The 123067-nt window shown below is 38.2% G+C and overlaps 1 protein-coding gene across 1 annotated transcript; it reads left to right on the top strand.

The window, feature by feature from the left end:
* The first annotated feature begins 61253 nt into the window (after positions 1-61253).
* LOC139687339 (amine oxidase [flavin-containing] B-like) lies at positions 61254-115838 on the top strand. The gene is made up of 9 exons (XM_071584512.1): positions 61254-61401; positions 95171-95436; positions 107807-108009; positions 108432-108634; positions 109167-109303; positions 109921-110041; positions 111847-112064; positions 112887-113117; positions 114671-115838. Exons 1-9 carry the CDS (start codon positions 61350-61352, stop codon positions 114911-114913), a joined length of 1674 nt encoding a protein of 557 aa, XP_071440613.1. The 5' UTR covers positions 61254-61349; the 3' UTR covers positions 114914-115838.
* Positions 115839-123067: the final 7229 nt, after the last annotated feature.

Genomic DNA, 123067 nt, shown 5'->3' with positions numbered 1-123067 from the left:
TTTCAACGTCCATTTATTTCTCAATCGCAAAAAATGGTGAATCATTTTCATCCCTGTAGGTTTTTTGGTTGTTCCACTAAAAATCTCGTCTTTATTCATTTTTCGCGTTTTCGATAGAAATGCGTAATTTCTCTCAATTTTCTCCTTTCCAAAGTCCTTTTTTCAACGTTCATTGATTTTTCCATTGCAAAAATTGGTGTTTCAATTTTTTACAAGTAGGTTTATTGGTGGTTCCACTGAAGTATCTCGTTTTTATTCTCTGTTCCTTTTTCGATAGTAACGCGTATTTTCTTTCATTTTTCTACTTTCCTGCATTCCAAACTCCTTTTTTCAACGCTCATTGATTCTCTATCTCTCAGACTCATTTTCCTACTCAAAAAATGGTGTTTCATTTTTAAATTCGTATTTTTGGTTGTATGGGCACCGAAAGCTACTCTTTATAATTTATTTTCGTGATTTCGATGAAATCGCGCGTTTTCCCTAAATTTCCTCCTTTCAAGTATTTCAAACCGCTTTTTTCAACATTCGTTCAGTTTTCAATCGAAAACAATTGTGAAATTATTTTGAAGAAATGTTTTGTGTAATGTTAAAAGAAAACTGCTCGGTTTTATTTTTTTTTGTGTTTTTAATAAAATGACGTGTTTTCGCTCAATTTTTTACCTTTCAAGCGTTTCAAACTCCTTTTTTCATCGTTCATTGATTTTTCAATCGCAAAAAATGATGTGTCATTTTCATCCCTGTATGTTTTTGGTAGCTCCGCTAAAAATCTCGTTTTTATTCATTTTTTTGTTTTTGATGGAAAAGCGTACTTCCTGTCATTTCTGGTATGTCCACCAAAAGCTGCTCGTTAAAATTCATTTTCGTGTTTTCGATTAAATCGCGTTTTCTGTCAATTTCTTCCTTTCAAGTATTTCAAACTCCTTTTTTCAACATTCGTTCATTTTTCAATCGAAAAAATGGTGAAATTATGTTAAACGCGTATGTTTTGTGGTATGTGAACAGAAACCTCCTCGTTATTATTCTTTTTTTTTATTTTTTGATGGAAACGAATATATTCTCTCAATTTTTCCTTTCTGGTATTTTTTCGATATAATCGCGTTTTCTTTCAATTTTTTTCTTTAAAGTATTTCCTACTCGTTTTTTTCAACATTTGCTGATTTTTCAATCGCGAAAATTGGTTTTATTCTTATTAACGCATGTTTGGTAGTTTGTCAACAGAAAACTGCTTTTTTTCATTCGTCGTGTGTTCGATGAAATCACGTATTTTCTCTCCATGTTTTCTTTTATTGTATTTCAAACTCCTATTTCAACGGTCATTGATTTTTCAATCTCAAAAATGGTGTTTTAATTTAATCCGTGTATGTTTTTTAATAATGCCACTAAAAATCTAGTTTTTATTCATTTTTCGTATTTTAGATGGAAATGCGTATTTTCTCTTAATTTTCTCATTTCTAGAATTTCAAATTCCTTCTTTCAACGTTCATTGATTTTTCAATCGAGAAAATGGTGTTTAAATTTTAAACTCGTTTGTTTTATGGTTTATCCTACAAAAGGTGCTAGTTTTTATTTCGTGTTTTCGCAGGAAACGCACATACTCCCTTAAGATTTTCCTTTCTAGGTTTTCTAACTAATTTTTTCAACGTTCATTGATTTTTCCATGGCAAGAAATGGTGTTTTAATTTTAAACTGATATGTTTAGTCGTATGTCCACCGATAGCTGCTCGTTTTTATTCAATTTTTGTGTTTTCAATTAAATCACGTTTTTTCTCTCAATTTCTTCCCTTCATGTATTTCAAACTCCTTTTTTCAACATTCGTTCATTTTTCAAAGGAGCAAAATAGTGGAATCATGATATAACGTAAGTTTTGTGATATATCAAAAGAAAACTGCTCGTTTTTATTCATTTTCGTGTCTTCAATAAAATCACGTATTTTATCTCAATTTTCTTCTTTCTTTTATTTCAGACTCGTTTTCTAAACGTTTCTTTCAAAACGTTCATTGATTTTTTCAACGCAAAAAATGGTGTTATTAAATTAAACACGTATATTTTGTGGTATGTCAACAGAAAACTGCCGGTTTTTATTCTTTAGAATAGAAGTTTGAAATAAGTGAAAGGAAAAATTGATAGAAAATAACCGGCTTCATCTAAAACCGGAAAAATGAATAAAAACGATCAGTTTTATATGGACATACCCCAAAACATACGCGATTAAAAATAGCACCATGTTTTTGATGGAAATATCATCGAATATTGAAAAAAAGAGTTTGATATACTTGTGAGGAAAACATAAAGATAAAATTAGCGATTTAAGCGAAAACACGAAAAATAATTAAATCCTAGCAGTTTTCTATTGGCATACCTAAAACAAACGCGTTTTATATTATACTACCATTTTTGCGATGGAAAAATCGACGAGTGTTGAAAAAAGTAGTTTGAAATACCTTTCAAGAAACTTCACTTAACCCTTTTCTTTGCATTAATACCACCTTTTTTTTCTAAGGAAAAATAAAAAATGTCGAAGAAAGGAGTTAGAAATACTTTCAAGGAAAAAATTGAGGGAAAATTAGCGATTACATAGAAAACAAAAAAGTATGAAAACAAGCATCGAGTTTACGCGATTTCATCGAAAACATGAAAAATAAATGAAAAGGAGCAGTTTTCTGTGGAACTACCACAAGACATTATGAATTATATCACCATATTTTGGGATGGAAAAATCAACGAATGTTTAAAAAAGGAGTTTGAAATACTTGAAAGGAAAAAAATTGAGAAAAATACGCGATTTCATTGAAAACACGAAAAATGATCAAAAACAAGCAGTTTTATTTGGATCTACCGAAAAACATACGCGTTTAAATTTACAAAAACAATTTTTTGCGACGCATGAATAAACGAATGCTGAAAAAAAGGAGTAGGAAATACTTAAAAATAAAAAAAATAAAGAGAAAATACGCGAATTCGTCGAAAATCAAAAAATGAATAAAAACGAGCCGTTTTTTGTGGAAATACCAGAAATATTAATCCTGTAAAATTATAACAAGAATTTTTACGATGGAAAAGTCGACGAATGCTGAAAAGAGCAGTTTGAAATACTAGAAAGGAAAAAATTGAGAGAAAACACGCGATTACATCGAAAACACGAAACGGATTGAAAACGAGCAGCTTTCGGTGGACACACCACAAAACACACGAGTTTATAATTAAACCACCATTTTTCTGTGTTGAAAAAATCAATGAACCTAAAAAAAAGGGGATTGAAATACTAGAAAGAAAAAATTGAGAAAAATACGCGTATTTAATCGAAAACAAAAAATTGATTAAAAATGATTAGCTTTCCGTGGACAACCACAAAATATACTCCTTTAAAATCATAACACAATTTTTTGCGATGAAAAAATTAGCGAATGTTGAAAAAAAGAGTTTGAAAAACTTGAAAGGAAAAATTGAGAGAAAATACGCGAATTCATCGAAAACACAAATAATAAATAAAAACGTGCAGGTTTCTGTGGAACCACCAAACATATTTATTAAAATTATATCACCATTTTTTGCGATGGAAAAATCATCAAGTTTGAAAAAAGTAGTTTGAAATACCCGAAAAGAAAAAATTGAGAGAGAATACGTGATTTTTTCGAAAGTACGAAAGTTGAACTAAAACAAGCAGTTTTCTTTCAAACTACCGCAAAGCATACGGGTTTAAAATTATAGTAACATCATTTTTTGCGATTGAAAAATATCCCAATGTTGAAAAAAGCGTTCGAGATACTTGAAAGGAAAAAATGAGAGAACACCAGATTTCACCAAAAACACAAAAAATGAAAAAAACAAGCGACTTTCAGTAAACAATCATATAAAATTACACGTTTAAATTATAACGCAATTTTTTTCCAATGGCAAAGTCAACGACTTTTGAAAAAAAGGAATTTTAATTCCTTGAAAGAAAAAAATAGGAAAAATTCCCGATTTTATTGAAAATACGAAAAATGAATAAAAACGAGCAGTTTTCAGTTTAAATGCCAAATAACATACGCGTTTACAATAATAAAACCATTTTTTGTGCTGACAAATCAACGAACGTTTAAAAAAGAAGTTTGAAAAACTTGAAAGGAAAAAAATTGAGAGAAAGTTCGCGCAATCATCGAAAACACGAAAAATTAATAAAAACCAGCAGTTTTCTGTGGACATACCACAAAACATACTCGTTTATAATTATAACACCTTTTTTTTGCGATGCAAAAATTAACGAATGTTGAAAAAAAGTTTAAATACTTGAAATGAAAAAATTGAGAGACAATACGCGATTTATCAAAAACCAGAAAATTAATAAAAACGAGCAGTTTTCTATGGAGCTTCCACACAGCATTCTCGTTTAAAATAATACCACCATTTTCTTACGATGGAAAAATCAACGAATGTTGAAAAAAAGAGTTAAAAATACTTAGCGGAAAAAAATTGAGGGAAAATTCGGGATTTCATCGAAAACCAGAAAAATAATTAAAAACGAGTGTTTTCTTTGGACATACCACAAAACATATGCGTGTAAAACTATAACCCAATGTTTTGCGATGGAAAAATCAACAAGTGCTGAAAAGAGGTTATTGAAATACTGGTGAGGAAAATATTGATAGAAAATACACGATTTCATCGAAAACAAAAAAAAAATAACAAGCAGCTTTCTGTGGAACTACCACAAAACATAAAACTTTAAAAATCATAACAAGATTTTTTCGATTTGAAAAATCAACGAATGTTGAAAAAAGGAGTTTGAAATACTTTAAAGGAAAAAATTGATAGAAAATATCGAAAACTAGAAACTTAAATTAAAAAAGGAAGCTTTCTGTCGAACTACCACCTAACATACGCGTTTAAAATTATATTACTATGTTTCGCGATGGAAAAAACAACTTATGTTGAAAAACGGAGTTCAGATGCTTGAAAGGAAAAATTGAGAAAATATACTTGATTTCATCGAAAACACGAAAAATGAATAAAAACGAGCGATTTTCTCTGGAACTACCATAAAACATAAGCCTATAAAATTAAAACACCATTTTCGGCGATGGAAATATCAACAAATGTTGAAAAAAGGAGTTTGAAATACTTAAAAGGAAAATGTTGAGAAACAATAAGCGATTTCATCTAAAACACGAAAAATGAATAAAAACGAGCGTATTTCTGTGGACATACCAGAAAAAAGTTCTCAATAAAAATTACAATACGATACACGTTTAACATAAAACAACACCTTTTTGCGATGCAAAAATTAACGGATGTTCGAAATACCTTTCAATAAACTTCACTTAACACTTTTCTTTGCATTAATACCACCTTTTTTTCTATGGAAAAATAAAAAATGTCGAAGAAAGGAGTTAGAAATACTTTTAAGGAAAAAATTGAAGGAAAATTAGCGATTACATAGAAAACAAAAAAGTATGAAAACAAGCATCGAGTTTGAAAAAACTATGTATCATCGAGTTTGAAAAAAGTAGTTTGAAATACCTGAAAAGAAAAAATTGAGAGAAAATACGTGACTTTATCGATAGCACGAAAAATGAACTAAAACAACCAGTTTTCTGTCAAACTACCACAAAACCTACGGGTTTAAAATTATAACACCATTTTTCGCGATTGAAAAATCAACGAATGTTGAAAAAAGAAGTTTGAAATACTTGAAAGGAAAAAATTGAGAGGAAATACGCGGTATTTTCGAAAACAAGAAAATTGAATATTTTAAAAGGAGTTTTCTGTGGAATTCCCACCAAGCATACGCGTTTCAAATTAAATCACCATTTTTGCGATGGAAAAATCACCTTTTGCTGAAAAACGGAATTTGAGATACTTAAAATGAAAAATTGGGAAAAAATACTCGATTTTATCGAAAGCACGAAAAATGAATAAAAACGAGCAGTTTTCTTCAGAACTACAAAAAAAATACGTGTGTAAAATTATTACACAATTTTTGCGATGGAAAATTCAATGAATGTTGAAAAGAGGAAATTTAAATACTTGAAAGGAAAATATGGAGAGAAAATACCCGATTTCATCGAAAACGCAAAAAATAAATAAAAACGTGCAGTTTTCCGTGGAACTACCACCAAACATATAGTATTAAGAGAATATACGCGATGTCATCGAAAACACGAAAAATGAATAAAAACCAGCAGATTTCCGTGGATATACAACAAAACATACGCGTCTTAAATTATAACACAATTATTTGCCATGCAAAAATCGACGAATGTTTAATTGAGGAGTTTGAATTATTTTTAAAAAAATGAGAGTATGTACACGATTTCATCGAAAACACGAAAAATGTTTAATAACGAGCAGTTTTCTGTGGAACTACCACAAAACATTTGCGTTTAAAATTATATCACCATTTTTTGTCGATGGAAAAATCAACGAATGTTTAAAAAAGGAGTTTTGAAATACTTGCAAGGAAATTTTGAGAGGTAATTCGCGTTTCCATCGAAAACACAAAAAATAAATAAAAACGTGAAGTTTTTCTGGAACAACCACGCAACATACGCGTTTAAAATTAGAGGATCTTTTTGCGATGGAAAAATCAACGAATTTTGGGAAAATGAGTTTGAAATACTTGAAAGGAAAAAGTTGAAAGAAAATACGTGATTTTATCGAAAGCACGAAAACTGAATAAAAACAAAAAGTTTTCTGTGCACATACCAAAACACATACGCGTGTAAAATTATAACACCATTTTTTGCTATGGATATATAACCGAATGTTTAAAAAAGGAGTTTGAAATACTTGAGAGGAAAAAATTGAGAGAAAATACGCGATTTCATCGACAACACGAAAAATGAATAAAAACGAGCCGTTTTTTGTGGACATACCAGAAAAATTACTCCTTTAAAATTATTACAAGATTTTTTGCGATGGAAATATCAACGAATGTTGAAAAGAGGAGTTTGAAATACTTGAAAGGAAAAAATTGATGGAAAATACGCGAATTCATCAATAAAACGAAAATTGAATAAAAACGAGCCGTTTTTTGTGGACATACCCAAAAAATACGCGATTAAAATTATAACACGAATTTTTGCGATGGAAATATACACGAATGTTGAACACAGGAGTTTGAAGTACTCGAAAGGAAAAAATTGATGTAAAATACGCGGCTTCATCAAAAACAGGAAAAATTAATAAAAGCGAGCAGTTTTTTGTGGACATACCCAAAAACATACGCGATTAATATTATAACACCAATTTTTGCGATGGAAAAATCAACGAATGTTGAAAAAAGAAGTTTAAAATACTTGAAAGGAAAAAATTGAGAAAAATACGCATACTCATCGAAAACACGAAAAATGAATGAAAACAAGCAATTTTTGTGGACATGCCACAAAACATACGCGTTTAAAATAATGAGACCATTTTTGCGATGGAAAAATCGTCAAGTGTCGAAGAAAGCATTTTGAAATACTTAAAAGGAAAAAATTGAGAGAAAATACGCGACTTCCTTGAAAACTCGAAAAATGATTTAAAAATATCAATTTTCTTTTGAACTACCGCAAAACATTTGTGTTTAAAAATATAACAACATTCTTAGAGATTTATTTATCAACGAATGTTGATTAATGAATCTCTAAGACATATTTTTGGTTTGTTTAGATTTCAAAGCATCGTGACCACTGAGCCAATCATCAGCTGTGTATTGAGTATTGGCAAGCCAGGCACATTCAAGGAGTTTAAAAAATCAGATCGATGCTTGGTGACTTTGCATTCATTTGTTACAAAGTCAATAGATTTGAATGAAAGCAGTGTACTAAGGATTTGATTCTGAATCATGAATATCAATGCAAAAATTTCAAAGCATTAAAATTATTTGCCTTGATGAAGGTGGATGATTTTTACAATCTGAGATTGTTGCATTAAAATCTATATTAGCAGATGACTCCATTTAAAGTCACTGTTGCTGCATCTCCTGCAGTTTCTTGTGAATATGAATTATTAAGTTAAAGTCAATGAAAACTTTGTTCTTAGCCACCAAAATTGCTTGCTTAGTCAATCATTTGTGATTTTTATAGTGATCAATGTTAGGAAATACTTCATGTTGAGCTCATCTTTTGATGAAATGAAATTGCAAAAATTCCCAGGAAATGAAATCAATTCTCTTGATTTGTCGGCAGGAACATGGCTATTCCTTAGTCAACAATTGCTTGGAAAAATCATCAGCAGATAGATCATTCAGCAATGCAACTCTCATGCTTGTCATTAGTTGAAGTTTCTTCACACACATACAGATTTGATGATTTGAGGAAAGCATTTACTTTATTAGCAGCACACGATCTTGGAATAAATAAGTGTTGGGCCAAAATTGCCCAACTGTAAAATCATTGCACCACCAAGGGATCTCAAGCCATTGCACAGTTCTTTCGATGTCTGGTCAAATGCTTCCAATGCATGTTTGTGCGCCATCAGCCATTCATCCCATATAATTTTAGATGCTACTAAAATTTTGGCCATTGCAGACTTTTTCAAAAGTTACATGTCACTTTTTTTAGAATTTTGTAGGTTTAACAGCAACTTTAACACTGAATGAGCCTCCTCCCAGCAATGTGGCTGCTATGCCAGAAGAAGCGACTGCTGCCATAAAGTCCAATCTCACATGAACAGTGTTCAAAAGCAAATATATGAGGAATGTCTTCCCAGTTCCACCAGGGATATCCAGGATAAATAAGCCACCATTTCCATCATGAGTTGCCTTCATTAATGTATCATATACTTGCCTCTGCTGGGGGTTCAGCAGGGGTACATTCATTTGAGTTGATTATGTTCTGAAGCCCAATGGCATTATGGGTTCGTTGAGAAAGGTTACGTCTTCTATGTTGCTTTATAATAATATGAAGGAAACAAATTTACTGTGACGTTGTTGTCTGTCATTTGTATACAGACATTATAGTGATGTGTCAACTTGAGCTGGGCTTAGCCTGAATTTACTCGAGTTGAATTCTTAACTATTCTTTCAATGTTTTCAATATTGTTAAGTGCAACTTAACAACCTGAGGTCCAGAGAAATGGGGGAAGAAATGGAAGAAGAGTTAGCACAGGAGTAAACCATCCTTCCCTCTCATTGCAAATCTTTGGCAGCCCTTATAAGGGAATCAACTTCCTCTGTGCCATTCAGCAGCAATATGAGATGGCACATTATTGTGGCCAGGCCTCAAAACAAGTGCTCCCTCTGTTCTACATTTAAATCTTTTTACCCTTCCACCCTCTCTTCCCTTCTCACTTTGACGTATCTCCCCCACGTACCACTCTTAAGTTATTCATACAAAGTTGTCTTTATTTAGGAGCAGCTGATAACTAGCTTAGTACAGCTTTGAAACATGGGCCCTGTTCTAAATAATGTGTGTGGAATTACTTATTTCATTTCAATTTCGTAGTAGGTCCCTTCTAACTATTATCAACGAGGAACAGCCCTCATTTTAAATTCTTTTTAATTTTTTTATAATATCTATAACTTTTACGCATACGGTTTTTAAAGAGGTTCATACAGTGAAGGACAAATTGCAACATAGACCTCCATTAGATCAATTCATCCAAGTCTATAATAAACAATAAGAGCTTCTAAGCATATCGAACGTATACCTCTCCATAATTTACCACAATTAATACTGTGGAGAGGCATAAATAAATATGTTCCTGTTCACGTGCTTAGGAATTTATGCAAACATGAGAAGTTCGAGACAAAATGGTGTCTACTGGAAGCTACATTATCAATAATTTTTTGTTTTGTCATTGTAAAGTGGGTGACTTGGTAAAATTCAGCATATAAGTTCATTCTGAGTGTTATACCCAGATATCATGGAATAGTTGTAAGTCGATACTTCATCCTAAGTCTCGAGTAGGGATAAGTACATAACATTAGCAATCGCTTAAGCAGGTACTGTTTCATAATCATGGAATCCCAGAAATCAGGGTACTTACCTTGATTCTTATGTAATGTATGCACCATAGTGAGTTTTCAATCTCTTCAGGAACATCACAGAGTTCACTCTCGGAAGTTAATTCTTCCTTATCTTCTAGCATTGGCATTGAAATAATTGCCTCAAGTTTTTCAAATCCATTTTTTACACAAGTCACTCTGATGCCCTGCCAAATTTCCATGATCCACCAGCTTATTTCTTCATAAGACACTCTTTTAATCCTTCCTGATTCTGTGTAGTCTTTCATACCAGACATAATCCACTTTTCCCCACTAGAATGTAACTTTGAATCAAAAGATTTATTGCTGGACAAATCCTGGCAGCCTTGCAATTTCCTTTTTTTCGTGAAATTGATGAGCTTCTGTGGAACATCTGGTTTCTTGTAATTCATTAAACCTTTCAAGAAATGCTTATGTCTGTTATTTTAATCCTTCATCTCTTTCAGGGATCATAGACGGAGGAAATATTGAGAGGTGAGAGGTGGAGTCATGAGAAGCCTTTGATAGAAGGGACATTGTTCATTAAGCAGAGGATGGGAAGTTTAGGGAGGCGGCTTTTTGATTGTGACATTAATAGTGGGCAGAAATCGTAAGGAACTGAACGGGAGGTTTGTGTCATGCAAATGAGAAAGTCCCACTGAAGCAGCTTAATTAATCGGCCACCATGATTAGTGAACAATTTGTGGTCTTTTAATATTCCCATGAAAATGCAAAATAACCCCCTTTATACTTCTGGGCGATGTTTTAAATGGTACAAAATAGATATAAATCATTTCCAGAGTTATGAAAAGTTGTCTTTATTCCACAAAAACGTCCAATTCAAATGCTTTGGTCAAAAATCAAGGCATATAAAATGGATCCAATGTTAAGGGATATGAAACTAAATACCACTGTGGGGATAGATAACATTCCTGTGGAACTACTGAAATGTTTAGGAAAAGGAGGGAGGAAGGCTCTATATGGACTGATTCGTAGTATCGATGAGGATGGCATCTGGTCGGAAGGCTTTGTGAGTTTAGTATTAGTTCCTACTCCGAAAAAGGGATAGGCTATATCATGCATCATGTGAGCATTTCAAAACAATTAGTTTGATATCCCATGCAGCTACAGTTATTCTCAGGATCATCAATAAAATGATAGAGAGTGGGGCAAATGATTAACATAACAGTTTCAGGTTTAACCTTGTGGAATACCTCCATTATAAGGGTAAAAAGAAGCTCACCATTTCCACCATAAAGATTTAGTATTTCATGACAATGGTTTCAATGCTGCACATCATCATCAGGTAACATGCATCAACATTTTTTACCTCATATAGTCTGGCTCCAAGAGGGGAGTAAGGCAGAGGAGAGGGGGTAGGGTAGGGGGAGTAAGGGGGAGGGGGTAAGTTGAGTTTAGGTGCTGCAGCCTATTGCTGCAATCTAGGGGACGGGGAGGCTATGTTTTGGAAGGTTACTGGCTCAAATTTGTGAGTTTATATTAATTAAGTGATCATTAAATGAAAAACACAATGTAGCACTCCACCCTTCTTAGAAATAGTGGCAAAATTAAACAAACGCATTGTGTTCTATATTTAATTAAGGGGGATTGTTTCTCTACAATCATTTGACGTTTATTAAGGGACGTCGATGATCATCACTGCCTTGGTGGGGGTAAGGTTGGTTCGGAAAGATGATGGAGTCTTTTAAGAATTTAAGGAGGGGGGAACGGGAAGGATTGCCAACTTTCCAACTCCTCCAAAGCATTCAATCTGCGTCCTTTCTTTTCAGTATGAAGAATGTCTGCTGTGAAGTTACTGGTGTGATTTTTATCTAAGAGGTGTTTGCTGAATTGGAGGGACAGGAGGCTGATCCGCAACCTGTACATGTCTCAGACTGCTAAGGTGCGGGTGGGAAACGGGGAGTCCGGATGGGCAGTGTTAGGAAGGGGTGTAAGGCAGGGTTGCCCATCATCACTGTTAGTGCTATTCAACATGTATGTGGAGGAAATGATTAAAGAGGCATGGGAAGAACTGGAGGTAGGAATGCAAGTGGGCGGGGAATTCGTAAAATCAGTTGGGTTCGCTAATGACCAAGCTTTAGTTCGTCAGTCAGCTAAGGGGTGAGTGAATTGGAAAGTCAGTGCGACAGGTATGGGATGAGAATCAATATTAATAAAACAAAGGTTATGCGATTTTCTAGAAAGAAAAAGGCTAAGCTAAACATTAAAATAGGAGGGCAAAAACTAGAGCAGGTAGAACAGTTAATGTATCTGGGGAGTGTTTTGGACAAACACGGTCAAAGTAGTAGGAACGTAAGGTGAATAATTGCACTAGGCAAAGAGGCTTTCACAAGGAGGAGGGAGTTGATGACAGACGTTGAGTAGGGATTTTAAGAAAAGACTCGTAAAAACCTTGATATGGAGCGTAGCTATGTACGGCACGGAAACGTGGTCAATGAAGCAGGAGGATAGACGTAGACTGGAGGCTTTTGAAATGTGGGAGTGGAGAAGAATGGAGAAGTTGAAATGGAGGTAGGAATTTTATTCTTTGGGAAAGCCCATAAGTGCATTTATAGTAACCACACATGAATAAAACTTACATGTTTTTCCAGAACCAAAGCCTTCCTAAACAGCCACCTGATTTAGACCTCAAAGATGTGAACTTTTCAACTTGAAGTTCTCGGATTTTGGAGTCAAAGCTCTGTAACCCACTATAAAGTCACACAGCAAGCATTTAATTAACTGCAGGAGGAGAATGGTGAAGGAATCTGAGGAGAGAAATTTTCTGCCAGGGGTCAAAGTTTTCTGCTAGCATGAAATTTGTTATTGCTAATGAATTGGCTCATAAAGTCTAGAGTTTAGTATGCAATTTTCCATAACATAAATTTTAATTGAAGAGGTAATTCTTCCAAGATATCAAGAATGAATGTGATTACGAATCGTTTAATATGCATGAGTCTAAAATACTTTCATCCAGGGTACACACAGGTTTGTACCTGTAGGAAGCCAAAACTAAAAATAAAATTCCTTATAGAGAGTCCTTAAATTTATTAATGAATTATTTATTATCAGTTGGAATCTTAAGAATTCCGATTAACTTTTAATGGCAGCTGGATGGGAACCAAAATAGGCAAACAGATGTTTCTACTAATATTGATGAAATTCAATCTGTGATGCCCAAATGGCTCAAAATAGAAAAATCCTCTGCTTTCGTGGTTTGGAATCCATGGTTGATGATTATGAATGATGAACTAATCCATCAGTAATCTTTCCCTTCAGGCAAAGAGCCTAATGAATAGATAGAGGATGATATCAAAGACGATGAGAAAAGTTTATTGTACATAATTGGAACGGGTGAAATCTGAACTCAGTAGCAGGTTGCCCACAATCCAGGGAGCAAGGCCCGCGGCATGTAAAAACACCTTAGGCTCTTCAGAATAAGGGAGGGATAAGAAACCAAAAACCTTGTGAATTACCAGTTAGTAGTTGATGACATTTAATTTCCAGGGACAGCTTTAAGAAGAATTCTCCTCCCAGTGATTTCACAGAGGGATATAGTGCATTCTCTTCACTAACTTCCCGGCTTTTTTCTCATTCCCATCAAATCCACTCCAAATCAATGACATCCCACAGCATACTTATGCTTCAATTTTATTTCTTGTAAAAGAAGATTCTTCGTACAAAAGAATTACACTACTTTCATTGATTTATTTTTGGGAATTTTTCAGGTTGCCCTTGAGCAACTGAATTCAGTTATTTTTGTTATGAGCACAAAATGGATCAGTTAATGTAGCAAAATTCATTTTTCAGCTTTAATGTGCAGAAACACCCACATGATTTACTGACTTGGTGTAACATCCTCACCTAAGGGTAAACGCAAGTGAGAAAATACTACAAGGAGACTATTACACACTATCATAATTACTCGTTTAACAAATGACATCTGAATGCCCTTACATTAATATTTGCTTAACGATAGAGAAACATGACCTTACCGGCATGGTAGTTAAAGAAATATCTGGAAGGCTAAATTACTTTCTCTTTCATTAATTTTACCTCAGGATCGAATATACATTAACTTATGCCATTGGGAAAAGAATATGCTCTCGATTAAGAGATTTAATGAGGCTTTCCACAATTATAGAAATATGCATTGATATGACCATTCACCTATGTAAATAATCTTTTCAAAGGAATTTGTGGGCTACAGGAAAAAAACAAAGTAGTGTAATCGGTTCATTTAATACTCAAAATGTTCTGGGGAACCTGGAGCCTTTGTATGTGCATCGTGTTAAAGTTACTGTAACAGCATTTACAATCTGTCATGAAATTTTTTTTGGAAGAATTTTTGACAAAATATCAAAATTCAACTGCTTACTACAAACTGAAAACGTCCATATTATCCGAATTTGTGATAGAAGCAACCTCATTAAGCCTGGTGGTATGCCTGGAATAAATATGTAATAGTAAGTACTTTTCCAGATAATCAGCTTGCGTCTATAGATTGATATTATACCATGTATCGCTGGCCTATCAGAAGCACACTGATTTTAGAGTACATTTCGGAAGAAAACAATATGCCTTATGGATCGTGAAATTACTTTAACCAAAGAAAATACCAATTTTACCCTTTGAAGAGATTGCCAATATCTTAAACATCAATACTACCAATTGAATAAAAAATTGTACAACTTAAATTTAAAGGAAAAAGGTTTTTAAAACATATTTTGATGTTTTTCAAGTAATTACCGCATTTTCCCACTGGCAACGTGCACCTTATACATGTAAAATGCACCCAGACTACACAGAATGTAGTTATCATGAATTTTTATAGCCAACGTACACCCAGGGCTTCGTAGTAACAATCAATGAATACGGAAAATCATAATTACCTGCGGTTATTTACTGTAAGTATACGGAAGATTAGAGAGCCAAGCAATTGAAATTGATTCCAAACAACAAAAGGATCAAAAAATAAATAATATTAACAAGCAACAAAATATGCCACCTTATTGCTTTTTCGCTATGATTCATAAGTCAAAACGAGACGTAGGTTAGTGTGCCCTTTCATTTGCTGTATAACTTAACTTTCAGCAAACCAAGCATGAAAAATTAAAATAATGAATGAAATAGAATTTTCTTGTTTTTTGTTTGCTTAACTTCGCTTCGTTACTATTGGCACTCTGCTGTTCCAGACACCCGCCAGGTTCTATGAAAGTGCTGCCTACACGGTGATTGTTTCAAACCTGAATTGAGTTGAGCTTAAGTAATATAGAATTTTCTCAAAAAATGTACCTATGGAGAAGAAAATCATCTACAGTGATTTTTAAGCAAAAAGTCATCAATTTTGCAAAAGGAAAAGGAAAACTCAAAGCTGCCAGGATTTATCCAGTGATAAATCTTTCAAATCAAAGTTACGTTCTAGTTGGGAAAAATGGATTATGTCTGGTATGAAAGACTACACAGAATCAGGACAGATTAAAAGAGTGTCTAATGAAGAAATAATCCCATGGATCCTGGAAATTTGGCAGGGTGTCAGAGTGACTCGTGTAAAAAGTGGATTTGAAAAACTTAAGGCAATATTTCAATGCCAGTGCTAGAAGATGAGGAAGAGTTAACTTCGGAGAGCGAACTGGGTGATGTTCCTGAAGAGATAATAAATGCACTTTATTCATTTCAATGTGATTTAGGTGACGAATTTCTTGGATTAGAGTGATCCACCTATCCTATAGTTATACCCACACGTATATAATATGGGGTATTATACGTATACATGAAATAGGTACTATGCATTAGGATAAAGAAGAACTACTATTAGAATGAATGAAGTATAGAAATAATGGGTTTCTTCTTTTTCTCGTGGATTTATGAGATTAAATAACCGTAAAAGTAGAACATCTTTATAAAATAGAATGCAATTAGAAAGGCATGCTTCTAGACTAATTTATTGTTTGAGGATTTTCTTTAAATTATTGTGCACATAAGAATGTATATGTTTGGATTTTTCAATTTTCATTACACAACACCCATCGTTACTTTTTCAATCATCTGAACATTTTTGCATAGATAACGCACATGCTATCGATGGGAAAATATGGTATATAACATTGGATTAAAATTAGGCATGTTATGTTCAGTACTCAATTCACAAAGCAAAAATTCTGAGGTTTTCTCTCTATTTTCAATACTGCACGGTTACAATATCAGTGGAACTAATCCCATCATATCCATGAATTTGTACTCCATTAAAGAAATGTAATAAAAATTAAATGCACCAAGAATGTCTTCACATAAATTTTATCTGCCCTTTACAACCAAAACTCACACATGGCCATATAAATACATTTCAGCAATATATGAAAATCTTAATTTTACGTACTATGCACTAAAACACAGAGGTGTTGCATACGAGTACAAATGGCAAGAGATGGCAGAATTGAGGTTTGGGCCATGAGTGGTAGCCATGAAGCCACACAGTAACATATATCTGTCCTTGCCTGGCAAAATCAGCATTAATGTTTCAGATGGTGAGGTAGTAGGCAATCCTTTCTTATATGGTTAATGTAAGTGCCCAGAAGGTAGACCTCCCTGCATCCTCATTCTACGGCAGCCCAGGTCAAAAGGACACCCTTTTGATACATATCAAATTGTAGTAAGGGCTTATTGCCATTCTAATGGAGGGAGTGGTTCTGCAGCAGTGGGACAAGAAACCTTGGGCAAAGGAAGGGGCAGGAAACCTTTCTTAGAGGATGGGTCTACATCATACCCCCAGCTTATGCCAGGTTCTTCATTTGAGGAAGACTATCACTTGTGTAATTTCCTGTTGCCAATGCGGGGAAAATAAGACCATGAAAGACAGAATGGGATGTGTAGAAGTTTTCTCAGAAGGATGACTGGTGATTAAAAATATGAGAAGAGAAGAATATGGGTTGCAAATTTATGAAAATTTGTATTTAACACAAGTGAGAGAGCAGTATCAGCAAATTTATTGCATTTAAGTACATGCAATGTCATGGAATTTTGGCAAACAACTTAATCATTTTTTTGGTCTGATGCCATGGTATTATTACTTTCATTTGACAAAAATGCTAACCAGCTCTTTTTTATTGGTATTCCACATTTTTCAATTTCCTTGAATTTCCACAGAAAACCTAGAAACAATAATGCCATAATTAGTTGTGCATGAAAATTTAAATTCCACTTCGAAATACTACTCATCACCGCCAGATCATGTGCCATGTTTTTTTTTAATACTTAGATACACGCCTTTTGATTTCCCACCAAAGACCACTAAATAAAATTATGCGTAATTATGTACTTATGATTGAGTAGTAAAAAGTGATCCACATGTTACTTGCCTATGTCTTATACAGTCATCTTTGATTTCATTTCTTCAAACCACTTGCAAGGTTGTTTCTGGCTCCTTGGACTGAAAACTATGAAAAAGTTTGGAGAGAAAAGATTAGATAGAATAAGAATTGATCAGCCCCAAATTTTGCTTAACTATTTCCCCCTAGAGTAGGCATGGATAGAGAATTTTAACCAATCAAACAGATAATGGCATCAAAGAAGTACCTACATTTTACTCACCTTCCAACCCATCCTGCTCCTACCGATGCAAGCCCATTGTCTCCCAATCAATAAGGCCAGGTAATCAGCCAATACCTTAGCCATGCAGCATACTTTGAAATACATCACATTATGACTTATAAGTGGCTCAAATAATTTATAAACTCTCTTCCTGGATAAAATTGAAGATGAGAATTTAATTACGGGGTAACAAGTAACCTTCGTGGAATAATAAAAATTAATTCAATACAATGTTAACTGTTACATTTAATAATTAGCCATGTACTGAGTAACATTTGGCTAGGGTAAACACAAAGCTGCCAAAACGAATTTTTATAGCATTTATGAAGAACTTTTTTTCCAAAATGATGGCTCAGAAATCATTCCAGGTGCAAGACACAGACCATAAAATATTGTTTTAAATCCTCAGACTGATAATCTGTGATGATGACTTAACACTATGACCTTCTAATCCATCCCTCATGGTTCTTTGGAGTATAACAACCCTAAATTTAGCTCATGATTACTTACCATATCTTTAATCTTCAAAAAATGCCCTTAAGTTAGGTCCCCAATAAAATTTTCCATAAAAGAATGACAATTGTAAGTGAAAAACTAATAAAAAAAAGAACATAATCAACACCAAATAACAATCTCAAGGGTAAACTAGGGAACAAACTAATGCCAATTGTCTCTACAAAAGATACCCCTGAAAAGAATTCACAACAAATAAGTTCTAAACAAGCAAGTGCTATTATTTTAAGCAAGTGATTTCCCCGGAACTGCTTAATTTATGGCAGCATAGCAATATCCAGAATTTTTGAGAAATATTTTATCATTAATCCAACATACTCCAAAATATGCAAGCACTTTTTTCCTTTCATGACAGATTTACTAGTCAACTCAGTCACTTACCACACTCCCCTCTCTTTTAACTTTGAAATGGCAATGTTCAGCACCATATAGTTCCTATTAACTTATAAGCAATCTCCTTCTAAAACAGTTTTTCACCCAAAAAGTCAAAATAAGGTCAAAGCCTGAGATGTTCAATGAATGACATTTTCCCCAATTAAAAATATATTAAATTATTCCCGGCCAATGCAAAAAATAAGCCCTTTTTTCATTTAGGCTATTTCATAATTAGCTAATAAAAACTGACAAGTGTAGCAAAGAGATTAAAGGGAAAGAACTAACTATTCATGAAAGAAATAGCTGGCACATACCTAAATACAGGAGGTCACATAGCTTGCCATCCAATGCTGATTGCACAATCTGTCATGATGAGAAGGCTCTAAGACCACTACCCTCCCTGAAGTCCACCCGCTGGATTAAACTCAACATTCCCATGCACAATAACTGATCTAAACTACCACAACTGCTGCTGTAAAAATGAGGAGATGTGATTGATCATGCTGACCAATTCATACATGACCAACTTGACCACGGGCATTGGAACAGGAAGGGGACACCAGTTGGAATTGCAGCAGCTCTCTGATATTTCCATTTCTCAAGAACAAGGTGGATCATGGGATGATAAACACTGACCTGCAGAGAGAATGTAAAATGGAAGATTATGATGCACAAAAGACCAAACACCATTAGTTAAATCCCATACAATTTATCTCACTTAAAAACCCCCGGCATTACCGTTTTCTCTCCGACTCCATAATTCAGGGTGACTACTTCACACAATAAAAATTCCTTAGCTTTTCCACGACTTTCCATGCATACACAGAATATTTATAGATCCATTTTTTCAAACTATTCATTGATAATGATTATTTTAAGATGAGAGTTTTTAAGATCCTTAAAAGAGTTCATTTCCCTCAGCTCCTATAAAATCATAACCATTCATAATAGGCTTTTGTCATGGTGACCAACTATATTCATTTTTTTTAAGGTAATCTACCGGTTAAGGTAGGTTTTTGGACGGACACAACGACCAAACAAATATTTTATTACTCCTAACAAAACACAAAATCCATCATCCTACTCTACTATATATCAGGTCCCTCTTCATCTCTGAGTACTTTCTTCCTTCATCCCATCCAACATCCCTATCCTGTTCCTTCCCTTTCCTCTTTTGCCCCACATTCTACCCTCTATCACAGTCTTCAACATCCCACTGCCTGTCAACACCCCCTTCATCCACTTTTCCTGCCTCCATAGGATTTTCTCCCAACAAACCCCTCTCCTCGCTCACCATACCAAGTACTTCCTCATTTGTTTTCTTCTCTGTCCATTTCACCTACTCCATTCTTCTCCACACCCACATTTCAAAAGCCCCACCCGCACCTGAGCAACCTGAGACATGTACAGGTTGCGGATTAACCTCCTTTCCCTCCAATCTGTCCCTATTTTCTGCAATACACTCATTGGTTTTTCCCAATGCGCTCTATCAAATGCTTTTCCGAAATCTATGAAACAGGCAAATACCTCCTGGTTGTGTTCTATATTCCTCTCGATTAATAATCTCATTACTGCCATGGCATCACGTGTACCTCTCCCCTTCCTTAACCCAAACTGATCATCCCCTAAGTAATCATTTGCCCTACTCTCTATCCTTTTGCTTATGATCCTGAGAACAACTTTAGCTGCGTGGGATATCAAACTTATCATCCTGTAGTCCTCACATGATGTAGCCTTTACCTTTTTCCGAATAGGAACTAAAACTGACCTCACAAAGTCTTCCGGCCAGATCCCTTCCTCATAAATACTACGGATCAGCCCATATAGCCTCTTCCTCCCACATTTTCCTAAGCATTTTAAAAGTTCCGCGGGAATGTTATCCACCCCCATTGCCTTATTTAGTTTCATCTCCCTTAATGCCCTTTCCATCTCATTGTCTAGTATGCCTGGACCTAAGCTGTCTTCCTCTACGTCATTTTCTTTTTCAATGTCTAACTTTGTTGGTCTGAGTTCTTTACTATACAGTTCTTTTATATACTCCTTCCATCTCTCTTGGATCTTTCCTGCGTCAACTATTACCTTACCCGTCTTATCTCTAACTGTTAGCATAGCTCTTCCTTTCTTACTTCCCGATAACGATTTAACTTTGCTGTACAGCGCACCGATTTCACCCTTCCTCTGCAGACTTTCCAATTCCTCGCACTGCATCTTCCACCATGCTTCTTTTGCTTTATCTGTTGCCCGTCTCGATGTATTGTTTAACTCCTTGTACTTAATTTTGCCTAATTTTGTATTTACATTCTTCCATTTCCGCCGCTCATCCATCTTTGTAATCATCTCATACGTGATCCATGTTTTCCTAGTCCTTTTAGCATTAACGGTTCCAATAGTGTCTTTTGCGGCTTTAGACAACCCTTTCTTGAAACTTTCCCATTTTTCTTCGATAGTACTTAGCTCTTTACCATCCTCCATGATTTCCTCTACCACCTTTTTGTATTCCTTCCTTTTCAAACCATTTAATGCTTCTACATTCCATTTTCTAACTCGCCGCCCCTGCCTTTTCTTTTTGAAACGGACGCCACATTTCATAACAACTAAATAGTGGTCAGTGTCCGCATCCGCTCCCGGGAAGCTGTGCGAATTTATCACTCTGTTCCTAAACCTTTGTCTAACCAGGATATAATCTTGCTGATACCTTTCTGAGTCACCTGGCATTTTCCATGTATACCTGCGTCTTTTGTGGTGCCTAAACCAAGTGTTGGTGATGATTAACCCCTGGCTCCTGCAGAACTCAACTGCTTTCTCCCCGCGGTCATTCCTCGTGCCCAAACCGTAGTCCCCCACCTCATCACCATCTCTTCCTTCGGCTACCGTCGCATTCCATTCCCCCATCACTATCAAATGTTTCCCTTCAGGAACACATGCAATTTTGTCCTCTGACTGATCGTATATCCTATCGACCTCTTCTTCCTTATGGTTGCTCGGTGGCATGTATAACTGGATAATAACCAAGTTCGTCGGTTCTGCTTTAATCTCCTCTAGTAGGTTCCATCCGTTACCTGCTCTATGTTGACTACGCTTCTTCTTACCTCTTCATTTAATACTATGGCAACCCCTCGTTGGCTCTCGTCCCCGCCGCTGTATATTATTCTATACTTATCACTCCAGTAATCCCCGCTATCTTTCCATCTCACCTCGCATAGACCTAAAATATCTATATTTCCCCTTCCCATCTCTCGCTTAATATTCTCCAATTTCCCTGTCCTCATCATTGTCCTAACATTCCACGTTCCTATTCTAACTACTGTGGTCTTCTTCTCCTGCGTCTTCTGTCCTGCTGCTGCTGGTTTTCCCTTGCAAGGGTTTCGTGGGATGACGACCGCGGAAGCCTTACCTGCCCCGCTGCCGGGCACGACACACGGCTGATTGGGCCGAGCCCCGTAGTTTCCAGGACTCAAAATCTCTGAATAGTCCATCATGTAAATCTTGGGACCGATAATTGAGTTGGTTTCCCGTTGCCTTCCTCAATAGTGTTTTTAACGTGACGCCATCACTTACTGGCCGCCCCATGGGGTCAGACGTCATTTCAGCCGCCTCACTAAGGAACAGACGCTGCGTGGACTACCATTCGTCTGGCTCCTAACCTTCGACCTATCAGACACCCTACCAGGAGCAATTATCATTGCTCCCGCCAGCACAGCTCTAGGGGTCATCGGAATGCACAAGCCCTTCCACCATGTCAAGGTTGTAGTCCGGGGAGGGCTATATCCATATAAAAACTAAAAAACTTGATTGATTTTTAGCTAACAAATCAGTTGGTCAAGCTAGCTCATATCCAAGAACACGGCAGGTTGCATTTGTTAACATCAACAGGGATGAGACCATAGGGTCTCCTGCCCTTCATAGTGAAATTTTTGAAATGCATCATTACTGGATGATCCATCAACTGACTACTTGCCTAAAATTGATAATATATATTTCTCTATTTAAAGTGCCGAGTTTTCATGAATTCTTAAACTAACCAAAAGTTAACCTTTCTTTTAATAAAATAAATACCCTGACTCTTTCAGGGTATTTATTTTATTGTACAGGGAAACCTTTTGGTTATATTCATCAGGATCAAATTTTTTGCATTGAAGGCAAAGGGCGATTTTTTTGGAGAAATGAAAAAAATAAAATTTTCTAAAAATGGAATAAATGCATTTTAAGCGTCCGGAACTTCCTCTCCAAAACAAAAGAATGTCGTTCTAAGTTGAATTTTAGGGAATATTAGCACATTGCAATAATTGAAAATTTTCCTTGATCTTAAATTACGGTTTTATTCAGTCCTTGAGATAAAATTCTGGGTTTTTTTGGATAATATGGTAACAATGAACAATAAACACCGCGAAAACCTTTTGGTTATATTTCTCAGGATGGAATTGCTCGTATGGAAGGCAAAGTGAGGGCTATTGGCAATTTTTTCTGACATATGAGAAAAATAAAAAATTCTAAAAATTGAATAAGCGCGTTATTAGCCTTCCTAACTACTACTATTAAACAAAAGAATGTCGTTATAAGCTTAATTTTAGGGAATATTTGTACATTTGCAATCATTGAAAATTTTTTTGATCTTATTTGACGGTTTTATTTATTCCTTGAGATATAATTCGGGGTTTCTTTTGTTTATATGGTAGTAATGAACAATAATAAACACCGTGGAAACCTTTTGGTTATATTTCTCAGTATCAAATTTTTTGCATGGAAGACAAAGGGGGAGGTATTGGCTATTTTTTAGGATCAATGAGAAATATAAAAAATTCTAAAAATGGAATAAATGCATTTTAAGCGGGCCCAACCTCCACTCTAAAGCAAAGGAAAGTCGTTATAGGCTTAATTTTAAGCAATATTAGTACATTTGCAATTGTTAAAAGTTTTCTAAATCCTATATAACGGTTTTATGTAGTCCTTGAGATAAAATTTTGCGTTTTTCTGGTTTATATGGTAACAAGGAACAATAATAAACACCGTGGAAACAAACCTTTTGGTTCTCTTTCTCAGGATGGAATTTTTCGCATGGAACACAAAGGGGGGGGTATTTGCTATTTTTTAGGATCAATGAGAAATATAAAAAATTCTAAAAATGGAATAAATGCATTTTAAGCGTCCGGAACTTCCTTTCCAAAACAAAGGAATGTCGTTTTAAGCTTAATTTTAGGGAATATTTGTACATTTGCAATCATTCAAAATTTTCCTTGATCTTATATTACAGTTTTATTTATTCCTTGAGATGTAATTCGGGGTCTTTTTGGTTTATACGGTAACAATGAACAATAATAATCACCGTGGAAACCTTTTTGTTCTATTTCATAGGATGGAATTTATCGCATGGAAGACAAAGGGGGGGCATTTTTTGGATTTTCTTGGAGAAATGAGAAAAATAAAAAATTCTAAAAATGGATATAATGTATAAAGAAGTCAGGCGTCTATTGTCATCCTAGCCGTGGCGGTAGTAGTAAGAGTAAATCCTGATACAAGATTAGCCCTCCCGACAGCATTCCTTTCGGTAATATATCTCCTTAAATTCATGCAATTTTGATATCGGAAGAAAATAATATTCCAGCGTACGCGATTTTTCTATCCTTCGTGAATGCGTTTTACAAAGTATTTCCTAGTAAACTTATCTTTAGTAACCTCCTTACAACCCTACGGAAGTATATCATAGCTGAAATATCCAGGACTGAGATTTTACACTTGAAGAAGGGTGGCGTAGTAAGGTTAGTCTTTGATGGTATTAACTCAAATGTAGTCAAAGTGCCTTAAATCACTGCTTTACGAAAATGGCGTTAACTCCTCGTATTAATGCAAAGACTCGGTTTTTCTACAAAGCAGTGACTTAGTGAGCTCATTCTATCTTCGGGAAAAATTAATCCTAATCGGATGACCTTAATACTGTACTACGTTCGTTCGACGATCAGCAATTAGAGAAAACCTAAAAAGAGTTCGTAGTGAAAAATTCGCATGATCGCATTGATTTTTATGCCAATCAATTTCAATATTTAAAAAAATAATTTGTCGAAGGACATTATAGCACCAAATAAAATTAAAAAATAAAGACACCAAACGGGGATCAACCACATTAGCAACAAGAAAGATATACTTGAAGATACTGGACAAATCAGTTTACAAACATCACCATAACATTGACCATAAGATCCCAATTGTCGGAATATGTAGAGATCTCATCGAATAATGTCAAAAACACACTCGACCGATGCACCAAATTTTTCACACTAAAAAACGCTTTAGTAAAAAAGTCGTAAAACCAAAAGTTCCACGAATGCCGGCGTTACTTATTATTACACTGTTAAACTACCTTAAGTACAATTTTCACAAAGTGGCTCGACGCACAGCACAAAGCAGTTGGGTCTACAGATACTTTCGGCTTCAAAAACCTAAAAATCTTCCTTAATAACGCTCAACACGTAAACTTTCTCAATTATGATATTACGATACCCTTCGTCGTAGATACATTATTCCATAGCGTCCCTATTTCCACCGCCCTTGATCACCTAGATGACTGAATAAGATGCATCCAGCTGACTTAAGGTTGTTATCGAGAAATACACCACCCTCACATAAATGTGCATAGGCTCAATATCCTTCTAGGCCAACAAAAAGTATCAGCATAAAGTACAGCAATGAGCAATCCCTTCATCGCCAATATTTTCTTCCATGATATTTAAAAGGAATGTAGGAGCTGGTTCAATCAATTCCATTACGACGCAAGTAAAAGTGGCATCCATTAATTTATGGAGAAACTTATTAACTAGCGCAATGTAATTTAATTCACCCACGAAGTTGAACACCACCACCCGCTTCCATTTGTTCACTTTGTAAACTTTCCATTAGAAATGCGAGAAACTCGAATTTGACATTTTCAGGAAAAAAACGCACGCCGAAAACTACATACAGCATCACTCACTCTACCTTTATGAATAGAACATAGCAGCCTTAAGTTGTGACATAAACCGCATGCCCACTCTCTCTCACACACAAGACAACAGTACGACAAAGAATTCAAACATACGAAACACAGCCGAAGTAAATGGATACGATCCTAAAATGATAGACCAACTCTTCACAGCTTGGGTGAAGTATCTTGATGAATAGCGATTCTTATCACAAAAAAAGTTTTTCTAAAGAGGCAGTGGTCTGTAGCAAATTTAATGACTGGACAAATTAAGTCACCTTTGCAAAATATCACTTGCCTCGACGCACGCGACTGTTGAAATTTTCAACAGCAATGATTCTCCCGCGTAAAACAAATTGGTAGACAATATTTTCAAATAATAATGTTAGGGAAGGATCTTTTATGTGGTAAATATACAATAGGGGACGAGTAAAGAAGGGACGAGGAAGAGAAGGACACTTACATTTGACCTTCCATGACAGAGATCAAATCGATGTGTATGTCTTTAAGACTGATCAATGGATGCAAAGAATATAAGTTCACAAAAGTATTTTGAGATAATGGATCAATGTCTCAACTTACAAATATTCCTATTCGCTGGATTCTCCGAAGTTCCATTTCGTAGGAATCAATTTCATTCCTGCACTTCCAGACATTTCCTACTCTCTCTCTCTCTCATAACACAGACATATTCTTCCCTTTTCAAGAAATCCTTATCCACACACACCGATGGCATCACTGAAACAGATTTCAAGACAAGTTAGAAGAGTCCAAACACTCCAGAATGTGCATGAAAAAAACTTTCAATTTTTAGAATATAATTGGCGATCATAAGAATGCCCAACCCTACGCAATTACGGCATTGAACGTCTTTCGCAATAATAAACTCTATTCAGTTACGTTTTCAATTAAAATACTTGAGGGTCTTTGAGCATCGGAAGGAGAAAATACGTAACGTATCGTTTACCCAATAGCAGTCGTACGAGTGAAGCTATGAGTGCTCAAAACACAAATACATCGTCCCCATCAGTTCAATATCTCCCAAAAAAGATTTGTAAACTCCGGTCCGAGGCAGAGAGAGATTCCTAGTAAAATAGGGGGAAATGCACCAGAGGACTGTTGGCACCCAGTGACCTTGAACCATAGCATGGAACGCGTACGCGCAATCAATTTGAATCGCCACCGCTTTCTGGCGACAAACGTTCAGACGCATTTGACTCTGGTCTTTAAAATTAATTAATATTTTAGATTACCCTTTCAATGAGCATGGAAAAAAACCCGCAAAGAGATATGACGGGTACTTGCCTAGAAAAGAGTACCTACATTCAAATATATCGGGTGAAAGAACCGTAAATGCAGCAGACAGACTGCAGATGACTAAATGTCATAAAGTATTTAGTTTAGATGAATTTGGGGAAGAAAATAGATTGATATTCTGAGAGAATCAGCAATATTAAGGAATAAAATTTATAGTCTTACATCGTCATCTACTACAGTCACTCCGTTTTCTCGGTATTAATTATAATTTGAAATCAATCGAAATGGCACTATTTCCCGTTTCATTGTCAATTACGATGCAATTTCAATCTAACCTAGCATACTTCAAACAGATAAGTAACTAGCTATCGCACGAAAAATCCGTCGACACTTGTGTTCAAAAACACGCGGGAATTGACTTATCCGTCGCTTTTGCAATAATAATTATACTCGTAAGTCATAATGACATTATCCGAGAGTCATTGTCAAGAAGAGTCAATGAGTAATCTCTGTTGCCCATGGATCAGGCGCGAAGATTAGACAAGTATGCACTCACCTCCACCCGACACGACGACACACGGCCATCTGAACGCATTAGTCAATCGAAGGAAAACCTGGCGGCCAAAACCGTTGGATAACGTCATTTTAAAATTTGAAAATGAACCTTCAAGATGGATTATTAAATATAAATTATATCTACATAAATAATTGCAATTAAGATTTTGATAATGTAAATTTAAAACAATTTTCTTTGTATTAATGAATATATTTTAATTCAACATTAATTTTGTTACGTATTGCAACTAGCCGCCAAAAGTATTTTCTTCAGCCGCAAGATGGCGCCAGGGGAAACAATTAACCACTTGCGCAATGAATCTCAGGACGTTGGCTACGACACAGCGAAGGCGCGCATTGGCACAGGGACACGTACGTACCTGAGAAATATCAGATCGGATCTTGGTCCATCCTTCGCTTCTACCGGAGAGAATTATTACAATCCCCTCTCCTAGTAAGAATTATTTTTCTCTCCTCCTGAATGTATCTCGGATGCATAAAATTTTACAGAGTTCATGCATGATCACTGAGATAATCCTCCTCGGTTGACGACTTAATCAAACGAAATGCGGAACTCACTCTCGGCGGCGAAAATTGTTCTGTGGATGTTATGAAACATTTTGATTGACCATAGCCTGACAGATTAAAGGGCTCTTTATATATATATCTGCAGGGAAAATTAAAAAGGCAATCTGGGCATGAGTTTCGCGTGCACTTGGATGGAGGGTCACTATTGCGATCCCAGGGACACCTGGAATGTTCGCAAAGAAATCTAAAATGTCACCTTTTCCCGGGATTTTAACCAATCGTCACCATGTAATAATATGACTGCATCCCATGTAAGCTTTCAATCACTGCCCACCTACGATTCGCATTCGCATCGATCGCTGTTCATCGATTCATTTTAACAATCTATTGGTAAACGTAGGTACGTGTTCAAGGCGCAATTCTTACCAATGCACTGTTTGTCAGACGTTCCATCGGGGAACAGAATCAGGACTCTCCAGACTCATCCAGCCGCGCTCTGTGGAAGTGACTAAACGGACACTTCACATTGAACAAAGCAGGACAAAATTCCAGCCCTCTCAGCATAGAGCTTGAGAATTTAACGGCCGAGTATCGGCATTTTACCGACGTGATTTAAAGGAAAACTGGGCCCAGTGGAATTCCATTTAAGGTGTAAATTTCCTTCGCCGGCGTGAAATGACCTCCACTGGACATGCGACGCACACCCTTGGATTGACTGCGAACGCATTAAATTGAATTGTCTTTTCATCTTTTTGGGGCCTGTAAATGTCCGCTCCTTTAAACATCGTTGATGTGCTCCATGTTTTCAATCCGATAATTCCTTTGAGGCATGCGTGTTTTGCGTGGTGGGAAGAAATCTATGACGCCAATTACTTAGAGCTTAAAGCTGAGTTACTCGCATCCAAACGTGACCTCATGGAATTTCAATGAACTTGAAGGAAATAAGACCATAAAAAACCCTTAAATTTGTGTTTGGATTTTCCTTTCCCTTGTATTTTTATTTATTTCAGATGCCTGATTGATGCGAGAAGAATGATATTTAAGGAGAAGTGCCAAGCTAAGAAAGTCCCTTTGGCTCAGAAGACGGAATATAACCGTAGGTGCACTTCGATAAAAATTGACATTGAAAATTTCCTTTTGCTACATTTTTCGTGAGCGGTGGGTGAATTTCAGTTTAATTCAGACAATAGTAGACACAAGAAGTCATTAAGTTCTTCACTTTCAAATTTATTTTCATTAAGATAACGAAATTTTGAAGGTATCTGATCCGGTTCTGCATGGCAGTAACTTCCTTATAATTTGAACATCCGAATTCGGACTCTGCCTACTTGTGTTTGGCGGGTTTATTTGTTGAACCTACATACATATAATGCTCATTACGCGATTCATTTCTCGTAACGACTCCGTGTGTGTTTCTTCACCCACCATTGGTCTAAAACTCGAAGAGTAAAACGCTCTCACGACATTGAGAGTGTATTTAAACTAGAAGAAACAGTCAGACTTTTAAAGCAAGGGAGCGCCTCCCGCGACGGACGCAATTTCGTTTCAAATTTATTTTCTCTACAATTGAAATTTAATGCATATTAATTATTATATATTGTTAGCTTTGCCTGAAAGAAATTGCTAAGTTGCCTTCGTATGCTTAATATCTGTCGTCTTACATTTCCCAACAGACAATGCCATAGGCATCTATTTGGAAAACAAAAGCACTGTAAAATAAGCGATACATTCAATCTTAATTTGTCTGAATAATTGGCGCCTTATGATAAGGTAGCCCGAGTCCGGAAACCCAATGCAGTAGTACTGCCATCTAAGGATAAGGAATGAACAGATGATGGCCGAAAGTAAATATTTAGCTATTTAGGATAGCTTGTGCAAACGTGTGTAAATGAAAAACCGCGTAACTTGGCGATATGTGGGACCAGTTGCGTATTTATTCGACAGTATTAACTCTTCATAAGTTATGCGTTTATTTAGATTTTGCCTCAATTTATGTGTTGCGATAGTAATTTATATCAAAATTTCAGACTTTTCATCTTATTACTTGGTATTTTATTACCAGCTTTTTCAGTTAAATGGGCTTGGCCCACGAAGATCTGGCAAAGTTAACTTCTTTTTTGCTCATTAATCCTTTTTTTTAATGTTTTAATATATGATTCGCGTGCAGTTCATGTATAATTATTTATACTTGGATAGCTGTAGGTCTTGTATTTTTAAAATTTAGCTGTCTCAATTATCATTAGTTTTTTTTCGGCACTTCTAAATTCTTGGTTTGTTACTTTTATGGCGTTTTCCATGTAATGAATCCGTGACTCCCTTTGTTAAGGTTTGGCGATTCTGTTGTAAAGGTTACTCTACATTGGCCAAAAGGATTAACCTTGAAAATATCTGCACCACATGAACACCTGCATATGCAACTGAACCTATTTCTTTGTTACTTTACATCAACTTTTCTTTGTCATCAGCTGGTTTGCCTGTACAGTACTGAATATGTTCTTGAAGGAGAGAGAATAAGACAGGATAAGTCAATCAAAAGATCGCAGCCATAATCCATGGTATTTCCTTGCGTCTGATTCACAAGCAAGTTATTTAATTACAGTTTTCAATGTTGTCTGGAACTGGTGTGTATTAGGTTTATCACAGTTTTGCCTAAATATATTGAAAAAAAATTTAATGGGTTCTTAACTAAGGTCTCTTGTGTGAAGGCACTTGGACTGCTTAGTTTTTTCATTTCAGCTCACAACGACGTGTACTCTCTTATGGTTAAACATAACAGTTTTAGGCTTAACTTGGTGAAATTCCTTCTTGATGAGGGTAGAAAAAGAAAGGACACGGGGCGAACGCTTTGGAGGAGTTGGAAATTTTGTCAATGCCTTCAGTCAGACAGATTTGAGGTGGTCAACGAAACAGTACACCTCTCCCATACACCCCTCCTAAAATTCCTAAAAGACTAACTTCTTTCCGCATCAACCCCACCCCCACCAATGCAGTAATGACCATCCACCATCCCTTAATGATTGTCAAATCATTTTGACAAACACCCCCCTCATCAAATAAAAACTAATTTTTTTCCACTGTTCTTTCTGAGAATGGTGTAGGGATACATATTGTTCTTCATTTGATGGACATAAACTTGTACAAATTGGAGCAAGAAACCATCAAATACATGCCCTCCCCCTGCCCTAGCCCACTAATAGGTTGCTGCACCAATACTATACCCCTCTCCCTCACGCCCCCGACCTTCCACCGCTCTTGGGTCCAATTTCCATATTCCCAGGCAATATAAGTTGAATAATTTGTCACCTGATGATGATGTGCAGCTTCGGAACTATGGTTGTGTAAAGTATTAAACCTTTATGTGGAAGTACAAAGTTTCTTTTTCCACCCTCATCCCTTATGGTTGTTAACCACCCATGCTGCCAAGGAGGGTGAATTATCTTTTTCTTTCAACGGTGTGATAAGCTTTAGCCGGCCCATCCATGCCCAAATCACCTGTGACAACAAGAAAGAGAAAGATGCAAATGGGGCTTAAAACAATGATTTACATTAAATATCTCATATTTCACCTCTTCCAACTGATGCATGTACTCCTGCAGCAACATGATCACTAAAAACTTGAGCCGCTTAATTTATACATATTTCCTGGAATAATTTTGGATGAAATGAGCCTCTGTGAGGTAAAAGAGCCTAAATGTATGAAACATGAGAAAGGTAGTAAGTAAATAACATACAAAATTATTATTGCCAATCAGGTTATATGAAGAACGGAAACAGGTAATCTGAAATATTAATTTTTAACAATGATATTGTAAAAAAGGTTGCAGTTTGAATTGATTAACTTTTTCAAAGCCTATTAAATCATGTGATTTAAAAGAGAAACTCCAAAACTGCTATTATTTGGTGGCGGCCACTGAAAATCATCCATCATTTCCGCGACAAGCAATTATTCTGTATTAAACCCCTGCCACACACCCTAGCGGTGGCTTGCAGGGTACCATTTAGCTAAATTACCATTTGTTATATATTTGTGATGTCAGTTAATCTAAAATGAAATTGACATGTAGTTCACATGAAAGCACTCGATTGAAAAACAGACTACACAGGAGAATGAATATATACCCATTAAAGTTATTATAAATAATACTAATTTATCAATATTACAAATTATTTATAAATAACAGTGAATTCTAAGTTTGAATGTCAGGTTTTCATTCCAGAAATTAACTATGCGGTAAAGGAAATCTTTAAGCTGAGTCATTCTCCTGTAAAACGACTAAAATTTAGGGAAATGTCCACATTTCCTATGAAATATCAATCAATATCACTAACAGAGCCAACATGTGCCGCAAAACACATACATTTTGAGGAATTGTGTAGGTATTTTAACAATTCCCAAACACTATGGGTAGAATCCATATTTCACTCACCAAGGCAAGAAGAATGAATTCTTCATTAATCGACTTCCCAGTGAGAATAATATGGTTATTCTACACATGAAATGAATTATAATGATCATTATAGCAAAAAAATGATTCCATTAATGACTGACAACATGAGCCTTTGAGTATGTATGGTATGAATCTTATCATGCCATGTTACTTATCAATCACTTTCAGGAAGTTGAACGGTTTTCCTCCTCTTGAGTCACGGCTGAATATGCAACATCTTCTAGGTGTTGTAGCTGATTTATGGATATGCAAATGAAAATGATTCCAGAAAATTCAACTTTTTTTGGGACTCATGATATTCAATTTGAAGCAAAATTGGATCGTTTCCCTGGAAGATGCTACCCTCCACCCTGTAGCCCACCCTGTAGTTTAATTTGTGATCATGTACAGGTAAAGCTTTACTGATTTATTTTAGCATTAAAAATGTCATGCTTCCTTCAAAATACAGAAACAAGGATTATTGCATCAGCAAAATTGGAAGTATTTTGAAATTTACTGACTCTGAACTAAGGAGTAATAGTGATGGAAAAAGAAGCACTCAATTCTCCAAGTTATGACTTCAAAAAGTCATCGTTGATAATTTGTTAGGGCCCAGTCGACTTATCTTTACTGTAAGAAATCGGCCTCTCTCTGAAAAAACATGTACAAAAGGCAATATAGTGCCCATCACACATAAGCTTCTTTTCATTTGCCAATAAAGTCTAGGGCAGACCAGTTTCCTGCTCTTCAACCAAATGAGTGGGTCAGAGGTTCTCTCCATACACTCCTCCTGGAGGTACTTGTCCACTTCACCCATTGCTGTTAGATGTCCCTTCTTTTGGCTGGAAACAGTGGAATCAAACTCCTCCCACATTGAAGACGCTTGTGGGGGTCTCAGTTCTTCAGGTTCTGGCAACTCAGTAAGTAATGGGTAGTTATGGACTGCCTGGCTTTATTGCGTAAGTTGGCTGCCTTAAAATTTGTTTCTCGTGAGGAAGCATGTCTTTTCAATCTTGGATCTAATAAACATGCTTCTCTCAATAGGGAATTTATATTAATATCTTAAAATCTCTTTTGGAGACTCTCCAGCATTTTGTCAGCCATGGACTCTACTTTAGGCAAATCCTTATTTAAAAATTTAAATGTGTGCATAATCAAAAATGTTACTCTAAAAGGAATTTTGGAAACATGTGTGGCCCTCTCCCCACTGATGTCGAATGTGGCAGCAGAGCATTTTTACAAAATTTCTATTGCTTTTTTTCCAAAACATCCCACTCCTTTTCATCTAGTATCTAATGGTTGTGACTATGCATAGCTAATGCAGATGGGATTGGTTTCTTCAGCTATGTGAATCGTTCAAACATTACAGGTGTGTTACAAACCTGTACATTATGTGTCCACCTAGTTGACATTTCCTGTTTTGCTTTTAGCTACGGGAGATTTATCTATCTTTGTATTAAAATTGACGCGCAAGGGAATAAGATGGTCAAACCACCGACATTTTACTCGGTACTTATCTATCCTGGCAGCGAATCCAAGATTGAGACTAGTGAAAGGATAAGAGAAGATTCGATAAAATCAGTTGCAGCCAAGGAAAATTGGCATTGTGTCAAATGAACCAGGAATTGAATAAAAATCCAGTAATTGTGAAACCTCTTAGAATGGAAGGCTTTGTAATGAAAACTCCGTAGAGGACTAACCCTTTTATGACATTATATCAAGTATAGACATCAGAGACCAAAGAAGCACTTCTGGAAGCAATGAGAAATCAGAACCAGTAGACGGAAGAGGCAAATTTAAAATTCTTTACAAATTTGGAAAAAGGAATGTCCCTGTTGTTAGAAGAGTACCCAAACACTAGAAAGAAAATTAAAACACGAGGTAGAATATTCATGGCATATGACAGCTGCAAATTTAGTGGCCATATACAAGTTTATTGGTGCTATAAGTGTCAAGGATTCGGACATTCAGCCAAAGACTGCAAGAATGAAGAGCACGGCATTCACCACAGGCACGGCAGCCCCTAGTTGGTGATGTGACAATTTGATTCAATGAGTTCAACTTAAAAGAATTCAATAGCGATTCGCAGATATCTTTGACCGTCCGTTTTAAAACTAAATGTGCTCCAGTCAAGGGGTTTATTGGGTGGGATACTTCGCACAAGAGAGAGGGAAATCGAATTAGGACGATGGAAAAGGAGGCGGAGGGAATTTTTAGCCATTTCAATTCCGAAAGTGCACATTTCGCGTATCCTCGAAGGGATTCGCAGTGAAGCGACCTTGAGTCCTGCAGTTTACCGCTCCCTTCCTCGCCGAAAGCTTAAGTGCTGAGTATACAGCTGCCTCCAAGACCACCAGCCAACAATGCAATTTCGTGCCCCTCCAGTAATGCGCGCGCGTCATAAAACGAGCTATCTGCATCACGCTGTGCATCCGCGATCAATATCTAGGTTTCCCCGAAGGACTTTGAAAGAACCGCATATTTATGGTAGTCATTTCCATTTGGATTTTCCATGGAATTTGGCCATTGAAGCCATTCCCTTTCAGTGAGAGGTTCAATTACGCATTGTAGGCTTGGTGAGGGTGAAAGAATTCCACAAAGTTAAGCCTGAAACTGTTAGCTTCATTGTAGGCGTACTTCCATGTCTAGTTATAATGGTATATTTAATCCAAATATCTAAGTATATATGCGTATAAAATCTTTACTTCCTCGATGACACGGTATTATTTTCTTGACTAGAGATGATTGATCACATTTGGTAATTACCTTCATTTATTAATTCACTTGATCACTCAGAAAATTTTATTTCATTTAATCTGTTTTAAAATGAAAAGGTTACCATCTCTCTTATATCCCGACAGTGTTATCACCTTTTATTTGTATCGAGGAGGTCTAATTTTATTCTGCGGCGGAAGAAATACTTTGTTTATCCTTAAAATCGTCATTCTTTACCTACGAGGTAATCAGCCATCTCGAAGACTGTCGGCGAAAATTTTTCAGTCTCGGGGCAAGGATTACGTATATCTGAATGATAATATTGACGAAGAAATGGCACTGCGGTTGGACAATGTTATTCTGATCCCTTATCGTTCGCGGAAAAAATTACATCTTTAAGCCATCTGTTCTACACTTGATTTTCTAATTTGATTGACATGATCTCTCTTACCGCAGCCCGATGGGGGTAATATAACGTTTTCAACATCACTGCAAAAGAAACGTCATTCCTATTTATCCTAGAGATTTAATCTCTAATTTAAACTTCGCCCCGAGAGTGATTTCCAGCCTAGCTGCTCTAATATTTTGGATACGCTGCTAATTTTATCATAACAACGTTTTACAAGTGTAGCTCGTCTGCGCTGCACGGGATCCAATCCGGCAATCATTCCAAATTCGGGAGGATCCCATATATTAGCAGCATATCCTAAATGAGGCCTAACCAGCGACAGATAACGTTTCTCTTTGACCTTTTCATCCCATTTACCCAGTACTCTTCCAATAAATCCTAATTTTTTGGTTAGCATGTCCACATGTACCCCGTATGTGTTTCAACCAGGAGAGGTCGTGAGTGAGGGTAACGCCTAGGTATTTAATCGAGTCTACGCATTCTATTTCTGTAATTTATGACTACGCACTTGCGAGGTGAGATAGAAGGGATTACTAGATTAATTTACAGCGGAGAGGACGGGAGCCGTTGCCCTAATATTGAATAAAAAGGTAGGAAGGATCGTATTCAAAAAAGAGCTAGCAAAGGATAGAATTTTAACCAGGTAAATTAAAAGCAGAATAGACGAACTCGGTCATGGTTCAGGTATTCGAAACATGTCACCAAGCAATCACGAGGAGGAAGAATGTAAGGCCATGTCTATCTTAATCATAAATAATGTCCATATCTTTCATGCCAATGGTAATATTCACTTATATTCGACTAGAAATCATAACATCCACACAAGTTATCATAAATTAGCAATTTCATATGAAATCCAAATGGTAATGGGTGTAATAATTTAACACAATACCAAACTCATTGAAAATGATTGATAAATTATGTGGTTTCCAATTGAAATTGGAAATTCCTTCTGATGAAGTGTTATTTTTCATTGAATAAATTTTTAAATGAGAAATAATTGTAATACTTGTCTTTGCATTTCCAGGTTCTCCATCCACGTTGGTTGTCTCCCATGGCGATGACAATTTCGCTGGCCATCATGCCTCTGTCTTCAGGTCGATGGTATTTTTAGAAGCTTTCTGGTCCAAGATCAAGCAATATCAACATGGACGATAGATATCCATTAAACAGTGCGTGGAAAAGGACTATCCAATCAAAGTGCAGTACTTGACCACCAGCCCTATATTAAGCAGACAAGAGAGCTTCTAAAAATACCTTCAACTTGAAGACGCAGGCAGGATGGCCAGCAGAACTGTCATCCCCGAAAGACGTCGAATGTGGATGGAGAACCCGTAGATGCAGAGACAAGCAATTCAATGCGGTGTAAACTTACACACTAAGTAACTGTAATGCATAGTTTTTATTACATACTTTAATACCTACTCTTTTTAAGCATGTTCATATTGCTGAAATGTATTTTGTAAGTTTTTTTTTAAGACTCCTATACGTACAGGATATGTATGGTCTGTGAATAATAAAAATAGTATGTGGGCACTCATTGCTATAGTTACTATATGTGCAATTTCTTTTTTTATTCTTTCCTGTTTTTGAGGTAATTTGTGATTTCACCAGATGGTTAAAAGATTTCTCCCATGAATGATGTTCTTCAGTGATAGGAACATTCTAGTCTTGCTGCGTACTAGTGGTTTTCCTCCTGTGATGTCCACTAGGCCATTTCTGTCAAAGCTGTGTTGTTTACTGGGTGTCAGGTTTTGCACCACACAAGTTTAACACCTACTTTAAATTTCATCCAAAGTATCAACTCTTTCCATTCATTCTGCCTTTTAATCTAAAATGCCTTAAAATCGGCTTATAAGCATTATTTTCTTACATTAATCGACAGTGGTGCAAAATGGCCTTAGTTCTTGATGCACCCTTAAGACATAAAACTAACCTACTTCCTTATACCTCAGATACCCAGCATTCTCCCTTCTAACACACACACATTGAATTTTTATTTCCAATCAATATGCCCTGCAATAATTCCCACTTTAAATTATTCCCAAAAACCTTCTTCCCCATCCACTACCATGCTGCTATCTTATTGTTTTAATATCATTCTCATTTGATTTTTTTCCCATCTCCATACCATTTCATAAGCTTCCTATATATTTTCTTATCCACTGGCATTAACAACTGTTTTAAGTGATGATATAACAACACTATTTGTTTAAATCAGCGCTACTTTCCTCTGTTAAAAGATGTTAAGCAAGGCAGATGTAATGATGGATAACTGGCGAGACATGTCCTTGTTTACCCTCACTGTTTTCCAATCTCTACTGCCTTGGCTTTTCTCCCCCTTCTACTTTCATTCTATCCTTATTCTCACATCCCAATCTTCTTCATTCCTTGGTTCATATTTGGTCACCTTTTTGTGATATAAAGCTGACATGGATAGGTGAGGAGGGTGAAAAGGGAGGCTAAGCAGTGGTTTGTAGCTCCTGTAGAAAGAACTGTGAATCCATCAATAAGTCTGTAAAAACATGTTGTGAACTTCATTATTAGCCCAGGTAATTTTCCATTAAGTAAACATATTTGATACAGTAAAATATACGTTGTTCCATGTTCCATTGCACCTCATCTCCCTTTTCTAGAAAGGAAAGAGATGCCATTGTTATTTTAACTTAATCTTATAATTTCCACATTCATATGACTATATTTTAATATATTTTGAAATCTTTGAAATATGAATGCTTAAAAAAAATAATTTGATCAACATGCTTAAACATATTAATGCATTTTAGATTCAAATTTCTTGCATGGTATTTATGAGTGATGATCAGAAGTTATTCATTTCAGCAAGCCATTCTTAACCATTGTTTATCACAGATATATTTATTTAAAGGTGTTCTACCCATTAGTTTTAAACAAGTGAATAAAATGTTGAAATCATGTGAAGTAGCAGCAGTTACTAATAAAATAATTCACAATAAATTGTCATGGATGAGTTGAATTAGTTTCACTAAAATACCATTTGTATGATATTCATTTCCATTTTGATTAAAGCTTAATATATCTGATATTTCAATGTGGTAATATGTATGGATTTCAAGTGAAAGTTTCCATTTTTTTTTTTTTCAATTTTTAAGGGGGAACCAAACTTAAACCAGTAAATATTTCTGTAGCCCTTTTGAACCCACAAATATTTATATTTTTGCTTAGAACACTTAATAAAAATGTTGATTTGAATTGTTACCTAAAGCAAAGATAACTGCAAATGAACATATTCTAATAATGTCAAAAAATAATGGCAGTCTTAATATATTTACACCTTCTGCCATACTCACATTCAGCAATGCGGGTAATTCAATTCATTGTGGATTGAAACAGAATTACAAGTATATGGTTTAACTTGAATGGAATGTCGCAATTTCCTGCAAATATCTATTGGAAACAAATTGTCAACGAATTGATTGTTTAAAAGCCAAAAAACCATGAAAGAGGCATTATTTCAATTAATTATCAACATGAAATAGTTATGAAGTATACTATTTGTACAAATTATGTATTATGTGTAGCATATATAAAATATAAAAATGCCCTAATCCGTACGTCAGATACCGGTAGCCTAAAATGTTGTCAAATTATTCTAAAGTAATTTTATCCTATCCTGCATAGCAACATTGTGTGCACTCTGAACGATCGTTCTTTGTTTTTTAAGGCGTGATTCATGATTTTAATAAACATAAAAGCTACATTTGCTCGCTCTGGGTCAAAAATTACGTCATGCACCGAACTGAACGAAGTCCAATAATTAGATGTGATAATAATTAGATGAGAAGCATGGTGTCGAATGTTTTCCAAGAACCAGCTCACGCTTCAAAAAAAAGATTAGCTCCATCGACGACCAACCCCTCAAGGGCTGTCTCGGTGAACCGCGAGGCCCAAGGTAAGGTGCTAATCCTACCCCAGGAAATATACATGTATTCAAGTCCCTAGTCCACCCAGTCCCAAGTCCCTAGTCCACCTAAGTCCAGAGTCCCTTGCCAGGCAAGAGAGGCATCTAGGCAGGCAGATGCCTCAGGTTCGTCGGGTGAGAAAGCCTTGCTGAGTTCGAGTTGATTTTAAGAAAAAATCGGCCAAGTCTGTAGTTTTGCAGAACAAATCCTAGTTTTGAACCCACAATTTACAAGTAACCTGATAGCCTGAGGGATAAGAGGCGGGTTGCAGAGGCTAGACTATAGATAAAGATCATATTACTTCAATTCTCTTTTATGTAAATATTAGTTAATAATAGCATTTTCCAAAAAATCATCAAGAACTTTATTTCAACTTGGTTTCAATGGTGCGGATGATCTATGCAGTTCTTCTATGCACTGCACTGGTTGCAACTTTCACATGCCCTTTATTACTGCGGTCATAGTAGTTAACATTTTAATTATACATAAGAATCCTTAATGCAAGAATGCATTCAAAACTTTTATTAATTTCCAAATTATAGAGTACAAAAGTGTCAACTGAATAAGTCTAATTTTGTCTTAAACAATGCAGCAAACAAATTGTTTCTGAAGAACTGCTTGGGTTTGGCTAAACCCATGTCCCTGATATTTCAGGGATACTATTACTGCATCTCCAATTGAGTTTCTTTGGATTTCACCCAAATTCAAATTAAGTAGGTAGATTTAAAAATTTTCACAATATTTTGTCTGCACGAAAAGTTGAAGGAATAATTTACTCTTACAACATTACATGGAAAAACTATTACATATGCTTTCAATTGTACCAGAATATTAACTTTAGAAACTACTATTAATACGTCATATTCTTAAATTATTTATATTTGCCTACACTTGGGAGTCATAGTAAACACCTAATAAAAATTCATTGCTTAATTGCACAGGTATTGATTTGATAAATTTAGATTGTAATGAATTTCTCAACTGCATATCCCACTAACTAGAAAGTACTATGAATCATGGGAGCAGAGAGGGGATTGATGGGAATAATCAGGTAGGAAAGGTGGATGCAGACTTTTTTTGATTTGCAATGGGGAAAATTGTAATTGATAGGAGGATATTAGTCGAGGAAGGGGTAGTAATAGAAGAGGCATATTAGACAGAATGGAATAAGGAGGTATGTATACATTCAAGAAGGTTCTATTGTAGGGTTGGATGTAGGTTTTTTAGATAGGCAAGGCAAGGAAGTTGTCGCTGTATGGCTTAGTGGCTGGTTTTCATCATAAACCTACCTTTACCGATAGATTAATATATTGATTATTATTGTTATAAGACCTATAAGAACAGGAAAACGTAGCAATCACATGAAATTAGGATAATGAGAATTTAAAATAAAAAGATTATAATCAAGTAGTAGGTTTGATTTGTATGGACTCTGACATCAAAACAAGGATTCTGAATTGGGTAACTTTGGATCAAAACTGTTCATGGACAGTAATTTATTGGACCAGAGACACCTGCCAAAAAAAGAACTAGATAATATCTTATACCAATGGAATGATTTCAATCTTAGTTTAATGTGAATTTTTTTGGGAACTTGTTAGCCAAAGCAAAAAATGTGACAAAGTAGAATAATGCTAGATTACTTCGAAATGTAATCAATGCTCTTCATATTTCATTGCACCTCTCCATTCCGATTCAATTATCCAGTTTGAAGATTAACAATTAGGACCTTTAGAAACTAGAGTGGAAAAAAGAGGAGAGAAAAAGCCTTTGGAAGAATTGGAGAACATTAACCTTTATACCTGGCGACTGTTAATTGGATAGAATCATTTGAAATAAAGATCAAATGAAAGTAAGCCATCTACATATGAGTGAGTGATTAAGGCTGTTTGGATTTCATGGTTCTTAAAGGACCATTTCGAAGGGCCACTCAATAACAGACCATTCACTATGGGTACTATATTGCAATACACTCAGTATTTGTTTACTGTTTTTCCAGCTTGAATGATTCAACACATTAAATTACACTTCAATTTAATCAGCTAAAATTCATATTTTCAAACACAGGCACCGACCTACCTTTCTGTTCATTTGGTCTATCGGTTGCTGCTGGTTTATGGCAGTTAAAAAATGAATGGCTGCCAGTTAAATCTTTTTTAAGACATTTCATTACTCCACAACTAGATAAGAAAAGTCTTTATTTACATGTTTCATGTTAGAGATTTGATTACAGCAAATTGGGAGAAATCTATAAATTATAAAAACAAAAGAATAATCAAGCCATGTCATGAAAAACCACTAAATACTTTGATCCTAGGCACCACTATGATATTAACCACAAAAAATCACAGTAATCAACCCAAAGGTCTGTTTTGTTAGTGATGGCAGAGTTCACTCGATACTAAGCCCAATAGGGTGTTAAATTCACACATCGGGGGGGGGGGGGTCAGTGCCTTTCCCTGTGCTGGTTATGGTTTCCCAGAAAGATCTGTTACCGAAAAAAATAGCTTGGCTCGAGCTGAGGGTGCCGTAAGAGTCATGGCTTCGAATTGAACCACAGGACTACCACATCTCCCAATAATATGTTCATTTGATTTCTTCCTTTACCATCATAGCAGGGTGAATTTTTCAACACTTATCACTAATGTTGGAAGCAATTAGTTTACAAGCTGACACCAACTCAGTTTCTGTAAAGAATACCTCTAATGATGATTAAGAACATAATTTAGCTTAACAAATGAGCATATTTGAAAATACTATTTCATTCAGCATTCTTCATTGACCGTTACAGACCGATTGATTACATGTGCGATCTGTTAGTTAACCAGATCTCCCTGGGAAGCTAGAGTTGGCTGAGGGAATGGAACTAGCCCTATCTTATTATCCTGTTGTGTGAATTTCACACACGGTACCCAAATAATATTCGTCAATTTAAGGAGATCTCTCTTATCAAACCAGCCTTCAAGTAGAAGTGCATTGTTTTGATTTCAGATCAATGAGGCAGTTTCTCACACAGAAAGTAGAAATTATAGAATGTGACAGGAAAGAAAGTTTTCAACCACCTACAGGTCCACCCATCTTCATTTCAATTCATTGTCTATCATCATTTTTGAATATACATTTGAGAATTCTCCTTGTTTGTACTTGGGACCATTTGGGTAGGACATGGCACTAAGGTGCCATCAACAGATGAAACTTAACATTGCCACAGTTACCATATTTGCCATTCATTAGTTAGCAAAAATCTACCATTCCAATGATATTTATATCCTTCTGGAGGTATCACATGAGGAAGCCACCCAAGGTTTGCATGAAATAATCTATGATATCCCTTAGCTGAATCTCTTGTCACTGAACAATAAGGAGTGTCTCACCATATATGCCTGAATCTTGGCTAATCTCATTTTCTAGTCTGCCCCTGAATTTTTACTCAAAATTTCCACTTTTTACATAACTCTTTTGTAAGTAGTGTTTTGTATTTATTGAATGTTTATGAGTTCATTGCAGGGAAGCAATGTTAATTATTGAGTGGGTATCAAGTTATAAACAATTATTATACATTTTGATTCATTTAATCAATAGTGAGACCATATTTCTTTAAAAAATTCACCACCATTGCCACAAATACTGCCCACATGTGACCGCTACTTTTACCACTGTTACACTGCAACAATTGGGATTCAGAAACAGCTGTAGGACAGGGCATAACTAACCATTACATTGCTATTACAAAGCTACTGCGGCAATTAATTGCAAATCATGCCTTGTTGAAGTTAAACTCAGATTTTTTTTAAATTACTACTAATACTGAAATTAAATTTAAAATACTTCGCCTTTCCACATAAACCTTTTATTTTTTTATTTAGGGTTTATGTGGAAAGGCAAAGTATTTTAAATTTAATTTCAAAATGAAGAATTTCCACCAAGTGACGCCAGAAACTGTTTCATTTACTACAAATACCCTCTTTTCCAGGTAGGTCAACTCAATTTTTTTTAATTGAAATTTTTTTTTAATGGCCTACCTAGTGGAATTTTACAAGTATTCAGGTGAACAAGATTGTCCAGAGAAATTATCTTCACGATTCCAAACAAGAATATTATAAATCTAAAGGCAAAACTTTTCTGTATCAAATAGTCATTATGAAAATATATATTATGATCATATTCCTTGCGGTAATCCAATTCATGTGACACCAAACCAATATCACCAATGTTCTCTTGATGCATTGTGGGGATTAAGGGCTTAGAGAAGACAAGAAATGCAATAGAAGGGAGAAGTGTAAGAAATGGAGAAAAATAACCGATGATAGAGAAGGTGCCCTGCAAACTGCATCCCATTTGGTCCCTCCAAAGCCCAGTGACAAGTCTTTCACCTTCCCTTCTACCTTCTCCATTCAGCCTTGTACCAAAGTAACTTGGGTCATGCTCATCAGTCCCTAAGCTATTCAAATAAAAACAACACTTCAGTGCTAAAACATTTAAGAACACTTTTGGAGGATATAACAAAAAACTCTTCCCTCTTAGAAGTGGCAGAAAATTTGCAATTGGAATTGTCTTAGTGGGTTTTATCGAATATTTTAAATTATGAAATTATTCATATTCATTATGCTGATTGAAACCCAAATTGCTTTTAAATCATCATCAGTTTTAGTGTATTTCAGCTGGCAATCCCACATATAACCCTTCAAAGCCCCATCCAGTGTCACAATCCATGTGTCCATGCGAACCTGAGTATTAAGATCTATCAACATAACCGATTTGTTACTCAATGATCTCTTTGGGTTAGTAAGATTGAATAATTCTCTCAACTTATTCAGTAATAATTTTCACTCCAGGCAAGTCTGCATAAATGTCAGTAAGAATGGAGTTTGTTAATAACAGTGAAATTTCAAAATAAGTTAAAATTAATCATTGCTTTAAATGCAGACATGTGAGTTCCAGGAAACATCACTTGAAAGACAAAACATGTTGCTCATTATAGATTACCTTTCAATGAGATTCTGCAACAGGTGAACCAACTTTCTTGGGCAATATAACCAAGCAAAACAAGGCAATGAAAAATAGTCAAATACAGAGAAAAAAGCAAAGATTTGAAAGAAGGATGTGGAAAGAGGGCGCTGGGACTGATACAGAGGTAAGAAAATAGGTAACAGAAGGGTTTAAGGTGTTGATTGGAGTAACAGAGTTAGGCAATGACTGGGAGATGTTAAATTAGTAGTCCTGGGTTTTCCACTACATTGGTCTACCTGGTCTGAAAGCAATTTCGCAATTAATTCACAGAATTTTACAATTAAAAACATCCCAGGAGGCATTTGCAAGGTGAAAGGTGAATACGACAAGTCTTATATTGTCCATTCATACAGAACTCAACTGTCACTTGCGCTAACACAATAGAGACATTGAAAGAACAAGCAATTCTCTCTGTTAGTGATTGCATAATACATGCAGAGTGGCCTTTGCTTAATATGTAATTTGGAGAGGCAAAATTAATGGTCATTGGGAGCTGATTCTAACTTGAACTCATCTTAAAAGCAACAGAAATCATGCAAATAAGCTAAGAGTTACAACAGAGGATGCCCACAAACTCATGTAAGTGAAAATTCAAACAGCCAAAACGAAGGAAAATCAGAGCCGCCATCTTCACATCACTATGGGTCCATGAAGGCCATTGAAATTAATATATACTCCTATTATTAAAACCATTTTCTAAAAATAGCTCACTAACCAGCTGCTTAATTCCTTAGGAAAAGTGCTCCAACCATCCTTGAATTCATTGAAGAGGAAACATCCTAACCACAATCCCTCAATCAACACAAGGTTTGTTGTGCTTTTTGAAATAAATCAAAAGGCAAAGACAGTTCCACACCTGTGTTCTAACTTAAGTTTATGCCAAGGTTCAAAGAAAACTTCATTTCACAGAGCATATTAGATGACTCGCATCCAACCAGTTAAAGGGAGAATTATGAGATTGATTTAGAAAGCTTTTCTTCGATTGAAAGATTCATTTGAGAAAGAAAAAAACTCAGTCAAAATTGGAATACTAAAATAAAATGCTTACAGTTTATTGAAGAACCAATTGTCCTCTTTGGCTTGAGTCATGCCCTGGCTACATATATTGCTCATTACTTCTTGTCCAAGGCACTGCAAAGATCTTAAAGTCAAATATCTCCAAATTTTCACAGAAGGGATAAAATATACAAATATTTAAAATAGCTTACGTCACCACTTGTAGTGTGAATTTTGCTCTCTTCCCTGTTCCCTCTTCTGCCTCAGCAGACCTCATGTGGTCGAGCATACTTCAGAGTGTGGCTTCTTTCTGTTGAGAGCACACAAATGGTGACACCAAAGTTACGCTGATGATGAATAGGACATGCTGCAGACGTCAAAAAACAGTTTCTTCCAAAGTGAAGTCCATTCTAGGCTTACGGTAAGAGGTCCATTAATATTATTTCTAGATAGGAAGTACGAATTTAGAAATGTACAACAATGGGAGAGGTGGCAGCATGGAGGAGTTTGTGATTTAAAAAAGTATCATTCAACCACCTGGACAATTAGGGGGTCAAGGCAACTAATAAAAATTCAACAATACATTACGGAACTAGGAGAATTTGGTTAAAATATTTCCCTATTTGTAGATCATCTGCGTGGTTGAACTATAATTACTTTTACTTTTTCTGTACATGGCATCAGAACTGGATCGCAGATGGTTAAATGAATTTGGTCAAGATAAAAAAATACCAAATAAAGAAAGAAAGGAAATATTTTCGAATACGGATTGATATGATGAGTATGATTAAGGAGTTTTGAATTTTTTTCTCTTTATTGTTCAATACCTGTATGAAAGTAATTTACCATTAATATTTTAATTTTAGAAACAACTAAATGCTGATTACGTTCTTGGTCAGTAACACTCTTTTCAATTACTAAGAAATGCAATCTTATCAAAATTCATTTAATTTTAATTTACTCACCGTTTATGGTTTGCTCAAAATTATTTCCACACATTTTCCAATATTGACTACCAAATACTTAAACAAGTACTACGAAGTATTGCACTTCTCCCAGTTATATTTTGTGTGTGAATCTATATTTGCATTCCTGTAGTAGTACACACATTTGTTCACATGTGCTCACATGTACCTGAAGATGGTATAATAATGTGAAAATACTTTGCACATAGAAATAAAAGGATAGTTAAATGGTACAAACCATGGCACAAGCTATCAATCAGGACATACATTTGGGCTGACAGAGTTTTGGTGAAAAAAAGCTGAATAACTTGCACAGATAGGCACACTGGATGTGATACTTCTCAGACCTGATAGAAATATCTGAAATAATTCATTTTAAGTATCATTGATCATTTGAAGAAAAGCAAACGTAAGGATCTCAGTAGGTTCATCTCCATGGCCAATATTGGTGGTAGAAGTTCATGATTCTTTCCATTTGTGTTTGAATAAATACCCTACGATATCAATCTGGGAATGGGGGCGGGGAGAGGACATCATTGTCAGCATTAGTCTACTATAAGGGGAAAACATCAAGGGAATAATAGGGAAAGACACCAAGCCGTGAAACAATTTATGCTCCATTTGCTGGATGGACTACTCCATTATAGCATATGGCACCCAAGTAGGGATCAGGATTTCTTAGAAAAGCTATGCCACCACTGTGATTCAAACCCGGGCCTTCCAAGCGTGGGAAGCCAATACACTAACTGCCGCACCAACCTGATCTCCTTCGTTGAAGCCCTGTTATTTGGCTAGCAACTAAGGGAATACAAAAACATCCCAAAACATTTGATATAATGTAACGATTGTTATAAGTTACACATTTTTTACCAGGTCATAATTATGTGGCATCAGTTTTAAATGACATATATAACTCGACTTTGAGTAATTATCTTCACTTAGTACGAATTTCAACTTAAGAACATGAAAAGAGATAAGAATGAGGACCTTATCTGCCTGGTTCTTTCCTTGCCGAGTAACTGCTCCAAACATTTGATATATATGTATTACATTAATATTCCTAATACAATGATGCGACGTGGTAGTCTAGAAAATCGAAATTTTACGAACTGCTAAGTGGTCCCCGGAATGAAATCCTGGTCGATATACAGGTTTCGTCCGGAAAATAAGTGTACTGACTCCTGGGCTGGGCGCGCCGCTCCAGGCGCGCCCAGCACCGCTCTGACGGGCTGCGATTGGAGGAGGGTATGTTGGCAAGCGACGCTGAAAAAGGCAGTCGGCTCTGAGCTGTGGTGTAGTGAGGAGCTCTGTTAACGCGAACCTCCACGCTCGACCCACGTCACGGAACGCGATGCCGAAGTTTTTGGAGCAGCGTTATTCCATCACATTTGCGGTAAAGCTTGGGAAATCGTCTACCGAAACTGTCGGTATGATTAACCAGGCTTACGGGGAGTCAGCCATGTCCAGAAACATGATCTTTCGGTGGCACAAGATGTTCGTGGAGGGCAGAGAAGAGGTCGACGACGAGTCTTCGAGAGGTTCCCGATGATGCCTTCGCGGGAGCGTTTCAGGAATGGGAACGCCGCTGGAACAAGTGTATCGACTCACAAGGGTCCTATTTTGAGGAATATTAGCTTAAGATACTACCTTGATCAAAAATTTCCCGGAATTTATTCAGAAAATTAAAAATACAAGTTTATTCATCTAAATCTATATTGTCCCCTTCAAAGTAATCCCCATCGACTGCAACACACTTATGCCAGCGCTTGATCCAATCCTCGAAACATTTTTTATATTCGGTTTTCGGTATGTCCATCAGTGCTTCCTGCGATTTTTCCATTACTTCCTCTCGGCTGCTAAAACGCGTTCCCCGTAATGGTTTTTTAACTCGATTGAACAGAAAGAAGTCACAGGGAGCCAAATCAGGTGAATTCGGTGGCTGTTGGATGGTATTTGTTGCATTTTTCGTCAAAAAATTACGAATAATGATAGCACTGTGCGACGGTGCGTTATCATGGTGCAAAATCCACGAGTTTTCTGCCCACATTTCTGGTCTCTTTCGGCGAATTGCTTCACGCAAACGTCTCATAACGCCCAAATACTACTCTTTGTTTACTGTCTGGCCTTCTGGCAAAAATTCATGATGCACTACACCGTTGTAATCCATGAAAACCGTCAGCATTGCCTTCTTTTTTGACTGAAAACGACGTGGTTTTTTTGGTCTCGGCTCATTTGGTGAACGCCATTCACTTGCCTGATGTCTGGATTGCGTGTCGTACTCATAAACCCACGTCTCGTCTCCAGTAATGATCCTTTTGATGAATGTGGGATCGGATTCAGCCTCGCAAATCATGTCTTTTGCGACGTCAACACGGTCTCTTTTTTGCATGAAATTGAGGTCTTTTGCTGCTACACGACGGAAACCCAAATCATTAACCACAATGTCTTGGGCGGATCCATAGGCAATGTTCAAGTCCTCCGCTATTTCTCTGATGGTTAATTTGCGGTTATTGACCAACATTTCTTTTACTTTATCAATTTTTTCACCGACTTTCGATGTCGATGGTCTGCCACTGCGTTCATCATCTTCGATTGACTCACGACCACTTCTGAACCGCTCGTGCCACTGGTAAACGACCGTTTTTTTTAGAGAATCGTTGCCGAAACACTTTTCCAACATTTCCAACGTCCGTGCGCCACTAAATCCGTTTTTTACGCAAAATTTAATACAAGTTCGTTGTTGCAAATTTAAATCCATTTCTGAAATTGTAAAAAATCGCCAACACACACAGAGATAGATGTACTCTTGGCTACGTAACTTTTGCAAATGTCAAGTTATGACACTAAGATTTAAAGGGAATATCAACAACAGATGTACCAATTTAACAAAAAAACAGAACTCAAATCGGAACGATGGGAGCGCCACACGGTGGTTATTCCGGGAACTTTTTGATCAAGGTAGTATGTAAAAGTTTAATAAATTTTTTTTCCTGAGCTCAGTACACTTATTTTCCGGACGAACCCTGTATTTGGAGAAATCTGAAATTAAAACAGGAATATTATGTTGTATTTATAAATCGAGGAAAACGATATTATAGGACACATATATGATTTGAATGTTTCCATTCACTGGATTATAGGGTTTCACGCGGACTAAGAGAGTTCATCGCGACCTGTACAATCATCGTCATCTTTCAAAAAATCCCTTGTGGTCCATGACTAAGATGTATATTGATGTCGAGAGTTGGAGAAACTCATTCAAGCCCACCTGGAATAGGCGGAGCAGCGCCCAGTAATTCCAAAGACCCACCGGAGCGCCTCAATCTTCCCTCACTCCGTAAATCCACCCCTCGTCCTCCCTCCGCAGACACGAACAGAATGCTTCCAGGGTGCTCCACTCACGCCACGCTCGAGAGAAGGAAGGCTGCCAGGGACAGAAGAAAGCAATGTAGACAAAAAGGCGAGATGGAGGAATACACGGAATGAAGAGCTGAAAGATACGGGAAGCGCGGGAAGTGGCGGAGAGCGAGCAAGTAAGTGTTATGGGAGAATATGACGCCCGCCTGGGGCAGGGAGGGATGTGAGGGAGGAGGGTTGGGAGGAGGGTTAGGACAAGAGATGGGGGCACAAGAATGAAAGAGGGGAAAAACTCGTTCACTCTAGATGACCTGGCCGATGAGTGCGTTGAAATGGTGAAATGAGTGAAGGAGGAGGGGGGGATAAGTTTGTTGGGGTGGAGGTCCTTTCACGTTGACCTATCCAATGGCTTCGCACGTGGGAGGGGAAATAAGTGGAGGGGTGGGAGTGATTTCAATGAGCGCGGGTGCATTCGACCATGGCAGACGCAGCGACTGAGTGTGGTTCAAGCCGAGTCCCAAGTTGATAGGCTGCCTGTCCAAACTGAGTGAGTTTGGGCTGCTCTACTTCAATTTGACACACGGCTTTTGGGGGACGGTGGTGTGGGCTATTCCACCAAGTCTCCTTATTGAGGTGGGGTGGCCCATGCCGAGAGTATTTCCTGCGAAGCGAGCCTTTAAAGACACAGGTGAAAATGTAGGAAGGATTTCTATTTCCTTTTCGAAGGTAGTCTAAGCGAAAAAGGCAAAGGTTCTATTTGTTTTGGTCACTCAAACAAAGGAAGTTTCGAATTCGAAAGAGGCTTTTTTCCACTCTCAGTAGGAAGTACAAGCGATCACCGCAAATGAGTACGAAGACTTAGGGCGACTCTCGGTACGAGCCTAAAATCTTACCATTGATTTATTACTGCATTGTTTCAATTATTTTAATGAAGAAAATCTTTATGAGCTTTTATCACCAAAGAACGACGTTGGCCCAACGATTACGTACGAAAATATGGCCCAGCATTGTCCAAAAACTTGTAAACCTTTCAAAAGAGTTTGGAAACTTTTGTTTCATTTAATTTTTATCATTCTAGGTGGCGTACTTGTGTTACTAGCCCCATCGTTTCATGGTAGGAGAGATAATGTTAGTTAAATTGGAGAGATGAAGTGCAGAGGAACTAGATGTAAGATGTAATTTTTCCCACCAACGATAAGGGATCAGAATAAAATGTTTGCCGGACCGCTGTGGGAGGAAAAGGTGTTTCGGGGCAACGGTAGTCAGGTGTGTAAATGCCCACTCCAACACACCCTATTGATGGCTCGCAGGGTACTAAATAAAACTTAAGGTAAAATTTAATTTCAGAAAAAAATTAATTTAAATCAGCTGTAGATGATAGCAGTGAAAAGCGCTTCCATCAAACTTAAATGTGTTTTTTTTATTTTTCTTTAGGGAAAGATACAAATTCGGCCCAAGGATGACTGCGCCGCTTAATATGTGAGGGGGAGGAAAAGGGAAATAAATGTATCACAGACCCTTACAGAGATAGGGTTGGGGAAAAAGATAGCCGAATACACGTATAACCTTAAATGATTTTAAATGGCTCAATTTCGGGTGCAATCAAACAGACGGGAATAAGCTGGCCTACTCGGGTGTAAGAGTGAAAACTGGCCTTTCCTCTTCACCACTCTCCCTTTCCCTCTCTGTCCCATTTCAGCATTGCCCTCCCGGAGTAAACATTACCTTTCGCGCTGTCCCAAATGGACTGGACGACCTTAAGGCTCAAGAAGAAAAGCGAGTGTTGGCCAGGTTATCGCGAGCAGACAACTCTTGGCTTTGTTCGTCAGTGACCTCTCGCCCCAATTGTACTTTTTGTTGAGGAGTTTCCCGAACCTCCCTTTTCGCTTTCTCGCGCGATTTTCAAGCGTTTTAAACAGCGGGAATATTTTGTCTAGAGTACAATAAGTAAGTAGTCCCTCCATTATAGGTGAAAGGCGTGAATTGTCTTGTCTCCTCCGCTGTAAATTACTCTATAACTATCATTCCAGTAATCCACGTTATCCTTCAGTCTCACCTTGCCTCTCCCGCCGCCAGGCACAACACACGGCCGATTGGCCCGAGTCCCATAGTTTCCAGGACTCATTTTCTCTATACTGTCCGTCATGAAAACCATGTGATTAATAATTCCTCAATAGTGTTCTTGAACGGATGAAAGGGGTGCGGTTTCCCTAGCTGGTTTCGAGGGAGGGGAGTCTTAGGAAAACCTGTAGGCCGCTGGTAGTTGGGTCCCAGCCTTTGTGGAGTGCGGTTCGGTCGTTTGAGAAACCTCGTTACGCTCCGTCATAAACCGTTTTGGAACAGCACTTCGCTGTCAAATTTTGCGCGAAACTGGGAAAAACCGGGAAGAGACTCATGACATGCTCAATACAACTTATGGTGATAACGCCATGGATAGATCGGGTGTTTTTGAGTGGCACAAGTTGTCTCGGGAGGGTATAGAAGATGCCAAAGACGCCAAAGGTTCAGGACGACCTTCGACCTCAAAAAGTGAAAAAATGTTGCAAGAGTCATGGCTTTGTTAGACAGAGATCGCAGGTAAAGTGTTGGAATGGTTCCTGATGATCTTTGCACCCCTAAAAGTGATGTGCATCGACTTGTGGTCGAAAGCATTGGTATGAGAAAGGTGTTTGCGAAGTTGGTGCCGCGGGTTCTCTCGGACAAACAAAATTAAACTCGAACGCGGCTCTGCTAAGATCTTCTCGACCATACTTTAGCCACCCTACAGCCCTGACGTTGCCCCACCATACTTCTTCCTCTTCCCCCCGCCGAAAATCCACGTCGAAAGGACGTCACCACGGCTCGGTGGAAGCGTTATAACAGACCGTGACGATAGAGCTTAGCAGCACTCCGGGCGCCGCCTACTAGAAGACGTACAAGGCGTGGAAAACCGGCGGGCATAAGTGTGTGGACGCACAAGGGTGCTACTTTGATGATTTTATTTATTTTATTTTCTGTAAGTACCCTGACAGCCACCGCTCGGGTGTGTGGCAGGGAGTGAATACACGACAGACTAATTTTGACCCGACCCTACCGCGTTCGGACAAGGTTATTCTGATCCCTTATCGTTCGTGGAAAAAATGACATCCTAAATATATCTATTCTACACTTTACCTCTCTAATTTTATTGACATGATCTCTCCTACTGTAGTACGATGAGGGTAATAATGCAGTTTCAACATCACTGCTAAAGAGAAGTCCTTCCAATTTACGAAAGAGATTTAATCTGCAATTTAACCTCCGCTCCTCGAGTGATTCCCAGCTAAGCTGGTCTCCAATATTTAGTAAATGTATCAATTCTGTCAATGAATTTTTTTAACAACTACGTCCAGCTACTTTTGGGACTGGCCTTGTTTGTGTAGGAAATGGTTAAAGAGGAATGGGAATAACTGGAGATAGTAATAAAACCCGGTGGAGAATTCATAAAATCAGTTAGCTTTGCTGATAATCAAGATATAGTTTGTCAGTCAGCCAAGGGTTTGCAAACTCTGCTGAGTGCTTGGGAAGGTCAAAGCGATAAGTATGGAATGAAAATAAACACAAATAAAATATTTTACGCTATTTTCGAGAAAGAGAAAGGTTAAACCAAACGTTGACATAGAAGGACAAAAACTGTAGCAAGTGGAGCAGTTTACCTACGTGTTTTGGACCAAAAATGGTCAAAGCAGTAGGGACCTGAGGAGAAGATTTGCACTGGGTGAAGACGCTTTCGTAAGGAGGAGGAGATTGATGACAACAACGTGTAAGCAAGGGAGTTAAGGAAAGGCTCATCAAAACTTTGATATGGAGCGTGGTTTTGTGCGTCACAGAAAAATGGTCATTGGAGCAAAGGTGATGGGCGTGGAGTGGAGGCTTTTAAAATGTGGGTGTGATGAAGGATGGAAAGGATGAATTGGACTGAAGGGAATCAAACGAGGAAGTGATAGACATGGTGGGGGAGGAGAGGATGTTCTTGATAGAAATCCTAATGAGGCAAGATGAAAGCAGAGAGGTTTGATTGAAAATGGAATGTTAAAGACTGTGATAGCGGGGAGAATGTTAGGCAAACGAGGAAGGGGCTGGCATAGGATAGGTGTGTTGGACTGATTGAAGGGAGGAAGGGTACAAAATGGAAGAGGGACTAGTTACAAGGTGGGATAATAGGTAGTGTTTTGTTGACAGAGACGCGGAAATTGTCGCTGTATCGTTTGGTAGCTTGTGTGCATCAAAAACCTACCTTAACTCGTTGATTAACGATAATAATTGGCATATCGAAGAGCAAAATCAGGGGCATAACGCGAAATTTGCTCAAACTAAATGCCAAAGAAACAGAACTCACGTGTAAATTGTGACATGAAAAAGATTTCAAAGCAAAAGCGACATTTAAATACGAATCAGGTCAATGGTTTTTCGTGTGCAATTTCATGCTCCTATCTGTCTAGTATAACATTGAACGTCGTTTTAATTAGTGCTCAGAAAGTTGCGGCATAGTGTTTTATTTAATTGAATTGATTTTATTAAAAAAACAAAATGCACCGAGAAAGAAATGGGACTTTAATCTTATGAATGTTTTTCAGTATTTCAGATTAGGCTCATTCATAAGTAGAATAATTCATTCAAATCGATGTATTTGTCTCACTCCACAAATATTCGGCCGCCATTCAGCTCTTCCAAGCATCGAGGAAAGATACACAATTTCTTTCTCATTTTCTCTCAACTTTCTGATCACAACTCCGTTATCTCTTGTTCAGCGTTGTCTTTTTTTCTGCCCCGGTAGATAAGGTACCGACCATCGTCGGCCTTCAACAGCCGTGCAGTACAAACAGAAGAACTGCAAAGTTTACTCTTGTGAAAAAAACTTTTATTCGTAATTTTTCAAAATTTTATTCTAATATTTAATAAAAGCCTAATTTTCCATGCACTTATACGTGCACTTGCTATACGTAGCACTAGGAATCCTTTCCCGTTAGCAGTTGCGGCAGAGTGAATGGAAGTGGGGGGAGTTTTTTCATAGTATTTAAGAACTCTTGCATCGGAAGGGCAGAGATAATTCCGGATAACTTTGGAAAGTGCTGGTGCTAAACGTTTTCAATCCGAAGAATCTATATGAGCGCATTTTACAGGACATCGAGCGATAGAATCAATTCAATACTAGAACAATAGAAACAAATCAAAAGTTTCTCATCCCAAAACAACGAAGAAGACATAATGATCGAGGAAGAGGAAGGGATAGGATAGGCATGTTAGGTGGAATGAAAGGAGGAAAGAAGTACGCAGGATTGAAGGGGGACTTATTGTAGGGCTCTATTTCAGGTTGTGCTTTTTGGTTAGGAGATATTGTCTAGACTTTGTCCATCCAAAACCTACCTTAACCGTTAATACAAAAAAGTGACTAAAAACTGCCTAATGCACTCCCTAATATTAATCTTCAACATTCTACCGACTATCATAACGGTTTTCTGTGGTAAATGTGGACAGGTGAGCAAGCAAGTACCGTCCTGGGAATGTAAAGTTAAATTGTTCCGGTAAGTTTTAAGTTTATCGGAGTGTGTGTATGTACGTATACATAAATACATACATATATATTTTATTATGAAGTAATCTACCGGTTAAGGTAGGTTTTGGAAGGACACAACTACCAAATAAATATTTTGTTTCTCCTGGCTCCTAGCCTTCGACATATCTGGTATGGGTGACACTACCACGAGCATTTATCATTGTTCCCGCCAGCACAGCTCTATTCGTCGGTTCAGCTTCTACTTAAAATAACGTATTGCATCAATCCCTTGCTCCAAGTTTAGTACGCTTCTTCCTACCCTTTTGCTTAATAATATCTGACTTACTCCTCGCTTACTTTCATCCCCTCCGATGTATAATACTCAATAACTATCGTTCTAGTAATCCTTGCTATCCTTCCATCTCACCCCGCACAGCCCCAAAATATTTATATTTCCTCTCTCCGTCTCTTGCTTTATATTTTTTAATTTTCATGTCCTCCACATCGTCCTAAGGTTCTAAGACCTTTTCCTTACTTGCTTTTACTTGTTGCTGTTTCTTTCGCTTTAAAAGGATTTCATAAGATGACGACCGCGGAAGCTTTGGTTCTCCCGCCGCCGGGCACGATACACTTGGCCGAGGCCCACGATTGCCAGGACTCATTGTCATTTATTCATCCTAAGATACGGGGGATGAATAATTGAGTTGTCTTCCCATTGGCTCACTCAATAATGTATTTTACGTGACACCATCACTCAAATGGCTGCCCCACCTGGGTCAGACGCCTTTGTAGCCCCCTCACTGAGAAACAGACGCTTTGCGAACTACCTTTCGTTTTTCTTCTACCCCTCGGCCAATCAGGCTTGGGTGACCCTGCCAGGAGCTCTTTGCTCCTGTCAGTACAGCTCTAGGGATCATCAAAGCGCACAAGCTCTTCCATTATATCAAGGTGACAGTTCATGGGGAGGGTAAGGTAAATTATGTTGATTATTATCTGTATTTTGTAATCAGTATCTGTATCACTGGCGCCAAAAGGCGTATTTTCCCATTATCTTTCAAGAATGCAGACCTTGAAAAAGCTTTAAATCTTATACACCTAATAAGACAATGATCACATGTAGACATGTGAATGTTTTCCACGAAAACGGCTAGTTAGGTTAGCTAGGTTAGTCATGAAATTTAGTTCATTAATTTCTTTGCACGGAACCTTCCTTAATCCAGTTTAGGTTTCATCTTTGGGGAAGTTCATTAAAGGGTGAAGTGAGTCGGCATGTTGTTTACCCCTGCTGGCAATTTTCGGCTCTAATGGTTTTGATAGAAATTGGTTTTAAAATATTGTGAATATATAAGATTCATTTAGCTCTCCGATCATGAGGAAAATCCATCTCGAGGGGAAAATCGAGAGCGTGAAAAAGTAGCATAGATCGCGTGTATGAAGTATGTTGTTTATCGAGAAAGATTCTTCAAACTGTCATAAAACTTGTGAATCAAATATTTGCGAAAAATAAATTCATTTAGCTGCATCATGACTGAGGAAATGCACTCTAAAGTGAAATCGAGCGCCAGAGAAAACAGCCTGTAAATTTGTAGTATATGCTAACGTCATATCTTTGCAAATATTTTAACGGGAATGGCTTTTAGAATTTCCATAAGAATTTTAATCGTAGGGATTTTGGGTATGATGAAAAAATTCATTGAGCTAGGTATAATTTCCGGAAAAGTCAATTACGAGCCAAAATCACCTCTCAAATGCGTATAAAATTCATGACAGGTAATTAGAAAATTGCAACTTTATTAAATTTCCTTTCTCATCGTATCATAATTTTTCGTGTTAAGCATTTACTTCTTCAGAGAGTTTTAAACGATTTTTACCGTTTTTTTTCTTTCGGGTCTATCGCTGATAAGTCTTACAGATGAGAGAAAAAAGCACCTAATAATGTGACATTCAGCTTTAAAACGCTCCCAACTTGCTAGGTTACGCCAGGTTTGGGCAATATAAAGGGAGTGTTTGGTTTGATGATTGGGAGATTGATTGCTGCAGATGTGTAATAGTTTTCTATAGCTCACACAGTAGTACTGAGTGCTTGTACGAAGGTAAGCTGAAAAGTAATGCACACATGCTTGTAGACCACAAACAAAATGACTTTCAGAAGCACTCTTGTTGGCATATGGAAGTAACATTCTCCCTCAATACGCATGCGCAGGTTTGAGATCGTTTTATTTATCCAGTGTATTTTGAGAAGCAGAAGTATGGAGACGTTTTCTAGTGCTATGTCAACGCGAGTTAAACAGCGTGCTGCTATCGAATTTTTTAACTGCTGAAAAAGTGACTCCAACTGAGATCCATCGTCGTTTAAAGGCTGTTTATGGTGACGATGCTGTAAATCCATTGGTAGTAAAATTTCGTGGTTGCGAGCCTGATAAAGCTATAATTGTTGATGAAACACCAAGCGGATGCCTGATTACTGCTACAGACGATAAACATCGCAAACTCGTCGAAGATTGCATTCAAAATGACCGGCAAATCACTCAAAAGCGTACCGCAAACCATATTGGAGTATCCAAGGAAGAGGTTTGTAGTATTAAAGGCAGCTTTGCGCTAATAATCTTGCAACATGACAACGCTCGTCCACACACCTCGCGCGCAACTGGAGAGGCTCTGCGAAACTTGAAATTTGAACCAATTCCACACCCTCCTTATTACCCCAATCTTGCGCCTAGCGATTTTTATTTTTGAGAGACACCTCGAGGGTGTTCATTATACCTCGGACGATGAGGTGATGGCAGCTGTCAAGTCCCGGATTCGAGAAAGGTCGGAGGAGTTTTTCAGTGACGGAATAGAAAAACTTGTTACACGTTGGGAGAAATGTATTAGCCTGAATGGTGACTATGTTGAAAAATAAATATATGATTTAAAACTTAAGAATTGTACTGTTTTGTAATTTTTACCCGATATTGCTATTTGTTTCTGTTCGCGCTTTCCAAGCATGTGATCATTACTTTCAGCCTTACCTCGTACAAATCCGATTCACAATCGGTTGACCAGAACTTTAAGGCCCTCAGAGCGAAATTCCAATTGCTGGGCTTAGTATCAACCCGACAGTCATAATTTGAGGGAGGATTGTGGTATTCATTAATTGCAATGATGGCTTTCCCGGGGCGGGTGCATGAAGTTGGAAGGGCGTTTTCTCACGAGAATATTTCCCACTTGAATACTTGGAGCAAAACTACATGGTCCAATCCATTATTGGGCATAAACCCTAATTTTAGTATCTTTCAGACGTTAATATGCTGCACGTATGGAAGTATGAACTACTTTCGGGAACCTGGTCACATATATATCAACTTGATAAATTGGTCCGAGGAATGCAAGTATTACGTATTCCTAACCAAAGTCCTGATTAAAAATGCTCTTTAAACTACTTCTCGTGAACGATGCCCCACGGCCAAAACTTTTGAAAACTACACGACAGGAGAAAATTTAGATGGACTCAAATATACATTAGATAGAATAATCATCAATGACATAAAAAAGGAAGGCGGTTTGAAAAATTGTCGTTTACAACCACGATCATTGTGACTGATAGTGACTGATGTATATACAAGGAAACCTCTTAGGCAAAGCGTATGAGTAATAGAGCGAGGATACAGAAAAAGCAGAGAAACAAGGAAAATTATTCATACTTTCAGGCTGATCGCAGGTCAGAAAATATTGAGAGGCCAACCTATTGCTTTATCACTTTCGACGACTCATCTTAGGTTTTTGACGACATTAAACTCCTACTACCCGCGCAATTCTGAAATTTTAGACTTGAACATTTACCATTTCAATTAGGTCAACTGAACTATGCAGTTCTCTTTAGTGTTGAATTTGTGAATCACTGTTAAGACCGACTAGCTCATTCTACTATTGTGCTCACAGTAAAAGGCTGGAAGTATGAAACAATTTCAATTGCGTACTTGCATTCTTCTGGGTTGCGCAATGTAACTGCGTGTATTGTATACCTTAAGTCCTCTTCTCCATTTACGAGTATTATACTCTGGGCGCAAAGCTTCTGATAGTTGATTATTTTTCCACCATTTGACTCCAAGGCATCACATATTGCCCAAATCGCGACAGAGCAGCAGGCTATTACATTTGGTATTTTTTCCCTCTGAGAGTCGGTTTGTTTCATCGGTAACCAATCCTATGTTGCCTCTGGTTAACCGAGATATTACTTAGGAATCGAATACCAAGGAAGAGTGAGACCTTATCACACATTTTATTGTATTACGCCAGAAGTAAACTTCTGCTTTCCATTTATCTCATTCCGTCAATTACTACTTTTCATATACTGTAATATATTTTCCCCCAACGAGTTCGTCTTACCAGTTACGTCGAACTGTTTAATACTACTTTTTTGCGAGAGAGCTAGACGAATGTATGATAGAACTAAAAGCGCTCCATCACTTTTGCATTCATTTCCGTCCTTTAGGTAATCCGGACGGATTAGAGGTCCGGATTGCGACAATCATTAAGTACGACGTGTGTTCAAAAAGTAACGAGAATTTTGTAATAGTGCATAGTGAACCATGCACTTTGCCATCGTCTGACCTTGCCACAAGGTCAAACGATCAATAAAGAATACTCCTAGCTAGTTCAACACCGTTATCGTGAAGCAATGCCAAAAACGCTTGCACTTTTGGCATTGACTGGCGAAACAGTTCATGGCTTAGGCACCACAACGATAATGCATCTGCTCACACTGCTGACCACTTGTTCGTAAATATTTGGCCAAAAACAGCCCTGGAAGGATGTCTCAGCCTCCATAGTCACCAGGCATGGCCCCGTGTGACTTTCTTCTGTCCCGAAAAATAAAGAGAGCCATAAAGGGCCGTCGTTTTACAAGCATAGTAGATGAGATTAAAAACGCATCGCTGAGAGAGATAAAATCTCTACCGAAGATCGAGTTCCAGCAGTGTTTCGAATATTGGAAAAATCTCTGGTATAAGTGTATAATATGCAATGGGGGACCACTTCGAAGTGGATAAGATTGATATAGATAAATAAATAAAATTCTTTCCAAATAACTCAAATTCCCGTTATTTGTAGAACACGCATTCTAATTACGTGTCGGCTTTGGCTGAACATGTCTCTGCAACCTAACTAGGTCGCACAAAGCTAATGATAACTTTCTATATTTATAAGATTTATAAGCAGTTATAGCATGTAAGTGATGTCGAATAGTTTTCAATTTCGGATTAATGAGCCCTGCTTCACGAATGCGCTTTCTAAGTGAGGTACGACATTTTAACAAGCTTCTTTGAAATCGTCCCTATAGCATTCTAATTCATTAAGCTTACCAATTTTACCCTTCAATAACGTACTTTATTGCGTATCAAATGAGACTCTTTATTCATCATTTTAGATATATTTTTTATCATTTCGACTAATCTTAAGTTTTGGTACCGAGGATTTCCATCGCGGATTCTGGTTTGATTCTTGCCGATTCCAATTGATGTTCCCTACTTTTAATATGTACCCCTAAGGTTTTTTTTTCCTTCAAAGAATAACTATATGGGTCCCTTATTACGTCAAATATTACCAACTATGTTAATGACCATTTCATACCAACATTTTTTATGAACATATATAGGTGGCGTTCTTTACACTTGAAATTTTAAAAAAATCGAGAAGAAACGAACAGTTAAACATAGAATTTGAGGAAAAGCTATGCTGAATTGTATTTGAGTTGTTCACCAATATTAATTTTTATGAGGCTGACTAATTTGAATACCCATTTTTTTCAATCGACCCAAGATTCTATTGCTTCAAGGTCGTGCTGGAACAGTCGAAATCCTCCGCCAAATTGTGACCAAATGGTTGGTGGCTTGCACAACAGAAACGACTGCTCGCGGCAAAGGGGCGCCACCAATCAATCACCAGTTGAGAGTGCTCTGCGTCCGGGAGCGGGATACCTCCGGCGCGGTGGGAGCAGTCCCCAGCCGCACCCACGTTTAGCGATGCACTCGCTATCAAGGCAAAGCGATGGGATGGCGTCGAGGAAGAAAAAGAGATGGGGGAGAGGTCGGGGAGAGCGCGAGATTGATGGTGGGGGAGGGGCCGATCGGTCCTCGCGTTCATTGGAAGGGGGTGAGGAGGGGCGAGGGAGGGAGATATATTATCACGCGCCATATATATCCTGAGGCAGAAGGATTCGCGACCGCCGACGCGCGACGCTTTAAGAGGGCGAGGGACGCCGCATCGAGGACCGTTTCGCACGCGCGTGTACACCAGTGAGGGCAGTCAGTGAGAGAGGGAGGCCGCAGCATCAGCATGGACACCTCCGAAGAGCTCCCCGTCCTCGTGGTCGGCGCCGGACTCAGCGGTGAGTCTCCCCGGCCCTTCCTGTCATCCGATCCGAGTCGCGCTTCTCCGGGGCAGGCCATCGCCCACTGCCGCGGAACCTGCTGAGACCCCCCGAGCGGACGGAAGTGACCGGCCAGCCTAACGCTATCGCGGATCCTGGAAGTTAGCGGCGCCCTACGTACTCTCAGTGGGCGATCCACTTCCCGCGGTTGAAAAAATCATCATTCATGGGAATTAAAGCCATTAGTGGCACGTAGGCAGAAAGTTAATTGCTGTGTTGATTCTTCAAGCGAATTTATGTGTATTTTTTTGTGTGCAGCAACACGAGGTTTGGTTGTTTTAAATATCAATAATAATAATAATACGCGATGAAGGAAACGTAAAAATACTTTACGAGTTCCACTCTATACCTTTTATTAGCAAAACGATGTTTTTTTTTAATTTTACGTAATTACGACAAATTCTATCATTTTCCCGAAGAGGGCACGACTTGTTGAAACCATGGTCGTACAAGTAGTTTATAGTGGAATCCGCGAGGGAGTGAATTGCTCGTTTTTTCACTTCTTTATGGAGAAATTGCAGTTATTAAGTTATTCCACAGAGCTGACCTTTAAAAGCCTATAATCGTGAATTTCACCAGCACATAAAATGCCATTACTCCAATGTAGATAAGAAAAAGAAAGACTTGGCTCGACACATGGACATTCTTCTTTTCAATCGGCTGAAATTCTGGAATTTCTTGAATGTTTACGGAGGAATGCTACTTTATCAGAAATGTGTCCTATGCACACTTAACTCGATGGGTCGGATTAAAGCCCACCAATCGCACGCGGACCCCAAGTCTCCAACAGTTGATTAGAATACTGCACAAGTATCCTTTGTGGAAGTATACTAAGCTGCATGGTGTAGAAGCTGTAAACTGAAACTGAAAACTCGCTTTCACTCACTCACAGACCGAAGTATGCCTGGAAAAAATACATGGCACCTTTCCTCCTTAACTATCGTCCCACTCTCCCTCCGCGGGTGCTTAATACTCGTACTGTGGTTTCTGGTGAAAACATCTCAATAATTGGTTTCGTATAGGGTGCTCCGAAAGGTCATTTAGTTTAACCGTAAACTCGATTCAGGATAATTCATTTAGCGCCCAGGCGTAGTTGCGGTGACCCTTCGCGATAATGTCGGCAAAGACCTCCAGGTTGTGCGTTGCTAATATTATCGGCAACGAAAGGTCACTTCTACCTCCTTTCACATCCTCCACGCGCCTCTTACCTTCCAATGTCCCCGAAATCCAATTTTTCCGATAATCGGAGGCAATGCAAGAATTAATGAAGTGCACATTCGTGTTTTTAGTCGCTCGACATCAGATAAAAAGAAAGGAAAAACTATGGACGGCTCGAAAGGTGTTTTTTTTTTCGTTTTCGTCTCGTATTTTTACACTCCTGAAGCCGTTATGGGAACCGAGTTTCTACGGTTGAGCTTGCGCGTGACATCAATCATTTGCGACCGACGCTTACTTACTAAAGCGTGAGGGCGCACACGAAAGAGGGCGGCGAGAGTAACACATCCCTTTTTTAAAGTTCATCCATCGGGAGAGAGAGAGAGAGAGACAATGTGTACGTGGACGGGAAAGTGGGCATACTCTCCCCTCCCCTCCGCATTAAAGGTAGCTTGTCATTTTGACTCTCTTTGATTTAAATGAGAAGGATTGAAAAAATAAAATAACGTGAAGGAATGGATACAAAGGAACAGCATAAAAAGAAATAAGGTCGCGGGAGAAATAAGAAGGCGGGAGCATTGGGTGAAAACGACTTGGGAGAGGCGATGCGAGGTAGGAGCCTGATATGGCGGCGAGAGTGCCGGGTAAAGCAGACAAGGGGAGGAAAAGAATAAGCATATCGACGGACGGAATGTACGAAGGTAGACAGTGGGTGGGTAATCGGTTACTGTAATACGTACCCTTTGGATTCAACTGTAATGTTAGGCGGATCTAATAAATACAGCAGGACTTAGCCCCTGGAGACAGAAGAGGACTACCTTTGACCGGCTAAATCCTGTTTATCAACAGATTTGAAGGTGATCGCTTACTTGGCCCTTCACCTGTTGCATCGCAACAAACATCCTCAGATGGCAGCACTCACGCACCCTCATCCTCCACGCCCGCACCGGTACCACTCTTCCCCCCTCTTCCCTTGCTTGAGAACGGACACGCAATCGATATTTCGGGCCTCGAACCCCTAGTGAATCTTTCGTGGTTGGACCGCAAAACTGCATATTGCGTATGAGAGCCGTATCCACGCACCGCCGACACCTTGATATGTTAACTATTTTGGAGCTGTTTCACGCTCGTTATTTGATTGCTCAACTTTTTTGAATTGCAGCCAATCTTGCCGAGAGCTTTCCTTCGTGTCGCTACGCACGCACGGCACCTGCTATCACATACAAATCTCGGGAGTCTCCGGCGGTTGGAAGACCAGCACTGCAATCCGAACGGTCCGCGCTTGCCAACCGTGATCAACCTTGCGACATCGGGAGTCTAGATAGGCGGGGCATAGCGCGACCCTCGCCGAAGGCATTGTCCACAAGAAATTTAGATAATTTTTAAGAATAAGGAAGACTAATTTAAACATACAAGTAGAACGGGGTAAACTGAAGCAGCCGCGTTTTTGGGCATTGCTGAGGAGAAAAAAGGGGTTTGATGCTCGAGACATTATGAAGATAAGTGCGTTGCCCAAAGAAGCATTTGAAAGGAGGAAGGGACTTATCGCAGGAACACTACTAAGAACCTGTAGTTGCCGTACTTACTGTTAAGTAACTGAAGACGTTAAGAAAAGATTAGTCATCATCTCCATATTGGAGTGTGGCGCTGTATGGATCCGAAATCTTGTCTTTGGAGAAAGTCGGTGAGCACAGATTAGAGACATCTGATGTGTGGGCCTGGAGAAGAATGGGGAAAATGAGTAAAAGAAAAAGGAGGTTTAAGATTGGTGGCCGAAGTGAGGGAGTTGCGGAAAAAAATGCAGAAGAAGTGGGCGGTGGAAATATTGAATGGCAGTGGGACGTTAAAGGTCGTGATGTGAGGGAGAATGTTAGTTAAGCGGGTTGCAGGGAGATAATAAATATTTTTTTATCAATATTACCGAGGGTGATGGTTTATTAAACGATGCATGTTCAGATCTTGAGAGTTGTCTCCGTATTGGATATCGAAATATCATAAGGTCCAACTCACCAAGATATATTATGACAGTTGTCCAAATTAAGAAATCGCACGAATCCGTTTCAATCAAAGAATTCATCATCTTCTTTCCTCGAGTATTTGATTGGAAGCCTGTTATGACCTTCTTCAGTCTTGATCTTTCTGTTTCTCACGTGGAAGCCCCAGACATATTCTGCTTTCCGTCCTTAATTTTCATATTTCTTCGAGTATTCTATCTTCATACGTGTTCTCTCCATCTCTTTCTGTATTCCCGTATCGTTTCGTTGATATCTTTGAAAACCACACTTAACAATCCCATGGTCGGTTTGGTAGGTGAAGGTAGTGCTCACCTAGTTCTAAGGCCAATGGCATGTGAAATTCACACATAAGGGTTTACTTTCTCTGTGCCCTCTACATGTATTCCCTAGGAATGATCTGGTACCCGAAAATCACATAGCATGGATGAAGCTGAGGAAGCCCAAGTGCGTATCCGGAAATCAAACCCTCCGGTCATTGGTCCAACGCCCAGCCCCTGGACTTCCACGTCCCCCGATAGCTTGTAAGTCGAGTTCAAAAAAGCCCAAATCAAAGAAATGAATACATGACTTAATGCTGGACACACATCCATCTGTACACTGCTCATTGATTCGGTATCTTACCGGCTGATATGAAATTAGTATTTTAGACAAGATAAGACAGAATAGATTAATGAGGAAATATAACACCGGTTTTAGATAATCTGGAGATGGCATCAATGGGTGAAGTTTGAAATAATCATACCTGATAAGTTAAAAAAAGTGAGTCGAATGTCAAAGTGAAGGGCAAAAGCGTGACGCCTGATGAGATCACCCGTCACTCTCTCCCTTGATCCCTTCGCGGCGACACGCGAAACCTACACCCGTGGTTGGAAACGAAAAGTAACCATAGCAATTGAGTCACATCCTCGACGGAAAAAACATATCTAACCTTATGGTGCATTTATCTGCCTCGATCGGAGGTACCTCAGTAAAGCGAAACTATTCGCAATACCACGAATGAAATTATTCGTCAGAAACTCAAACATCCAATTTTGCAAAGCGCAATTAATATGATGCTATTATCTTTCCGTCCAAAACGGATTCTGATGAAGTTCTATTCTTCACTGGTAACTCCTTGGTGTGAATTAATTTCCGATTATTTCTCATCCGCCTGAATTGATACGGAAGAGGGATCGCCTTTTGGGAATTGATTCACGAAATTTTCATTATTCGCAAAAAGAGTATATTCATACTTTTTTCAGATTTTCCTTAATCGCTGAAGTTCGCCATCCTCGGGGTAAAGACAAATACTTCAATCAGCATGACTGCGTGTGATACCAACACGACAGTGTCAATATTCCCAACATAAGACCAATGCGGTTTCCTTTCTTGCTTTGACCTCGTCGATACCTGGCTAGGTTTCTAATTATAAGGGATTTTTTATTACGATTTCAACATTCCACCGTCGGAGCGAATTGAAAGGAATGAAAGATATGGCAACCTAGTGCAGTTTTTCGAGTAGCGGAAGTGACGTAGGTAATATTAGATTGGGGCAGGCATGTCATTTTAATGCTATCGTCGCTCCAACGACGTATGGCTTTCGAAAGAAATGCCTCGACTCTCCGACGAAAGCTACTTCCAACTGAGAAGAATTTAATCTTTTTCCTAAATACTTCGAATTTTCTTTCAGATAATCAATCGCGAAAAAAGTCTTCACCTCAGTTCGAAGGCATTTTACGAAAGAGATATTCACAAAACGCGATAAGTGGAATTGCTGCAATGCAGAGTAAGATTAAGATAAGCTAACGTTAAGTCATCACGGCATTTCAAGTAAATTCTCATGACACACTTAATTGCTACGACATTTCTGTTCCCACCAAAATGAATTGACTCTATCATTTATGAAGGAACAAGTTTTTGTAATGAAAGTTTCTGACGGTTGATATCTCATTAGAATTGCGCATTTTTTAACAGGCATCATCCCATCTTCAATAGATATCGTTCCGGTTAGGAATATTCAAGAACGTAATCTTAATAAAAGAAACTTTGCTTCGGGTGGACAGGGCAGTTCAGATGCCCCGAAAGTGATAGGTGATGGTCATTTTGATTCACAAGTTTCACAACGCTCCATAAATAGCCTCTATTGAGCAAAAGAGCGATGATGTTTTCGGCCGGACGCCAGCCCAAAACTTCCTGTTTCCCAGAATATTTTTTCTCGTGAGGACAACTCGCAGAGCAAATAATTTCCACCTAGACTTTAATTCATGAAAAGTAAATATTTTATGAGTTTCAGACTTAAGTTTAAAAACACATATTAACCAAACATGAGCTCTTTCGTTCTATTTGTTCCACACCTGCATATCTCTTTAAAATTTTGAGTCGAAACCAGAATTAAATGATTCCATAAAACTAAAAAATATTAGTGATAGACTTTAAAAATTTTGATGCGGGCAGAATACGAGTATTATTTCATTCACCGCTTGGGAATACCAATTTATAAAGTTAGTAGTAAATAATACTGGCTTATTAAAGACACGCGTAACGAATTATCTACTCTCCCAGCATTATATATATATATATATATATATATATATATATATATATATATATATATATATATATAAACCGGTTAAGGTAGGTTTTGGATGGACACAACTACCAAATAAATTGTTGTGACTCCTAACAAAACACAATCCAGCAAACTACTCTACATCAAGTCCTTCTTCATCTCTGTGTATTTCCTTCCTCTCTTCACCTCGTCCAATAACCCTATCCTATCCCTGCCCTTTGCTCGTTTGCATAGCAGGCTTCTCCCCTCTATTTCAATTTTCCGGCATCTCACCGCCGATCAATACGCCCTTAATCCATTTTTTCTGCCTCCTTAGGATTTCTCCCAACGAACCCCTCTCTACGCCCAACATACCAAGTACTTCCTCATTTGTTTTCTTCTCTGTCCATTTCACCTTCTCCATTCTTCTCCAAGCCCACATTTCAAGAGCCTCCAATCTACGTCTATCCTCATTTCCTCCACAGATACGTTGAACAGCACCGGTGATAATGGGCAACCCTACCTCACACCTCTTCCTAACACTGCCTATCTAGACTCTTCGCTCCCCACTCGCACCTGAGCAGTCTGAGACATGTACAGGTTGCGGATTAGCCTCCTTTCCCTCCAATCTATTCCTATTTTCTGCAATATAATCATTAGTTTTACCCAATTCACTCTATCAAACGACTTTTCGGAATCCGTATATCGATATGCACATAGAGAATCATACACGAAAATCGCTCGAATGCGAAAACATTCCTTACGGTCATTATATTTCATTCAGGCTTGCATTCGTTTTGTTTTAATTCGCTATTCAATCGATATAAATTTTTCAGGAAACCATATACGCTTCAGTCGCTCAAAAGTAGTATTTAGCAATTTTAATAAGTAGCGCGACATTAGTTATTATTCAAGTCAACAGGCTGAAAACCCCTCACGAACGGGAGGTATAAGTGGACAAGTATGTACACCGACGGTAAATTAAAGTAAATGATTGTGGGCGTCTCGGGAAGGAAGTCATCGATAGTAATTTTGGAACTGGAATATGTAAGGCGAGGTCGTGCAAAGGGAGAGATGGAAGTGAGCCTAGAGGGTCCGGCTGGACTACATTGGTCCACTACCATTAACAATAACTATGCCAGAATTTTAAGACTACACTTGGAAGCCATTACGTGTATAATAAACGGAATCTATCGGATAAGCTATTCAATGACCACTTGGGATAAGCTATGCGAGGTCATATGAGATCAACTGCATTTACAACCATTTGCCCTCGAAGTCAGCTTAATCTATTTTTCAAATCCTCAACTCCAAGATTAAAACTATAGTCAACTACCTAGTTGGTTCGTACAGGCCAGGGTAAAACTCCCCCCATAATAAAACTAAATCTCAATTATATCAGGGAAATTCCTTCCCTTTTAAGTTCTCACACCCGAAGTCAATCGATAATAAGCCACCCTATGTTCCGTATTTGCGTATAAGCTGATGTATATCGAGATATCTGTCGAACACAGAGATTCAAGGATTCGTTTTATCCTCTCGCAGAATGCAATTGTTTCGCAGCACAAAGAAAGTGTATCAATTGTAGAGAATTCAATTACATCGCAGCACAAAGGAATCATTCCCTGCTTACAGTTTTACAAACGTATTCTTTTCTTTTTGATACGGTAACCAAAATCGCCCCTTACCTCTCTCCTTTTCGGTAGTTGAACAGGTATTGTGGAGGGTGTATATCGATAGCAGCATTCATTATGGGAGGCGATCGACACCTGAGGCCATTAACACCGAGTTGGCATACATTGATGAACATAATGAATATGCGGAAAGGGCTATTACGGGAGGCGACAATAGCTAAGGTCTCTTGCGCCATGGGGGATAGGTGCGGGATGATGCTTAAGAGAATGGAGGAAGGGTAGAGAAAAACCTGGCGCCGGTATTGGACTACTCTTGACGAAAGTCGTCAAGATCCCAACAACTTTCGGAATTCGAACCCGGGCCCTTCTACATCTACTTAATACCCCGCAAGCCGCCGCAAGAGCGTTTGGCGGGAGGTGTTAGGACACAACCCGTAATTAAGAAAGGAAAAAAAACCGCATGCAAAAGCCACAAATTAATACAGTCCACAAACAAAACATGGTATACATTCATGCAAAAACCCTTACACCCCACACACAAGCAAACACTCAAAATATCAACTAACATACACATGCACCTACAAGTATGCCTAACATCTTTGCAATGTTTAATTTTGTTCCGACTTGGAAATTCAATGTTTTTCATATTTCTAAAGTGACTTCGGTTTCTTACTATTATGATTTCTGATTGTTCGGGGAAAGAATGAGTATTTGTATCTATCTGTACTGGAATCTATCTCCCTTAGTTTATCTTTGTGGTCTGATCTACCTAAGTATTATGGGGCCATCATAATGCCTTTAGTGCCATCGTTAAACTCGTTTGTTCTGAATCTTTCTAAAAGTCTAAGCCTCGCTTGTTCTCTTCGTACTTCTAGTGGCTCCCAGTCTAAATCCCCTAAGAAACCTGTCACATTTGTGTTCTTATTGTAACAATTATAGGCCCTTGGGGGTGGGAAGCCAGTACTTTAACCACACAACTGTTCCCGATTCCCGAAATGTGCTCTTACTTCTCAGAGGCCGGCTGCTAGAAATTGCTTCCCACTTTCTGGGTGCTTCAATCCTCTTCCGGAGGTCAAAGAAGGTTTCCCACTTCAGCCAATCTCATCTGTCAAACATATCTGGCTACCCTCGACAGCCCATTAGCAGGGATTCACTCCAATCATGGCTCCAAAGATGGGATACGGGCTCAAACTCATCCTTTGATCACGCACTGAATCTACTCCCGTAAGAGAAGAACTTTTTTTTCTGAGCTTCGACAGGAGTTATAAGTCCTGATTGGCGCAGGGGTCGCAATATCACTCCACAAAAGTCGATGCGTAAAAACGTTCGCGTTTGAATTTTGAAACCGTTCCCGTGGATATGCAAGATTTTATCTGCAAAAACAGTGGTTTCCAACGTGTTCGACGAAATTTCTCTATGGCGGTTTGTGTACACAGCGCGCGAAGGTCAGAGATCCAAAAACAGAAGCTGGCAGAAGACGTCAAATCAAAATACTCCTGACTCGCGGACGTCGCAATTCACGACCCAGATGACCCAGCGTACCATATAGCCTTGAGCGGCCAAGGCAAAGTCGTTCGGTGAGATAGCTCCGATCGAAAGGGAAGAGGAGACGGGAGGGGGGAGGCGTCGCGCCTCACGCCGGCGCAAATCCTTCCTTCGCCTCCCAGCGTTGCACGTCGAAAACGTTCCTCGAAGTGCGCCAAGCGCGACCCAGTCACCGCATCCGACTGATAAAGCAGAATTAAATGCCCCTCGGAGTGATGCGTCCGCCAAGGTCACCGGCCACCAGCCCGTCGAGCGGAGAAGTGAAGGGAAAGGGCACTTTTTGCTCCTACTTCAATCTCGGGGCCTTGAAAACGAAACAAACACAACTGAGTGTTTTCCTCATTTGTTGATACTACCGTTCGACGAGCATTCCCGGACTGCGCGATTTTTACGGGAATTCATGTGGGCAATCTCAACTAAAACATCAAATCCATTTTTCCTCAAGCGTAATAAAGCTGGTCCCGACTCCTGTCTTCTAGATCTTGTCATGACATAACATAGATCTAGTTACTAACTTCTTAAAGCAATTTTATTTTCTTGGCATTTCATGATCTTTGCATGAAGTTACAGGTCGACAATTTAAGGAAGTATATGCGAGTTTCATGCTAGTTTAATAGTGACTACCAGGAACAGTAGCTACTCAGATTCTCCTCCATTCCAAGATGTTGATGACTTAATACTTGCACACGTGCTCTTTTCAAAATATGCAAATTAGTTCAGAGGGGACCTGCGTTTACTAAAGGAGATAAGCATCGCTCGACGTGGTTTTAGGGGTCTGGAACTTCGTCTTCATAGATTTTAGAGTTGTGGGTGCAGAGGAGAGAATATGATGATGGGCGGAGAGGAAGAGAAACGTTTCGGACGCGGAGGCACAAATGAATAAGCTGGGCAAGGTGGAAATGTTGGGAAACGAATGGAAGGGAAGCTGAGGGATTGTGAAGTACCTGATAAAGGGGAGGACGTCTGGGGAGGAGATGAAATGTTCTTTGGCACTAAAAGGGCGGAAGAACGAATCAGCATGCATGCAGAAGACAACTGTAACGGGGGAAAGGTGTTCACAGGCATTGAGAGATCCCTCTGAAGTCCTAATGGAAGTGCTTCAGTTTTGTGAGGCCATTCAATATCTACTTATACAAATGAAAACGTACCTGACAAGAACTTCAGAGACATGTAAAAGGAACAAAATGAGAGATTTGAAGATGCATGTATATACAGAGTTACCATAAAAGAGTCGAGCTGTGGATTAGTATACTGATATTATCACTGGTAGTCTCCATCCATTACTTTAATCAAAGGTGTTACCATCAGCCTTCCATTTAAAGAGGAAAAAAATAACTACGCAGCACAACTACGGAGCACTTATCACCCGGGGACTTAGCGAATCGATCATTCGAATGAGACACTTACGATTATAAGATATCTAAGAGCGAATACGCCGAAAGAATTTCGGAAAGCGTTAAACGAATTCAAAATTAAAAGATTAGCTGAAAATATACACTTTAATCCAATAGATTCACCTCCTGCCGCAACACCGTTAGAGTGATCCAACAGCAGGCATGCAACGTTAAAAATTAAACTATGCTTCGTGCTTAATTACAATATACGCATCAAATAACTTAGATCATGAAAAATGCGGGCACATCCTAAGTAAGATATAGTTCTATACGCTTCATAGGCGATCCTCTGATAACTAGACCAAATAAATAAACTAAGGTTAGTTGCAATAACGAAAACATACTAGGCAGAATGAAAACATAAAAATACATATTCCCTATCGTAACGCGATCGCTCTCAGTTATTCTGCTTCCTCATCGTTCTTGGAAAAAATGAGATCTCAAAACTATCAGTTATTCACTTGATCTTTCTAAACTCATTTTCACGAACTTTCCTACCGTAGTACGAAGGGTCTATTAATGTATTGTCAATATCATCGCGAAATAGACATGCTTCCAATTTATGCAAGATACATGATTTGTCGTTTAATCTTGTCTCCGTGAGTTATTCCCGCCGTAGTTCCTCAAATAATTTTGCTAGGCTGCTCAGTTTATCATAAAAAATTCTACAAATCTATCTCCTTTACACTGCACGCGATCTAATTCAGCAATCATCTCAATTTCATGAGGACCCCATATACAAGCAGAATATTCTAAATGTCAAACTAGAGAATGAGAACTAGAAATTTAACCATTTTTTCACATTTCCCAAACAATCTTCCGATAAATCCTAATTTTTTGCTAGCTTGTACACAGGTTACCCGTAAGTTTTTCACACAGGTGAGGTCGTGAGTAAGGGTAACTCATGTGTATTTCATTGAGAATCCACTTTCTATTTTGGTATTTCTGATGAAGTAAGCGCTCGGGAGGGAATTGTTCTTTTTCCAAAAAATCATCAATACGCATTTTTTTTAAGTTTAATTCTGGCTGCCACGTGTCGCACCAACGTTTTATTGTATCAAGGTCATCTACTTAAGCTCCTTTATTCTTAGGGCTGCAGATATCTCTGGGAAGTAGTGTCGTCAGCAAATAAAAGTATCATAAAATTCACAGCAGAGTTAGTGTCGTTATCGTTAAGTAGGAATAAAAGAGGCCCGCTAACACTTTCCCAGGGAACAAATTAAAGTGACTTCAACTATATTTGAGCTAACACCATCTACAGGGTTCGTCCGGAAAATAAGTGTACTGAGCTCAGGAAAAAAAATTTATTACACTTTTACATATCTTAAGCTAATATTCCTCAAAATAGGACCCTTGTGAGTCGATACACTTGTTCCAGCGGCGTTCCCATTCCTGGAACGCTCCCGCGAAGGCATCATCGGGAACCTCTCGAAGACTCGTCGTCGACCTCTTCTCTGCCCTCCACGAACATCTTGTGCCACCGAAAGATCATGTTTCTGGACATGGCTGACTCCCCGTAAGCCTGGTTAATCATACCGACAGTTTCGGTAGACGATTTCCCAAGCTTTACCGCAAATTTGATGGAATAACGCTGCTCCAAAAACTTCGGCATCGCGTTCCGTGACGTGGGTCGAGCGTGGAGGTTCGCGTTAACAGAGCCCCTCACTACACCACAGCTCAGAGCCGACTGCCTTTTTCAGCGTCGCTTGCCAACATACCCCCCTCCAATCGCAGCCCGTCAGAGCGGTGCTGGGCGCGCCTGGAGCGGCGCGCCCAGCCCAGGAGTCAGTACACTTATTTTCCGGACGAACCCTGTATGACTACCCTTTGCATGAGTCCATTCAAAAAGTCTTTAATCCAGCCCAGAATATTTTATTCCATGCCCAAGGCTCCTAGCTCTGTGAGTAGTTTACTATGAAAAAATATGTCGGAGGCTTTTTTAAAATGTAGAAAAACCGCGTCCATTGGATCATTGCTCCCACCTGCGCAAAAAATATCATGAACAAAAAACACAAGTTGTGTCTCGCAGAATATACCGTTTCCGGAAACCGTGATGATTTTTCGTCAATCATTCATTACTATTGAGGTGCCCCTTTATCGAACTAACAAATACGTAAATGGTCAACGATGTTCATGCGCGGTAAGGATGTGAGGAAGATAAGGGTGTAAGTACTCCCTGTTGCCACAGTTAAATATGGGCGTTATAAACGAATTAGATATTTTCCAGTGATTAGGAACTTTTAAATACGACGAAATTCCGACGCTATTTCCTTAAAAAATACGAGCGGGTATTTGATCAGGCGCGGAGGATTTATTAGGCGTAATATTTTTCAGCAAACGTTCTATTTTATAATATAAGATTTCAACGCGGATCAGGATGGTGCGGTGGCTAATGTACAGGCTTCCCACCGAGAGGGCATGGGTTAAAATCCTGGAGACAACAAATATTTTTCAGGTGTATCCTGATCGCTACTTGAGGTGCTTTGTGGAGGCACTTTGAGTGAGTACGACCTCCGTCGGATGGGACGTTAAACTGCGGGCCCCTTGGCGCCTTTCTCTAAGAGTAAGCTAATGCCGACGTCGGGTTTTTATCTCCACCCTTCCTCCTTTCCCATCCATCCCTGATGGCGCAAACGACCTTAGCTGCCGGTTGCCTCCTCAAAAAAAAATAAGATTTCAATTCCGGAATCAGTTGGCGGGTACGATTCGGTAAGCTATCGGAGACAATCGGTAAGACGTTGGTGAAAATTCTTTGAAAGAAAGACTTTAATAAGTTGGCTTAGTCGAAACTGCAGGCTGCTCCTTCGCCTTTATCGGTTTTGAGTTAATTAACTGTAGACTTATTTTCCTGAATCATTCTGACATAAAACCAAAATGATATTGGAATATCGTCTAAATTTTCAGCGAATCTTTTCCTTTTGAATTCTTTTAACGCATTTCGAAATCCCTTATTTGCATCCCTTCCCTAGAATCCCTTCGCCCTAGAGTAAGTTATCTCATTCCGATTGACATCAGAGATATCGCTCCTTATCTTTTCCATCGTGGCGTGACATAGGCTTTGAAATCATAATGATTTTCCAACTTCCGCGTTGTACAATAAAGGTTCCTTGCTATACTTGATAAATTTACTGGGAATGAAATTGTTGACATCTCTGAGCATGATCCTAATGAAGCGATTCCACTCACCATCAGCATTTCGACGTTTACCATCTACCCTAGAAGTTAAAGATAAACTCTGTTTCACGCCCTTTAGGCCTCTGTAATCCCCATTTTCAAAAGAGTTCATAATTATTTTGATGTTATTTTTTCTTGTTTCCCTCCCATGGACTACAACCTTGACGTAGTGGAGGGGCTTGTGCCTTCCGATGACCCTTAGAGCTGTGCTGGCGGGAGCAATGATAATTGCTCCTGGTAGGGTGTCTGATAGGTCGAAGGTTAGGAGCCAGAAGAAAGGTAGTCCACGCAGCGTCTGTTCCTCAGTGAGGCGGCTGCAATGGCGTCTGACCCTTTGGGGCGGCCAGTAAGTGATGGTGTCACGTTAAAAACACTATTGAGGAAGGCAACGGGAAACCACCTCAATTATCATTCCCAAGATTAATATGGACACTACAGAGAATATGAGTCCTGGCAACTACAAGGCTCGGCCCAATCGGCCGTGTGTCGTGCCCGGCAGCGGGGAAGGCAAGGCTTCCGCGGTCGTCATCCCACGAAAACCTTGCAACGGCAAACCGACAGCAGCAGGACAGAAGACGCAGAAGAGGAAGACCAATTTAGTCAGAATGGGAACTTGGAATGTTCGGACAATGATGAGGACACGGAAATTGGAGAATATTAAGCGAGAGATGGGAATGGGGAAAATAGATATTTTAGGTGTATGCGAGGTGAGATGGAAGGATATTGGGGATTACTAGAGTGCTAATTATAGAATAATATACAGCGGCGGGGACGAGAGCTAACGAGGGGTTGCCATAGTATTAAATGAAGAGGTAGAGCAGGCAACGGATAGATTATTACTAGTAGAGATAAAAGCAGAACCGATGAACTTGGTTATTATTCAGGTATATATGCCAACGAGCAACCATAAGGAAGAAGAGATCGATAGGATATACGATCAGTGAGAGGACATAATCGGGTGTGTTCCCGCAGAGAAACATTTGATAGTGATAGGGGATTGGAATGCGACGGTAGGCGAAGGCAAGATAGGGAAGAGGTGAGGGACTACGGTTTAGGCACGAGGAATGACCGCGGGGAGAAAGCAGTTGAGTTCTGCAGGAGACAGGGGCTAGTCATCACCAACACTTGGTTTATACACAACAAAAGACGCAGGTAAACATGGAAAATGCCAGGTGACTCAGCTAGATCTACATCCTGGTTAGACACAGGTTTAGGAACAGTGTGATAAATTCGCACAGCTTCCCGGGAGCGGATGCGGACTCTGACCACATTTTAGTTGTTATGAAATGTAGCGTCCGTTTCAAAAAGATAAGGCAGGGGCGGCGGGTTAGAAAATGGAATGTAGAAGCATTAAATGGTTTGAAAAGGAAGGAATACAAACAGGCTGTAGAGGAAATCATGGAGGATGGTAAAGAGCTAAGTACTATCGAAGAAAAATGGGAAAGTTTCAAGAAAGGTTTATCGAACGCCGCAAAAGACACTATTGGAACCGTTAGCGCTAAAAGGACTAGAAAACCATGGATTACGGATGAGATGATTACAAAGATGGATGAGCGGCGAAAATGGAAGAATGTAGATACAGAATGAGGCAAAATGAAGTACAAAGAATTGAACAATAAAGTGAGGCGGGCAACAAATAGGGCAAGGGAAGCATGGTGGAAGACGCAGTGCGAGGGTATGGAAAGTCTGCAGAGGAAAGGTGAAATCGGTGCGCTGTACAGCAAAGTTAAATCTTTATCGAGAATTAAGAAGGGAGATCTATGCTAACAGTTAGAGATAAGGTGGGTAAGATAATAGTTGACGCAGGAAAGATCCAAGAGAGATGGAAGGAATGTATAGAAGAACTGTAGAGTAAAGAACTTAGCCCAACAAGGTTAAACATAGAAAAGGAAGATTCCAATGCAACAATTTCAGAGTGCAAAAATCATGGAAAAGGAACATTACGCAGAGAAAGATTAGGTCCAGGCATACTCGACGATGAGATAGAAAGGGTATTAAGGGAGATGAAACTAAATATGGCCGTGAGGGTGGATAACAATCCCGTGGAACTTAAAATGCTTAGGAAAATGTGGGAGGAAGAGGCTATATGGGCTGATTCGTAGTATTTATAAGGAAGGAATCTGGCCGGAAGACTTTGTGAGATCAGTTTTAGTTCCTATTCCGAAAAAGGTGAAGGCTACATCATGTGAGGACTACAGGACAATAGGTTTGATATCCCACGCAGCTAAAGTTGTTCTTAGGATCATAAACAAAAGGATAGAGACTAGGGCAAATGATTACTTAGGGGATGATCAGTTTGGGTTTAGGGAGGGGAGAGGTAATCGTGATGCCATTGCAGTAATGAGATCACTAATCGAGAGGAATACAGAATACAATCAGGACGTATTTGCCTGTTTCGTAGATTTCGAAAGGGCGTTTGATAGAGTGAATTGGGAAAAACTAATTAGTACATGGCAGAAAATGGGAATAGATTGGAGGGACAGGAGGCCAATCCACAACATGTACATATCTCAGACTGCTCAGGTGCGAGTGGAGAATAAGGTCCGGATGGGCAGTTTTACAGTTGGCAAAGAGCCTTTCATAAGGAGGGAGTAGATGATATTGACGTTGAGCAAGGGTGTTAAGAAAAGATTCGTCAAAGCTTTTGTATGCAACGTAGCTACCAGTACGTATGTACGATGCAGAAACGTGGTCACTGAATCGGGATGATAGAGGTAGACTGGAGGCTTTTGAAATGTGGGTGTGGAGAAGGATGGAGAAGGATGGAGAAGGTGAAATGGACAGAGAAGAAAACAAATGAGGAAGTGCTAGGCATGTTGGGCGAGGAGAGAGGTTGGTTAGGAGGGATCCTAAGGAGGTAGGAGAAATGGATGATGTGCGTATTGATCGGCAGTGGAATGTTGAAGACTGTAATAGAAGGGAGAATGTTGGGCAAGGGAGGAAAGGGAAGGAACAGGATAGGGATGTTGGACGGGACAAAGGCAGGAAAGAAGTACACAGATATGAAGAGGGGCTTGTTGTAGAGTAGGATGTTGGGTTGTGTTTTTTTAGGAGAAACAAAATATCTGGTAGTTGTGTCAATCAAAAACCTACCTTAACTAGTAGATTACTTAATAAAATAAAAAAATTCTTGCTTATTTTAGGGAAAACCTAGCATGTACTGCCCTGTGGTCGTTAATGCTTTTCATAGGTTTTATATCTAAGACATTAAATTAAATGTTAAAATAATATTTTTTTAATTATGAATATAAGTTTTTTCAACAGATTTTAAGCAAATAAAAACTGAACTTACATTGTTTTGTTGAATATTTTACTAAAAATGATTATCCCTCCCATCGTACAGGTTGTTGTTTCTGTGAGCGATCCGTAAACTTTGCATTTCCCCTGTTTGTACTGCACGGCTGTTGAAGGCCGACGATGGTCGGTGCCTTATCTATCGTGGCAGAAAAAAAGAAAACACTGAACAAGAGATAACGGAATTGTGATCACAAAGTTGAGAGAAAAAGAGGGAAAAAGAGAAAGAAATGAAAAAATTGCCTGTGCAAGTCTCACTGCACAATGAAGTCTCATAGTCTCACTGCAGTGATACAAATATTCAACCAATGAATCAGCAGTGAGACAAATAATCGATGCAATTTTCTAACAGGACTGATCAAATACATCGATTTTAATGAATTATTCTACTTATGAATGAACCGAATTTAAAATACTGCAGAATGTTATTGATCTGCTTGCAGTCCAATTTCTTCCCTTACCCAGTTTCTTTTTTCGCAATATAATTTTAATTTACTATAAAACCATGGCCACAACTTTCTTAGTGTTAATTTATACGACGTTCAATATTAGACTTGACATTCAGGATCATAAAATTGCACACGAAAAACTATTAACTTGATTCATATTTAAATTTCCATTTCGCTTTGAAATATTTTTCATGTCATCATCTACACGTGATTTTTGCTTTTTAATTATTGTAAAGGTATGAGTGAAGGAATTATGTATAACTTTAAGCAAAGGCTGTTATAGTGTATGCCCCTGATTTTGCTTATTCATGTGCTAATATATATGTATATCATACTCAATTCTCGAAATATCCTAAAGAGCATAAACGCAAAAGACTAATGAACACACAAACGAATAATTTGCATTACTCCGTTTACTCTAAGGTGACATTAATAAATATTTATTTAAGTCGTCTATTTGATTATCTTAATGAATATAGGGGTTATGCTGGCTAATTTATGTTTATTCGTGTCTTCAAATAAAGTTAAAAGTAGTCTATCACTACTCGACTTTGAAATCATTTCAACGAAAAACAGACACATGGTGAATGATACGGAATTCGCGACATATTTTGCTGCAAAGTGAACAGATACTACCAAAGGATTAAGCCACAGCAATCGGCCCAAATCAAAGGAAACTGATATGGTAGGCGAGAGGAGAGCTGAATCGGTGCTGTTCCCAAGGGGGGGGGGTGACGTTCACACACACAGTGTAAAGGTAATAAGGAGGTCCTGTTCCCTTCCCTTTGACGGATATCTTTTCCCAGAAAGATCTGGTACCCAAATATTCCTGGCTCTCCCGGGATTGCGCACGAATCCGGGATCTTCTTAGTCTAAGGCTCCTTCCAAGGCAGCAATAAGCTGCTTATGATAAATCGGTAAAAATTATTCTTCACTACTCCGCGGGATGTAAAAAAATATTTGAATATCTTAAATTGGCATATGAAAACGTCTTTAATTTTAAGCAACGCTTAATTTTGATGTTGCAGATCCGGTGTGGAATCATTCCCTGCCCCACTCCCTGGTGGTGACTTGGGGATTAAAATGTAAATCATAAGAAATAATTAATTATTATTGATATTCTACCGTTTACGGTCATTTTTGAATGCACTCAATGACTGTAAAACGGTAAAACGATATATTTTCTCCCAACAAAACAAACTGACATCCTACTCTATATTTAATTAATTCATTTCGATAATTTATTCAATCCTTCTAATTTACTTTATTCAATCTTGTGATTTATCATACTTCCTTGCACCCTTCATCCCATCCAACCACCCATCCTGTTCCTTCCCTTTCCTCGTTTGTCCAACATTCTCCCCTCTATCACAGTCTTCAACATCCCACTGGCGGTCAACACCCCCTTCATCCACTTTTCCTGCCTCCATAGGATTTCTCCCAACAAACCCCTCTCTTCGCCCACCATACCAAGAACTTCCTCGTTTGTTTTCCTTTCCGTCCATTTCACCTTCTTCATCCTTCTCCACTCCCACATTTCAAAAGCCTCCAATCTACGTCTATCATCCTGATTCAGGAACAACGTTTCCGCACCGTACATAGCTACGCTCCATATCAAAGTATTGACGAGTCTTTTCTTAACATCCTTACTCAACGTCCCTCTCATCAATTCCTTCCTTCTTGTGAAAGCTTCTTTGCTTAGCACAATCCTTTTCCTTATTTCCCTACTGCTTTGACTATTTTGGTCCAGAACATTTCCAACGTAGGTAAACTGTTCAAACTACTCTAGTTGATGAGCTCCTTTTTTATTAATAAACGTAGCTTTCCTCTTTATCGAAATTTTCGTTAACTTTATTTTGTTTACAATGGCGTCATATGTAAATCATATTGATTTCTAATGCGATCTGCAATGCTCGAAATCACTTGGCTGACCGGGTAAATAAATCTAGATCATTCGCAAACCCAAATAATTCCATGAATTCCTAAAATAATTTCATCCTTATCTCCAGTGCTTCCGATGCCGCCTTGACCATTGTCTCCACATATACCACGTTCAAAAGAACAGATGATAATTGAATCCTCTGTCGCACTCACCTTCGTTTAATAGTCCACTCGCATCTAAGCAGTCTGAGACATGTACAGGTTAATTGTCCTTTCCCACCGGGTTAGATGGAAGAAGGGACTCTGAAGTGTCAATCTAGCCTCAATAAAGTCGTTAAATAAACTTACGAAGGAATAATTAAAAGGACTCAAAGAAACTTTTCTTTGGAAACCCAAAGTCTTTTTGATTCTTCATTCGTGCATTGTAATGGATTTCCACTAAGTATCGGCCTCAACTATCTCTCTTTAAATAAATAGATAAAATCTACTTCTATTTTTTGTGACATACCGAATTAATTAACTCTACCGAAAGTCTGCTTGAAGTCTACTAAGCAAAAAATGCATCCTGGTTCTATTTTTTGTTCCTCCCTATTAGGGACCTCCAAACTTCTATGGCACCACGCGGGCCACTCCCCTTTCTGAACCCAAACTGATCACTTCTTAAGTGATCATCTGTCCTACTCTCCATCATCTTATTGATTATTCTGAGCACCACTTAAGATGCATACGAAATTAAACTTATTTTTTCATAGCCCTAAATTACGACTGCCTTTCCCCTTTTTGCAATAAGAATTAAAACTGCTCTAACAAAATCTTCAGGCTAAATTCTTCCCTCATTAATGCTACAAATTTGTCTATAATAGCTATCCCTCCAATGTTTCCTTAAACCTCAAATAGTTCCGCGGGAATGCTGTCCGCCCCCGCGGCCTTATTTGATTTCAAATCCCTTTATGACAACTTCCAAGAAACTGTGGGAGATGCTGCAGCAGTAACTTTTAACGGAGTCATCCGCTAATATATGCAATACAATGCAATAATTTCAAAGTGTAAAAATCATTCCATCCTGCCCAAGGCGAATGATTTTTAAACTCTGAAATTGTTGCATTCCCTAAATGACCTTTCTTTCCAGCCATTAAGTATGCCTGGGCCTAAGCTATCGTCAACTACGTCACTTTTTAATTATCTAAATATGTCAGCCTAATTCATTTACCTTATATTTCTCCATACCATCACATTATGTATCCAGCACGTTTCTTTCTATTAATATGTAAGTTAATTCCGCCTTAGATTCAAGTCCTCGTACTCTGTGCTACTTAATTCAGTTTTATCTTCTTCCATTTCCTTCTCTACTCCATCTTCCTTGTCTTCGACAATAATGCATAGTTTCCTTAAACTTTCCCTGTTTACTGTTCCTATAGCTTAGTTTGTGGTTTACGATATCCCATTTTCATATGTTCCCATTTTTCCTCTATAGTATACAGCTCACTGTCCTTACCCATAATTTTATATTCAACCTCCTGATATTTAATTTTCAATCCGGATAATGCTTCCGCGCACAATTTCCTAAACCATTTTCCTTCTTTTCTCTTTCTGAATCGAGCGCTTTACTTCACTATTACTAATATTGATCTTAATTCAATAGAAGTCTTGCCTCTCCCTCTGTCTAGCATGGAACACGGCTCAACATGCCGAGTTCCGCAGTTTCCGGAACTCCTACTAAATATATGTGCATCATTTTTACATGGGATAAATAATTGTGGTGGTTTCCCGTTGCCTTCTCCAATAGTTAAACGTGACGCCATCATTCAAATGGCCGCCCAACTGGAGTGATACGCCTTTCTACCGCTTCACTGAGGAAAAGACGCTGTGCAAACTATCTTTCGTTCGGCTCCTATCCTTCGACCTATCAGGCATTGGTGACCATGGGGAGGGAAATAAATAATATCGAGTTTATTAATTTAACATAGTGTAAGGAATATGCTAGGTTTTGGATGGAGACTCCGCACACACTATGTTCAACTATTGAATTTCTAAGCCTCACTATACGGTAAAAAACGTGAGAGGCAACAGTAATCCATTCTATAACTCCGTGGTGATCGGGATGGCGCGGTCGCAAACGAAGTGGCTTCACACCCAGAAGACCCAGGTTCGAATCCCGGCGGCGACAGATATTTTTCAGTGGTGTCGCGATCCCTACTTTAGGTGCTTTCTGGAGGGCACTTTAAGTTAGTGCGCCATCCGTCGGATGGGACATTAAGCTGCGGACCCCTTGGCGCCTTAAGAAGAGGCTAAGAATAAGAATAGGCTTATGCCGACGCCGGGTTTCTCTCCACCCCTCCTCCTTTCCCATTCATCCCTAATGGCGCAAAACACCCCAGTCGGCGGTCACCTCTCATAAAAACTACTGCGTCCAATGTTGTATACTATTCCTTCCTCCTTTCATCATACCCTGCCTCAAAGTCACATCTCCATGCCTTCCAACATTTCATCGCCAATCAAAATACTACATTTTCCTGCATCGTTTGGATTTCTCCCCAAAGCCTCTCTCCTCACGCACCATGCCCTATATTTCTATCTTTTTTATCCTTATTCAAAGCTGTTCACACCAATTTTCCAATGCGCTGACCAATGATTGCAGCTCTTTAGCTGACTGACCAACTGAAGTCTGATCATACACAAAACTAATTGATGTTCTGAATTCCCCTCCTAGTTTTATTCCTACCTCTCCCCACACTTTCTTTATCGTTTTCCTCCATGTTTGAGGACAAGGTCGCATAAATTGAGAAGCACAGGTGATAGTGGAGGTACCTGACTCATCCCCATCTAACACTGTCCTTCCCGAGACCATCCGCCTCACGCACATGTACGATCTGAGATGCACAGGTTTCGCATAGGTCACCTGATCCTATAGCCTACCCTTATACTGAGCAATGCGTTTAGCAAATTGGTCATAATTAATACTTAATATACTCTATCAAGCACCTTATCGAATTTTACGAAGCTCACAAGTAGGCATGTTAAAAATATAATGCGAAGAAAGGCCAATTATTTTCGATCTAAATATTGGTTTCCCTTTCGTTTACTACTCGTATTACATATTGTCAATGATGTCAATAGTATGATGTCAATCGCAACAATTTTGGTGCAAATAATGTTTATCATGAACTCATGCATATTTGTTTTCGAATACACAAGAAAAATTACCTCGTTCCCCATACTGCACACGACAGATGTCTCTTTCGCTCGTGTCAACCTGGATGTAATTCCCGAGATGGAAATTTTAAGAGATTAAAATAGGTTATGTAATTAAGATATTCCCCCTCAATAATATTCTAATATCATTTCCCCATTTGCGGTGTTGAGAGATAATTCAAGACACCCAAGAAGTCGTCGAATTAATTATCGCTCACATCAAAACTACGAGTATGACAGCGACTCTCACCCCTAAAGACGATACGCAGGAGTTGTACACATAACGCATCGTCATTATATGTACTCTTCTATGATAAGTCTTACACTCATGGATGTTGGGAAACTTCAAGATAACCGCTACTGATAGCGTTAGCGTTTCACTCATCGCGGCATTCATAATTTAAATTAAAGGCGAGTCTGACGCCACACCAGTGGAGTTTTTCCTTAAATAAAAATAAGTATATTGGGAGTTTGAACTGAAATCTGTGAATGGAATACCAATGCAACTGATATATTTTAAACTTCTCAAAGAAGATGAGCTTGGGAACATTTCAGTGGCACACTGGAGTTAGACCGAGATGTTGACTAAGTCGAAAGAGTCATGAAACGCGAAACGGAAGTTTTTATTTCCCACACCTGACTATATATTTTCGAACGGAAACATTGTTTCTTCCTCGTAGACACATTTTTAAGTTGAGCGTACCTCTCTTCATGCCTGCTATTCATTTCATCCAAGGTATTCTATCTGTTAAATGTTAGTTCATGGACGGCCGCTAGCAGCCTATACCTTCAACACGCCAGGAGGATTCCCATTCAATGGCCCCATTAGATTTTCTTCTCCGTTTCTTCGTATCTCCTGCCTGCCATCATTCTATTCAAAAGGCCTACTCCCTTCCTTCCCCAGCCCAACTTTCTCACCTCCGTCACGAGCTTCAGAGTGCATTTTAACATTTCCTCCACCCACGTTTTCTGACTTTTGCAAATTTCCTGAAGCAACTTCCTCTCATCGCTCACTATATTTGAAAAACTCATCGTTAATCTTTCTCTCTCTCTCTCTCTGCCCAGCTTCTATTCTTCGCGAATGCTACATTGATAGATATTTCACTTGTAAAGTTCCTTAATGTATTTAATTACGTAATCTCAATAGATTTTTCAGAAAAATAAAAGTACACAAACGTCTAAGATGCATTTCCTTGATTTATATCTGGTTTACGTAAGGCTGTTCGATAGTTTGAAGGCCATGTTCCTAGTTATGTTATCGATGGATGCGTCCAGGGCCTTCTGACTTCAAAGATTATACTAAAGAAATCTTTAGATCTCTTTTCGTGACTTATGGTCAATCCCATCTAAGGAAAACAATGTAAAGCAGCTCAATGTCCAAGCCAAGGATGGATTCGAGGTTAGAATCTTTTAGCACGCTACTGAATGTGCTAACCATAGGGTTTATTCCGCCTGACTCTATCTTCAAGACCCATTCCCTAGCGTTAGCCATATGCTCACTCCTCTGAGTCTATCGCAACACCTAAGATCTGAAAACGTAGGTCTGAGGAGATCGCTATTAAGGTGTTTGGGGGTGAAAGCTCAAGAAGATGACTCAAATTGTTTCCCTGTGTCTTTTTTTCTGATTGTGTTCGCTATCGAAACGCTATCGCGAACAACTTGTTGCGAAAGGGGAAAAATACTATCAAAGTCTCCATCAACTTTTTTTTATTGGATCTGTGACGTCAAACCCGAGTTTTGTTTTCCCTTTATAAGGCAATGGTCACTGACATGTCACAGGTGTGGTTAATCGTGTTCGATTCCTGGTACGAAAACGATCAAGAAAAGTCCTTTTCGGCCATATCTCTGGCTGCAGACCAGACCAAGAGCATAAAAATAAGAAGAGGCATCGGACGTCCTCAGGGGAGAGCGCGTCGGGAGATAAACCCCGGGGGATTACGATAAGGATCGAGCTGATATCTCATTACACCTCTCACACAAGATCGGAGAAAAATAGTTATCCCAAGGATTAAGAGTCAAACGAGTGGAATTATGAAAGATGGTCGACAATATAATTCATTCAGCAATACGGGACAAGATGTGTCAATCTAGGAAAGCAAATATACTCGGCAATACTATTCAGAAATTTCAACAATGGATCTGTAATCTACAACAATGATATGACACGTGGCAGCCATGGATATCCTACAGAGTATGTATGATTTTCCATCCGTGAAGAAGTGATGTCGGGGGTTAATGGCTATTTTGAGGAGCAAGACAGTTCTTATTATAAATAGGGTATCGAACTTATTGAACATCGCTGGGAAAAGTGTATGGAGCTGAAAGGAGATAATGTTGAAAAATAAGTACATTTTTTTCCAAAATTTTTGTGTTTTCTTTGTTGGGTCGGGTACTTCTGGGATTGCCCTCGTATCCGCGAAATGCATCGGGTCCTATTCTCGATCGACTAAAATGATTTAATCAAACAAATTCTTTACCCATTCGTGAAGAAACACTGTCACCTCCTATTTGTTCTGTTCTATTCTAACCTTCTGAGATTAATCCTAGAAATTTGAAAGAATTAATCGAATTTTAATGAAGAATCGAAAAATTTTGGAAACATACACGCTAAGTCAAATGAATTCCAACGACGGCGTGTTTTCCAGTTTGTGAAGGAACCGGTGGGAAATTCTGCAATGAACACTGAAAATATTGGAATGTGATATATCAATACGCTCTGCACAAATTGCAAACAGTCCCTAATGCTTTCAATCATGTCGTAATTAAACAATAGGGGATCATATCGCTGCGGTGGCTAAGGTACTGGCTTCTTATGCCGAGGTGCCAGGTTCGATTCTCCGTGATGGCTTGTTTTTCAGTGGTATACCGATCCCTAATTGAGGAGCTTTGTGGAGAGCACTTGAAGTGAGTGCGCCGTCCGTCGGATGGGACTCTAAATTGCAGAACCCTTGGCGTCTCGTTACGTTACAACCTCGACAAACCTCGATAATTGCATTAATTGAATTGAAATCAAGTAGGGGCGTGAGGGTAGATAACATTATGTATACGCGAAGGAAATAGTTGAAGATGTATGGGGAGAAGTGGAGACAGGAATGAAAGTTGTTGGAGAATTCATTGACTCTGTTAGGTTTGCGGAGCCCACCGTCAGCCAAGGGAATACAAACATTGCTGAGCGAATTTGGAAAGTCAGTGCGAAAGGTATGGGATGAGAATAAACGTAAACAAAACAAAGGTTTGCAAATTTGGTTTTCGAGAAATAGGAAAGCTAATTTAAATATTAGTTTAAGCTTTAGTTAGTACCCTGCAAGCCACCGCTAGGGTTTGTGGCAGGGGGTGATTATACACCAGACTACCCTTGACCCAAAACACCTTTTCCTCCTAGCACAGTCGGACAAATGTTACTTTATTCTGATCGCTTATCTTTGGTGGGAAAAATGACATCTTAAATCTATCTATTCTGCATTTAAATTCTCAAACTTTATTGATATGATCTCTCCCACCGTAATACGACGGGGGTATTAATACATTTTCAGCATCACTGCTAGAGAGACGTCCTTCCAATTTATGCAAGGGATTTCATTTGTAATTTAACCTTCGCTCCATGCATGACTCCCAGCCTAGCTCCTCTGTTAATTTTGATATACTGCTCAGTTTGTCATAGCAACGTTTCTCAAATCTAGGTCCTTCACGCTGCACGCGATCCTATTCGGCTATCGATCCACATTCATTAAGATCCCATATACTTGCAGCATATTCCAAATGAGGCCTAACCAGGGAAATATAACATTTCTCTCTAACATTTTCGTCACATTTCCCCAACTGAAATAAGAGTTTATAAAATTTAGCTGGTAGAAAATTTTTCTTATTTCTTAAGTGCTCTGAACCACAAAGGTCAAAGTAGTAGGGACACAAAAAGAACAGTTGTGTTGGGCAAAGAATCTTTCAAAAGGAGAAGGGCTTTGATGACAGGGACGTTGGGTAGGGATTAATGAAGTTTTCTCGGGACTTCCACTGGGCCAGGGGTTTCATTTTGGCCGACGTTTTGAAGCTCGGATCGAGCATCGTCCTTAGGGCAGATGAGTGACCTGATGAGCGACTCATCTGCCCTGAGGACGATGCTCGAGTCGAGCTCCGAAATGTTGGACAACGTGGAACCCCTGACTTGGTGGAAGACCCGAGAAAACGTCATTAAGCAGATACGCCGGAAAAGCACCAGATCTTACATGGGTAAGAATGTTAAGAAAAGACTCGTCAAAACTGATATGAAGTATTGGGAGGGAGATGATGGGCTTACGTTGGAGACATTTAAAACGTGGGTATGTAGAAGAATTTAAAAGGTGAAGTGGAACGAAAGGAAAGCAATCGAGGAAGTGTGTTGGGGGAGGAGATGGGATTGTTGGGAGAAATCATTAGGAGGATGAATGTAGAGCATTCTGATGCGCACTGCAATTTTGAATATTATGATAAAGAAGAAAATGATAGGCAATCGGGGAAGGGGCACGTTGAACAGAATGAAGGGAGGTAGGGAGTATGCTGAATCGAAGAGGGGCTTATTCTAAGGTCGGATGTCGGGTATTGTTCGTTAAGAGAGGCGAAGGGATTGTCGCTGTACCATTTGGTAGCTTGGTAGCCCATCAAAAGCCTACCTTAACCGGTAGATTATTACTAATAAATAAATAAAATTACGTATCACTGTCAAAGTAAATGGTGCGGCAACATAACTTGCTTTTTACAAACGCAAAACGCTTTTAAAAAAGTAAGTTATGTTGCCGCACCCTGTAATTAAAGTAGTTGGCATGAGTAAGTCCAAAAAAAGAAAAACTGCCCCCAAGATGATCCCATCAGCTTTAACAAGTAGGTACTTATCGTAACCCAAAGCAAACATATGTTGAACTCATTCACCCCATCTATTATTACGAGCATACAATATACACATACTATCTCAAATTCATGATAATACTTCCAAATGTATAATTTTGGTCTAATTCATCATAAAATAGTTATCTTTTAAACTGCTCTTTGGAAAAATTAGTGCATGTTAAAAGTAGTTGTTTTCTTCGTTTTTTCCATTTTATAATTCCTAAAATCCTTCCAAAATTTTGCGTAAAGAGGAAGCTTCTTGTTGTATTGTCATCAGTTACCTTGTAAAACACAGGTTTCTCAGAAGGTATCGATATAAAACCCTCTGATTTCACTTCGAAGATTTGAAACTGCTCTTTCCTTTTCCATACTAATTCCTTCCCTTTCAGATCCCTTTTCCTTTGAGCCTTCCCCATGCGTCACCTTGTAAGTGCCTTGCAAGTACCTTGCAAAACCACCGCTACGGTGTGTGGCAGGGGTGAATACACACCAGACTAATTTTGACCCGAATATGACCTTACAGCGGTCGGACAATGCTATTATGATCCCCTATCGTTCGTGGAAAAAATTACTTCTCTAATCTATCTGTTCTAGACTTAATCTCTCTAATTTTATTGACATGATCTCTCCTACCGTAGAACGATGGGGGTAATAATAAATGTTCAGCATCACTGCTAAAGAGACGTCCTTCCAATTTATGCCAGAGCTTCAAATCTGCAATTTAGCCTTTGCTCCATGCGTGATTCCCAGCCTAGTTGTTCTAATGTTTTGGATACGCTGCTAAGTTTATCATAACAACGTTTTAATAATCTAGCTCCTCTACGCTGTACGCGATCTAACTCTGCAATTAATCCAACTTCGTGAGGATCCCATATACTCGTACTAGCAGCATATTATGAATGAGACCTAACCAGCGAAAGTTAACATTTCTTTTTTGCCTTTTCATCACATTTACCGAGTACTCTTCTAATAAATCCTAATTATTTGTCAGCTTGTCCGCATATTCCCCGTACGAGGGTAACTTTTCAGACCACCCTCGTATGTGTTTCACCCAGGAGAGGTCGCGAGACCATATTATGCGTACGCAACCCGTTTCGAAATATTCCGGACTCTCTCGAGTTTCCTTTCCACTATTTCACGAGGCCAATTTTGGGTCTCGTGAATGCTCGCAAGACTGAAATAAAAAATGCACACGTGGACGATCCAATCCTTTACGAATGGACTGCTTTCGTGCTCCGTACGAGGCACGAGAAATTGAGAGCATTGGCGGACGGACGAGATCACACGCCGAAAGTGGAGGGAATGCAATGTAAGGGGAGATAACAATATGTCGCCTGGTGAAAAAAATATTGAATGTTTCATTCTACTTCCGGACATTTAAACCAAATTCCAGGGCGGCTGGCAGCGCACAAATACGTGCACATTCGGCGGATGACAAGATGGTCTCATTCGGTAAATGACTTTTATCATCACCAACAGCAATGATCAGTTTTTCGCAGCTCTTTACCCTCTTCTCATCTTTCCTCGCCAAACATCCCTACAACGAATCCACCTCATCCCCCACATTATCCACAAATCTGAAACGGAATGCCTTTTACTCGTCTTTATAGATATTCTCCGGGTGACGCCACGCATTATGAACTTAAATATCCGATCGTTTCTCCTTCTTAATCTTTCCAATGGACTTCTTTCTTCCACTACCCCCTGAGGGACTTTGTCGCTGATTCATTCTTTCCCTTTATTTTTCACCATCATCAATATTGTATTCACCATCCTCTCTCCTTTACTCTACTCCTGCTTCCCATGTCCCCTTATTATATGGACATTACTAATGCATTAATTTAAGAGTAAACAAATGGCTTAATTGTTTTTTATTTAGTATTAATCTTCCTGAATATGGGCCATAGGGCAAGACAATACTGTACTTTACAACAAAAGCAATAGGACACAAAATATCCTTAGAAACCCATGCTACACATTATAATAAATAACATAGCAAAAACCTCTTCCTTAGCTCCACGTATTTTCTCCCTCCCTTAATTTCATTTAATTTTCTCATTTGATTCTTCCCTTTACCTCGCTCCCTCCAAATTACTGCCCCCTTTTCCCCTAACTCTACCCTCACCTTAAAAAACGTAAAATACGAAATACTAAGACGTGAGTGAAAGTTTGCAGTCGTATGCGAGAGCGATGATGGAACTATACACTCGATATCTCGTGTCCTAGTCTCCGTTACACGAGGGATGTCATTCATACGGTGTATGCTCATTAAATCTACGGGTACGTAAATAATAATTTGGCGGACACACCGTCCGTTCACAGAGGGACCGCCCGTACACGCCTCGAATCAATTTTTTCACTCTTTGAAAATCACTAACTCCCTACGCCGACAATCATTTTGTTCAGGTTTTAGTTTGGCTTTTACGTATATCGCGGAATACTTTGAAGGATCCCAAACTTCGAAATGGAAGGGTACTTTGATTTTTTTTAATTCATCAGACGTCGCGAATCGCATCGTACGTGTCAACCATTAATTTATGTATTTACTCGTACAAGGACAAATTCTGCCGGAGAGGTTTAAAAGTCCGATTTCTACAAGTTTTGACAATATCAAACTTGCCAAAGAAAGGAATCGGTGTCGCTCAATGTGGTAACCTTCTTGTACTCGGTGGACCGATACACCAAATGGATCCCATACTTCGTAGGCACCAGTGACCCTATCAATCCCTTTCCCTCTTCTCGACTGATTCTCCTCAGTTCCTTCCTCGATCTCCCTTGAGGAAAAGGCGCTTAAATTCAACACCTATTGACTCCTGCAGAGGATCAATTTGTACCGAATATTTATCTTACCCGCCATCTTTCCTAATTTCTTGGCGTGAATACATTTTCACGCACACATACAAGGTTTAAATAAAAATTATCAGGAAAAGTTTTGGTAAAATAGATTTACGATATTTTAGATATTGTTAAAATGTCTGAATATTCTTCAAAGTGCATCCCTTGAGCGTCGACAAACTTTTGCCAGCGACTTTTTCAAGACTCGAAGGTTTCCTGGCTGGGCGGATTCCAGAAGGTCCTTCAGAGTACGCTTGCATACTTCTTTGACGGCACTTAGGGTCACATGGTGGTATCGTTTGAGGGAGAATTTCACTTTTGGGATAGGAAGTAGTCTGCTAGTGCCAATGCGGGACTGTTAGGGTGTTGGGGAATCGTTGCGATGTCGTTTTTCGTCAGATTACCTCGGTACAGGTGTGGCTGGGTACCTTTGGGGCGAGTTTAGCGCAGATTTTTCGCATCGCCAAATTTTCAGTGATAATGTAATGCAGTGTAATCTAATCAATGCCAATACGATTTGCGATCATGCACACACTTAACCGACGGTCTAAATTCAGCATTTCACACACACGTTGCACGTTGCTGTCGGTTTCTGAAGTCTACGGCAGTCTAGCGCGGGTCCGGCTTTCCACATTCTCTCGACCATCTTTGAAGAGCTTGTGCCACTCAAAAAATATGCACTTTGTGACGTGCTTTCATCCTCAAGCACTTAGCGAATCATGCCCAACGTCTCCGTAGCCGATTTCACCAGTCCAACGCAAAATTTGATGGTGTACCGTTGTTCAATCGTTCTCTGCATTTTGCACTAGCACCGAGTCACTCGACAGGTCTCCCCTAAAAACACCATATAGCTTGGCGCCTGTCGATGTTCAGACCCCCCCCCCCCCACAGAGTCTAAGCGGTGCAAGCGCGCTGCGACGTACAGTCACGTCAGGAAAAACTTGTTCCCGATACTTTTTATGCAATCTTGTAAGGTCGCAGTTTTGTAAAGCTGTTATTGTTTGAGAATCCCTTGTACAAAGATCACAAATTCCAACCCGGTTGTAGAGGGAGAAATGTGGAGACCTTTTTTTACATTTTCCCCACCATTTCAAAGGAAGTTTTGGCCATAACCGTGATAAATATGATATTTATATTAATATCACTTTGTTTAAATTAAGTTATAACATATATGCTGGGTGGGCTATAACACTATTCATAAAAGTATATTAAAATCAATAAAGATCACCGGATGCATTTATGTCAAACGCTACAATATATACATCGATTGACGCAACAAGTTCGGGTTCTTACATTTTACCTTCTTTAATAATGCACTCAGTCTTCACCTTTTCGCTCTTATTTTCATCCCGAACTTTTGCGAACACGTGCAAGTTCTTTCTAACACCACATTCATCGTATTTAATCAGAATTAATGCTTATCTCGGAATCCCCAAGTTTAACCTTCCTTAAAATAATATGGAAAAGATGCATATTTATGCACCACAATTTTTGCAGTCTCATGCAAACATCCATTTTTTACATAGTTAACATACTCGTACTGCCCTAAAGCTTCTCACGGTTCTCGCTCGCATTTTCATGTCTTCGTCTACCTCACAATCATGCACAAATATTCTGCCAAGACATACAAAATCATCCATTTTTTTCTATTCTTCCGCCGTTGACTGTGAATCAACAATCGTTGTTCCCGTCCTACCAATAAAAGAAGACTACTTTCGTTTAAGATTCATGATATCGTTCCCTCTGGTACCTCACTGCAACTATCCAGTAGATCTAGTAGATTTTCCGGCAGTGATACTTTGTCAAAAGATTCTTTGTTTGTTCTTAGCAATAAGCGCTTGAAACTAATTAGTTGCTGACAACATTAGTCGTAGTTATCACCAGATTCTCGCAAAGTATCAGCACGAAAATAGAGACACCTCCAAGAAGTGGCTGTGAACCACAAAATCCGAGTATGGAAAAAATATTTGCTCAAAACATTAAGAGCATTAAAAAAGTGTAATAAAAAGAATAATAATTCGTGGTAGTAAAATAACAGGTGGTAATAAAAAGGAATAAATGTTATGTAATTATTATTTTGAATATATTTGCACTTTATTTCGTGGTATTTTGCAAATTTAAACTCACCGAAACTGAAATATTTTAGGTTTTAGCATTTTCTAAATCACCCTTCTGCTTGCGCTATTGTTATTGAGGAGGCAATGAATAGCGAATGCGGTGGAAGAGAGACTTTAAGGCAGGCATATTACAAGTCTCAAGAGACAAGGAACATTTATGAAACAATCTATGACTGTTACACATACGTGGACGATGTAAGCAAAGGTAGAGCAGGAAATAAGTAAAGGATTGCGGCTTCGAAAAGCGAACGGCAAGAGGGCTCCCTTCATAGAATGAAAGAACTTCGTGAATGACCAGAAGCGTCAGGGGGAACGGAAGTGCTAACCCATACTCGAAGTGTTTGGATTTAAAACGCCCTTAAAGGAATTAAAATACGAGGTTGACCTTTAAATTCACTCTCTATTAAACAACTCATTAATACTAGTAATTATAAATGTGGCGCTGGTTGTGGATTTGAGGCATGGGATGAGAATAAATGGATGGGAAAAGAAGCGTCCACGAGGAGGAGAGCATTGATAGGAATCAGTTCGTCAAAACTTTGATATGGAACGCGTTTTTGTGCGGCCCGGAGACAAGGTCATTGAAGCAGGATGATAGGAGTAGATTGGAGGTTTTTGAAATGTGGATGTGGAGAAGAATAGAGAAGGTGAATTGGATCAAAAGAGAGAAAAAACTAGGAAGAGCTAGGTTCGATGAGGGTGAAGAGAGGATTGCTGGGAGAAATGATAAAGAGACAGAAAAAATGGATGCAGAGCATATTGATTGGCAATGGAATGTTGAAGACTTTGTTGCCGACCTCGTTGGCGACGGGGTACCGTCCTCACCTGCCAACCTAGAAGTCGTGGGTTCGATTTCCACCTAGGTGGAATTTTCTCCGCCTAGGGCTTGGGTGTTAGTAAATGTATTTAATGTAATATGTAGCGGTTAGGTGGAAGAAGAGACTATACAGTCCCATCAATCTCACCCCAATAAAGTCGTGAAATAAGTAAAGAATAAATTTAGGGGAGGATGTTGGGCAAACAAGGAAGGGGTAGGAATAGGGTTGTTGGACGAAATGAAGGGAGGAAGAAAGCATACGGAGATGACGAGGGGCTAATTGAACATGTAATGTTGGCTCTCATGTTGTGCTTTGTTAGGAGAGGCAAGGGTTCGTTGCACTGTGGTGTCGCTTGTGTCCATCCTAAACCTACCTTAACCGGTAGATTCCCGATAGTAGTACGTGTAATAATAATATGAGTAATAATAATACGAGTACCACCAAGGTAATTAGAAAAAAAATGATCGATAACCGAGAATCAATAAATTTGGATCAATAAAATGACTAATTATTTACCATATTCTGAGCTTGGCAATTCCACAACGTCAATATAAAGTCTACCTTGAAAAAATTATGGCACTCAAGTATTTTGCAACTCCATATTTTACACGTAACTTCCTTCAAACCGTCCAAAATATCCATTCTTTTCACCCTGCATCTTGCTTGACAGATACTGTACTACACTTCTTTACACGTCTTTAACAACCTGTACCCAGAAATGATTGCCACAAATATGAGAAATACATTTAAAAAATTGAGTAAATAGAGGATTGCGGATCGGATGTCTGGGAACATCAACTAATCCCCGGCTTGCTCTCTCTCCCCTTTCCACCGCAGGTCTCAGCGCGGCCCGCCTGCTTCGCTCGCGCGGCAAGGAAGTGGTGGTGCTCGAGGCGAACGACCGTGTCGGGGGTCGAACCCTGACCCTCCACGACGATGGCGCCACGTCGAGCGCGCTGACGTCGCGGCAGAGTTACGGCTGGGCGGACATGGGCGCCTCGTACGTGGGGCCCACGCAGGACCACGTGCTGCGGCTGTGCCGGGACCTTGGCCTGAAGACGTTCCCCTGCAAAGCCGATGACGACTCCCTCCACTACAGCAGGGTGAGCCCACTTATGTCTCCGCCATGTGTCGCCACTCCCAAAACAGAACCAAAAAACGTATTAATTCGCAACCAAGGGGTTTCTTGGGGGCGAAATTGGGAGCATCCGTTCGAGGTTTCCTTGCGTTTGACCACTACGACCAAATATTAAACGCTAGTACCACTTGATTCTTTAGTTCGACTACTCATCACCATAGCTCATGACTTCGAGGAGTGTTTATAGTGGCTCTCCAATGTATCCGTTTCTATTTCAACCTCGTCATCCCTTCCTAGTTCAGTTCCCTGAATGTAATTGAAGATAATTGCACAATCAAGACGATTTCAAACATTCTAGAACATACTACATATATCTCAAAAGACAATGGTATCACTTAATTTTGATAGGGCACCACTGAATCTCACAAGGTCCATGGTAATAGTGATCACGATAAATTGAAGGAATCCTCCTTTTTCAAGCAGAAATATTCGAGATTGAATCTTTTTCCAGAATGCTCGGGGATTGTTTTCATTCTACCGGTTAGTTTAAGGTAGGTTTTGGATGGACACAGCCCATAAAACTCCTCATAACCAAAAACTCAATCGGAAAGCGGACATAGCAGGAAGTCCCTCTTTAATTCTGCGTGCGCATTTCCTCCTTTCATTCCATCCAACATGCCTATCCTGTATTTCTTTCCATACCTTGCCTGCCTAAACTCCCCCTTCTTCACGCCTTTCAGCATCCCAACGCCAAGCAAAATACTCTATCCACCTATCCTGCCTCCTGTGGATTTCTCCCAACAATCCCCTCTCCTCCCATCTTACCATGCCCAGCACTTCCGCGGTTGTCTCCCCTGTCAGTCCACTTCAGTTTACCCATCCTTCTCATCAACCACATTTCAAATCCTCCAATCTACGCTTATCATCCTGCTTCAATGACCTTGTTTCCGCGTCGAAAATACCACAATAATACACTCACTTAAAACGAGTAGGTGTTAACGGTCAAAAAGGGATTAAAAATAATGTTTTACATACTTCTTAAGTAATAGCATAGTAATTACTCGTCATCATACTTTTCATTCGGGTTAAAAATGGGAAATCAGAAGTGCGAATAACAATTCTCAGGCGAGTAAGATAGGTGCTATTTGTCGAGTTTTTAATTAATCATTTCTTTTGGACTTATCGAGGTTCGAGCATTTCCTAACGTGGTCATCTCCATTCCAAACGAGGCATTCGGTGCGAAAACTAGTATACTTTTAAAGTAAATATTGTTTCTTGCAATAAAGTTCAAAAGTTAAACTTTGCTTGCAACTTTCATCTTTACCATAACAGCAGCCTAGGAGTTTGTTAAATGCGTACATTACACAATTCTTAATATTCTGATTGCGGAGTCATAGAAGAACGAGAGATAGTTCTACTTTGGTAGGGGCAATTGTGTTTGGGAATTAGTGAAGACGCGAGGAGCGGTTCGAGAAATACGACTCTCCTCTGAAAGTCGCATTTCTCGAATTTTCCGTCACGACTTTCCTCTGAAAAGGATTAATTGAGAATAAACAAGTAACAATAACAAACCAAATAATACAAAAAAATACGCAGAGTAAAACTTGCTTTAAAGTGATGGGACTAAAATAAAATCAGTTCTCATGTGTTATTTCGATTTGAAACTTTAAAACTCAAGCGTAGATATAATAATTATATGCAATAATAGTAACAAAAAACGAAAACTGCTGAAAAAATGTTTGGAAAAATCCTATTTATCCGATTAAGCGAGGTTATTAATCCGTCAGAGGGAATTGTTTGGATGAATGAGGCGCACAAAAAGAATGGATAGAGAGAAGGCAGTGGAGAAGGGATGATTTAACCATTTCATGTGACATTACAATTGGCTAAAATGCACAATAAATCTTCGGTTGAACGTTCTCAGCCGTTCAGTAAGGTGATAGAATTATTATCGAATCCCCCTAATAGACAATGCGATCGGAAATGCTTTACTTTTCACAATATCTATTTCGAAACTCTTACGCGACATAGAGCATATTTCATATTTCTTTATCATACAAGTACAAGTATGAACCCTTAACCCACTAAATTTAGAATACATATTAACCTTACCTATAACATGTCAATATGCTACATTTAATCTTTAAGCATGATATGATCGAGAATGAACTTTGGCCAGAGGTGACCACACTATTGTTTTCTCAATCACTACGTTTGTAGAAGTTCGTAATGGTTCACTCGATTGATGCGATCGCACTCTCGAATGATCGTTTAGTATCCATCGAATCTCTCGTTATTTCGATAGTAGACACACCAGCCAATGCTTCTAAAAAACCTTGAGCCAATCCCCTCCCAAACCCCGCCTCCTAAACGTACGATTTCAAACGGTAACTCCCAAAAGCAAATGGAATAGAATATGTTCCACAATACTCTTACTGATTGATTGTGAACGATCCAACTATCATCCCCAATTCTCGCCGTTTTTCATTCCTTACCACACACTCAATACCAGTAATTAAAATCCACAAAAAAAATTGCGAGAAAATGAGGAAAAGTTGAAATTATCACGATATTTCCCAGCCAAGCTTGGAGTCTTTTGTCTTGCACCCTTGGGAGGAATAGAAAAATGACTTGAAAACTCTTGTGATTGAGTTTTATTGTTTAATTAATGAATTTTTGATACTTTTTAAAATTCTATAACCTGATTTTATTATCATACAGGTGAAACAATTACGGAAAGTGTGGGTTGAGAGTGGCTGAAAGTATAACGATTGCATACATGCCTTGAACTATTAGTTAAATTAAATCATTAGAATCCAGACCAAAAAGAGAGAATAATTTTATCCCTACATTACATAGCCACCAGGGTGGAAAAAAGTGCAGAAAATCCTAGAACGATAAATTCTATCTAATGTTGATCCGTGATAAAGTCAACGGTTACCTTAAGGGCTGTCTGACGACCCAACATTCCCTGCCACATACCCTTTTTTCTGCTAGTAAAGTGATATTTAGGTGAAGGTAATGTGCCTCTAGCTTCATATGCCCTGTTTCTCCAATGAAAATGCACCAGCAGCGAATATAGCAACGAATCGAGAAGACTTCCACAAGCAAACATCCTTGAACTCAGCGGGTCAAGTACTTCCAAGAATAAAATCAATAAAAAGTAAATACGAATGTATGACGTGGAAGGGATGATTTGGCAGCAAAATGTTTCGCCACTTGGAGAGAAAATATTCCCTCTCCCTAGGGAGAAAGTACCTTCCATCATCATTGATGGAGGAAACTGGATGGGAATCGAGTGCAGCATTATAAGAAAGAGGAAACGAGGCAATTTCTATGCTGAGGAGTCTGAAATTTGTATCAGTAAAATGTCATCTAATGTGTTCTACTGAAAAAACAACCGAATGGATTATACACGGAAGATGCCTTGAGAGACAGTGGATTTTTTTATGAACACAATATAAGGGCAAGCTGAGGGAAAGGAGAAAGGACAAGGGACAAGTGCAGATACGTCAGACATAGAATAATGTAAAATGAGAGATTTATGATAATACAGTATAAGAACTTAGTATCTGAGAGGGAAGGATTGAGCGCCGTGGGTAAATAATATCGATGGAGTAATGGAAGATTTCATGTCACGTCTCCGACCGGGCAACGGAAAGTAACACGCTGGAGGTATATCGATGACTCCAGTTAGCAAGGGAAGACTGGAAATTGAATTTGAAGAGCGAGTGATTTTCAAATCATTCGTTTCAGGATTTCGTCCTTGTCCCCCAGTATAAGGAGATAGGAAGAAAATTTAACCCCTAGGCCTAGTTCGGCCTCAACTTCCGGGGCGGCCGGCCCCTGGTACGGCCGCAACCCCGAGTACTCTCGTGATGCCCGGAAATGCAGGCCTCCTCATCTCACCAGTTGATGAGCGGCACCGCAAGTCGGACGGATGGAAGACGCAGGGAGAGAGGCTCAGGGCGTGGCGCAGGCAATATTTGTCCCTGGACCGAGTCGATTGCCTGAGAGAGGGTCTTACATATTCATCGCCGGCTTGAGATACCAATGGTCAAACAAATTGTTGAAACATTTCGCCCCGAGATCTCCGAAAATTCCACTTCATCCCGTCGAACGAAGTCACTTGGACTCGAATCCAAGGATAAAATCATTTCTTTCAATTGTCTTATTAATAAATAAGTTGAACAAAGAGGAATACGATATCCGAAGATTTGAATGTGGTGGGAGAGAAGACGAAGATTTTAGGTGAAATTTGAAAAACGCTGGGCACGTGGATGGAGATGATAAGAGAGGCAGGTGAAGTAGGAGAAATAGGAAGTGGGGAACTGGAGGTCACACTACAACGGATAACGGTGAGCAAGTGTGGAGGAGGATGACAAATTATAGGTGTTTTGGATAGCATGAAGGCGGATGGAAGTTATGGAGAACCAAACATGCAAATGGTGCAGGAGGAAGTCAGTGCGATATTTATTACGCAACTATTGTAAGGTATCATTAAAAACCTAACGTTGACAGTAGTTTACAACCATGAAACTACTTATAATGATAACGAAAGAGGAATATCCACTGGTTAAACTTATTAGAAGTTAGTTTTTAAATGTGTGCCATATTTCACAACATATAACATATAAGTTGTGAAATACGCCGCACGTTACTCATCATCCATCGCTATTTCACTTGATCAAGCGGAGAGCAATTAATTAAGAAGTTAATAAGATATATATATATAACTTATATGAATGTCTCACGGATGTGAATAATAATGTGCTGCTAGTGCTATCTTGATATAAATTCTAATCTTGATAGATAAATAAATAAATATATAATATTTATTTATGTATCATTATAAATAAAATCTACTGGAAGTATCACAATAAAAATTTCACAACAACTTCCGAGCATCATGAAGACAAGCACCTTAAAATAAAACATATGAAACAAGAATTCAAACCGTATTTGACCTTAAAACTTTAAAATTCGGAAAACGAAAGATTAAAGACGTAATAAAATATTTTAGGGATTAGTTAGGCTTAAGTATTCTTCACTAGGTTCATTCCTAGATTGTCCTTTATTGTTCTCCCTATATTGTACGAGGGTCATCCGGAAAGTAGTACCCGTTCGTGCCGCATGAAGTGCTGACGACGCGAGTAGCCGCTGGACGAGGTCAGATAGCTTCAGTGGCTTGTCTGCCTTCTCTGAGCCAAGTTGCGTGACGCTAGCATTGCCTGTGTTGTTTCTGTGATTGTTTACAATGTTTAAAAAAATTGAGAACGCCGCCAGTTGTGAAGTGAGGGCAGTGATTAAATTCCTCAATGCAAGAAACGTTCGCCCATGTGATATTCATCGCCAATTAAAGGAGGTGTATGGAGACAATGTAATGGACGAGTCGTCTGTTCGGCGGTGGTGTCGCAACTTCAACATGGGGAGGGGGAACACACACGACGATGAGCGTTCGGAGAGACCGTCTGTCATTACAGACCAACTGGTGAGCTCAGTTGACGAATTCGTGAGGAACGATCGGCGCGTCACAATTGATGACATCTGTGAGCATTTTCCCAATGTTTCTCGAACAATTGTTCATGAAATTGTTAAACACCATCTGCATTATGCAAAAATTTGTGCAAGATGGGTCCCTCGCGTATCTCAATGAGCTGGCGGCGAAGGACTATGCAGCAGGAATACAGAAACTTGTCACACGTTATGACAAATGCCTTAATTTGCTTGGAGATTATGTTGAGAAGTAGTTTAAAGTATCCTCTTTCAAATAAAATTTTTTATGTTTGTTAATATTTACTTTTGTGTCTTTATTTCACGAACGGGTACTACTTTCCGGATGACCCTCGTATATTGCCAAGACAATCTATTTGTTGTAATGTATTTTGTTTCAATCTTGGCTTTGCTTTCAATTGGCAATCAATGTTGGCTTTATTTATGCCAGTCAATTAGGGGTTAGGTGATCAAATAGACTCCATAGTCTCCGTATCGCCCAAAATAAATACGGCTATCTATCTATCTCTAAATCCTTCATTTGATTTAACCTTAAAGCGTAGCCCTGAAAAAGACAAACATTTTATCATTTCATGCCTCTCGAAACACCAATACATTTCCTAATTATGGTCAAAATATCTATTATACATTGCACAAACAACAAATTATTGGAAATTTTAATTTATTCGGTGTTTTTCGTAATTTAAGACATTTTCCAGGGACATAAGTTGGCATTTTGGTATTTTAGTATCCAATTAGTAGTTAAGGGCAGCAAGGTACCATGGAGTTTCTCCGCGGCACTCCCCTTACATTCTTGAGGATAATATTTTTTCCTCACTCCAAGTACAAGTCACTTTTAGCGATGGTTCGTAACTTTTCTTTCAAATTTGATATTAAATCTACCAGAGTTCCCAATTTCAACAATCTGGGACTTTTATAAGTACGCTAAATATTTTGGACAAATATGCATACAGGCACTCTATAATGTATGTAGAGAAAGATCATTTGTTTCCCCACTTCAATAAATAATGAAGTACTTGAGCAAATGAGTTCTTGTGGGCAAGGAAAGTTCAATCGGTGATTTCCTGAAAACTTTCAAAATTTCACGGTCAAGGTATTGACTAAAGATGCCGTTGCAGGTAGTGGATGCTTTTTTTAACCAGGTCACAAATATTTCTCCCACTCTAATATGCTGCAGAGGAATCGTTCTTTTTAAATTGAGGAGCTTACAACCAATTGCCTCACCCTAATTATGCATGAAGTTAAGTATGCATTTATACTCAAAGCTTCAATGCTGTTAATCAATTAAACCAATTTAGATAGTTTCGGGGGCTGATAAAAATGTATGGCTGCGATGGAAAATAATAACGATGTTGAATATTATCACAAAGAGATTTACTCTGATAAATTATAAATTAAAATCACTTGAAATATTAAATCTGGAGTAATCGACCCGTTTCTTTTTCTCGGACATAGCTTCCGCGATACATTATTTTATGTAATGGAGCTCCCCCCGAATAGCATATTATGTTGATTTGTACCCCTCCATAAAGGAACATTTTTCGCTGTAAAAATTATTGCCATAGGGTTTCCATTGCTCACCAACTTAAATTTCATCATTTTTCTTAAAATATCGCGGTGAAAATATTGTGTGCAATATTTCATGACCTTCATGTATGTCATATCCTGATTTCATAGGCGACCCGGTGTATTTTATTCTTACCGCCGAAAATCATCATAATTACTTTGCTAAGGGTATCCAGTCGACCAACCAAATGACTTTTACTGCATTGAGACGATTGGAATTTATCTCATAGTACTGACTACTAAGAGACCGGGAAATATCAATTTAAGGAAAAAAATGTACTTAATTCGGGTCTTATCAAGGAGGCCAATGGAAATAAAAAGTTTTTCTTTGAAATTCCCTAAAAATGTCAGCCTTGTTGCAAGCCCACCTTTAGACTATGCATTATAAAATATTTAGAGGTATTAAATAGAGCGCTGGTTCTTTGAAAACGGAAGAATTGTACCGAGCATGCTAGAAAAGCTACGTTGAAGGAATAGGAATGAGCATTGAGAAAGATTAGAAAAACGCACGAGACCAATTAGAGTGTGCCGATGGGTGCGACCCACTACAACTAGCAGGCAGCAACATAGGGGCATTGAATCGATTTGAGGAATATAATATTACGATCAAATGAGACAATTTACCAGGCAATACTCATTGGGTTGCTATTGATGTATAAAAAAAATCAGAGAAACTTCAACAGCGAAGCGTTAGCGTTCTTTAACAGGGACGCTGGAAAATTCCCAAATATTATTCTCATTTAGAGAGAAAGTGCATATTTTTAATTGTGTTCCTTCTGTTAAGATTCGCTAAACGCGGCTTAACCATCAACTAAATCTACGGAGTCTAACTTTTTCGTAAAACTTTTTTACCATGGCCAACCCTTGAATAATAAAAATATATCTGTCATAACTTTACCAGGTGTTATTCCGTGCAGAAGCGGAGAAAACAGAAAAAAATAACATATAAATTGTTGAAAATTTCAAAAATCAAAGAGAAAGCCTTAATTGTTCAAGGTGGAGGTAAAAATCACGGAAACTGTCAAATTTCCAAGCTGTGGCCTCGCCGTTTAATCGACTTGAACAAATATATTTTTTCAATTCTGAAACCATAGAGGTTTTATTATATCACCCAATTCAACTTGAACCAAAAAGATCAAATCTTTAATCTTTGAGCACAAAATGCCTACCTTGGCAACCGTCAATATGCCGGAAGTTCCAACTTGGAACGGAGATCGTGCTAGCTGACGGTAGGAGACGCTCGAATATATTTATGCGTCATTGCTGAGAATTTTATTAAGAGTAGGAATGGAATATCTAATCGTGCTTGCAGTCTTGCCGGGCAGCCGGGATAGTTGGTACGAGGTCTGTTCAAAAAGTTCACAAACTTTACTTATTACGAAAACAAATACTTCATTAACAAATTATTGGTCAGGGTCTCTTTCAAATTAGTCTCCTCCTCAACGTATATACCTATATCAACGGTGTTTCAACTCTTTGAAACAACGAAACTCGCCGGCCTGTTCAGTCCTTACCCAGACGCCAGTAATCAGTTGGAATTATCATACGGTAATAGTACGTATTCACTGTGTGAAGGGATAGGTACTGCGTGTACTATCGCAGGCTTTTCGGTTCCTCGGGAACCTCCTGAGACACGAAGAGGTAGGATATGCCACCAAGGGTGCCCTGCAGATAAAAGCATGACTTGAATTATCTGACCTGGGTTGTTTACCTTTTTTACCTTATTCTCTTTCACTCGCCGACAATTGAAGTTGCCGACTGAAATGCTAATAAATTATAAACCGTTACTCAAATCAGGAGATAAAAAGTCAACGGTTGCCCATCGAGATACTAAGACCTCGAAAAACTAAAAAAATATTTCTTCCGAGCACTTGTGTCAGTTAGAAATATTTCTGAATGGATTCCACACTACAAATAACTATTTCCAGAGGCAATAAAAACTCTCGAACAAAACTCGCGGGTGCCTTGATGAAAAGTGACGGTGTCGTAAAACTCAGGAGGAAAAACAATTACGAGCTTCACGAGCAGTTGTCCAGTCGATACGTGCACTCGCTGTTGTTTTGCGCTCGACCCGACAGACGTAGAGACGACGGACGCCACTGGACGAACACAGGCACATTATTGGGAGAAAACTCGAGTTGTCCATTATCCCGAATCAGATATTCGAGGCATTTACGACATCTCACGCAACGCCTTATCTGAGATGTTTCCACTTGATTTACTTTCTTTCGAAGACGTTTCCTCCGCCCGATGTGCCTTTAGCACGCAATAATTGTTCCCATCGCGTGCGAATTAACCCAGTATCGCTTCAGAGCAGAAATGCAGCAGTGCGTGCAGTTCATCAATACTTAAAAATAACACAATATACATCTTTATTAACATGGTATACTTGTATAGTTCGCCATAATTATAAACAGTGCAGAGTGACTATTTTCACACGGGACAGAGTGACTATTTTCATTTTTTCTATAAATGGTGAAAAAACAGAATATAGCACACGAATATGCATATATTGTACGAGTACCTACAATTTTGACTTTTGTTACTAAGCTCCTTCCACATGACCTTTTATAACGCTCCCATCGAGCTGTGGTGACGTCCTTTCAGCACAGATTTGAGGCTGGGGAAGAGGAAGAAGTCTGGTGGGGCATTGTTTAAAAATGTTGGAACCTCACTCATATGGTCGAGAAGATCTTGGCAGATCCACTTCCAAGTTTCCTTTTGTTCGTCCGAGAGTACTCGTGGCTCCAACTTCGCACACACTTATCTCATGCCCATGTTTTCGGTCACAAGTCGATACACGTCACTTTTAGGGATGGAAAATTTATCAGAAACCATGCTAACTTTTAATCTATGATTCCAGTCCAACATTTGATTTTGTTTATCATTTTCTCTTACCCTTTGATGCCGCCTAAAAAATTCCTTGCTATTTGCATCAACTTTTTAGGTCTTAGAAAATCCTGAACGTTCGACATCTTCAACATCTTCTCTACCCTCCCGAAAAAACTTGTGCCACTCAAAAACACCCGAAATACCCATGGCTTCATCACCATAAGCTGCCTTGAGCATGTCATAAGTCTCTTTCCCGATATTTCCCATTTTCACGCAAAGTTGATGGCGTAGCGCTGTTAAAATAACCGGTTCATGTCGCAGCGTAACGAGGTCACGTTATAGAGGTTTCGCAAACGAACTATCCGCACTCTGCAAAGGCTGGGACTGGGGCTACCACTGGCCTCCAGTCTTTTTTGAAACTCCTTTCCCTCACACCCAGTCAGAGAAACTGCCGCCCGTTCGTCCGTCTATCCGGGAAAAAATAAGTCGTTCTACTTTTGGGACAGACATTGTATATTTCACATTTTAAAAAATTGCATCCTTACGACAGACAATTTACATGTTTCAAATGAGAAAATGGAAGTCCCATCCAAGTTTTCCAAACAAGACTTGAGCATCAGCTGGCACCCTTTACGTCAGATAAAATGCTAAACAGAGACATGTGGGAGGGATTTTTTAGAAACCAGAAGGTATAAGAAAATGATGAGCAAAATAAAAGGTCGGATGCTTCAAAGGATGACCAGTTTAGATAAACAAAGAATGAAGATAAACAACAGGGAACATTAGATTAAGTCAAACTGTTTGGTGTTTTCCCTATATGCACCAAATTAAGTGCACACACCTTCCTCATCCTATATGATATATAATGATGTGAATAAAATGTATTCCATACATCTGTCTGTTCGTTTGTTATAGATTCAATTAATATTTTGACTATAATCTAGTCCAATTAGTGCTCTATGGGCAAAGGCCAGATCGTGAGCCACCAAGCACTGGTATACAACTGCAAGGCACAGTTGGCTGTAAGGAAAGACATGGCCAATAGGTTTCAAAATAAGCAACTTCTATCGAATTCAATTGAAACAATTTTAAGTATTATGAGCATATACTCGCTCATATTTAAAGTTGCTTCTGTAAAGGTGGAGCTATTTGGTAAATACCTTGTACTGATTTCATACAGGCTATCTCACCTGCTAATACCATGCAATAATAAAACCTTCCTTGACAAAAAAAGGCTGTATCCATTGGCTTTAATTTTTAATTAAGCCTGTGGTCCATGAGAATATATGGGATCTCCCATTTTTAATAAGCCATGCACCATTAATTCTCTCATGTTTCTTTTCTCTTATCACTCAATACTTTTAACACATAATGTTATCGTACATTTTTGGCAGTTGTGGCCATGGGCATAAGTACCATTGTAGCATTAGATACTGCTAATTAAAACGTAGTCTGAAACCAATACCTAGATGAAGCATATGCCAGTATTAACATTCAGAATGGTCAGCAAACTTCTACACCAGACCACAAAAATAAAACCACAAAATAGACTATAAAAATGATGAGTTCCAAACACCACCCTTTTTATCCATAGATGAAAAGGAGGTACTTCATATTCTAGGCAAACTCATTTCCATGCCCCTGAATTGGCTTCCATTTCATTCCCTTCAATTTTCAACTTCCCCTTTCCAATAGTAGCCTTTCTTGGAGGCAGCTAGTATATTACCTCTGTATATATTGCTGATGCTGCATAACAACAGAGGCCAGGTGGGTAGGAAAAATGAGTCATGCAGGTGAAGGGAACAAACCTTTCAGCAATAAAATAAATTTTATGAGTATTTGTTACAGAACTACTAGCTCATAGTAAAGCCCTGCATGGAATTGGAGCTTATTTATAAGTATCAAAAATTTGATCTCCTGATTTTCCAAGTGATGTCAAAAATCTCAACTCAAAAGTGGAATGAACATATTTTGAATTTGGAAGAAAAAGTTATAAGTACTGTTTTAAGGCTGGTAAACTAAAATTATTCTGTGAGCATGAAATGGAATTAGGGAATCTAAAATTTTATTTTTTTCTATTGTAATAAGTCATCCCTTTAAATTTCTTGCCAGCAAAAACTCACCCCTTCATGATTAAGAATGGCCCAGCAAGAAACTTGTCATCTCCTGATAAATGAGATTGTGACAGCATCATCCCACAATTGTAAATAATTAGGTCTATGCTATCTCATTACACATATTCACCAAAATAGTGGCGAATGACTGCATAACATCTTATCAAAATTTCATTCATAATATCAGCCCAGAAATGTTTTTTTTTGTTAATTGGTAAGGTATCCACATACACTGTGACAATTCTGAAGCATACACAGGCATAATCTTCTAATGAGGTTGTTCTAATAGCATCATACTCGTGTATATACTAGCATCAAATCAATCAAAATAAATGCTATGTAACAATCTCAAAGATGATTCATTTTTAGGGATGGACACATCGTTACCAAACCACATGGCCAACATTCTGGTGGTCAAACCCAATAGCTGGTTGGGATGTGCGCTACGTGACAAATAAAATGGATGACATGGCTGCAACCATTCCAATTAGAGAGCCATGGAAAGCCCCAAAGGCTGCTGAATGGGACCAAATAACAGTTCAGGAGTTTTTACAGAAAACATGCTGGACCAAGTAAGGCCTTTCTCAAATCCAATTATTTCCTCATCCCATGATTTACTCAGAACAATCAAATTCCCTCAACTGAATCAAGTTATATGGCCATTTTAAATTCTTGGCTCTCAAAATAAACTACAAACATTTCCTGTCAGTAGCTAAAATAGATAAGCGATAAGTATTTTCAACTAGTTCTCCATATATGCCCTTTTTTCACAACCTATATCATGAGTGAATGCAAATACTTAACATCAGTTTTGTGTATAAACTGCGTGTTCATGAGATTCACTATTTTAAAGGAATGAATACATATGGTATAAAAAAACACTATAAAGTCATTAACATCCAGACAAGGTGTTTAGCTTTCCATGATTTATGCTTTCTAAATCATCAAAAAAATCTTAGGTTTAAATTATAAAGTGAAATCTACAATTTTTCAGGGATGCTGTTGAGTTCATGAAAGCCTTATGTTGTCTCAACAATACGGCTGAATCATACCAGATGTCTCTTCTGTTTTACCTCTGGTACATGAGACAGGGCAACAGCCTCCTTCGCCTTTGGTATATTGATGGAGGAGCTCAAGAACGCAAGATTATTGGGGGCACACAACAAATATCCTTACGCATAGCAGAGTCACTAGGAGGTAAGTACCCTTCCGAATTCCTTCATATGCATAAACAACAGCCATTAGCAGCCAAGAGAAAAAAATAGCCATAATGAAGCCTTTGGAAATGTTATACTTATGGTTCAAAATTTCAGCATTTATTATCGTTATTCCAAAACACCTAACTACATCAGTAAGGCTGATTCCATAAATGAAAAAATTTCTCTGAAATGAAGTAATGTCTTTTACACCTTGTCATGATTTTTTCAAAGATTTGGGAATATTTCATATGGGAAATTCAATCAATTCGTGAAATTATTACATTTATCCAATTTCATCAAATTTCTTGTCGTTTCTTTCAATGCAATATTGGTATAAAACTATGAAATTTAAAGTAAATTCACCACAATTTCAGCTTCTCATTCTCCATACTCAATGAGACCTGAAACAAACGCCAATGCAGAAACTTGAAGGCAATTGTACATAGATATGTTCACAGATTTATGCTTTATTTTTATTTGCAACAACAGATATTACTTTACTGCGAATTATCTATTTTTTCTTCTTGCAGAACGGGTGAAACTGAATGATCCTGTGGCTCAAATTAATTATGATGGGTCAGCCAATGGCTCAGTTACCATTAGCACTCTCTCAGGAAAAGAATATAAAGGCTCACATGTAATTCTAGCAATGCCACCTTGTGTTCAGGTATGCTTTCAAGGTTATGGTGTATGAATCTATGATACACAATGTTTGCTCCTTACTCCTGAATGTTTACTGTTGTATTCCCCATGAAAAGAACTCTTGGTACAAGTTCATTCACCACACTTATGACCATGACTATAAATAAAAATGGCTACTGCAAGGGTAAAAAATTTTCCAGAGCTGGATATTGAATCATAACACATATTTTTCTTGCTAACATGATCTACTGAAATCGAACATTCTTGTCTGCTGCATATTTTGTCCAGGGAGTGAAAAATACATAGCTTTATTCATGATACAAGCTTAGATATTCACTTTGGATTCTTTTTGCAAATTACTTCTTTCGGCTTCACATTAATACATGCTCTAAGAAGTAGCCTAAGTACACACTGAGAGACTAGCTAGTTCACCATGAATAGTTCGGGGCATTTTGGCATAGAATCCAGATGAAAACGTCCCCACACTCCGTGCTAGCTTTCAGGTCAAATTACTGAATACACATCAGTCAAAAGGAAATTCAGAAAAATGGGATTATTTTTATTATTGGACATTATGAGTAAATATTCTCACTGCATCTGGAGAGTAGAAAGATGAATAATTCCTGAACTTTATACTTTCAGATGAAGATTCATTTCAATCCACCACTTCCACCATTGAGGCAACAGCTTCTTCAGCGAATACCAATGGGGACTGTGGTGAAATGCTTAGTATTCTACAATCATGCATTTTGGGTTGACAAAGGTTATTATCTACTTTTAATTCACCAATGTGTCATTGATATTTGAAAAGAAATATCTTTACTATATTAAAAAATAGAAAATTTTAATATTGTTCTAAGAGAACTTCAGTACTTTTAAAATCAGAAATATCCAGATCTGCCTTTTTAAAACAAAGGTTGTAATATTTTCAAATTATATTCCATTGAACATGAGGAAAATGTCATTCAAAAAAAAACTTCAACCGATTAAAAACTAACCCCTTTCCGAGGTCATCTGATTTCTTTTACCAAATTATTGATCAACCATTGATTTCTAATCTCGAATGAGCATTAATATTTTATTATTGTCACTGATTGTATTCTATATGTAATAGATAGGTTGATGGTCCTAGAAAAGCTGTTTCACAGGGTCCTGGTCTATTCCTCTAAGCCCTACCTCTAAGACCCCTAAGCCCTAAGGCTTTCCATTCATTTCTAATCTCAAATAAGCATTAATATTTCATTATTGTCACTGATTGTATTCTATATGTTATGGAGAGGTTGATGGTCCTAGAAAAGCTGTTTCTCAGTGTCATAGTCTCTTAGGGACTAACCACCACTAGACCTCTAAGCCATCTAACACAACACTAAACACCCCAACAGACCTCTATCATGATAAGCAATTTTCAAAACAACTTACTTTCTACCTTCATTCTGTCCTAACTGACAAATCTTTTCCTCTCCCTATTGCTTACACAACATTCCATCTACCACAGGATTCAACATTCTATTGTCACTATATATGCCCCTTATCCACTTATCCTATTCCGGAAAACAAGACTTTTAAACAAACTATGTACCAAAAAAATTAATAACACAAAATAAAATAATTATAATTTTGAAAGATCTACCCATTCCTTCTCATTGAATGACTTTAATATATGTATTATTTCTTATAATTATATTTTTAAGATTTACTCTTCAATTGGTAAGAATATCTATAGTTTATTTCAAGTATAAGTACCCAATGATCAACAGATTAAAATTTCTTATTATATGATGCCCTATTCCTCAATCTGTAAATAGAAAGCTATGTACTTGTAGCCTGATAAGGCATTCAGGCAATAAGATTTCAATCTTTCCCACCCAAAAATTAGAGCACGAAGAAATAACAGCATATCCGAGCATATGCTACAGAAATAACAAACCATATAAATTTCTTTAAAGTATACATACAATCGTTTTATCAATCCATTTAAATGGAGAATATCACCACATACCCATTCACAATTTTTACAGTGCTTCACAAGGTAATGCACACACAACCATGATAATGTAAAGGATGGATAATGTTAATAATAGAAAAACCAATTCACTAAAGCACCAGTTCTAGAACCTCCATTGAGTCCCAATGAAGAAATTCCACTGGATGTCTATTCATGACTGCAGTCTAAATGGCTAGCCCAAGAGCTCTTTGACATGGTCAACTTGGCTTTCATGAAAATCGTCATGCATGTTCATACACCTAAAAGAGAAACTAATGAAAATGTGTGAATCTAGCTTAACAATTACTGACTATAGTGCAAAACAAATTTGGAATCATCATCACTCATGAATTATGATAGAGATAAAGTAAGGGGTGACCTAGAGTGAGGCCAAGCTTGCTGGAAGAAATTTTCATCTTCTCACTATAAAAACACTCAACTTATGATACAACATTCAAGGCATATTTGACAATGGATGGAAGAAAAAAGTGTGATGTAATTCATGTTGGATAACATAGGAAATGATAGATAACATTAGGCTCTCTCTACTAATGAGTAATTCCATTCTTATTGTGAATTCTCAGGACTGAATGGCATGGTGACATGCCACGATGATTTAGAAGTGGTCGGAAATGCAGCTGAAGACATTAAAGATGCAGGAGTCCCAGGGCTACTGCCAGGCCTCATCTGCTTTATTTATTCGAAACGTGCCTTGGAATTGTATCAGCTGAATTTGGAAGCAAGGAGGGATGCTGTGTGTGCTTCTTTAGCCAGAATGTATGGGTGCCCTGAAGCCTTGAAGGTAAACAAAGGGATACATATTATAATGAAATATTTAAATTACTAACGTTAAGATAAATTTAGATCTAAGGATAGTTTAAAACTATATTTGAGTAACCCTAGAAGCAATGCAAACAAAATGCGCACATGATTAATTTCCCAAACCAGAGGTGGCACATATTTTCTTTCAAGGAAGCATTGATTCACAGTGTACCCCCTATATCTAATACATACATCCTTCAACAAAATATAAACACACTATAAATATATTTTAATGCTAGCACAATTACCTGGAATGATTCTCCGCTGAAAGTTTAGACTCAAGTTGTTATTACTGATTTAAAGAGAACTGTTTCTTTGTTTTCACCACATATCCAAAGAATAAACATTATTTCCACCGGTGATCTCTGATTTGGGTAATGATTAACCAAAACACCCCCTCTGATGATGAATAAAGAAGTACACAAATACATACACTGTTTTCATTTAAAGCATTACTCGATGCTGAAAACCATTTGAATCTCATTCTAAAGTGAAGATTATTTTGCATGAAATCTCATCATAAACATGCTTTCCTATTTAAAAATGCCCATATTAGGTTACTGAGAGCACGTAATGCATATTTTCTTTAAAAATGATTGAGATCAAAATTACAATTACAGAAATTCAAAGAAACCAAGCAATGTTAGCAGTTTACGGACAACATTAATAGACATACTTTTCTTCCAGCTTCACAATCCAATGACCGAGTTTTTTACTCAATGTGCTACAGTAGATGCCTGACTGTAAATTGAATTTAACATTCTTAACTGTGATGAATTATGATATCCTCCAATTATTTCAGCCCACACACTATGTTGACAAAATATGGGCAGCTGAGCAATACATTGGAGGCTGCTACACAAGTTACTATCCCCCTGGGGTCCTGACACACTATGGGCCTGCCCTGAGGGAGCCTCTACCCCCTCCACCAGCACAATGCTCCCGCATCTACTTTGCCGGCACAGAGACTGCATCTGTCTGGACTGGATACCTCAGTGGGGCTGTGGAGTCAGGAGAACGAGCCGCAAGAGAGGTTTGCATCAGAGACAACACACACGTGTCTTTCAGTGAGAGGTGGCAGGCTTCATTCAAATGCCATAATTTATAGTACACATGGGATGCTTCAAGAATAATTCATTTCAGGGCTAACAAATTCACAAAAATTATCATAGGGAAAGAGCATCAATAGGGAATCTAAAAATATTTCTGTTGATACTGCAATAAATTGCGACGAATTTCTATTAATTTTCCAGAGGTCAATTGAAGTTTTCTTCTATTGCCTTTTATTCCGGATATGGAATCATTTTTCAACAGACTTTCAATATATAATTGACATTTTAATGATGGAACCTTATGAGAAAAGTCTGACTTATACACTCTCACATTGCAATTCATATGCATGTCATTTTGTAGTAGTAACAACAATATATATTTAAGTATTTCCTATGATATGGCTAAGTAAAATGCCTCAGTTGTGGGGGGGCAAAGTTCATTTAATCCTTCAAGAAGGGTGATAAAATGTTGCTACACCTTGTTCATCTACTCCTTTTATCAATTTATGGTTGGTTTTCAAATATCAAGTTATGGTTATGGTTTTGAAATATATGCTATATGAGACTCCAGATTATGCAATAGCTATCCCATGACAGTCTATTCAAAATTTATGAAGCTATTTCTGAAAGAAACAGAAGTATTAAATGAACTTTTCATATCTTCATATGAACTTCAATACCTGTATATTTCTCTCTAATTTTTGTAAATCCAATTCCTTTCATTTTTTTGGGTTGCTTATATAAATATGGATGTGGTTACCCATGTTTATGGGACCAATGAGTCATTGCCTTTATATTTCTGTTAAAGGAAAAAATTTTCCGACCATTTAATGAGCACATTAGGTGCTCTGGAAAAAGATCTCTTTGCATATCTACACACTGAATTGCATCAGAACTGGTCAGTATGTCCGTGGACTGTCATTGGATAGCTATTGCATAATCTGGAGTCTCATATATATATATATATATATATATATATATATATATATATATATATATATATATATATATATATATATATATATATATATATATACATACACATATATATACACATATATATACACATATATATACACATATATATATATATATATATATACATATATATATATACACACACACATATATATACTTACATACATATATATGTACATATATGTATGTATGTGTGTCTGTGTATATATATATACATGTATATATATGTATATATACATATGCCAATAGTGTCTTCCCTTCCTCTTATAATCCCCATGAAATCCAATAATATCTAATACACACAATCTTCACAAGTGTGATACTGCATTGATATCTTCTTGGTTCTACTCCCCTAATTCATGGTCAACATTGTTGACTAAAATAATGGTATACGATTTTTTTCATTACAAACTGGCTATAGGATTTCTCTACCTGAAAAACAAGGCGAGCTAAAAATGTCAACAACTAAATTATAATGCATATTAATACATATTAAAAGGAATCCAAATCAATGGAAAATAATGTATATCCCATTAACACTTTCTGTTTCTCTTAGGTTCTACATGCAGAAGGGCTAATACCACATGAAGAGGTTTGGGTTGAAGAGCCTGAGAATGATGAGATTCCTCATGTAAATCTACAGCGGTCACTACTGCAGAAGTTAACTCCGCCAATCGGCCCAACTCTGGTGCTGATTTCACTTGCAGCATCATTCCTCCTCCTAAGGCGAACCCAGTGCAGGACTGTTTTGCCAAATTTCCGAGTCCTCTGTCATCGCTTCTACCTCATGCATTCCTGAGCACACATCAAGTACTGCTTGCACCTCATACTCTTGATTTGTGCAGTGAAGTTCAACTCCTGACTCTTCAATTCTATCACAAGTGCAGTACTTCACTGAGTCAGCATTAAACAAATGTGACTCACATAAAATCAAGACAGAGTTTGGAGTGGGATCACCTTCAAGCAAGTACAAAAGAGAATGAATGTCTGGCTATACTAATATTTCAAAATATTTACCTTATTCAGGAAAATGAAATGAAGAGTAATAGCACATAAGTTCAAGTTGTGTACAGATTGCGAATTTACTGTGAATAAATGTCAAATCTTTTCATGCCCTTAGAATTTTTTGGGTGATAATTTAATCTCACTGCTGAACGATTTTTCAAAATTTTTAACCCTCCATCCTGAGGATCTGAAGCCAAAGACTACCCAAAAAATGTCCTATTATATGAAAATATCATAAGAAATAATTACACAAAATCATCATTTCAGGGATATTATTAATTTAAGTTGCCTCGGTGCACTACGGATGAGCTTCGAGAAAAAATCCTTCAGATTAAACAGACAATGAAGTCTCAAAATACCCTAGGGATCCTAAATATTTTAATAAAATTAAATGAAAGCTATATGCAGTTGAATGCACAGTATATCAAACCAACTGTCAGGTTGACAACTGTGATTTCTACATGGAGCTCTCCATTACTGCTGGAACAAATACTAATTCTATATATAACATTAAACTCCTTAATCTCTGCTAGTCAATCATGCACAATGTTTATATGACTTTGATAAATCTTCATTTTAAGAATATCCTGTATAGTTAACTGACTTTATCATCACCAAGGGGATAAATAAAGACATTCACAAGAAACTAGGGGGCAGTGAAGAATTCCTAGTTGCAATTACATATCTTTGGATTGAAAATAATGATGACAACCTTCACTAAGCCTGCATCATGTGATCATTGATAATACTGAAGTCCAGTACACTAAAGCCTTAGCACTTTTAGCAGTGGAATAAATGAGGAGTTCAATTGATGGTACAGGAATAAATAATTGTGATTTGGACCAAGACCAAATTTTTCACTCACAAAAACTTAAAACCTAACATTATAGGCAGTCACCTGTCTGTATTCTGTATGTACTACTAAAGCATATAAACAGACGACATAGCGCAATAATCAATGTGTAAAATTTCTGAAGGAAATCAATTTGATTTGACTCTTTATTGTTTGGTGTCCATTTGCTCCCCCACATGCTGCCACCACTGCAAATTGATTCATACAAATTTATTTAATATAAAATATATTCTGTAATAACTTGCTTTGGCATTATCATTTAATGAGGCATTTATCAACTTAAATCAATACACTGGGGAATATTAGTGCGTATTAAATCTATAAAAATGAGACCATTCAGACGACACACTATTATCCATTTCAACCTTAAAAATGCACAAATCACATTGAACAAAAGAGTGCCTATTGTGACAAATATATTGTTGCACAGGAGGTCTTGTTATTGGAAGCAGTGATATGACAAGGTCTTCAAACTTCATACAAAGAAATGATAGAAGATAACTAATGTATAGAGTGAATTCATTGCTAGCCACAAGATGTTCAACAGAATGGTTATTAATCCTGAAGGCTATGAGTCAATTTATACACCTATTTGTAAAAATAGTTGTGCCTTAAAAGCACTTTCAAGGATGAGCTGTTTGAGTCATGTATATGAAGTAAATTAGTCAAAATACGAGGGTCATCCGGAAAGTAGTACCCGTTCGTGAAATAAAGACACAAAAGTAAATATTAACAAACATAAAAAATTTTTTTTGAAAGAGGATACTTTAAACTACTTCTCAACATAATCTCCAAGCAAATTAAGGCATTTGTCATAACGTGTGACAAGTTTCTGTATTCCTGCTGCATAGTCCTTCGCCGCCAGCTCATTGAGATACGCGAGGGACCCATCTTGCACAAATTTTTGCATAATGCAGATGGTGTTTAACAATTTCATGAACAATTGTTCGAGAAACATTGGGAAAATGCTCACAGATGTCATCAATTGTGACGCGCCGATCGTTCCTCACGAATTCGTCAACTGAGCTCACCAGTTGGTCTGTAATGACAGACGGTCTCCCCGAACGCTCATCGTCGTGTGTGTTCCCCCTCCCCATGTTGAAGTTGCGACACCACCGCCGAACAGACGACTCGTCCATTACATTGTCTCCATACACCTCCTTTAATTGGCGATGAATATCACATGGGCGAACGTTTCTTGCATTGAGGAATTTAATCACTGCCCTCACTTCACAACTGGCGGCGTTCTCAATTTTTTTAAACATTGTAAACAATCACAGAAACAACACAGGCAATGCTAGCGTCACGCAACTTGGCTCAGAGAAGGCAGACAAGCCACTGAAGCTATCTGACCTCGTCCAGCGGCTACTCGCGTCGTCAGCACTTCATGCGGCACGAACGGGTACTACTTTCCGGATGACCCTCGTAATAGGTAAAACGGGGGCTAATTGCTACGGCATTTTGAATCCCATTGAACTTGATCTGTGAATGCATGACTTCATAATACCACCGGTGACATGAATGTACAGTTAGATTGAAATTATTCCTTGCTTCACTGATTTGAATTTCTATGCTTGAAGAGTTGATTGCAAAAGTATATGTTAGTTGAATATGCAACACAAGAATAAAAGTCATTCTTCAAAAGGCATCATGAACTTTATGCATGAAAGTAGTAGCACTTTACACCACAGATAATTTTGAGTGAAAACACTGAGAAGGCACTTTGCTAATGCAATGATACATTTATAACTTACCAGTTTGTTTCTGTGTACCCTGGTTCAGATGAGCAATCACTGAAGCTGGATAGTAAAAATATATAATTGTGCAGACCAAAGCTCTACACCAATTTTTCTTTAACTTTAAGTATGAGATTATTCCATGATTTTGAAATTTAGCTGGCATTGTAATATACACACTCATTGTCCCAGGTCTGGTAGTTAAAAATAAAAACAAATGTACAGGAAGTAATCTTTATTATAGGTAGTAAAATTTCAAACAACAAAATTATTCTGTTACAAAATGCACATCAGTCTTTTCACAATACCTGCATACAATATCACATATGACTAAATTTAATTACATATTAATTAGAGAATAGGAACACAATTCTACTCATGAGACCAAGTAAAGATAAATTTTGAGTTTAACTCCATAGTATTTCATTGATTTGACAGAGAAAAATTTGAAATATCCTGTCCACACCAATGCATTTCATTACACAACTCTTTCATATACAGTCATATTATATTTTATCATGTATTTACATTTTATGAAACCAGTCATTTAACTTAGCGTTGTGACACAAGAATATTCCCAGAGCCTCTGATAAACAAGCTTGAGTATTAAATTGAGACAAATGTACTTCGACACAAAAATATAACCACTGAAATTATATTTAGTTTCTTTTTACAAAATCCCAATTACAAAATATTTTATTAGTAGACATCATGAAGAATGTTATTTATTAGCAAAAATTACCTGAATTGTAGCATCTTAAATTTTCTTGCAATTGGAATTTAGAAGTAAGTATACACTCCCTTTCTTATAAGCTTCCTTTGTATACACAAAATGGACGGTTCTTAAATGTAAGAGCTATGAAGGGAGCGTGAGTTGTTCAACAAAACAACGCTGATTTTAAAACATGACTTGTTATTACGTGTACAAGGATTACACAAATCATTGGAAAAGACACATATTAAGCTAATTTTAGGGGTAAGATTTCTCTTTTCAATACAGAGAACAGCAGCAGAGAACTTTCAGAAGATCACAGAAGAATTCAATATCTCAAAAGATAGATCAGGATTCAACATTTCCTGGATAAATTGCATTCTCAGCTCTATAAATGTCACTTGTGATATATGTGCACGTTATACCCTAAATTTTACCCTAACTCGATGAGCACAAGTGCTTGAATGTTGAACAGGGATAAAGTTGCTGAATAGCACCAAAACTTTTGAAAGGGATATGAGTAACAGAAAAAGTGGTTAAACCCTGTAATAATTTTATGCACATTCAAAGAAACCATGAAACCCTTCACCTCATGTGCATTATATATGTTAACACACGAACAGAGCCTCTGCCTTCTCAATTTGTGCAGCTTTAAAGATACGATCTTTAACAAAACCACAATTTACTCACATCTTTGAGCTGGGAAGACACAAATTACTTAGGCAGCAGGAAATTATAATATGAATTTTAAAAATGTATAAAGGTCAGCACCCAATGTCCATAATCAATGCTCACATACATTCAACAATGGTTATGAGTAACTATGGATATTTCTGGTACTCTTTAAGTAGGTATCTGTCCAGAAGTACTGAATGGAGAGGGTGGAAAAAATCATGTTTATTAGTTTCTATTTCTGTGCGTCATGAGGATTAAATCCTCTAAGGTCAAATCAGTCATTATAATGTTACATCCCAAATAGTCATTATCATGAAACAAGGACTATACTTAGGTATGTAGATAATAATGGCATCAAAGGGGTCAATTATGCAATTTCTTTCTTTTTTAAAATAATAGTTCAGTGGAATTCGTCCGTGATTTTGAGGAGGTTAAAACACTATGTGGGTCTTTTGTAAAAAAGAACATGACTCTCATGCAATTTTTACTGAAATGTACAGGTTTTAGAGTGAAGGCCTCCAAAGAAGCCTTTATACCAACTTGCAGATAGTCTCTTGAGTTCCCTTTCACTTTGATTAGTCTGTTTCAAAGGCCGTTTAGAAGAGATTCTGACTCGTATTGCACCTGATGTACCAAAATTGAAGAGAACCCATGAGACCAACCAGTATTTTTATTGCAATCGGTTTTCCTTCAGACCACTCAGTACTACATAAGTTTCCGCCATGGTCACAATGTATCTAGTCAAAAAGCAGAATTTACTTTAGCCGAAGTTTTCACGTTACAATCAGAAACGGTCATGGAGTGTTAATTGACAATCCAGTCAGGTCTCTTAGCATATTTCAAATAAAAATGAAGCTACAATTCAAGTATAAAAATGAAAATATTACAGGAAAAAACAATTAAAGTCAACTGTTAATGCTAAACCCAGAAGTGTGGAACATTTAAACAATTATTGAAAGAATAATTTATACATATATATATATATATATATATATATATATATACACACACACACACACATGCGTATATATGCATACATACACACACACCTAAAAGTCAAATATGTACATTTTGGTTATCTTCCACAAGCATGTGAAAATCTTCCATGAAATACAATAAGGTAAATAAATCAACCCCTTTGATGAAGAGTAACAAATATTCCTCAATGAGCATCAATATTGAACTATAAAGTGACACAGTTTACTTCAAAAGAAACTCTCACAAAACTTGCATCTGAGATATATTGGGTGCATCACAAACAAAATTACAAGAGCAATAGCATAGAACTTGATGGCATAGGCTATCTGGCTCAAGAACCAAAACTACATAGTAATTTGCCTGAAGATTGGTTTGAGATGTATGGGTAGAGAGATCATCTAATACTAAGCACTGCGGCATGTGAAATTCACACATCAGAAGAGGGAAGCCGGTTCCTTTCTTAAGAGAGTTGGGGAGCGGAGGCCCTCTCCCTGAACCAACTGTGGTTTCTTGAAGAAAGGTCTGATTCCTAAAAAATTACACAAATTGTGTGAAGCTTGGGGTGCCCAGATGGGATCAAACCTGGGACCTTATATTATTAACCCGGCACTCTACCAACTGGACTACCTTGCCCTACTCTAAAACAACACATACCAACGTTTGTGATATGCTTAGCAACTCAACCCACTCACAGTTCTATTCATAACAGTTTAAGGAGTATGGCACAGTTTATATTTGAATCTATCATAGTATCCTATTTTCACATATTTACCATACACAGCTCTCTCACTGCAATGAAGAAATCTACATTCATTTGCCGATAGAACTATGTTTTAGAAAAGGTTTTTGAGCTTTCCACTGCAATTAGATACTTGGGAACTCTATGGAATCGCACACGAGAAGAATTCAACAATTAAGAACAACAACAAGAAATCTGATTGCATAAATTTGCATTCATATTTGGAATGTAACTATGTAAAACTGAATGCCAGGCTCCTAACAACTAGTAGCATTTCAATTTTAAAAATACTCCAACAACTACTCATCAACTAAATCTTGATTCTATTTTAGCATGTAAATAATAAGGAACTCTAATATCCATTCATTCAAGAACTATAACTTGGCCCTTATAAAGAAATCATCTGGGAGTGTTTTGATTCCTAATCATTCTGTGAACAGCTTCCATGCAGCACATTAGACTAAGATTTAAATGACTACATTTACCAGAGAATGCTGATCACTTACTGGTTGGGAGCCACACCCCTTCAAACTTACAATGACCCCTTACTTACAGTGGCCCAAGAACAAAGGCCAAGATACAATCAACCCCATGGTTCTCAACCAAGCACAACATGTTCACAACAAAACTTAGGCCTGAAACTTTGGCCATATTTTTTTTTTTTAAATCATCCTCAAGTCTATTATTTATTTTTAAATGATTTCAGAGACTTCTGCAAAGTGATGCTGATAGTAAAACTATGTCAAAGTCCATTATAACTATGCCCAACTGCTTTTAACGTATGATATGTCCAGTCATGGTAGCAAAATCAAAAAGGAAAATTTAAATGTACATGCAGAGAAATGATGTACAGGCAAAGAGTATTTCATTGCATAAAATTATCTACTTCCAGTATCTTTGTGGTTTTCCATGAAACAACTTTTTCATGACTACAGTTACTCCACTAAGCCCAATCAATACTCTTGAAATGAGATCTTAAAATTATCAATTTGGCTTGTCCAGAAGGCTGATATTCAGTTAAATTCCAAAATATCCTACAGGGCTCTTACTTAATTTATCAGCAGGAGAATTAGTCAGAGAATTTTTAACATACTAAAATCCATTTCCATTAAGGAGGGGCCCATTGCAACACTAACTCATACTCAGAACCATGCCTTCAAAAGAAAATACATTGCAGGTGAAAATCAAACATAAATCTAATCCTCTTCTACTAATTAATCAGAAACTTAAATGAACATTAAATAGGAACCCGAAAAAAAACCAAACCATTTCAAGGCAATCACCAAAACAGAAAAATAAGGATCAATGTCATATTTATGGTTTTATTCATAGAGCTATAAAAAATTATTAATATAAAATATAACTCTCGAGCAAAGAAGAACTCAAAGAATTGGATAGGCATTGAAGCACAATGGATTAGTTAGAAACATAATGGAAGGTGATTTTGAAAGTATGATCCCTTGAGGAAGACCAAGAGACATGTACATAGTACAGGATAAAATAAGGACTTAAAAACAGAGATATTATCAGTGGTTGAGAGAAAATTAACACAGGATAGAGAAGAACTATGGGCTGCCCTAACCAATCCTAGGATTGAAATACTGCAATGATGATAAATGTTTAATGAATTTCAGTATCCAACAGCTGATCAATACATAGCAATTGTCAGCAGTCAATAACCAATGGAAGTGGAAATAAAATGACATCATATTCTAGAAATGCCTGTATATTTATTAAAGGTCATTGATAGGTATCTGAATGATTGATTGGATCCACCAATGCCAAAGTAAAAATGTCAACTGCAATGTACCCAGCTAACTATCAGTGAAATAAATTTTTAAACATTATTTTCATTAAATAATAAAATATTCACCTTCAGATGAACTATTTTAACTTTCAACAAATGAGTATCACTAAATGATCACCTGTAACTAGAAATCCAGATGAATGTGAATAAAGAGGGGGGAACTTAGATCAACTACGTACATGGTTCACACAAATACAAGGATTAAATAAGCTGATAAGGTCAGGCAGAGCCTTCCAAAATGAGACAAATTCACAGCTGAAGTAACTAAGAAAATCAATAAGGAAGTCTTTCAAAGTTCAATTTTCACGGGGAAGAATCACAAGTTTGGCCAAATTTGCATAAGAAATAGGTTTACGAGCAGCTCCAGAAACTAACATGATGAAAATGGAAAAGTTATTATTCATATCTATAAAATGATTGAGTTTAACCACATGTTGACACTCACTAC

This window comes from Hetaerina americana, unplaced genomic scaffold (genome assembly GCF_022747635.1).
Source record: "Hetaerina americana unplaced genomic scaffold, ioHetAmer1.1.p SCAF_19, whole genome shotgun sequence".
NCBI lineage: Eukaryota > Metazoa > Arthropoda > Insecta > Odonata > Calopterygidae > Hetaerina > Hetaerina americana.
Note: the sequence above shows the minus strand (reverse complement) of the source record. Positions and strands in the feature narration are given on the sequence as shown.

Excerpts from the sequence above, each read along its gene's own strand:
- LOC139687339 (XM_071584512.1), top strand. The coding sequence starts at position 61,350 with ATGGACACCTCCGAAGAGCTCCCCGTCCTCGTGGTCGGCGCCGGACTC. Across the intron at positions 109,304-109,920 it reads CAATGCCACCTTGTGTTCAG|ATGAAGATTCATTTCAATCC; the intron begins GTATGCTTTCAA and ends TTATACTTTCAG. Across the intron at positions 112,065-112,886 it reads GGTGCCCTGAAGCCTTGAAG|CCCACACACTATGTTGACAA; the intron begins GTAAACAAAGGG and ends CAATTATTTCAG.